Here is a 144,179-nt window from a genome sequence, read left to right on the forward strand (position 1 = left end):
TATATCTAAGGTATAGCTATTGAACATAATACACCGATATGAAATGGATTCCTTTTTTATATCAATCTGTAATATGTGATTTTCCACTGGGTTTCATTCATGATTCTTTTCTAGTTTGCTGTCATACACGCTTGCAGTTTCACTCACTAACACTCTTTCTTGCACTTCAGGTGTGATCCTCGGAGCTGTATTTGGGTGTTTGCTCCGTGTGGCCTCCCCGATCCACCCAGACATCGTCATGGTGATAGCTTTTCCCGGAGACATCCTGATGAGGATGCTGAAGATGTTGATCCTGCCACTCATCATCTCCAGTTTAATCACAGGTAGAGTATAAATGATGACTTCTGAAAAAATATAGACATTGGATCATATCAACATTATTAACTGTTGGTGATATGATTGAGCAGCTCATGTGCAGTTGAGTTTGAATACAACGGCTACAAATAAAGTACTGAAATAAAAAATGACAATATTGCATGTAATACAATATGTTTTGCATAATACACATGATCAAATATCATTATGCCATCCCCTAATTGACTTTGCCCAAAGTATTAAGTCAACATTTCTATTCAACACGTGCAGATAACTAAACACTATCTTGTTTGCTTTGGCTACAGGTCTGGCCGGTTTGGATGCCAAATCCAGTGGTCGCCTGGGCACCAGGGCAATGGTCTACTACATGACCACTACGGTTATTGCTGCCATCCTGGGAGTCATCCTTGTATTGGTTATCCACCCTGGCAACCCCAAACTGAAGGAGAATCTGGGCCAGGGCGAGAAGAACGACGATGTGTCCAGCTTGGATGCCTTCTTTGATTTGATCAGGAACCTGTTCCCGGAAAACCTGGTGCAGGCTTGTTTCCAACAGGTAATGGAGGGTGACAATAACAAGATGATGCACAAAACTTATATTTAGTTTGACTGTCAGATGCTAAATGCTTAGAAAGTCTGTCTGTGATATCTGGATGTCACTGCGAATCTTGGATGAGTGCAGTCACTTATTATGGAATATTATTTGTTGCATATCAAGAGAGACTCAGAAGCTTGATCGTCAGGAAATAGGTGGGCTTGTACAGAAAGTTGAGTGGACTTGAGTCACAGGGAACATCATATCTGAATTAGGTGTTGTTGGTTATCTAACTAATCCCTTTTATTTTGTCATCCTTTACCTCAGATCCAGACCACGACAAAAAAGACAGAGGTGCCTTTCGTTGAGGATGTCAATGCAACCGTCATGGAAGGCCTGGTTGCTAACATTACCAGGGAGCCTTTGATTATCGTCACAAAGACCCTTCAGTTCAAAAGTGGCATGAATGTTCTGGGTATGTAACACACCAACATCACTCACAGTATGTACACTGTACAATTAACATTAACCAATACTGAAAGCCTAGAGACATGCTAGCAGCTCTGTGAGGCTAATGCTAACATGCTGATGTTTCGTACATACAATGTTTTGCATGTTCACCATTCTAATAATAGCATTTCAGCATGATATAATTTGCTAATAAGCACAAAACAATGTGCAGGTGATGCTGATCTGCATATGTTTAGTTGTGTTGTTATTCTGCAAATATATTAAAGTCAGAAGATCCCAAAGTCATAAGGATTCATTTTCTGGGCCCAATTAATATCCCTTCTAGAATTCATGGTAATTCATCTAATGGTTATTGGCCAAAGTGGTGGACCAACCAACATACATTGCTGTTCCTAGGGCCAAGCTACTAGCATGGCACAAAGTAAAAGCAATATAAACAGTATTGAAAACATGTGGACAAACCTAATGTTTTTAGCTGTGAATGTTAAAAAGTCATCTCCTAATGATAACCCCTTCATGTAGTATTCAACGCACCTGTCCACGCGGATATTCAACATTTGATACATTTATTATTTTCTGTCACAGGTCTGATTGGTTTCTTTATTGCATTTGGCATCTGCATGGGCAAGATGGGAGAGAGGGCCAGGCTCATGCTTGAATTCTTCAACATCCTCAATGAGATTGTGATGAAACTTGTCATCTGTATCATGTGGTTAGTATCACTTAAGAATCTCATTGAAACTCATTTGAAAACTCTACTATAATGAGTCAGAAATAACTGAAAAGTAATTTCTCAAGACATTACAGCATTTTTAAAGATTAAAGCTATTGAAAGACATAATTTGTGTCCTGCCAAAGTTGTCATTCTGAATGACTAGTAACAATTAAAGTTCCATCGTCTCTCTAGGTACTCTCCCTTCGGTATTGCCTGTCTCATCTGTGGTAAGATCATCTCCATCAAGGACCTTGAGGTGGTGGGCAGACAGCTGGGCATGTACATGGTCACTGTGATCATTGGCCTCATCATCCACGGAGCTATCTTCCTGCCTGCAATCTACTTTGCTATTGTCAGGAAAAACCCCTATACATTCTTCCTGGGCATCTTCCAGGCCTGGATCACCGCCCTGGGGACAGCCTCCAGGTCAGCATCACAATGAATAGCTAGTTGTTTTTGTTGATATGTATACAGTTGAAACACAGTATAACCAACCTTCTTTTGCTTTTGACCTCCAGTGCTGGTACACTGCCTGTCACCTTCCGTTGTCTGGAGGAGAACTTAGGTATTGACAAAAGAGTCACTCGCTTTGTGCTCCCAGTCGGTGCCACCATCAACATGGACGGAACTGCTCTGTATGAGGCAGTGGCAGCCATCTTCATCGCCCAAATGAACGGCATCTACCTTGACCCTGGTCAGATTATCACTGTCAGGTCAGGAGACACTTCAAACACGTCATATTGTATAGGTTGTTTTTTGCACTGTTAAAAGCCAATGAATAACATCTCAATAACCAAGTTATATAATGATTTAACCTTCTATTATATTTCAACAATCCTGCTATTAAAATAGGAAAACTGTGGATAAAAAAAAGCTATGCTTGGTAATAACAGTAAGATTTACAATTCTCACTGTTTTAAGAGGGTTTAAATGGAGCCCTGAGGATGCTGTTTAGCAAACACAGTTAGCTCTTAATAAATGAGGACAAACCCAGCAGCAGAACAGAGAGGTTTAACAGCGAACAGAAAATCCTCTGTTACTCAAAGCAACAACTTCAAAGATTTGATTTACAAAGGAACAAATAAACCGTAATGAGGAAACGAAAACATGAATTACATCAACCTAGTATCTGTAACTATCTTCCCCAAATGCTCTTCTGTTAATAGAGTGAGTCAAGGATGCCTGACCTTCACCTTGACATTTATATGGCATATCAATCTATGAAACCCTCAAATTGAACATCCCATCTGTTACATTTAAACCTCTCTTCATGTGTGATGGAGCACCCTCTCTGGTTCTCTTCAGCGGCCCCTCTTTATATAAGTACCATAGAGAATACATATCTTCATCTGTAGCTGTGTGGAGTGGACCATATCATGTTCATTGGCATCTGAGGAGTAGCATCAAGGCGTAGGGTCGGTTGTGGAGGATGTGCTTCGGTGAAGTGGGCTTGGAAAATGTGATTGATTGGTGCTTTTCTGTGTCTTCATTCAGTCTGACTGCCACCCTGGCCAGTGTTGGAGCGGCCAGTATTCCCAGTGCTGGCCTGGTGACTATGCTCCTGATCCTGACTGCTGTAGGCCTGCCAACCGAAGACATCAGTCTGCTGGTTGCTGTTGACTGGCTGCTGTGAGTTATAAAATACACATGCTTATTGTGGGAGAAACTTCTGTGTAGCAATGCAGTGGGAGTCACCGACTCAGGAAGGAGACACGGGGAGAGCTGGAGCTTTGATGTCAAACACTAATGGTTTATTTAGGAGCTTCGGCCGGAGGATTCACAAAACAAATCTGGAGTCAGAGGTTCTGACTGCACGGTAGAGTTGCCACGTCAATTCTGAAGAGCCTCTCTCTCGCTATACCTTTTTAACTGGTTCACAGAGAGTAATCAACATATTTGAGGAGATAGACTAAACAGCTGGGAACACTGAATTACTTGCGTCCGACACTTATGGCCATGAAGATTTCACACCAAGAATGAAGTGTTCCAGTGTACCCACAACAATAAACCATTTGTGACCGAGAGTTGCCCGGTCATAAACTGGTAACAACAACATATGTCTGAAGCAGCCCCTTTCCTTAAGGGATACAACAGACGTCAGGGTTGGTCATAAACGTCAAAGGGCAAATGGTGGATATCTACTCTAAGAGAATTATTCCCTAACACTTATGTTGTAGTTACATATTGATATTATTTTAGTTTACTTTTCTATGTACAGAACTCCCTTTTATGATAAGGTGTAGAAAACCATCTTTTTAAACTGTGTTTTGTCTCTTCAGGGATCGATTCAGGACCTCAGTCAACGTGGTGGGTGACTCCTACGGTGCAGGCATCGTGTACCACCTGTCCAAGCTTGAGCTTGAGGAACTGGATGCACAAACGGCCAAATCTGACGACATCGAAATGACGAAGACCCAGTCTTACTACGATGACATGAAGAACCACCACGAAAACAATTCCAACCAGTGCGTCAATACTACTCCCGCTACAGCTACAACTAGCACAACCGCTACTGCCACTGCTAACAATACTGTAGAAGTAGTAGTAGATGAATGCAAGGTACAATTAATGCTTACGGACATAGAGACTTGTATATAACCCTCACCGTTGTTGCACGCTCACCCTGCATGTTTTCTGCACTCTTGTTTGTTTTACTCATTGCATCTTTGTACATATTAATGGGAATACACTCACAATACATTTTATTTTAAGACAGAAATCAAGCTCAAGAACAACAGAAGTATGTGCACGTATGTATTACATTCTACTGGAAAAGTAGCTTTTGTGTTGAATGAACATCCAAAACATGTACAGCCAAAAGGTTTAAATATACTAAAACATTATTATGTGCATATCTACAGATCTATAGTTAGATTCATCCGATGACTTTAACCTATTGGGGATTGGCTCTAATTTAATGGGCAGAGCCAGATAATCCTCCTCATGACCCTGAGGAATTATTTAGCAGCCCTCCCATCCATCAAACATTCACACCATATCCTTTTCCAAAACATAACGTCTTGATAGAAGGTTTTCATTAAATGTTTTCTCTTCTCCTCCCATTTGATTCAGTCTAATGAACGCAGTCCATACTGCCTTATCTAAAAATCTTTAAAATATAGTTTAATTTTATTAAGAGGTTTATTCCTAAACGTTTACCCTCTTCTGTATAATTTCAAACACGATGGAAAGTGTTAGTTATAATTAGCAGCTCATATATTTCCTACACATCTACCACGCTGTCAGTGAGTCATTCCCAGTCAGGTTTTTTTTAGAATTTTGACACCAGCTATTTTTGCCCATAATGAGAACTGTGTTGTGAAATGGAAAGCTGTGAAGTAGCTCCCGTAATGTAAAACATAATGCACTTTGAATACGGTCTTTAATGTATTCCATGCTTTTAGAATAATACATGGGAGTTCAAAGTGCTGGTTCCCTGACACTCACACCCTGGCAGAAAAGGTCTACTGATGAGCCTATTCATTTATTAAAGGATGTAAGGTGTTGCCTAGCAACGATGGCAACCTGACACACAATTAATCTGGCCATCTGAAAAAAATATCATATTCTCCTTTCCGAGTCTATATGACATTTAACACAAAGGCTTGCTATTTCCAGTATTCACAATGACTGTTTTCTGTTTGTTGGTCTGTTTTGCCTGTACATAGCACGACTACTTTCTAACCCTTTCCAAAGACAGTAGAGAGCTTTCTAGCTAACAACCTAACAATGCATTCATACTGTAGTGTTTGCACCTTGTTTTCAATGTATTCTGTTTATTTTTTCCTTTATTCATTGTATTATTATTTTATGTTACTGCCTTCTGACATTTTGTTAATCATTTATATGTGGTGTGTTACCAGTTCAGTTAAAGAAACCCCTATCTTAAGACTACCATAAGCATGATCATCAGTGCTCCTACTGGAGTTCTAATATTGTTTTTTTAATATTTTTTGCAAAATTGCTATGATACCTAAGAGGCAATAGAGTACCATTGCTACAGCAGCAACAAAAAACTGAAAATAATGTGATAAATGGTATCCTGGTTTTACCCTTATAAAGTATGTACAGTCGTGTGTTATTTAATTACCTCTACTTTAAAACCAGGATTAAGTAGAATTGATTGATAAGTATTCGTTTTTTTAGGACAGCAAGTAATAAATCATAGTTAACCATGCGTTTGCCCTGTAAACCTGATTGACCAATCACATTGCTTGGCTGAAACTAAGAGGGGACACAGAATTAACAATGCAATGTTATTTCTGTTTAATTAGAAATGAATTGTGTTTTTGAAGTGCCTTGGATCAAGTGTTTTAGTTTTCCCTGCTAACTGCTTACAGGTAACCTCAGCCACTAACGGCTCTGCTGCGGAGTGCACGCTTGTTGAGGAGGGACCATGGAAACATGAATAATGGCAGCACAGAGATCCCCTGCTCCTGGGCTCCACAAGCTTTCCCATCTGGTGATAAAAAAGAGTGAATGAAACAAAGTCACGCGAACAGAACTACTAATTGTTTTCTATGTAGATTAGTTTTCTTTTGTATTAGTCCCTTTACAAGTTTTTGTAACTGTCTATCTGACTGATATATAATACTAATTCACCTAACCGTGAAATAATAACAGAGGTATACTTAGAGCACAATTATGTCCGTTTAGCATATACTTGCACAACATACTTCAAGGCTGGGGGAGGGAAGGAAGGAAGAGAAAAAAAAACGTAAGATAGGCTTCCCATAGCAATACATCTAATTTCTACATTTGTAGGAGGAGAGAGAAAGTGGCTGTGTAGCATGGGAAGTCCTGAGATTAGCTTCCAAGTATCATGCAGGTGATTTATTATTCAAATGACAGAAGATGAGTTGGAGTGAGAACATTATTAATGACAACCAGCGTGATGTTTGTACACCAATCTTGACTCTCGTACTGTCAGAGATTTTAAAGTGCATCTGACTGAATAAGCCCAATATTAGCCTCTATGTCTGAGGTCCAGCACAACACTGAAAGGGTAGGAGGCCACACTGAGCCTCGTAACCTACAAGCACAGTCAGTCATATTCTAAAGCACAAATTATACTATGAACGCCATTTTTCATCCCCCAGTTGTTTTATCTTAAAGGAAAGGGACTTTTATTTCATTATGTCACCTGTTGAATGAGATGTAAACTGTGTGTTTGTGAGTAATAGAGAGAGAAGGAGATAAAGAGAGCAGGAGTTAAAAACATGACCAATTCAATTATAGGGACCAAACGGGCAGAAACTCAATCAACTCACAGAGGCCTTTGAACTGCCTCCATGACGTCACTCACAACACATTTGTCCAGAATCATTTTAATACTGACTGGCACTGAAGATGATATTACCACATTTTCTGACGGACCCTCAAAGCTAATGAAATCACTGCTCTAAATATGCTTTCCCTTCTTCCAAAAGATATCTGTGATGCCAATTAAATTAAAAGAACATTAGCACCAACATGACTATTGTCAAGACAAACAATAAAAGATAATTGACAAATCTGAAAAATTCGAAGCATAAAAAAGAGATTATGTAGAGCACAAATGAAGACAATGAGGATAATGTTCAGACAGTGGCATAATCAAAGTCATCATTACCCTTTCATGTCGATACTGATCGTATTCCAAGTCAAAATGTTAGCTGTTGAAAACATAATAAGGGACTGCAGATACTCAGGCTTATTACATCTTTTACACAGAGATAAAATATTGAAATCCTCAAATGTTTACCTGCTCACTGATGAGCCTCGTTAAAATGGCCTTCTTAAAGCACAAGTTTATAAAGCACTGACTCTGAAAAGGTTGACAGTTTACTGCATTGTTGAAAAAGTGTAATTTTATAATATGATAATATACTGGGAAGGGAGTTTCCAAGCGCACACACAGGAAGCGCACATACATATTTCAAACACATTCCAGTGGTTTATTGATCCTCAACATGCGTACTCTCAGAAAGCACAGACAAAGATATTACAGACAGAGTACACTAAGTGAGCCACCAATTGTATTTGTTTTAAGAAACAGAGGAAGAAGCATTGAGCTGTCAGATGGACACTTGGCTGCACAAACAAAGATGGATCAGTGATCTTGCTCTTCCAGCTTCTTGTTTAGCCAGACATAAAAAGTAAACAACCATATATTCAACCACCAGAGCTCAAGACTGTTTCTACAACCCTAGATGCTGCAGCTGTGCGTCCATATGGGTGCAAAGATGTTTTCAGGAAACTCAGAACGGAACAATAGACACTTCACATGCGTTATTCCACAATTATCAGGTAGTAACAAAACCTCTCATAGAACCAAATAGCTGAAAAAACACAGAAACAAAGCTGGACTACTGGCTGTTATTTTGTATTTTTTTAAGCTTACAGTATGTGCATAAGAGATGAGACTTCTGTTATATGGCTGTGGATTTGATTTCTTTATCAGTATTGTGTCCTTCTCTCCTGTCTTGTATCCTTTTATTTGTGCTTAATGACAACCTTGCCTTGAAGATGTTCACTTCAAACAAATGCCAACGTCAAATGCCAATTAAAGTAACAGTAGGGAACGTAACATAAACACTTAGCGCAGCACTGTCTTTTAGTTCCCTGAAACACTTTTTGTTTAAGCTCGGCTAACGGAAGCTTTGATACAGCAAAGATTGCGCTTGGTGTTCATCCGTAAACACTGCACAGACTGACGCACACCACACACACAAAAACAAGCATGCACACACACACACATTCACTTTTATTTTCTTCAAATGCACACGAGTAAACACTCTTAAACCTCAAAGTCACTACATTTGTAATCGGTGAGCTGCAGAGCACAGCACTGACAACTCAACAGGCCCCTGAGCCTGACCTTTTGACCTTGTGATGTTCAGGAAAAGAAAAAAAGAATCTCTCCAGTGAGGAGACAATGTATAGTGCCATCGATGGGGATTGAGTGTTGAACCACTATTATGTTCAAACACACGGTTTTAAAAGCATGAATTAAATAAAAATGATGCACCACTATCTTAAAAGCATGGTATTTGAAGTGCCTCGTTGCACTTTGTGTATATATTGTAGGTAACAGATGTTTTTTTCTTTCTTTTGATTTATTTTAGGGGGCGTTGAAATGGTAAATAGGAATATAGTTTCATTGCTGTGATATTTTTTATGTAATCCTCTAGAAAGAAATATATAATCTATGTCCTGAGTACAATTAGATTAGACAAATGTATAGAGAGGAAATCGTGTAATAAATTGCTTGTTTACTAGTTGTTTTACTTACCTGTCACACACCAATATATAAATATCTTTTTTTTCATCTAATGTAAGCGTTTTGAATGTTTGTTCCATGGAGATATAAGCAGTGTGCATTCATTTTAATTGTACATAAATAAATATATAATTGTTCTGTTCAGTGGCGATGCAGAATTTATCGGAAATGACAGTGATCATGACGCAAACACTGTTTGCATGACAAAGTGAAAGAAAGAGAGCGAGAAAGAAAGATAGAGAGGGGATGTTTTTGGTTTGAAAAAAAGGGGGCCAACATGAAATATATTTTCGTGGGAATTACTGTGATTAAGGTTTCTAAAAAGAGAGACAAATACAAAGGAAAAGGTCAAATGTGCCCTGTATGTAGGATAGAGTGAGGAATCAAATATAGCCTAGTGGTTAGATGCATTCAGAGGCCTGTTAGAGAGCAACACTCCTCAGGTCACTCATCTGAAATTGTTTTCTCTTTTCAATGAAAGAAACTTGCTTTAGTCTCAGGCATCTTTGTTTACCAGGTGCATGACGTGGAGATATAGATCTTTTAGATTCTGTTACCCTGTCTACATGCCACAACTTCACACATTCGACCTCTGGCGTGCCATCAACATCATAGATGTTTTTTTAGAAATCGCATTCGGTAAACTGCCTTTACTCCACTTGCCTTTTCTTTGCTTTCTACACAGAAACGTTATGCACGCACAAACACCTGGAACTTGCCGAGCTAAATGGCACTGATCAAATGGAAAATGATTGACAGTATTTTAAACAAAAAGCCAGTTTATCTTTGAGCTTGTCCTTTTCTACTGCAATGTGTCTTTTTTGAAGAAACTCCCAAACAGAGCTGATGTCTCACTGTCTCACTCCTGCCTACAACGTGCTTTCCTGATCTTACTTTTCTAGGCCTTGCCTCTTTGTAAAGCTGTTGTAATATTGATGTAAAGGCAGAGCGTATGTGTGGGGGAGAAACAATATTGAGAAAAAAATGGAAAAAAAAGAAATACAGAATTCTTTACTTGGTCTATGGTATACATAAAAAAATCTGTTTCTACATATCAATAAGTGTTGTACCTTTGGTGTACATATACAAATATAACTAATAAATGTTGATTCATAACTAAATGGCTTTTTCACTGTGTGATTTTTTACATCTTCTCACATGATTCAAGAAATGCATGTTATATAGCTGTTAGTGTAATTATAACTCCCGTACTGTCTGGACAATGAACCTTTTACTGATAAAAAGTATTAATAGATGCAAAATATAATCTATAATCATTTTGATTACTAAGGTAGGGGATGATGAATAGATGAAAATGGACAATGAACTGCTCATTGGCTATTTTTAAGCATATCCAGTCACCCTTGACCTTTATGCTCCATCCCCAGAGCCACCAAAGACACAAGTAATTATCAACACTTTCAGAGATGCTAACAAAAAGAGCTGAACATGTATAATGTGCTCTCTCAGACCACAATGTACAGTATGAACTGCACACAAAACAGTCTGATCAATGACGTGTCCAACAGATTTTGGGAGGTGTTAGGAAAACATAACATTTGGCATAGAATAATATTAACTCTAAAAATAAAAATGTGCGACTGGTGGTTCAGTCAGGAAGTAAGAGTTAGTATGATGCCGTACCATTATTAGGAATACTACCTTTTATTTCATATCCAGTTTGGCATTAAACATTTCTGAAATAGGTTTTAAAATGAGGTTTCTGCGATGTGTTTAGAACTTAAGACTTGAGTAATAATGCACTTGACAAGCATATATATTTTATGTAAATAAAATACATCTAAAACATAGTATCTATAGGAGTATAAGAGTAAAATAAGCATTTTATGAAACGATTGGCACAATCGGGTTTGAAAAAAGGCTTATTTTTTTATATAGGATGGATGTTGCCTAGGGGTTAAATGGAAGTCCACCAATAAGAGGGTCAGTGGTTCGATCCCCAGCTGTTGTCGACACATAAAACAGTCGACATGTCAAAGTTTCCCTGGGCAAGACACTAAGGCATGGCCAATAGTATTGAAGAGTAGATAAGTTACATGGGATAAAAGTGTCAGCTGAGTGTAATGTAATTCTATACAGTCGTGTTTTCTGATTGTGGATATATACCCATTAGCACTGTATACATCCTTGAATCTTCACATATAGAAATAACCTAATGCAAAATCTGAAAATACACTGCAAAATGATCAGTAACTAATTATCAGAATCAGAATAATGGATTCTATATGAATCCCTTGTAATTGCCTCACTGCATTTGAGCAGCTTGAGAGCAGTATTTAATGATTGAGCACATTGTACTCTGAATGCATGCTAAATAAGTGGTAATTGTGCTTTCTTCAAAGTTTGTCAATGAAGACAGCTTGATGCAGTTTACCACTCTATGGGAAACTTTCAAAATGGCCGTCTTTATCTAAGTCTTTGTTTCCCACAAGAACATGTTCTCGCATCACGACCCCGGTGCCATGGAAACTTCACTTCCTCCTATGTGGCAGCAATGTACACTCGCTTCCCACTGTCATGCCATTCACTCGCTCCTTTTTGTCTTCACACATACAGAGCAATCAGTAATTGAACACACCACATTCCTGCATATTTCTCAATACACATTTATTTTTGTCCATGACTTTACAAATCACACAGCGACATCTTTAGTTAATTTTTCTTAAAACCTGCCTAAACTAGTACATTTGCTACTTCTCTTCAAAACAAATCAAAAGAGCAAAAGCAGGAAAAATACAAGAACAAGTCAGAAAAAACCAACAAAAAAACGTTGTATGTAATGCAGCATTTTCATACTGAAACCGGTAAGAATTAGCAGTCATACAAGCAATAATAGCGATATGACACAATGAATAATACATTTCACCAATAAGAAGGTCAGTAGAAAAACTGCATCATTTTGTTTACACGTGACAAATGTACAGAGACTGTCACACTGAGGCATGGGCAAGCACGCAAGCTTCACCCCCCCCCCCCCCCCCCCCCCCCCCCAATGCTGTCACAGCCCCTTTCTTATGAAGGAACCTTTACATTGCTATGTTTTACAGCACATGGGCCACCATTATCATATGTGCCATGCAGTTTAGCATCTAAAGCTAGGCCGCTATCACGGTTGAGTTTTAATCCTGCATTCAAAAAATTATTCATGTATCCAGTTATTTATTTTGTTCTTTCTTTTTTTCCTTAATCAATGTACACACTGTGTATATAGTATGCATACAGTTTATCATATTCATTCTACTTATCCTCAGGATAACATTAGGGACTTAATTTCATCATATTTCCAACCCAAAATAAATCATTCCATATTAACTGACTTCCATGGTGTATCCGTTGTACTGTTTGGATGCTCGCTTACAATATCCACTCCACTTTGACTATTGCAAAAATCAATTTACAATTGTTTACCTCTGAGGTATTGTTTTTCTATTTAAATAACTCTCAAAACATGACACAACCTTTATTTAAAAGGGATACAACGCCTCCTTTCTACCAAACAACAAAAAGCACTGGTGGCTATTGCTAAGGCAAAACATACACTTTATATACAGAGAACAAGAAAAAGGGAATACAAGCTGCATAAATTAAGGTGGTGACATCCCCAGTCGTCTTGAAAATGGCAACAAAAAAAAACTTTAGTCCACAGGCACGGCTGAAATATACACAGGGTTACAATAATAAGTACATAAATCAAAGAAATAAAACATTGAGGGTTGTTTTGCTCAAAATTATGTGTTTTCTATTTGCAGTATCTCAAACAAAAATAACCCACTCATTAACAATTTATTATTTCCCATTAAGACTAAAAGGCCAGATAATTTAGGAATAACCAATTATATAAACAAACAGAAGAGTCTTTCAACAATTAGTCTTCCACAAATAAGACCCTCACCACCCCCTCCCTTTAAAACCCATCCCGTCATTAAACACAGAGACATGAGACACATTCACACACCCTGCATGATACCCCACAGTGAATGACGCTCCTAAACCGCCATTCAGTCCTCACTAACCTGGCATACCAGACACACAAAATGCTGCACATGAAAGTCACACCCAGTGTACTTCCGTTGGACCATCTTTCTAAATATCAGACACCATTACTCAGTGTCCATCCAGTGCTAGCCACCAGCAGTTTTCACCCCCAGTGTTTGGAGCCCCACCCCGCCCCCCCCGTCCGACTCCACCCTCCCCATCCTCCCCTACTCTTCCCTGTCTGCTTCTACACTCTCTCACGCCAGCTGTTCTTTATCTGGCGACTCCTCTAGCTTGATGACGGTGAACTCCTCCGTGTTGCCGTTCTCCGTGATCTTCTCCTTATTCATCAGGGTCACCATCTCCTGCTCTCTCTCCTGGGCGTGCAAGCTGGATGCTGATGCTGCAGCACCGTTGCCCTCGCCACCATCTTTGGACGTGATCATCAGGGTCGGCTGTTGGCCACACAAACTGCAAGAGAATAATCAGACGTTCATTTTTTATTGATTTTTGTTTTGCCCTTCCCCAGTCTGCGAAATATGTGCAAATTGACTATTGATTGCTCTGCACAGTAAGACACAGTATTGTTTACATCCAAAACAAGTTACATGACAGTATTAGTGTATGATAAAACAACAATTATCAAAGACATACCTCTTTCTTTTTACAACAGCTGCGCACACGAGAAGAATAGCAGCAACTGCAACAATCACTCCAAGGATAACCAGCCAGTCTGCAGGGAGCAATAACAAGCCATGAGTCGAGTATTAAAGCTGAGTCAGTAACAAATATATAGTGGGTCAAAACAGGAGTCAACTTGTCCAAAAATAGTCTTATTTGATTGAAATCCCTATGGCCTTCAGGGTCTTAGAGGTATGGGAAATGTGGTTCCTCACTTGATGAACCTCCACCCTGCTCAGACCCAGTAGGACCCAGCACCCGTCCTTTGCCATTAGGATTTGATTGTTTTGGTGGAGCTGCAAGTCAATACAACAAAGTTAAACATTTAAATAATTCCAGATACAGTAAACCCACGGCCATTTTAAACACAGCAGCATCAACATAAAGAGTGCATTGAAAACTAAACACTGAATTCAACCTTCAAATTGATACCGAAGAGGATGTTTTTGAATTAAATTGCCTTTAATTGTGTATGCATGTTAATCTCTTGGCAAAACATACTGCAAGCTACATTATAAGTTGCGTTTCCTTAATGATTATTTACACATGATCGGTGTTAGAAAGTCATTTTTTATCTCAAATTCTAAATAATTTGATCAGCAAATTGACCTATATATATTTTAAGGCCCTCAACTCGCGATGAATACAACTAAAAGGCAAAATTACTGCGGTCTCTTTTTAAATAAATCCATTCCACAACTCAATCTGACACAAGGGGGCGTCATGTGTTTTAAAGTTACTTCAGTCCTCCTAGAACTTGTTGCATACAGCATGCTGAAAGTACAGTTTTAATATTTAAAAGCTCAAGTATCTGCATTTTATATCATTTAATATTCAGATATATAAAGGGTAAACAAAAGGATATTTGTGCCAGTTATGGTTGATCTGTGCTTGTGCTTTTCTTACATTCTATTGTGGCATCTTCTCCATCATGCCCCTCTTCAGTGGGAGCTTGTGTATACTTAGGCTCTCCAACAGGGGCCGTCGGAGTGTTATTTCCCTCTTCAGATGGCATCATACCAGATCCAAGGTCGAACTCCACAGTTGTTTCTTCCACGGCGGGGCCCTCAGTCGCAGTCTCTGTCTCTTCTAGACTAGTAGTGGAGTCTAACAGCGTTGTTTCAGACCCCTCAGTACGAGCATCTTCCCCAGGGGCTGCTGTGGGGTCCCCACCCTCACTGACAGAAGCATCTTCCAGGCCTTCTGTTGTTGACTCCTGAGGCTCTGGTGTGGCTAATTGGAGAATAGAGATGGTTATAAATGGTTACAGTCACAGGTTACTTTTGATATGTTTTGTGAGAGCATTAACCCCTTCCGACATGCTCTGTGCAGTCTCACAATCTTAAGCACAGGTATCACATTAACAATATTACATCACAATATGCATACGGCTGAAGCAAATGAACTGAACAAAGTCTTGTCAGATTGTAGAAAAATCCATTACAGTAATGTCATGATGCAGGTGCTACATAAGCATTAAGTACAAAATAAATCCTGCTTGATGCATTTTCAACATCATGATATAGAACTCTTCTATTTTTAGATTTGAAACATTAAAACTATTGTGTTTTAGTAATGTTACTTGACAGTGCTCCTTATTCTTGTGAAAGCAGGAGTGTGTTCCTCTCTTAGAAGGGGACTGTGTTATTGTAAAAGTTGTCAAATCTATGTAAATGTTTAACATATAACACAAATGTTTTACCATGGATTCACAAATAATTTGTATTTAATTCCGAAATATCTCTTTAGGATATTAAACAGCATTAAGTAGTCATCAAAGTCGCAATGAGACCAGTGAAAGTGTTACTGCTGTTAATATATGATATAGGTTGTGCAGTTTTCAAAAAAAGGTAGTTTTTACAGTGAGCGCTGATGTTGGTTTTATCTATAGAGGTGGGATAAACTGGTTACGAGACCAAGGTTCAGTTTAGTTCAGTTTTTCAGTTTACTGTATACAAATATTTAATATATATTGTAACAAAACAACACATGATGTAAACACAATAATGTGAGGCAAATCCTTACATCATACTAACCATTTATTACAAATTGTTTTGTGCAGTTCTTCTCAGGCCCAACTAGCACATAGGGAAACAGGAAGTAGATATTACCATAATGATCACGTCAATTTGAATGACATTTTGTGTAATTTGTGTATCAGATTTAGACTGCAGTGATGCAGCGTCACTGCTGTCCTGTGGATGAAGTCACCTGTTTCATCATAGCAGTAGGCATCATAGGGATCATCAGCGTTTACAAGTGTATTAATAATGACGCCAGTCGTATTGTTTGCACAGTTTTCATGGGGATCCTGTCTGAGGATGGCAATACTGATATTGCTGGTCCAGCCATTCCTAAATAGACACAACAATATTATTATTAAAACTCATATTTTGACACATATTTGATTTGTAGCACAGTTACATTCAAAAATTACATTCTGCAACACATATCCTAATATGTGTTGCAGAATGTAATTTTTAAAATCTAAAGAAAAATGTCTCATACTAAAAACTGAAGTGAATTACACATCACACTGCTCAGAAATGTAGAGAAGTAGAGAAGATCTTGAAGAACAGTTTACAGTAACTGAAGTCTAGGGATGTCTACCACATGACAACAATTACGTATCCGTATTGAAATACTGAAACATCTTCTTCCTCTTTTCTGGTTTTCCTGATAAAATGCAATATTGGACCCCCAAGTGCATTTAAAGTTGAAGTCAAATTGTGGGATTTAATCATGAAGTCTGATTATTAATAACATCTTCCCTCTGACATTTAATACCAAAAGTTCCAGAAGTTAAAACGTTGAAATGGCTAATTCTTGAGAATTTGGAGTTCATAAATGTTTCACCATAAATGTGCTGTATTTCCTTTTATATCATTTAATTAAAAAATATATATTTAATAATCTTTAAAAGGATTTAATCAAAAAATACTTGTTGAAAGCAAATAATAAAAAAATACTTATTGAAAAAAGGCTTGTGGTTTCACCTGCATGTCTCCATGGAGTTCTCAAAGGCCTGCTGGACTTGTTCTTGACTGGCCAAGATGCTCTGCAGCTGCTCACATACAATTTGAGCCATGTCAAAGGTCAGAGCGTGACGGCTCTCCCCCTCAGCCAGAAATACCCGTGCAAAGCTGCAGCCGCGGGAATTCACTGTTGGGACAGAGAAAGAAAGAAAATACAGACTCAGTGTCTTATAGAATTCATCACTATGTACACATAGGGTGAGGGAGTGTCATTGCTTATGTTCTGTTAAACTTATAATGTTAAGACTAAAATGATGTATAGGCAGTAACAGAGAACCGCAGATCGACTTTGAATTTGGCTACAACTATATTTGGATGACATTGGAAACTGTCCAGATCAGTCTAATAACTGAATAACATTTTTCTATCATTTTGTTGTTAGGATTCCTTGCAAATGAATATAAAAAACGTTTTGAGGAAACGTTTCACTCAGTTTCCATTGTGCCAACAAGTTCAGCCTTATTACAAAGCGGCCCAACATTGCCTTAACAGTGGTGCACGAAGTGTCTCACATGTGATGCTCAGCTCATTTGCTTAAGTTTGCTTGACTAAAGGAGGAACCTTAGGGAAATGACTTTCCCTCAATGAAATGAAAACAAAAATGCCTAGCAGTTTCAACATGAACAGGAAGCATATGTATGTGCACACATCTACTTCAAAAATCCATATGTCCATTAAAACAATGTTATGGTTAGAATTGGCAAGAAACTGTTTTCTGAGTTTAAACCCCGGGGGATTTTTTTCTGATATGAGCAGATGATAATTTGCATTGAGAATGAAAGAGAGCGACACCACCTGGGAAGAGTCTTGCGAAATGGGACACATTTTTAACTGTGACTTTGTCTCTATGGTGATCTCTCGATGACCTCCTCTCTCATAGAAGAAAAGCTACTGAAGGTCTGTAAAAAAAAAACATAAATACTATTGCAGACAAACACCTGTTTGCTGCTTCTTTAAATGCACTGCCATAGTGACAGATGCACAAGTCACACAACTAAATACCTTGTACAGGAAAAAGATTTTGCAGAACTTTCATACCTTTTTCATAATGGAAAATAAAAATATATATCATCTGATAAACTGTTTTTTTGTTTTTCTTTTGGAGGACGAATATTAACCACACATAAAGTAGACCGTTTATAGAAATGGGTTACAAGTAGATAACTTTCTTTCAACAGATTAGATATGGTAAAAAAAAAGTCCCCAGTATTTTTCCACTGGCTGTTATGAGTAAACAGAGCACTCACCACAGCAGGAAGCAGAGCTTTCTGCTGTGGCAGTTGAACAACTAGAGTTAGTGCCAACCATTTGACAGGGAGTTTCAGTTTACACACAAACACACAAACACACACACACACACACACACACACACACACACACACACACACACACACACACACACACACACACACACACACACACACACACACACACACACACACACACACACACACACACACACACACACACACACACACACACACACACACACACACACACACACACACACACACAGTATCCCCTGAAAGTGAAGGGGTGAATAACAAGACGACGGTCCTGGCCTTGCAAACCTGCACATTGGGATCAAAGGCGGCTTACCGTCAGTGAGCTGAAAAGGGGGCCGACATGAATCTGAGGCGCAATCATTAGTATGCAGAGGGAATGGCCATGGGTGTCTTTATAGAGTTGAAAAGCCATGCTATGCCAAGGCACTGTCTCTCCCAATGGCTCCATTGTCACCTAATAGAGTTGAAACCAAGGATACTGCATAGTCTCGGTGTACCAAACCTGGGAGAAAGGGAGCTTTAACACAGCGTCTTGCCAGAACCTCCAGCTGCTCCACAAGTAATAGACAAGCCTGACTCTCTATTGCCTCACCTCCTCCCTTTTCTTTTCGCTTGTTTTCTCTCATTACCCTCTGTTTGTCTACGGCAGCAATAAAGTCCAAATGACCCCCCACATGCAGGTGTGCAAACACACAGGCAGATCACAGATGCACTTGAACGTTGGTGGACAATTTCCCGACCTTTGTAGAGCCATGACACAGCATGGAGCCTGTATGTGGAGTATCTACATGTCGAAAATAATAACACACAATATCAGATTATTTATCCTTCTGATCTTTTATCTGCATTTTTCTCTTCACTCAGAAACACCTTATTAACATTTTTTCCCATAATGTCGTGCAGAATTCTGTGCTAGAACAGAGAGCGTGCTGTTGACGTCCCACTACTACTGTAACATCCTCTTAGCCATAGTTCATCAGCTGGTTCAGAGAGAGCCCTTGTCGCCCGTCACTCCCACAATGCTCCAGTGTCCTGCATTATCACACTTGAGTGACGCTGCCCACTCAGCAGGTATGTCTTTCCCTCCGCTGGTCACAACAAAGGGCAGTTGGGCCAGTGGGACAGGTGAAACTTGAGATATGGGGGAAATATATTTGTGCACATGGACGCACGCACGCACGCACGCACGCACGCACGCACGCACGCACGCACGCACGCACGCACGCACGCACGCACGCACGCACACACACACACACACACACACACACACACACACACACACACACACACACACACACACACACACACACACACACACACACACACACACACACACACACACACACACACACACTCACACAATATTACCTGAAGGTCAACAGGACTCTCCCTATCTGATTTTCTTTCTAATGTGCCATTTTCTCTCTCACCTACATCCCTTATAGAACCTTTCTGGAAGCAGCTTTCTTCCAAAAAGAACAGGCATGTACACTTTTTTATTTTCTCTATTTTATAAATGTTGCCATTCAAGCTCTCCCTTAAGGAATAAGAAGGTTTAAATTAATCCAAATAGGTGATTATGTGATAAGAAATATGACCAACAACAGCCTTTTCAAACATGTGAGGATATAGGGGATGTAAAAACATTCCTGTCACAGCAGAAGTTTTTCATTGGCTGTTCTTTTAGCATTTTAATCTATGTATTGGGTATATAGGTTGTTTAGGCACAGACTTATTCACTTTCTTGCTAAGAACTGGGAGGCATTTATGAAGCTATGACCATGTGTTATTATTTGTTTAGTCCATACACAGACATGTAGAAACAACATTTTGGAAATTGCCCAATAGCTGTTTCGTTCTGCTTTCGATCATTATGCTTTGACTTGGAAGTCTTGATAAAATGGCCAGATTTCAGAGGGACTCAAGTTCTTGGACAATCATAAGAGGCCTGTCATTAGAAGGGCTGATGCTATTTTGCACTTAAGGACCATCCACTCCTGAAATGATTTTATTGTTTCGTTTTTCTTTGCCCTCAGGGCGTCTTATCCCCTTAGGAGGACTAAGAGATGTCAAAATATTTCTCTATAGCAACAGGAGTCCTATTTATGGTAACCTATATAGCCTACACAGTGTCTTGTTTGCAGTACTGTGCAATAGGGGACCTCTTCCTCTTCTACCAACATGCCTTTTTTTTGCTCAAACCTAAGTATAGATCAAATGTAATCTGCTGCTATGCCTAATGATACAGTGACTATGGAAATCAGTCATGCAGAAAGATGTGTACATTACAGAGCTCTTTCTGAGCAGTTTTCCCATGAACACAAATACTTTAGTTAGTGCATATGATAAGGTGAAGAACACAGGGTTAGAGAGGCTATGTGCATGAAACTCAGATAAATGTTTTAAAAAGTAATAAGGAGCTTTAACAGCGCACAAAGAGATAGACAAAACATGAAATGCAAGCACCCCTGCACAACTTAAGACCAGTTCAATCAATGTCAAAGGCTAGGGGTAAATAAAATAAAATTAAAAGAGCAGACAAGTTGTGCAGGATATTGGTGCCATTTGGGTGGTTGGTTTGTAGAGGAGGTGTGATGGTAGAGAAAGGAAACACGTGTCTAAGAGTCTCAGGTGGCAGGAGATGGTACTCACAAGCCCTTTTTGTCAGGGCCCAATCCCAGCCAACAGGGCTGACCACCCCTCACCTTGAAACATGACACTGGCGCATGCAGGAGGGGTCGTTACGCTCCGAGGAGGCAAATACGGCCATATTTGCAGGAAGTCCAGCTGTAAGGTTGGCCCGAGTGCATTTAAGTTGGTGTGTGTGTGTGTGTGTGTGTGTGTGTGTGTGTGTGTGTGTGTGTGTGTGTGTGTGTGTGTGTGTGTGTGTGTGTGTGTGTGTGTGTGTGTGTATGAGAGAGAGAGAAAGAGAGAGAGAAAAAAATACTAATCCTCTGCATAGAGGAAGTAGGACTCCGATTTACGGTACTGATAGTAAGAGGAAATCTGCAGTTGATCTCTTTATAGGAAACTCAAAAGATACAAGAACACTATGCTCGCAATAAGATAACGTTAATGAGAGGTTTGGATATTGGAAAGCTCTGCATATGTTGTCATTCTGAGCATGAATTCAAATTGGAAAGTTCATCACAGATAGTACAACTCTACAGTCTAATGGACAATTTAATTATTTAAGTGCAAAGTATTAACATTTAAATGATACCAAATTGAGTTTTATTACACTAAAGCAGGGTCCTAGTTTCAAATGGGGGGGTTGCCCCATCTCCTACCTCTTTCCACATACAGTGCATACAAGCTGTTTAAACAGCCTCTTATTTGCCTTTAAATACTGGTCAAATGTATGGCCAGATGCTGATGGTTCTTTGGCACAGAGCCAGAAGGAGTCTTACCTTACAACCATACCAACACCTCCTGGGAACAAGCCAGACGAACCCAGACCTGTTTGATTCAGCACCAATTTCACCTCCAGAGAAATATCGCTCCGAGCAACAAATCCAATCAAACCTTACACAGAAAGCACATGTGAGACAGAGAGGAAAGGGGGAGATATTGAGGGGGGCTAGAGCGATTACTGAACATCCTTTGTGTCAGAGAATAAAGCATTAAGCGTGGCGGCACAGCTAAAAAGAGGAACAAAATACCTCTCTATTTCTGCTCCTACCTGTTTGTGAAAGCTACACTTATTATCCTAAAGCATGATAAATAAGGTTCACTTCCCAGAGTGTTAATGTGTGTGAGACAGAGAGTGAGCAAGAGTCTCCTTTGTGTCTGTCACGAGACTGCCAGACGTAAGCCTGTCTGTGCTGGTGTAGCACGCGCTCTCTTGCCGGCATCCACTCATCCACTCTACAAGCAGCAGCAGTAGAGCAAAGCCTGTCTTTTGCTGTCTACTCATACTCAATTACTCAACAGGCTCAAAAGGAGGAACACACATTACAATAAAGTCCCTCAATCGTAAATCGGAGAAATGCCGGCGGGGAAGATTTAGGCAGAATAAGGTACAAAAATAAATAAATAAAAGAAAATAATCCCCAAACAAAGAGCTCTCCGCTAGTCAAAGGCACAGTCATCTCACCTTGAAGTTGTTCGGACCTGGAGGAGGCCAGTAATCCGAAGGTGACCCCCAAGAGAAGCGTCCACATCCTGGGAAAAAGTGTCTGGTGATGGCTGGGTGAATAACTGGAAGTAAAGGTGTGTAACTGTTCTCCTGCGGTCCTGTCTTCCCTCTGCCAAAAATGAATGGTGGTGTGTGTGTGTGTGAGTGAGTGTGTGTGTGTGTGTGAGAGAGAGAGAGAGAGAGAGAGAGAGAGAGAATGACTGAATGAATGAAGGAGCAGTACACAAAAAAAGGAAAGAGAAGAAGTCTGTCACTGTGGAGGGAGTAGCTGTGAGTGTCTGGTAGTTGCTGGAGCTGACTCAGACTTTGCCCCAACTTTTCTATTCTCTGCCCGAAAGAGACCAGTGGTACACACACAGAAGGACACGAGTGGTTCATGTGAGCACACACCCATCTGCCTCTCCCTCACTCGCCCCACCTCCCCTCCCACCCCACCTCACACAGTTTCCTCTACTGCTCCCGTCTTCGCTTCTACATGTATTAATGATAAAGAAGAAGGTGATCTCTCCCTCTGTCTGGCTGCTTATCCTCGTTTCCCTCCTTCACCGTCTCCCACTCCAGCCTCCCTCCCCACCCCACTCCACCTCTTCCTCTTTTCATGTTCCTTACAGCAACAGTTTCTGAGAGCCCATCTGGTCTTTTGTTCAGTCCTCTCCATTTTCAATTCATCTGATTTTCTTGTCTCTCTTGTCTTTCTCCATTGCTGTATGTCTCAGTGTGATCCTGTACCACAGTTTAAAAGAGGTCACATCCATTTCAAAGTGAAACACCTCGTCCTCCAAGTTTGTATTGATCCAAAACATTGATGAAAGCAAATGCTAAACATACAGACATTTTTGCACACTTCTCTCTGTCTAGAATCTATTTATTTTTACCAAAAGAAAAAGCAAGCTTCACCAAACTTTTTTCAAACATGTGTTTAGTATGTAGTTGGGATGACACACGTGATGGTTCGTAACATCGGTTCCAGTTATGCTTCAAGCTTAGGAGCCCAGTCAGAGAGAACCATAGTCAATGCTATCTGCATTATCTCAACTTCAGTGGCGGCCGGCCCATAGGGGCGCCCCACCTCTTCCCACATACAAAAAAAAAAAATATATATATATATATATATATATTTTATATTTTAATTTTGAATGAACAAGGTAAATATCATACAATTGGTATCAGTAAAATGTATAATCTACAATAAAATCTCGTTTAAAATTGTGTTACGATGTCTAAAGTTACTGATAAGTCACATGCTCACGTTGGCGCCCACGTTGCTTACGTGCGTTGACGTGAGTTGCTTTTTATACTCGTGAGCAGAGATGGGGTCATTACTAAAAAAAAGTAATATATTATATATTAGATTTTTAAAAAGTAATATATTACACTACTTCGTTACTCTCTACATAAAGTAATTTGTTACTTTACTCGTTACTTTACTCGTTACTTTACTCGCAGGGCCGGCCCTCCCCTCCCTGCAGGCAGATCACGCAGACTGCTAAAGTTTTAAATGTTCTCTTTAGTTCAGTTTCCATTGTCGCATAAGACTGATCCAGATAGCTCCTGAATATTTTCATATCTGACCGTGGCTGTCCTCTGTCTCCTGCTATCTGTATATTTTGCGCAGTCTATCTCTGCTCACGCTGTTGTGTCAGCGTGTTCTCCTGCGTGTTGGCCATGTGTTGCACTGGAGCCAGACTTCAGCCGAGCACGTACGAACTGCGCATGCGTGAGTGGCAATAACTCTCCTTACCAGCAGGCGGCGGTAGTGTGTATTCGTCATTCAAAACAGGCAACAACCGGAAAACAGAGAAGAAGAACATACTATGTGTGTGATATAAATAAACAACAGCTATGTGCGTTAGCTTCACCTAGCATGTGTTCTTTGCAGGTGTTTGTTGAGGTTTTGACTGATTTTAGAAAGTAACGAATTAACGCGTGTCGGGGCAATGTTAGTAACTGTAGTGTGATTACTGAATTATAAAAGTAACGCGTTACACTACTCCGTTACCGACAAAGTAATATTATTACAGTAACGCGTTACTTTGTAACGCGTTACACCCAACTCTGCTCGTGAGTGACCAAGGTGACGCAGTAGTTGGATGAGAATGGTGTGCAGGTGGAGTCGCCGGACCTCGGTCCGCACCCAAACAGGTAAATGCTATCTTTTGTTTCCCATGCTTGCTCTTCAAACAGCCGGGGACAGATACGATCTGTTCAGAAACTAGACAAAAGTTCAACAAGTACAAACCACAGACTGTCTTTGTCATGGAGAATACAGTCACTGGTTTATTTATGCCTGTATAGGCCGTTGTTGTGAGTGTGGACGGTCGGAGCATATATAACGTTAGCTTAGCCAAGCTCCATTCAGAAAACAAGCATTCTAAAAGGTTTTTCGCCTGCCGTCTGTCTGCAGACTTGTCAAAGCATTAATTCATGGTTTTTACTAACCGGTATCAGTATGTTGTTACGTCGGCATCATTTAGAAACGTGTATTACAATTTAATCATGGTAAAATATGTTCATTTTGTTGTAGTTGTAGCTCCCGAGCCAGCGCGTCTTGTTTGAATGATGCGAGTAAACACAGCTGGCAGCCGCGGTGAAACTCAAGCGACTAGAGCGATGCAATAGGAGCGTTAACTTTAGAGTGAAGCGAATATTCGCATCGCGTCCGGTCTGAACGCAGCATTAAAGCGAGCTCCGCGCTGCACTGGAAATGCGCCATTACATCACCAGAAGTCCTAATTTAAGGGGTCATTTCTCCCCAAAAAAATGTTTTACTCACTACAGTATATCAACCGCCCCACCAAAAATATTTTCCACCAGCCACCACTGCTCAACTTCCTTCCTTTTAACTCTCATGTGAAACATCTCTTCACCCTTAACTCGGGGTTTAACATTTCACTGCAGGTGACAGATGGAGTCTTCTCAGGTTTCAGGAATCTTCCCCCAACGTTAGCATATCTCATGTGATGTGTGCAATGTCTAAAATAAACTAGTTTGTAAAGAATGTGTGACTGCTGCTCTGTACATGTGTAACTTCCTTAACAACCACACATTACAATTGTGATTCCTCAGCATGGCCAGTAATGTTGTTGTCATGGGGACAGCAAATGAGCAAACAGATGTGACCTGTTATTTCAGGTGAACACAGTTATTATTCCACTCAACAGTTTATGGCAATTAAATGACTGAATTAGGATGGGACAAATTGGGAAATACAGGGTAATGGGTAAAACTAAAAATCATTAAAAGAGATTGTATAGATATGCTTCTTTACCGGATACACGCCTGAAGTGTGAAACACAGGAAATGGAAATGTACCAGAATGAGAGTCTACAGTCACTTTGGCACAGTAATATGCTAATATAGCTAAATACTAATGTCAAAATACAAACATGTTCCAAATGACAACATTTCATGCTGATTTTAGGTGAACCATCTAATAGTTGTTGTGATTTGACTCAAAAGCAAACTCTTCAATTTCATGGTGGTGCTAATGAAAGAGTCAAGGGATCAGATAGCCAAGGTTAAAAAAGGTGAGGCTTAATAATGAGTCTGCCAAAACAGAAAGCCACTTATATTTTCCAAAGCCATTTTTACTTGAGGTTTGTGGTTCAGCATCATAGAAAACAACTGTCCTCCTGCTACCCAATAGTGAAGAGAAGAATACCACTGTAAAATATTGTGTAGTTATTTTTTCCATCAAACCTGTTACTGAAACCTAAAATAGCTGTTGATGGACACCAGATAAAAAAAGGGTTTTCCTTCAACAGACTTTATTAACTATCATCACTTACTTTTGAATGCAACACCTGGAAACCTTTAATGTTCATATAGAAATAATACCAATAAACAATCTAATAGTTGTGATATTTCAGTCCTGCTAGGTGGTGGACCAATGAAGTGACCAACAGACGAACATCCCTAGAGCCAAGTCACCAGCATGATATACCCCTGAATACAAAGGCTGCTATCAAATCCCTAAACACTAACACCGTCACACAGCTAATAGTGACAAATGCAGGAAAAGGAACTAGTGGGATAATTGCGGAACAAAACTGATAAACAAACAATGTACTTCACACAGATGATCAGGACTAAGCACTTGACTTCCCTTCTCAAACAGCTAATCTAGTTTGGGAATAAACTACTTTTTGGATTGATAAAATAAAGACATAAACAACATAGAGATCGGTTTTTGGGTAAACTCAAAGACTAAGATTTAAAACTGTCGTACTGACTTCTGGCTATGATTTCACGCACAGATTCAGATACATTTAAATTTTCTGACACCACCCATGGTTTCACAAAGGTAATACTGGTCAAAAAGAGAAGAGAGTATCAGATAGATTCACACTTCCTAACCTACAAATACAAGTCACTTCCTGTTTTAGCTGTTGCCATAGTAGAACTTGTTTATAGTGCAAAACATGAAGAAATAAGCCTCTGTAGTCTGCATTAGGAAACCCAATTAAGATTGTACCTACTGTATATTTGGGTTACAGTTTAGTTTTTTTCTTGTCAACCACATTAATTTCCCCCTGTGTTTGGCTATAATAATACAGTTTGCCTTGTCTTGCTTGTAATACTAGTTTATCTATGATATGAAGACTAGTGTAAATATCTAAAGGAATATTGATTAAAGTCACTCTGATAACATACAGTTTATAACAAACCAATTAAACAGTATAAGTGAAAGGATAGGATAATGAAAAAGAGTGTAAGTGCCAAAGAAGCAACTAAGAATGAAAAAGGATTATTCAGCCTTCATTTAGCTTCCCTCTTAGAACAAGCTCTGTCCCAGTGTCTCTCTCACAACATTGAGACAAACTGAAAATAATCCCTAAATGAATAGTTGGGTGAATGAACTGTGATTGATAAATCTCTTTTCAAACAGCCAAACATACATATATGTAGGCAAGAATAAAAAAGGTGAATTACGGTCAACACTTGAGCAAGGAGGAATGCACAAACCTCTCGATCATTGTCAGTCTATACAGAAGTAAATTAAACTTGGCCTCTGTTAGCATGAACATGACCTCATGTGGTCGGTCAGATGTTTCATTCATGTGTGAAATGGCTTTGATAGAACATGTAAAGAAAAACCCAAGATGATTAAAGCCTAACAACTAATCATAAGGTGTCGGGGTTATTATGTGGCTATCTTTGCTGTTGCAACGGGACAAAAAAACAAAAACAGAAGGTGAACAGCTGTAAATTGGGCATGAATGTGGCCTAAATTAAACATCAGACTGCTGAGTCAACTAATACTCATCCAGCTCGGAACTCGTTTTTTCCATAATAGCTTTTCGGTGAGGACGCCCACATACGCTCTCTCCAGAAGCTCTTGTGGTTGGATATACTTGTGGTAATGGCTGACTAATGACTCCTCCTCAGCATTCCTGTTAGGTAACGTCCCTTTTTCCCTCAGACCAGCGCAGTCACTGGTTTGCGACTAGAAGAGTTTGCAAGATGTCCATATAAGTACAGAGCAGAGACATGAAATCAATCATTCGCATCCAGTGAATATGGATGTTTACACAGATGTGGTTTGATGCTTAAAACGACATAGTGTTTTAAATATCGGCTGAGGATAAAGACAAAATTAAGTTTCCACACATTTTTCTCTGATCATCCAAAGAAGAAAAAACATGTACATTTTGTTAGTATTTATCAGATCAATGTTCTTGATAGCTCCTTGATACTACTTCTGAAGAGTTTATCGCCGGCCACTAGAAGGCAGCGCCACTGCTGTCGCTGTCCGGATATGCCGTGCTCTGACCCGGTAGTGCCGAGCGGCCATTTTAGTTCAAACATTGTTCATTCACTCCGCCTCGAGTTGAGACGTTCATCCACTCATTCATGTACGATTGTTTCCACTATTGTTTGGTGTGTCTATACTCTGTGTCGTTGAATATATGTGTATTGGTCATGACATGCATGGATGTAGTACTTTGTCAGCTTATCTTGCTGCATTGCTCTGTTTCAGGGTGTCGTCATCTTTGTCATTAAATTACCGAAACTGACATTGAGGTTTCTTCATGGTCGTTGTTGGATGCCCTGTCCCTGGCTGCGAGTTCAAATCCGAAGACTTGTCTGAAGCACTAGTCATTGCTATATTGACGATTCATGGATTTAGCCAGCAGCACGCAGCGCCTGTCATGGCCGCGCCAGCCCAGGCCCCAGCCCCTCGCGGCCCGAGACTCGATCGGCCCAAAGTTGGTGTGAGCGTGTCGATAGAGGAATGGAACGTGTTCATCCGCCGTTGGAACGTATTCCGCGCCGGCTCAGGCATAGGGGATGCCCAGGCCCCCTTCCAGCTGTTTCAGTGCGCTGGGCCTGTACTTGGAGACAGCCTGTTGAAAGCCGTCCCCGGCGCCGCTTCCGGACCCTTGCCAGACCTGATCACCGTCATGCGTTCCCTAGCTGTCATCCCAGTCGCTACATGCGTCCTGCGCACCGAGCTACTTCAGTTACGCCAGGAACGCGATGAGACATTCCGCGCATTCGCTGCCAGAGTGCGGGATAAAGCAGAGACATGCGCATATAATGCGGTATGCGAGTGTGGTAAGGACGTGGACTATACCGACCACATTATCCGTGATATTCTGCTCAATGGCATTTATGACTCGGACATACGCCGCGAGACACTGGGGACACCTGACGTCCTGGTCAAGCCAGTTACCGACGTAATTGCACTCGTCGAGAACAGAGAGATGGCCCGTAACTCTCTCCCGTCGTCCTCCCTATCAGCCATGTCGTCATTCCGGCGCCTGAAGATGACTCCACAGACGAGCCCCGCCCCGAGCCCTGTGGACGGGGCTAAACGTGCCTCGAGCCTCACCAGGTGTGCATTGGCTGCTACAGGGCCCGCCGACGACAGAGGCGTCAACAGCCGTCATCCGACATTCAACAGGCCGCCATGGGGTCGGAGCCGGTCTCCCAGGTCTCGTCGGTGCAAGCTGGGGCCCGCCCTGGCCGACGTCACGGAAGCCATCGCCGACGCCGCGCCCCTACGTCGCACGGCTGTGTTAACAGGCCTGCACCTATCAGACTCGAGCACCACATCTTCTCCAAGGGCGAATGGAGACGAGCCAGGCTGAGAGACCACCCCCGAGCATTAATCACCATCTCGATGGACATGCCAGTCGGGCTGAGGGATGGCACCAGCAACCGGGGCTCGGCCGACGGAGCTCGGATATCCGCCGTCGCGGACACTGGCGCGCAGTCGGACCTTTGGTCTCTGGAGGAGTTCCTGGCCTGCGGTTTCTCACGGGACGACCTGCGACCCGTCAGCCTCAGCCTGTTGGCCGCCAACCGCTCCCCTATAACCATCGAGGGAGCGTTCTCTGCTAGGCTCTCGACGACCTGCAGCAGGGGGCGTGTTACATCCTGCCGTTCCATGGTATATGTGAGCAGCTCAGTCCGGGCCATGTACCTCTCCTACGAGTCGTTGCTCAACCTCGGCCTCTTGCCCGTGAACTTCCCATCGGACGACGTTGCATGGGGGCCCAAGGACAGGCGTAGCCCTGACACGGCTGACACGCCAGACCAGCCCTTGTCCCTCAATGCGACTAGGTCAGCCAACGCAATACTTGCCCCCATCGGGCACTACCATGCATGGAGGGGCCACCTATCGAGATGCACGTGGACCCCGCAGCTACGCCTAAGGCATGCCACACCGTGGCTACAGTGCCTCTACACTGGCAGCAGAGGGTCCACGATGACCTCCTGCGGGACGAAGCCCTTGTGGTCATTGAACGCGTGCCATACAGCGAGCCAGTGGCGTGGTGCCATCGTATGGTAGTCACTCGGAAGCACGACGGTTCCCCCCGCAGGACCGTGGACCTCTCCCCCCTCAATAAGTTCTGCCAACTTGAGACCTTCGCCACTGAGTCCCCGTTCCACCTTGCACGCCGCATCCCGAAGGGCACCTGGAAGACCATCACGGACGCCTGGAACGGCTACCACAGTGTCCCCCTGCGTGAGTCGGATCGCCACCTCACTACCTTCATCACACCCTTCGGCGCTACACCGGGGCACCACAGGGTTTCCCGTCATCAGGGGATGGCTACAACCGTCGGTTTGACGCCGTCCTCTCGGACTATGAACGCAAGGAACGTTGTGTGGATGACACCATCCACTATGACACCGACCTGGAGCAACACTGGTGGAGGACCATCGACTTCCTGACGCGTGTCGGCCGGTCGGGCATCGTGTTGAACCCGGACAAGCTTCAGTTCGCAGAGAGGTGCGTACATTTCGCTGGCTTCAGGGTGTCGGAATCTACCATCGAACAGCTCCCGAAATACTTGGACGCCATCCGGGACTTCCCCACCCCAGGCTCCACGACGGACATCAGGAGTTGGTTCGGCCTTGTCAACCAGGTGGCTAACTACGCCCAGTTGCGTGACACGATGGCTCCATTCAAGCCATTCCTCAGCCCACACTGTGTGTTCCTATGGTCCCCCGTTCTGGAGGAGGCCTTCCAGGTGTCCAAGCAAGCCATAATGGAGGCCATCCGCGAGGGCGTGGAGATCTACGACATGCAGAAGCGTACCTGCCTCCGCCCTGACTGGTCCATGCGTGGCATTGGCTACTTGCTGCTCCAGCAACATTGTCACTGTGCCTCGGGCATTCCGGACTGCTGTCCAGGTGGATGGAGGATCACCCTCGCGGGTTCGCGTTTCCTGTCCCCTGCGGAGCAGCGCTATGCGGCCGTCGAGGGAGAGGCCCTAGCTGTGGCCTGGGGTCTGGAACAGACGCGGTACTTCACGCAGGGGTCCGACAACCTCGTCGTGGTCACCGACCATAAGCCGTTGGTGAAGATTTTTGGCGACCGTACGCTGGATGAGATAACAAACTCGCGTCTGTTTAGACTCAAGCAGTGCACCCTCCCATGGCGCTTTGACATTGTGCATCTGCCTGGCAAGAGCAACTATGCCGCTGATGCCACGTTGAGGCATCCTTCCCCCAGCATGCCCAAGCCATAGTTTACTGGCCCGGGATGTCCGGGGACATTCAGGTCACCAAGGACGGGTGTGCAGACTGCAACCGCAATGCTCCGTCACAGGCGGCTACACCCCCCCGGCCGTCCTCATCCCCGTCCACGCCTTTCGAGGCGGTGTTAGCTGACTTCTTCGACTATGGGGGCCGCCACTACCTAGTTGTCGGGGACCGGCTCTCGGGCTGGGTAGAGGTCCTGAGCTCTACGGCGGGTACTGCCCTGGCGGGCTCAGCTGGCCTAGTCCAACACCTCCGTTCGTTCTTTGCCACCTTCGGCGTACCGGAGGAGCTCTCGAGCGACGGTGGTCCAGAATTCAAGGCGAGCCACACTGAGGACTTCCTCCGCTTATGGCACGTCAAACACCGTGTCTTCTGTTAGCTTTCCACAGTCGAATGGGAGGGCGGAAGTTGCGGTTAAGACTGCCAAGCGCCTCCTGATGTCCAACACCGGCCAGTCGGGCGGCCTTGATCAGGACCGCTTCCTGCGTGCTATGCTGCAGTTGCGAAACACGCCTGACCCTGACTGCAACCTCTCGCCAGCGCAGATCATCTTTCGGCCGCCCCCTTCGTGGCTCGCTCTCCTTCGTGGCTCGCTCTCCTTCGTGGCTCGCTCTCCTTCGTGAACCGCCTCGAGAAGTTCTCGAACCCGCATATCCGCCTGCTATGGCGCGAGGCATGGGCGGCGAAGGAGGACGCCCTTCGGACCCGTATGTCCCGTACCACCGAGTCTCTGGGGACTCACTCAAGACCGCTCCGCCCATTGGCACTCGGCGAAAGGGTATTCCTCCAGAACCAGCAAGGCCCGAGCCCCCACAAATGGGACAGGTCAAGGATCGTGGTGGAGTTGCCGGGCCACGACCAGTATCGGGTCAGGGTTGACGGTTCGGGACGTCTGACACTGTGCAACCGGCGGTTCCGCCGTGCCTACACGGCGGCCACACCCTGCGCCCGTGAGCAGTCGGCTGAGCAGTCGGCGCCCGCTGCCCTGGGCCATCAGCCCCCACCTATCCACCCGGGCTGGGCGACGCCCCAGGGGATTGCTCAGCGGCAGGCTGTTGGACCCCGCGACTCGGCTATGGGCGCTTCCCCACCGGCGCTTGCTGGTGAGGCGTCCTCTGACCTCACCGTTCCTACGGGTGCCTTCCTGGGCGCACCGCCCCCGGTGCCGCAGTCGCTGCCCCAGCCTACTCGGCCAGGCCGCGTGAGGAGGCCGTCTGCACGTTACGAGCCCGAGTCCGGCAGCTGGATTTAGACCGTTAATCTATTCCGGCCCATAGTTTTCCGGTCTGGGGGGGATGAAGAGTTTATCGCCGGCCACTAGAGGGCAGCGCCACTGCTGTCGCTGTCCGGATATGCCGTGCTCTGACCCGGTAGTGCCGAGCAGCCATTTTAGTTCAAACATTGTTCATTCACTCCGCCTCGAGTTGAGACGTTCATCCACTCATTCATGTAAGATTGTTTCCACTATTGTTTGGTGTGTCTATACTTTGTGTCGTTGAATATATGTGTATTGGTCATGACATGCATGGAGGTAGTACTTTGTCAGCTTATCTTGCTGCATTGCTCTGTTTCAGGGTGTCGTCATCTTTGTCATTAAATTACCGAAACTGACATTGAGGAGTGTGTTTCTTCAAATTCCTTTACAGTCAATGAGAAGAAGATCTATGTTTACTCAAATGCTGGGGTCTCTTGGGAGGTGTATGAGGTCGTCAGAAGGGGTGTGCACTTGTTGTGTATCTGTGGCCGATAGATGAGCTCTGCCTCACCCCCCAAATGTCGTCCCAGGCTGAATGAACTGTCCTGGCGTCATGGTACCACCATGAGTGGACTGCTTCAAAAGGCCGGGCTTTGTACAACAAAAACAAACCAAGAGCCTAGCTTGTGTTTGGGTGCTCGGACAGCAGAGTGGGTGTGTTTAGTCAGTGAGTGTCACAAAGCACTGTATAGCCATCTGTGTCGGACTCTCAGTCAGCACAGTGAGGTTCAGCGTCAGTGATCTCATATGTGAAGTGTTTGCAGATGTAATCCGTTTCTGGGTTATTTACATGTGCTTCCTTTCAGAAAACTCAAACAGGATGCCTTATGTTGAGTGTTAAAAAAAGGGATTTTTTGTAAGACATGAAAAGCAAATCTAAATGTAGTATATTTACACAGAAGGAGGAAGTGGAAGTGCATTATACAGTACAGGGAGCACGGTCTGCCTCCCAGTTAAAAAAGGACTGAATAGAGCAGTGCTGGGAGCAGGGGAAAATGGGGAGACCAGAGGAAATCCTGTCAACAATGGTTGAACAAACTTGCGCGTGAGATAATGTGGATGAGAGCAGGCCTCTCACCAACCCTGGTGATCATTCAGCCTGTTCACAGAGGGGAAATATGTGTCTGTGAGATCAAAAGGGACAGGGAGAGACCCCAGAGAGACAAATCAGACGAAAATTGGAAATATTTAGATGATACAATAATAGGGTTTCTTTGATTATTCATTAAGTGATCCTTGTTTTTCCTCCCCAACACTACCCTCCTTGAAAAGACAGACGTATAATAATTTGGGTAACACTTTATATTAAGGTACACAAATTCACCATCAACTAGTTGTTAATTAACATGCATATTAGCAGTATATTGGCACTTTATTAGTCATTATAAAACACTTATTAATGCCTTATTCTACATGACCATATTCTACAAGTAATAGGCCATTAGTTGAGAGTTTTTCCTCAATAACCCTCTAATTAGTGCTTATATATTGCAAGTAAGGAAGTTGTTGTACATGAGTGTTGGTCTTAATATGTGCTGCTCAATATGGGCCTAATAAGGCAGTAGTACCACAATAATAGTAATTCTCCCATAATAACCCTTAACAAATATGATCTTTTATTATGTAACAAGACAAGAAACTATAATTGTTAATTGTGTCTAAATAACAAAAAAGTAGGTATTTCTATCTAATAATGTGTTTTGGGGTATTGACAGTTCAGCTACCAATAACAAGGTGATATTGACCTATATGTTTCATATTTGCACATTTATATGTTTGCAAAACTTGTACTGAAGGGTAGACAGGAAACCGGGTACAGGAGGTATGAGAAAGTGAACTGAATTGCATGGCAGTAGACTGCTACTAATTTTCCCTATGCAACCTGAAGAGTAAAAGGGTCAAGCCCTTCAGAAAGCAATGACTGTAAGTATTAGTAACATGTATTGTGTTTATGTGATGACATTTGGAGATGTTTAAACTAAATGAGAAAATGTGTTAGCATTCGCGCTAGCGTTAGCCATACTAGCCTGTAGGCCTATAGGCTACATGCTTATAGCACAGCTAGCATTAGCTATATTTACCTTGTTTACACTTAGCGGCCCTATGTGTTAATCTGTGTATGTTACACTTGCATTTATGAGATCATTAAGTGCCTTGTAACTTGTTTTTTATAGTTTCACTCTGCAGAGAGAATTTCGCCGCGATCCCAACTGTCTGTTATCAGCAGCAGCCCGGGAGGAGAAATCAGCAGAGCTGCCTGCACTGAGTGTGTGAGGAAGTCCGTGGATTGGTCAATTTGGACCAATCAGCGGGGGCTTAACGTAACGGCTCCACGGATTGGTCCATTTCGTTCTGGGGACGACATGACATCATGATGTCCCCGGAAGAATCAAATGTACAGTGACGTATCTCCAACGAGGCGTTTTGGGGAGGTATTTTCTGTTTTAGAGTTTTACTCCCTACAGGGTGTACTTTGAGGGTTTTGACTCTGCAGACCGTTTACATGAATAAAAACCTTCATAACACACAAGGGGACGGGCAATAACCGGAAAAGCATGACATGTCACCTTTAATATAAAGTGTTACTATAATTTGATATAATTACAAAGCTTTTGGACTGTTAATACAAAATGGTTCCAAGCTTTGATACTGAATGTAGTAGTGGCTGGGGATTCATAGAGGTTAACAGAAAGGGGTGGATGCAGACTGGTAGACTGCTACCCCCTAACCCCCCACCCTGGTTTATTTTCAAGCCCCTCATTGTTTGTGCAGTCAAAGCCCTTCAAACATGGAATTCTAACTACTTCTGATTTTTGGACCAACACATTCATCAGACAACCGATCTGAAGAATATCCAAATATCAGCACAACATAAATGCACATTTGCCCACTTTGGTCTCCATAGAAACTGCCTCACTCTCTCTGAACACATGCTGTGTGTCCATGAGTCTGACCTACACGCCGGCGCGAGCCCCCGCAATATCTTAAAGGCCTCGTGCACAGTTCATCAAAACCAATCTGATTCCCTCTGTCTGGTGGCTCGCTTATCCAGCTGTTTCACATAACAAGATTGCTGGGTGAAAGATTGGCAGGCGGCAGTCAGAAAAGTAAATGTCAGACTGTGAAAGAAAAGCTAAGAAAATGTCAGAATCTGTTTTGCTGCATTCACAGAGCTAATATTTAGAATGGCATTGTTCAACTTCTGTGTCCTGGAAGTTGACAAGCGGATAGCAAAATGGGATAAAGCAGGCAGATCTAATAATGAAACCATCTTGAGAAACAGAACAGGAGGGCATATAAGAACTGACATTTGTTTCTTGTCAGCTGCAAGAATGGTCTAATTCATAAGAAATATTGTGCCTGAAGGATATTGCATACCAATGACACAAGGACGCCTTGTTCAAACACAAACATCTCATCATGCTACGGGGGGTTTGGTAGCACAAGACCATGAGACAAATAATAAGCTTAAAAAAAAAAAAGGACACGTGGTTATCATTAGCTTTGATTTTTCAACAAATCCTCCCATTCATCTAGGCATGTTAAACAACTTAAAACACTACTTAAAGTGTGGATTTTTCCTTATGCTCTAAAGCTAGTGTTCATATTGGTTTTGCCTTCTCTTGCTGCCGTTTCAATTTCGTTATTTGACCCGATATCACGTTGATCAGTGGTAAGTACTGTATCTCTTCCCAGCAGGTGAAGTTGTGCACACAAGCATTTGCAGGATGCAGCGGTTGGATTATGAGCATGTCTTACCAAGTAACAATACATTTATATTCAATGAGGAGGAGATAGCTGGAAGGAAGAGGTCAGTGTGGCTCAGCATGGATGATGGAATATGGTGTGAGTTAAAAACTAAAAGATGTGTAAAGAATTCAAAGCATTGGATTACTGTTGTAAAGGTGTATTGTGATGACTGAGGTTTAAATGTTAAAGGGATCTGTTTTTTGCCTTCTTTTTATTTGAGTGTACCTTCCATCACCTTGGTAACTAGCACTGTGGTGTGTGTCCGCAAATGGCTTTCAGAACAGTTGGCACACTGTAGAAAACAGCTGTCCTCTGCCAATTGCCCCCCTCCCCTCTTTCTCATCCATATGTACCCCTTCTGTACTGGATGGAGAATGCACACAGCTCTATCTGACTCCAAATAAACCACAGAAGAACACTTCCTTTTTCCAGAGTTGTTGACAAGGGGTTGAATGTGAAAAGCTGCAGTAGCAGACAAATTGTAATAGTATAATAATTATTTAGTCTCAGTACATGGGCTGCCCGCGTTACCAGGTGAGCTCCCGGTCCTCCTCAGAGCAATGTCTAAGCCTCGTCAAACTGCATTAACTCCACCCGTATTTTTATTGTGCTTAATTTGTATGTGGTGTGAAACATTTAAATCAAAACCAGAGACGTGAGTAAGTCAGATATTCAAACTTTTCCCTTTTCAGCAGCGTTTCACTTAATCTAAAAAAAACAAAGCTAACAGCCCATCTAGGATAAACTCTACCCACCCGTGTTTTGCAGAGAACAATGTAAACAGCTGTTCTGCCCGCTTACAGCAAAGATAAACATCTGCCAGCAGAGACTGACCTGTTTACTAAGCCAAGCAAATTATCCTAATTGGCTTCTATGAAATAATGACTTTGTAGTCTCTTTAGATTCTAATTAAATAGTGAGACACACACAGACATGGTTTCCCTGGTAGCTGTGTGTATGAGGATGGGGAGAAACATGTGTTAATGAGGCACGGAGACATCTCAAGGAATAACATGTGATTTATTGGCATCTAAGGGAAATCAAAACCTAAATGATTGTATTTATTTTGTATAGACATGGACTTGAGATTCAATTTAAGGAGTGTCAAACAATCTGTTTTAAATAAGTTAACATGTATTAATATGAACAATCATTAAGTTCTTGAACATGAATTCTGTAACAGCAGGAAATGGTTCATTCTGGTTTATCCTTATCGGAAGCTGAATTGCTACAGATGTTCAATGGTAAATATATTTTTATTTTGCAGAGCCACTTGCATGTGCATTAATAGTGACACAGAGTAGATGAAAAGGGTCTGAAGAAAAGAACTTGAAGTGGAATAACCTCTTCATATATACACAACACTGGTGTGATTGAAAAACAGTATGCCACCTCTGCCCTTATATTTGGCACAGCGGCAAGAATCCTCTATCACTCTAGCAAAATCCAAATTGAACTCCTGCATCACAAAGCCTGGTCATTTTAAATCAGTAGTAAGCCAAAAACACACGTTTACACAATATACATGCCTACTTTGTAAGCCTTAATCCAAGCATGATCGTGAATTAGCTTTTTAAGAGCATGACACAGGCTTTGTCATGCAGGTTTTTCTTGCTATGACCTTAGAATCCCTTTCAAACAGCTATCTCACTTTATATATATATATTTCAGGCTAGCGCCATGCGTTGTGGTTTTTCTAGGTTGCTGCGGAATTTATTGAGAAACCGTGAGGCTAATTCGTCATCCACCATTCTTCCGTCACTGGACAGTGTGACTGTCATCAGCTGCTGGGTGCGCAGGGACTGGCTATCCTCGCACAGTCGCAGCTCGGACCTGGAGGTACCGACCGCAAGGATGCACGCCTGAGGAGGGTTGATCACGGCGCTGAAGCCACTGACACCGAACATCCCCAGGTTAGATATACTGACAGAGAGAGAAAAGAAGAGGGAAGACACAGTAAACATCTTACATCATTAGTCACGCTCAGCAGGGGAGAAAATGCATTAAAATCAACAAAACAGGCATATGGGGGCTTTTAAACCAGCCGCTCAATTCAAAAACGGACATTACCTCTAGAAGTGAGTGAATACAAAAATTGAGGGTGTTAGGGAAATAATTGTCCTAGACTCCTAGATATGACGTGCATGACCAACCCTGACGTCTGTTATCTCCTTTAAGGAGATAGGCTGCTTCAGCCATAATGTTGTTGTTCCCATTCTATGACCGGGCAACCCTAGGTCACAGATGGTTTATTGTTGTGGGTACACTGACACTTCCTTCTCGGTGTTTGTGGACTCCAAGGTGTGAAATCTTCGAGGCCATAAGTGTCAGACGCAAGTAACTCAGTGTTCCCAACTGTTTAGGCTATCTTCTCAAATATGTTGATTACTCTCTGCGAAACCAGTTAAATGGGCTAACGAGAGAGAGGCGCTCCAGAATTGACGTGGCAACTCTACCGTGAAGTCAGAACCTCTGGCTCTTGGACTTGTGATGTGAATTCTCCGGCCGAAGCTCCAAATAAACCATCAGTGTTTGACATCAAAGCTCCAGCTCTTCCCGTCTCTCTTTCCTGAGTCGGTGACTCCTACCGCATTGCTACACAGAAGTTTCTCCCACAGAGGGGAGAATAAATATAAATATAATCAGCTGTGAACATCTTACTTTACTAAAAAAAACACAGATCAGTAAAGATTATTGCAGCAGCGCAGGGCTCAAAGTCTCTCCCTGTGTTGTTGATGGTGAGCAAAACTGACCCCAAGGGCAGTTTGCTGTTTGCCTAAATGAGAATTCTAGCTCAGGGTGATGGAAAAAGTAATAGAGGAAGGGCGTACATATCCTCGGGAGAACAAAGAGGGCTGCCTCTCTATAGGACTTCATCGCTCCTGCCTGACACAGAAACCCCATTTATGTCTAAATGACACCATTAATTCTAATGAGTTGTAAAGCCTGCCTTTCCACTTTTCTGAAATTGATGGCTCAGTTACTGATGGTACTCTTTGCCCAGGACCACATTCAGTTGAGGCCCTGCATTTAATGTGGAATATGCATAATATATTAACTTTCTGTGGAACCGGATTTAAGTCATAAGTCATAATAGCGGAAATATATGATATAATCTTACTGCCGAGCTACAGAGGAAATTGAGAGATAGAATTCAGGGGTTAGAGATAAAAAGGCGGTTTATTGAATTGAGAAATTTGACAGTGGAATACTACATAACGCAGAGGAGTGGCTGGAAATATTATGATTTTTTTTATTTTGTGACTTTCTATAGGTCTCTTTTTTAAGCCAAGAGATGATGTGTGTGTTTACCTGAATGAGCCTCCCTGGTACTCTTCAGGCAGAAGTTTTCCATCTCGAGCCTTCTGGGCCAGAGCCTATGGAAAGATTCACTGTCATTAAAACTCTTAAACTTAGTTTCAGAGATCCAAGCAGGATTTTAGACAACTTGCAAGATATATACAGTGAAAAAGAAAACACATTGTATTGGACAGAGAAGACAAAGTTGGTATCCAAAGTATTAGAAATACACGTGTCCACATGAAAAAGTACCTAAGCACACACTGTATTTGTAGTGAATTAAGGAGATAAATTCCCTCTATACAAATATATCTACGTACGTATGCGGAATATATAGGCCACAGGACCAGATTTGAAGATTTCATTATGGTCCGACAAGTATTGACCAGACAGTAAGCTTTTTATCGGCCTGTGATAAGTTTATAAACTGGCAAACTGTAAAACTATTTGGGCTTAGACGTTTACTCACTTTGTCTGATTGACAAATTGATTGTCTGTTTGAGACCATGTCTCTCTGTACAATATTGTTGAGATTATTCCACCTGAACCAAAGTGAGGAGCCAACCAAGAGACTGACTAAGGCTGGGTGATATTGCCATTTCACATCCCTTTCATATATCATACAATATTAATCACAATACAGCAGTGGTTCTCAAAGTGGGGGGCGCGCCACCCCTGGGGGGCACAGAGGCATGCCAGGGGGGGGGCGCGAGAGAACAGGAGGGAACATTATTATACAAAAAAAATAAAGAAAGAAAGAAAAATCATAAATTGAAAAATTATTTATTCGAAAATCATATGATGTTATTACGTCTGGGTCTCTGTGTTTCATTAAAAAAAAAAAAACGAGCCATTTTGTGTGCTTGAGCGAGAGAGCGCACCGGTACCGGAGATCGTTGTTGTTAGCTTCTAGTGCTAGCTAGCTACGCTAACGGATATAAGGAGCTTTTTCAACAACAAAGTGGAGGAGAGCTCTCCTGTCAGACTGAGAGACTCAGTGAGCTAAAGGACTCTCTCAGTGTTTAGATAGTTAACTTTCGTCTAAGTTATCTCAGTGGGTCTCAAACGTTTTGGTCACGATTAATGTAAACAATTATTTCCGAGGCACACGTTTGTATGATCATTATAGTTATAAAAAATAAGAGAATAAATGAAAAACCGGTATGAAATATTATATGACAGTAAAACAAGAATAACGTTTAAAAGGGTGATTTGTAAAATATCCATAATGAAAAAGTAAATCTGTGTACAGTTCTGTTTCATAGGTGTTGAGAGATGTATCCATAGATCTCTTTGATTGATGCATTTAACTTCAATATTTAAAAATAAATCTTCCCGGACGAGCTTGCCCCCGGTCCCACCTATAAAAATAGCACTGGACCCCTGCTTACACCTATATGCCGTGAGCTGATTATCGAGCCTTCATTGTAACTGTCACACTGTGTATTTGCGTGGGGATTGTTGCAGTAGAAAATTCCACTGTAGCGACCGGTACATTAATGGGAAACCCTAAATGTTTGAGCACCCTCTATGAAACGTCAAGCTACCCCACAGCACCCCCAAAACAAATCTCTGGCGCCGCCACTGAGACTGACTATTTGTGTTGGGGGGGCCCGACTTTTCTTTTTCTCCAAACGGGGGGCCTGACAGAAAAAGTTTGAGAACCACTGCAATACAGCATGTTTTCTGCCAATGTAGTGAGAATCAAGTGGCAGACATTGAGGTCATACTCTTTTATACATTGACATCCTGGTCTGAATCATCTTCAACTGAAAGCGAAAGAGTCAAACAAGCCTCTTCTATCTGATGTAGCCAGATACAAACAGAAAGACACACTTCTTATTGAGAGCAATCCTTCTTTTTGCAGTCATTTACATTTTAAAATCGTTCAGACGTTTGGTGAAAGGCCACAGGGGAAAACTTTCATTAACCTTAATCAAGAAATGTATGAAATGTCCAATAGCAAGCGCTGAGATAAATGGAAACTATCAGACTGTGCATTGCTAAAATGAAGAAAGGGGATTGACATCACCCAGAAGGGAACTTCAGCCAGGCTCCGACATGTTGCAACAGAGCATGAGAGTGACAAGGGGTGTCAAACTCAATTTCATCTTGGGCCACATTAGCATCATGGTTGCATTCAAAGGGCCAGTTTTATATATAAGACTATATAAAAATACATATATAAATATTTAATATATATAAAATAATGTATTATATTACATTATTGCCCCTGCATCGGATGATTATCGGATAGGGTAATAACTTCATAATTAACTACGTCTGAAAGCAGAAGTCTAGGGCAAATAATTGTAAGTCTCTTCAGTGAGAATGTCATAAAATGATTAAAAAAGAAATGCCAAATTCTGGGGAAAAAGTCAAAAAAAAAAAATAACATTTTGAAAAAAAAGTAACATTTTTGAAAAAAAGGCAGATTCTGAGAAAAAGGCACATTGAAGAAAAAAAGTCAAATTCTGAGAAAAAAGTCAAATTTGAGATGCATTGTGCCACATGCAGTTTATGGGCAACGTGCTTCTGTAAATCGACATAGTAACCGTATAATAAACATATTATATTCTTTCAAGCTCTTGTGGACCACATAACATGAAGTCACAGGCCGGATTTGGCTCCCGGGCCTTGAGTTTGACACCCCTGCACTAGACTTTCACAATAAGGATTTTCCAAACATACGACGAGGTGCCACGGATCAACAATACTACAGACATTGCTCAAATAACAGTGCTACAGTTACACTTCTCTTTTTTCCGAGCTCTTTCTTTTAGTCGACACTGCTGGGTGGCCGCCACATCTTTATATAATTTGAACTTTATTCAAATGGAAATGTACTTAAAGGTTCATGCGGGGACACGACCAACAGAAAAGTGAGGAATGACTCACAGGACGGTGAGAGACGGTGGGAAATGGTGGGCACATTTGAGATAAGAGCTTTTCATGCAAAGAAAGTCTGATGTCCCACGCTATCACATAAATAGGCGGCGACCTCTGTGCTTCATTTAAACCGCATGTTTTTTTAATCTAGTCACAACAATTACACCAATGTAGTTCTAACTCAAGACAGTGGGAGGTGAAGCTCATTCTGAAGGCTTTAGTGGACTGAAATCTGCAGTGTTAGTGCCCATGCTATATAGCAGATGTTGTAAGTGTGTGTGGTTTAAAATGATCCTGCAGTTGGTTGACACCTAGCACCAACAGACATTACAGCCTTCAAAATGCAGTCATGACAATTGATTTTGAGGACATAATATAACAAATGTACGTCACTATGAGTGTATTTCAAAAGAGAAAAGAAGAATATAATTATTACAATTTTCGGGAACTTCACACTTCAAATTTCAACATACATTTTGTCTTCTCAAAGACAATTGCACAGATATATGAAAACTTGATGCAATCTAGACTCAGGAAGCAATAATTATACCTAGAGCCAATACAAATAGATATACAGTTTAAAGAAGGATGTCCACTGTAGTTAACCTTGTTTCAAAGATTAGGATGGAATGAGCTCCCCATTGACATCAGGACAGCAGAAAGCTTACACACCTTCCGGCGCAGACTGAAAACTCATCTCTTTCGACTCCACTTCGAGCGATAGAACTGCTAACAAAGCACTTATATACTAATAAAGGACTGGCTTATCCAAAGCCAGTTGAGTAGCACTTGAAATGTTTTTGCTCTATGAAACCTGATGTACTTATATGATTCTGTTTTCTTCAAGTTTGTATTTTGTTGGTCGAACGCACTTATTGTACGTCGCTTTGGATAAAAGCGTCAGCTAAATGCAATGTAATGTAATGTAATAGGATAACATTAGTGGTGATGTATGGTTTTAGTTCAAAAGTTTGCAGTTAAAATACTCTGCTGCTTTTCAAAGCGTTTTTACTTTCTTTTCTCTTCTTAATACACATTAATTCACTACTACCTACATTTAATATCTAACTCCTACAGAAACCATTCGACTATTAATGTATTCAGCTATTTCAGGACATTGACATTTTTTTTAAACCTTTTCACCTTTCAAGTTTCCAACAAAGTCATTGCAATGCATTTGAGCTGTAACAATTTTGATTCAAATCATTTCACTTTTCTGCATTTCTCCGCTAAGTTCAGCAACACACTTACTTGTAGGTTTTTGTAGCTAAAAGAAGCTACCATTCAAATAATAAAATATTCAACTTTTTCTGTATTTTCAGCAAAATTCAGCAACAAATATTCACAGTTTACAGCATTCGCATGCATTTTCAGTAGAAAATGCATTTTCCAGTTTGCTAAAGAATGCATGTTCAAAAATAAAAACCTGGGTTTGAATTACTTTATACCTCAATAATTTAATTGAGCATTATCCAAATGCATAATACTGAACACTATGCCATTAAACAATCATTGCCACAATAGTTTTGCTAAAAATTACAGTATTGCCTATAGTGACAATAATTCTCTTATTTGTTGCAACATCTGTTCTGCATGGAGTTACGCCATAACAGCACAGTCATACGGTAAAAGCTTGAATCTGAGCAATTTAACACCCACTCACTCTTTCCCTCAACACATCTTACTGACATTTACAGATATAATGTGTGTTTTCCCTGAAAAATGTAATCATCCCACCTTTTCCTCCCTCTCCCCAGTTGAAATTGCTACTGTCACTTTTACAAATACAATCATACCGGTACTTCTTTTGCCACTGAGACAGAAATGTGATGTCACCACTGCAGGCTAATATTGAGTCATTAGGTTAAGAAGCAGTGTTGCAGTGTTAAGTGAGCATTTAGGAATATGACACCTGGTCACTGCTGGTGAGAGACATTATGTGCATAACCCTCATTGAGAAATTCTCTATCTGATCTGTGTGTGTGGCTTTGATGAGAAAGAGAGGGGCTAATCATCAAGTGTGTGTCTGTACATGCATATTAGATTTCGAGAGCACATCTATGTGATTAAATGTTTGTCCCCAGCTGCTGACTTTGAGTGAGAGAAATAGTTGACCAGTGATGCTTTGCACTCCATCTGTGGCCAGTAACAGCTGAGGCCTGCAGCCTAACAAGCAAAAGATCTGACTACCATGAATCCAATCGGCTACCTTCAGATCTATCCAGTTGAAATTATATTGTGATTTCTACTCTACATGATCAGATGGATATTTAAAAAAATAAAAGATAAAGTTCCAGCCAGAAGGTGAGCACAGCTCTACAGATGCACATGTAGTTATTTTTCCCATACGGTTGGGCTGCAGTAAAGTCCGAACCCTCTTATTTATTCCCACGTAAAAGTAAACAGCAAACGCCTCTGCACCTTGATGTTATAATCTACTCACAGCAATTCAAGTATGAGAAAAACTCCCCCTGCAAGAAGGCTTCAGGGGACACCTGTCACAACATAGCATATCACAACATTCAGGTTTATATAAAAATGTTGTACCTTGATGTTAGCTGAGATCTCCTGAACTCCTTTGTTTGCAGCATCCCTGATGATGGGGGTAATGAGGCCTTTGTCAGTGGCCACAGCGATTGAAATGTGGACTGAATCAAGCGCGCGGGGTCCCTCGCCAGACCAGGTCACATTCACCTCTGGCATCTCCTAGGAGAGGAAGTCAGAGGTCAGCACAGGTTTGAAAAATATGTGGAGTTCAAAATAACAAACACACAGAGATAAGATGCCTCCCTGTTTATCGGTTGCAATGTGAATCCAGGCAGATGTCTGATACAATTACAAAAATGGTTATTTCCTATGAGTAGCATTCAAATGAATTAATTGTGATGGCAGTACAAATATTACAAAAATGATATTACAGTTATTGTGGGAAAATCATGTATCCATTTGGAAGGTGAATGTACTGCAAACACTTGCTCTTAAGGACTGCAAATCGGAAAAAACAGTTTTTAAGCATTCAAATACACTGTAGCTATCAATGCAGGAATAATCTGATTTATCTGGGTAGTCTTGAGCAATCTGCTGTGGTACAGGGTCAATAACAACATATCTAAAGTGTCTTTCACACAGTTCTTGGTTAATTACTGCAAAAACCTTAAAGCCCCCACTGAGGTTTTTCTCTATTCACACAGGCACTACGTTCAGGAATATTTCGGCCTTGCACTTCTTCAACATTTAATGGCATTGATGGAATAGAAGGGTCAACAAACAGTATGCAGATATGTCATCAGTGGAGACTTTTGAATGGTTCAATGAAAGCGTTTTTGGTCAGATGGAATAACTATGGCATGTTCCTGCATTGGTATCACTTCATTGACAACACATGCGTACCAGCATTTTCCCTGACAATATAATAACATGTACTATCAATACCTGCTTCCATTCACACATGATTCCTGCATGTCAGTAATAGACTGATTGTGTGGAAGGGACTCATGTTGAGTTTGTGGGTTATCCGTCTAAAAAAGGTATAGTCCAGTTTGACAAAAAAGTAAATCATTAACCTCAGATGCTGCTTCCTGATGAAAAGTAAACTCCGAGGGAAAGTACAGTTGATTTGGAATATTCTGGTGTCACAGTGAATCACGCATCTTAGTTTAGAACAAAAGCCAATCAAAAGAGGTATTTTGATGGTGTGGGACATAGTGTCCGGACACGTGGTGCTTTGGAATTCAGCACTAAATGAAAGAAACTGGAAAACATACACACTTGTGTTCCACGTTCCTCACGTTTACTGTAACACATGCAACTAACAGGCAGATTTCTCAGCTGCAGCTTGATCTTCATGTAGCTGTTTCCTACAGTGTGTTTTGTACAATGTCCAGTGACCATGACCTTTGGATTAAGGCCAGCACAAATTTGCTAAAGCATATAAAGTATTCCATATGTGATAAGAATGAGCAGAGTACAGGCAGTTCTTATGGGATGCTGCAAAGAAATTCCTGGCTGGAATAACGATAAGTACGGATTTTGAGTCCCTAAATTCAACTTCTGTATCTCTCTCTAGCCCTTTGTGAATTTCTAAAAACTGCTTATGGTGATTGATGGTATAAGTATGGTGGCTGAGAAGTGCAATCGACAATTACAAAGTGTGAAACACTTTAACAAAGCTTGAGACAAATGTACATTTTATAAAACAAATGTACATGTTGTAAAACAAATTTACATTTTCAAAAACAAATTTCCCCATATGGGATTAGTTTTGTGTCATAAAGATAAGGCAAAACTTTCTCAGAATCAAGCAAAACTAAGTTTAAGAGAAAAAAAAACTGACTCAAGCTAAATAAATGTAATTTAAAAAATAAAACCATAAGTTGCAAACAAATCATTTGTGTAATCATGTAAACTATAAGTCTTTCTTCTTTGTTTTAACATATATTGTGTTTGCAGTTCTTGTTTCTTCTTTCTCAATGATCAGAATTTTGCTCTCGCTGCAGGTCTCTCGTTTGCGCTCCCTCATTTTATGTTTTCGATTCTGACACAAACGTCCCAGGTGGGCGGGACTTTCAGGGGTGCGTCCCCATTAGCTACTCAGTTTTTGAGTGACAGCCCAGTCTTCCGGCGATTGTACAGTGCAGCTGCGGTAGCGGAGTACGGACAGAAGACCCCCAGAAGAACCAGCATTTCACTTATTATAATACTACAAGTGAAAATATATGTAAGTATTGATCCGTTGTGTTTATGCTGTACTATACGGTCCGTTTCTTTATTGTGTTAAGTGAGAAGTAAAGAAAAGCTGTGCTATGAAAGTTAGCTTTTGCTAACTTTAGATCCATAACAATGCAAGCTAAGTAGCCTAACAGCAGGGACAGTTAGCTACATAGCTAGCAGTGAGTGAGCGTTCAGACACCGGCAGGCACACTCAAATCGTGTGCCTGACTCTACCAACAGGCTTTCATGATTCTGTTTAGATATGCAAGTATAAGCCATGATAGCTTATTTTTATTAACACGCTAATTTTATATGAAAATCAATGGAGGCTGAGTTTACTACTTCTCTTTGTAGGAAAACCTACCGTCCATGACTGCCCCTGAGCTGTGTTTTATTTGTTGACTTTTATTTCCCTCTCATATTAACAGTTTGGATCATTGAGACAGCGTGGCGTCCAGAGGTCTTATCCCGTTTTCCCACTTCCTCTGAGGGGTCAGCATTAGATTCTTGGAGGGGGGGGCATGAAGAAAGACCTGCACCATCTTCATCCATGCTGGGTGTTGCTGTTATCACTTGCTCAGTGTCATCTCATTTGACCAAATGTCTTTACATATACATTTAATAGATTTGATTATTATCCACCTTTTAGTTGTATGTCCTTTTATTTAAAACATTCTTTGAGACTTCATCTTCTGGTTCAAATTTCAATAAATGTAATTTGTATAATCACTCTTTTGTCTTTATTCTACATGAAAATGTTAAGAGATTCCATTCAAACCTGTTGATTATTCATATCTTCCTCAGGCTAGGAATAGTATGTAGAGTTGTTAATGTATATCGTTTTCTCACAGGATATAGAATGAGACAACACAGTTTGTATCTATTGTGTATGAATGCTTCAGCTCTTCAGACCAACATAGTACGATGTGAGCATGTTCCTAATTGTGTTGGTATGCAGCCTAGGTCAGGTCTGTTTAATAAAGCAAATCTACCACTTTTAAATTGTAGAATTTGTTAAATTAAAGCAGTCTTTAATTGTTTGTCCTAAACATAGCAAAATATGCTTTTGAAATGTAACATCTCTTTGAAAAAATAACAGTATACAGTTTATATTGTGTATCACCTTTAGCTTGAAAATATATAGATGTGTTTTTTTTATCAATAAATAAATAGACAGACACTTTATTGATCCCAAATTGGGAAATGATTTTACAGCCGCAGTGTGTTCAGGTATTAAAATATTTAAAGTTGGAATAAAGTATAAACTACACAACACAAGTATAATGCACAGCAATCCATAAGATGTCCGATATTTTCTCCCCAGGAGACACCAACAGAAACGTGGCCGAGTGGACTCCGGAGTTTGCTGCATGAGTTGCACTGTATGATCTGTGGTGTAGTGGGCTGGGGATGCACCCCTGAAAGTCTCACCTGGGACATTTGTGTCAGAATCGAAAACATGAAGGAGCGCAAACGAGAGAGCAAACGTCTGATCATTGAGAAAGAACTGCAAACAAAAAGATATGTTAAAACAAAGAAAAAAGACTTATAGTTTACATGGTTACACAAATGATTTGTTTGCAACTTATAGTTTTATTTTTTAAATAAAATTTATTTTTGCTTGACTCTGAGAAAGTGTTGCTTTATCTTTATGACACAAAACTAATCCCATACGTTTTCTAATACAAAATTACATGAGCAAAACACTTTTACCAAAGAAAAAACTATTTAACATTAACAAAAACAAATTAACAAGATGTGAAAAACTTTGACCAAAACAGAGACAAATTTACAAGTGTCGAAACACTTTAACATTTCCCAAAACACATTAACATTTTCCGAAACACTTTAACAAACTAGAGAATCAAACCGGAAAGGGAATGCCCATCATACCAGAAGTGACGTGCAAGGAGATGGTTTTGCTCCTCATGATACACGTTCTCGTGCGCACGAGAAAGTTACAGGTTTGCCAAGTAGGAAGTGGAGCTGTGCCTTTTACACACAGCCTTCCCTGTCTTTACCTTCATTAGACAGCTAAAGAGCAACTGCAGGCTGCTTCATTTTAAGCACACACACCTCTACACACATCGAACTGCCCGATTATTCCCCCTATTACTCGTTTTATGAAGGAGATGTCCGGTCCACAAGGCGCATGACGTGTGTGTTTGTGCTCTGCTCAGCTCCGCTCTGTGTGTGTGTTCGGTGTGTTTGTAAATGTCCGACACCGGCATTTGTTTTCAAATTACCATGAACAGTAATTTACACACATCTGACCAACTCCATAGGTATATGTGTGTGTTCTCAAATGAAATAAATGTGTTTAATCTTAATCTCGATGTAGTGCTCAGTGCTGTCGGAGTGCAGTGGAACACTGCGGTCAACTCAGCTGTCTCACGTTTTGCTTGGTCAAATCAGCAGCTCTTCATTTTTGAGTGTGAGATTAACCTTTACGGTAATCGGCCGAGAAGCGGCGCTGACGCTAGTACAAGAGTAAAATAATGTATGTTTTTGTGCTATATTTGCGATACAAATATGTTTTATCATAAGTTCTTAATAAAATTGGTACTGTTGGACTCAGTACTTGTTAGACTACTACCACAAATATAATGAAGTACTTTTACGGTGTACTTTTTGAGTAATACTCTGTCAAACTCCCCTCCGGAGTACAATCATTCATGTATTTTGCTATATTTGTTGAGGGATAAAATTATTTGTTACCATAAGTTCTACATGAAATTGATACTGTTGGATTCAGCAGGCCGACTACTTGGACTACTAGCACAAGTACAATCAAGTATTTTTAATCTGTACTTTTTGAGTAATACTTGGTTAAACTCCTGTCCTGAGTACAATAATTCATAGTTCATATACAATACAGGAATTATTGTACTCAGGACGGGAGTTTGACCGAGTATTAATCAAAAAGTACACAGTGAAAGTACTTGATTGTACTTGTGCTAGTAGTCCAAGTATTACTGAGTCACACACACACACACACACGCCCTGGTGACCGGACATCTTCTTCATAAAACGAATAATAAAGCATAATATTCAGGCAGTTTGGTGTGTGTGTGTGTGTGGTTAAAATGAAGCAGCCTGCAGTCGCTCTTTAGCTGTCTAATGAAGGTAAACACAGTGTGTAAAAGGCACAGTTCCGTGGCGAACCTGTAACTTTCGTGCGCACGAGAAAGTATATTGTGATGAGCAAAACCATGTCACTTGGCCCAGGTGGTTTCCACAGAACGGACAAAACATGTTTAACGACCATAAACACACTCGTACCGTCCATAGGTACCGGCGGGCTATCAGCCAAAACAAACTTAAGTTTGTGTCAATCACTTGCACGTCACCTCTGGTATGATGGGCATTCCCTTTCCGGTTTGATTCTCTAGTTTGTTAAAGTGTTTCGACACTTGTACATTTGTTTTATATAATTTAGTTTTTATAAAATGTAAATTGGTCTCTAGCTTTGTAAAAGTGTTTCGCATCTTGTTAATTTGTTTTTGTTTTTGTTAATGTTAAATTGTTTTTTCTTTGGTAAAAGTGTTTTGCTAATGTAATTTTGTTTTATAAAATGTACATTTGTCTCAAGCTTTGTTCAAGTGTTTCACACTTTGTAATTGTCGATTGCCCTTCTCAGCCACACAAGTGCTTTTTCAGAGTTCCCATCAACAGACAGAAAACAAAACAAACTCCCTACAAATGGTAAATAGGTTAAATTAACAAATGAAAAAGGAAAAAGTTATTATATACTGTACTTACTTTAAGTGTTACAGCAGCTGCTTTGATAATGAAATCATTAACAGACACTTTGATTTGATCTGAAAAGAGACAAGAAAATACATTTGTTAGAACGGTTTATGCAACAAATGGACACATGAACATTTATTTTGTGAAGTCTGACACAGCTGCATATTGAAAATAAATGATACCATACATTCCATCCGGGGGAAATCTTCTAAATCACCTATCTCTCTATACGAGTCACTATTTGCTCACTCCTCTCTGTGGGTGAGACCTGTGGGATGTGTTTTGTCCTGGCATCGCTGCCAACTTGTACCAGTGTCCATTAGTGCGGTACCAGATGGTTATGAATGCTGTGAGCGGCATGATTAACGAGCTAACCGTGAAATCGCGCTGCTCCTGAACAATGAGAGACCACAAAAACAACCGGGCAGAGAATCCCTCAGTATACACACAACCTCGCTAATAGGTCTGGAATGGCCGCCCCATTTCCTCCATCACTGCGACAGGACCCAGAGAGATTTACCGTTTGTTTGACAGCCAGGCACAGTTAGGCTAAATAAGGCCAATATGTGATAGTGTGTTGAACCAAATGTTTAAAAATAGGAAACAATTGGTAAAGCACTCTTGCTATATCAACAGAAAATGTCCCAAAGTAAGCAACGGTCACATTTTAGGAATCCATGGAAAGAAGCCGTTAAGGATAAATATTTTCTTGGCTGAATGCAGCAAAATGCTGAAGAGTTTTGACACATAAGCAATGTTCTCTTTGTGTGGTTGTGGTGTAAATCTCCCTTCACCTAAAACACAAACACACATCCTGATGGGTGTTGCACAAGACACTGCGGTTAGCTCAATCGCAGATGCTATGGAAGTGTGTGAGGCATAGAAAGTCACAAAGCAGCTTGACAAAGCACGACCAAAACACTGCTGGTAATTTATTTATTCTACTTAAACTCAAGTTTTCAATCCATCCATACAGTACCTAACAAACTGATACTGTGTGGATAGTCTTTTAAATAATTTGAATACTGAGGTGCACCAAAGAGCAAACACTCCAACAAATCCACTGTGAATCATAGAGAAACTATTACTTTGCTTCAGTATTTTCTTCCTCTAAGCAAAAAGGAACATCCTTATGAATACAGTCGTACTGTTATGACTGAAAAACAGCTTCCATTAACTTACTTGCTCATTTACTACGTTTCATAGTTAGGTGCTGGATCTGGACTAAATGGATGTTGTCTTATCGGCCTTACAATAACTTGTACAGAATAAAGAAACATTTAATCTCGTCATTCAGATAAGGATTTTTCCAAGATACGTACTATTAAGTCATTTTCACCTTAATTAATCTTAATAATCCATACGACATGTGAACCCTCACCCACCCATGCCATGCCAGGTTATTAGACACAGGATGGAGAGAGATACTGGTTTGAACCAGAGCTACATGATCAACCTGAGACCTCATGTACCAGAGCTCCTCTAAATGCAAAATACTTCTTTGTCAAGAGGACAGTCATGTGAGAAACCCTGAAATCTGCAACTTCATGGACATTTTCCCTTGGAATAAGACATTCACTCAAGACATGACACTTACATGTGAAGAATAGCGCTAATGTACAAACACTCCCTCAAAGTTGAGTTTTTTTTTTTTTACCTCGGGCCAAGTCTTTGCGGAGACTCATGACCGCCGCCATGTCACAGTCTACGGACGCATACGAATGGGGGATGGTGGTCTTCGATTGCGTTAGCCTTTGAGCAATAATGCGACGGACATTCGAGGCTGGGATCTCAGTGAAAGTGCCCTGAGGAAGACAAGGGGAGGGAGGGGGAGGTAACTAGTTGAATGAGGAGAACGGGCAAGGGACAAGAAAAAGATTGATAGCTGGAAATATCTCAGCTGTCAGCAATCACTCAAAGAATGCATTGTGTTAACAGTGTAAAGAAACTATTGACAACCTTGGTTTAATACAGTGCGCCCCGCCAATGGAGCCCCACCAACGGAGCCCCGTGCCCCCCCTGAAATTCAAGGTGTTTAAAAATTGTTTTTATTTTTGAACCAAATTGCAACTAATCTATATCTACTGTAATTTTTCACATTGAACATGTGCTCTTTTATTAAATAAACTAAATGCTTTCATTTTAAGTTTAGTGTTTTTGACCCTAAGAAACACTGATGCACTAATCAATAATAATAATCCACAGCTCCTCTCTCTGCTCAAGAGGATTAAAAAAAATAATATCCCAATGCCGCCCCCCCCACAAAATCAGAATCAAATGCCCATTTAAAATGAGTTACATTTACAGTATATCAACTCAGAAAAACAACTAATATATGATTAGTCAATGTTATTATGGGGTTCTTCAGACATTATAATGAAAAACAGTATATTCATAGATCTAAATAGTTCTCCTGTTGTTCACTATAAAGAGCTACATTGCTTATTTCAAAGTACAATTATCTGTTAAATATTTCAAAATATGAGCATATCTTATAAATAATTATATGTATTGATGTTCTCCATATACATCAATAATATTGGATCTTTAGTCGTTGTATTGATTTATAAATATCCCGATCGATGGAATCTAACACCTCCATTAATAATGAGCCCAGTCCATGTGCTCCGAGGCAAACAGATATATAAAGGGATAGGACTACAAGAGTTAAAATGCCAACTGCAGTCATGAAATACTTAAAATGGTCCTTCATCATTCCTATTAGGGCACTGACACAAGTCAAAAGTTGGAGGAGTCATTTGGGGCCTTTGGCTAATGACACTTTATTTATTTATTTGTACTATCACAAAACAGACACCATAATGTGCAAGTGTGAGAAAGAGATAGTGTGAGGCGTGCTCACCGGTGCTCCTGGTTTCCCTGGTACAGAGAGAGGAGGGATGTTGGGTCTGCTGCCTGGGGGCGGGGGGGCAGCTGCCGGGGTGGGGGCCGGACTCAGGGCAGCGGGGGCTGGAGCTGCTTTGGCGGCGGGAGATATCTTCAAGAGATTCAATACATCCCTGTTTAAGAGAAACAAAAGATATAACACATGATTTTTTTTTAAATATTCACTTGAATATGAATTCATACAATCATTTAGTGTTTCTATATTATATTGGTATTATTCTCTAAAAAGATACCCAAAACACAAACTGCCAACTTTTTGATGGCAGGTTTGCATTGGTGATAACCGGAGGAAGAGATACTTCTGTCTTTAGGCTTCACTTTTTATTAATGTGCAGGTATGCATTCTTTATACACATTTTAATACCATTTTGAGCCGTTACCCTCCACTTGTGGTGTAAGGCAAGGCAAGGCAAGTTTATTTATATAGCACTTTTCAACACAAGGCAATTCAAAGTGCTTTACAAAAAACGAAAGACATTAAGAAAAAACGAAAGACATTAAGTGAAAATAGAGGTTCAACAAGCTATAAATATATGAAAAAAAAACTATAGAAATCAACACTCACTAACATGGTCTAACACATTGGGTCAGAACAAGATAAAATATGCAAGATGTTAATAAAAGTGAATTCACAAACATTTACACGGGAACAAATGTTTCCAGACTGCAATGCTTTGGTTTTATTTGGGTTTATTTTTGTTGACGTGCGAGATGCACTGAGTCCCAGTGTGCCTCTGTAAACACATGAGCGATGCCATTTCAAGCTTCTGGCAAACTTTTTTCTTTTATGCTGTATTTTATCTACATTTCTAGATTTGTTTTAACCTTTATTTTACCCGGATGGCCTCATTTCTGCTTTGAAAGCTAAATCCAACAAACTTCCTTTTGAATGATGAAACCCTGTCACTTTTTGTTTTGCTCTGACCAATATAAATGACATGAGGTATGAAAAAACACTGGCATAGCTTATGATGGTACAATAATACATTATTCACTCATTTGCTCCCACTTGGCAAGCTTATAAGCAGCACTGTGGTAGTTGTATCTGGGTTGTATTTGTGTCAGGCTTGTAGACAGAGGTAACTTTCGGCTATCCTCCAGTGGATGGGTGTCATGAGAATAATTTGCCAGTTACAAACAAACCCCATCAGGGTAAGGCTAGACAGGATCAGGTGTCAGCTGCAGCAAGGGACAGATATATTCAAAACATTGGCTTCATTATACTTCCCCTGTCAAGGCGAGCCATAGACATAACAGCATATTTTCCTAAGGCCCTACAATATAATAGCAAAGGCCATTTATTTGTTGGTATAACCAGTTTTAAATTGCAGTGTTAATCTAATTCCCCACTAATCCCACGGCTAACAGAGATCCTTTCTACCTCGAGCGTACAGTAAAAAGCCAGTATCATTAAGCTTGTTATTAGAATACAATCTATTACATTACACTTCCCCATAAGACAAATACAGAAAGCATTTCACAGATTAAGGTCTCTATTATATTATTTTTAGACCATTTTAATTGGTCTGAATATTGCAGAACTGAAGTGTATACAGGGAAAGGAGAAAGGTTATGAAGAAGGGAATCTCAATTTAGTGAAAGATCTGCCATGGATTTGTTTCCCCCCCCCCCCCCTATTCAGCAGTGAGAGGTAGGAGGGGCAGGTATCAGGTGTGCCTGCTTGAAGTGCTGTGGTTCCAGTTCAGTGCTCTGGGGTCCACCTACCCACATGCATCCACTCTTTTGTCTGGACCAGCTGCCTCTGACCTACACATGTAGCCGGGAACCGTCTGGGCCCCACAGCTATTTTTCTACACTTCCCACTCTGAGCTGTATGTTTTTATTTCCTTTTAGCACACTAGCTATTTGTTTGTGGAAGGAGTAAGGACTGAGGTTTCATGGAAATCCCCCAGATAACCTGAGAGTACCACAACAATGGTTTAATGATTACTGAGCGCCACAATAGAAAGAAGAAAAGAAAGCATTGAAAAGGGTAGAGAGCAAGGACATTGAGACACATATTATAAATAAAAGGTTATAAAACAACAGTAAAAGTAAAGACAATACAAAGATCCAAATGACTGAGTTGTGTAAACTCCACCATATCCTTCAATGACAATGCATTAAGAATATCCATTAAAAGTTGAAGAGGAAGGCAAGTCAACAGCAGCCTTCAGTGGACACTTGTGGATGATGCCATAGATACCGTTTGTGTAGCTGGTTGGCATGCACTTGTAACACTGACCATTTACACCAGTACTGACAGCCAAGGCAAAGGAGCCTCTGTAAGACTGGGAGAGGATGAGTAGAATATTAAAGAACACACACACACACACACACACACACACACACACACACACACACACACACACACACACACACACACACACACACACACACACACACACACACACACACACACACACACACACACACACACACACACACACACACACACACACACACACACACACACACACACACACACACACACACACACACACACACACACACACACACACACACACACACACACACACACACACACACACACACACACACACACACACACACACACACACACACACACACACACACACACACACACACACACACACACTTTGTCTTCTACTGCCACCTAGGACAGGCTAGGGTGAAGAGAGGGGTTGTAGTCAGGCTTTACTGGACTGTGTTAAAAATATAAAACTTATGGACAATCTTAAATAATAGTTAATTGAAGACTATGCTTCGGTGTGACTGGTCATTTTCTACTAACAATTATAGATAATGAAGACGTGAGTAAAAGAAGAAGAGAAGCCTCACACATAGACAGTAACTACACTTACCCTACATTTGCATAGCAGAAGTTGGCAGTAAGTGTTGCTGCAAGGGCTTTTTGTAACAATTCATGACTATACAAAACTTAATAACAACACTGTAGGAAAAACATAACAGGCTTTGAATTTTGATTTTATATTTGTTTGTCATTAGCAGGTATTCTGAGTAATTTGAAGTAATGTTTGAACTTCAGCTAAACTGCAGTTCTGGTGCTGTACATGCCAGAGAGTCGGGGATCAACAACATATCTCTTTGTTATAAAATGCCTGGGCTGGTAAAGGTCAAACTAAACTACTCTTTAGCGACAGCCCTATTGCTATGTAATCCCTTTTTGTAAGTTAAGATGTCACAGATCAAAACAACAATTTTAGATGTTGCATAAAAAGCATCAACTTGAAATAAACAAAAGTTTCAGCGTGATACATTTGTATTAAAGCAACACTTAGAACAAACCAACAAGCAAAACCAATACAGCTGCCTATAGCCAACAGTAATACTTACAAATAGCTTAAAGCTGCTACAAGAGGCTGACAGCTTGAAGCTAATTGGATTCACTGTTGGAGTTCCAAAGTGTATCATGCTTTAACCACCGTAATAATTCATGCTTAATATGTGAAATCAAAAGGGTACAATGAATATATGCAGTTGTAAAGCAACTGAAAACTTGCTTTTATTTATAAAGTTATAGCCTTACATTTTTTTATCATTCATTAGAAATTGAAAGGGCTTTATACGTCATGGGTTTCTCCTCAGTGTCACGTCTCCTTAACAACGCGAGTGTTCTGTTGCATTTAAACAAGTTACGGTCATATATTCATTATGTGGTATGGACCACAATGAGGTAAACATTTTTTAAACCGTTCCATCCTTGTGTTCTCATTGTCTATTGGCTAATATTTATGACATTGGTTGGGGAGAAAAAAGTAACTTTGTATCCAATTTGTATTTAAACCTTGTCAGGGATTATATAACATGCCATGATCTCATTCCTGGGTTGCGTAACCTCTTGGTATTCATGCCCACTATAGAAGAGGGGCCTCACTAGAGAAGAGGGTGGAATGGGAGGGGTACCTTTCCCTGGTTTCAGTTTTATCTGATGTACCAAGGGACAAAGGAAGAGAAATGGGGTCTATTCTGCCCTCTCATGAAGAAGCTTAGCCTATGTGAGCTTTTCTCACCAGGGAGATTTGGTTTCCAACAAGAACACAACTGTTCAGTCTCACAACACACCTAAGCTAATAGCCTATATGTCCGGATCTTCTTTGATCAAAATGAACATATCTTAAAACCTATAGACTAAAAGGATAACACCAATAGAAAAACGTTGCCACAAATGGTTGCTCCACTTTTCCCAAATAGTTAGTTTAAAAGGGAAGTTTATTTTGTTTATCATCATATTTGATTTTCTTATTATGGATCTATTAGCAATTTTTACCAAATAATAAACATTGTAATCATCAGGTTCTATTCATGAAGTTAGGCATTCAACACACTTAAAGCTACATGAAAAAAGAGAAAGAATACACTCTTTACTTATTTTTGTCTGTGGCTTTGCCAGCTAACAGCACAAAATTATATTAAAAAAAGTTTTCTTAGCATGCTGTACAGTGTTTTTATTAAACCTCTGGTGTCCAGTCTTTTATCCCCTGCAGTACATTACTTTCTTTCAGCAGCAGCTTTTTTTTTCTGAAGACATTCTCAGCTAATTAACCAGCAGAGGAGTCTGTGAGTATATCGGCGAGCCAATCCTGAGTCCAACAAATGGTTGAATTAACCGAACAAGCATGCCAAATCAAACCATTTGGATATTATTAATTGAACAATTTAATCTTTAAAACCTAGAAAACACACACACAGTAGAGAACATGCCCTTGTGAACAAATGGCTTGTGACATGTCATGGCCATTTCCACAGATCATAATTCCATTGTTGAGGTCTACTAGAATAGATTTATACTGTGCAATTTTCCAAACTCACATTGGTTTCGCATACAGCATCTCTGTAAAGTATGTGTATTCACTCTCTCCACTAAACGGCTCGTTGCAGCTCTTGCCCCCCCCTCCCTGTGAGCCCAGTGTGCTCCGATTGGTCGGGACGTTGTGAATCGCGCTAAGCTCCGTGGAGGTATGATTTCCTTGTTTAGCGATACACAGCCAAACACAGTCAAACTCACCCTGAGCACACAAAGTCACAGCCGAAGTAAAAACAATAAGTGTGGCTTGATATTGAGTAAGCAAAAGGTTGATAAACGCTGTGAGAATGGGTCTGCAGAGAGAATTTCGCCGCGATCCCAACTGTCTGTTATCAGCCTGCAGCCAGGGAGGAGAAATCAGCAGAGCTGCCTGCACTGAGTGTGTGAGGAAGTCCGTGGATTGGTCAATTTGGACCAATCAGCGGGGGCTTAACGTAACGGCTCCGCGGATGTAACGTAATGGCTCCACGGATTGGTCCATTTCGTTCCGGGGACGACATGACATCATGATGTCCCCGGAAGAATCAAATGGACAGTGACGTATCTCCAACGAGGCGTTTTGGGGAGGTATTTTCTGTTTTAGAGTTTTACTCCCTACATGGTGTACTTTGAGGGTTTTGACTCTGCATAAAAACCTTCATAACACACAAGGGGACGGGTAATAACCGGAAAAGCATGACATGTCACCTTTAACCTAGACAATTATATTTTAATGGCAAATAAAGAGGGACAAAAACACTGAAATTGCATTTTCTCAGCAGTGTTGTGATTGTAATTGTGTTGGCAGATTTAAAAAAACTATTTGATTACATAATGGCGCTCAATAGAAGCTTTCAGTGGTAAACACATTAATTATTAGGATTGATAAATAAGGTGTTTGTATTCACACACACTGTTGGGGTAAAAATGTAAATGCATCTTTTAATGATCCTTTCTGTATCTCAAATTAAGAAGTTATTATTTTTTGCCTTTTGGTTTATAAAGCTTCAAATACATTTCTCCTATACTGTCCAAGACATACATCTCGGAAAACATATGGTCTGCGTTTCTATGGTCACCAGTGGGTTCTGGAGACAGGGTTGCTATGGCGACTGAAGTTGCTTAATGAGATTCCCCAGCAGGGTGTTCGGTGGGTAAGGAGAGTATTCAATCAGGTCCCTTCTGACAGCGCGCGTGTGTGTGTGTGTGTGTGTGCGTGCGTGCGTGCGTGCGTGTGTGAGCTTCCTGTAGTGTGAATTCACCACATAACAGGATTAAAGAACGTGAAATCTTAACCACCTCGCATTTTTTTCACTTATCTAGTCTCCCCCACATTTTTGTTGTCATTCACACTGGCTCTAACCCGCCTTGTCCTGACTGACATCAGTTCCCCTCAGAGGAACTTCAGTGTTATGGTGGCCACCAGGGGACCCTACCATCTGTGCCCTTAGGCTTGTTACTATAGTAAACAAGCAAAGCTGCCACACAGAGGTTGCGCTAGACTTTTTTGCATCGTAACATTTCCGTCAAAATGACTGTTAGCGCCGTGTTATGCATGCCCACTGCACCTCGCGGGATCGCGCACAGCGTAAAGCAAATACTCAGACATTTCAATTATCTGTTCGGCAAAGTTAGGTTTGGAAACTGTATAATTTCCTTTTGGGCGGGCATGCATAACACGGCATAACACCGGAGCCTCGCTGCAAGGAAACTGTGGCGCTGTTCTGAGTTTGTTCTAATCTGTCAAAATGACGGACGGCTTTCAGATTTTTCCGTCATTGTTAAAAAAATCCATCATAGACGGAAAATATATGGTTAACGCAACCTCTGCACATCACTGTACAAAAAATAAGTTTAACAACATAAGCGTAAGACTAATATCTTCATCATTAATTCTTGACCAGTTTGATTGGTCTGCATGGCCTGATGAGCATTTTGCTTTCTCTCTTCTTTCACCGGAATAAAGGAAAAAGCTAATAAACGAATCAAAACAGGATGTCAATGATAAAATGTATCTTGCTAAAAACTCTTAATTTATCACGCTGATTAAATGTTAAGTGTGTGATAGTCTGTGTTAGCATTAATAGGCTTCATAAATAATTACAAACTCCACCTCAAAATCCTATAAAATTCAATTGAATTACATAGTAAAGCAAAAGAAAATTGTCAAAACTATTTTCATCAACATCAAGACAGATTATTTTGTGTCGTATAACCTCAGACTGGGCCTGATGAAGTTAATGTCTGCTTGTTGGTAAATGTCAGCAGGGAGGTTCTGTATCATACCTACTTTCATTAAGCAGGCCTCAACAGGTCTTAGAGCTAATCCATTCATCCGTACTCACTCCTTGGTGATAAGTCCTCTTGGTCCTGTGGCTGTGGCCAATTTAGGTTCTAAACCATGGGTGTCCAGGATATGTCTGGCAGCTGGACTCAGACGCAACCTGGATGAGGACAAGAGAGTCAGGAATAATTTTATAATAGTTTTAACTCCCAACTTTTGCTTTAAAAACGGCCAAACATGAATGGTTATGGCTTTAATAATTGAAAAACACAAAATGTATTTATCTTCGCAGAGAGAATAGTGAGTACCCAATTAACCAAATTAAATCCTGGTCCAGCAAAAGGTTACATTAAGCATTTCAGTCTAGATTTAGGACATCACTGACTGTGTGCTCATTAAAACGTCAAAGCACCTTTAGCTTAGCTCAGATACCATGTTCTGTTTCAGTTCTACTTAACCTGACTGCTGTAATAAAGCCCATCTCAGTATCCTTTGCCTGATAATCTTGCCTGCCCCGCAACTCATCCATCTTTCATCTATCAACCCTGCCAAGCCGATGCAGCCGAGTTGCAAAACAGAAATGTGGAAGGGCTCAGCGTAAAATGTTTGCATAACAAATAGGGCCTGTTTTTACTGCGGTGCCTCTTTTGCTTTCCAAAAGAGTATCTATAGTGTACATAGGCTAGGTAGGATCTCACACACATTTGAATGTGAACAGGGGAAATTCATTTTACTTTATGTACAGGTGAATACTGTACAACCTGAAATCCTGATGGCTGTATGGCAAAAGGGTGGGGCTTAAGATAATACCTTATGTATCATGTCACTAGTCCTTACCATGGCCTGAGTTAGAGCTAATCTTGCATTAACCATATGAGCTGATATGCAACTCAAATGACAATTAACTGACTCATACTGTGGGCATATTAAAACAACTGACAAGATCATGTTAAGTAAGAGGTAGACATTTTAGTTTTGGGGCTGAAATGGGAGGCATATGAATCCTGTTTAAGGCTAAATTGCAAGTTTAAATGAAGACATTAGGCACATTCGTACATCAGCAGCTAACACAGAGGAAGGCAACACTCACGGTCCCGACGTGGCCCGTTTTGGGGGAGTAACTGGAGAGGGGGCAGCAGCAGGCACAACTGGGGCCGCAGCTGCCTCTGGAGCAGGTGGAGCTGCAGGTGGAGCTGCAGCATCTGGAGGGGGCATCTCAACCTGCTTCCAGTCCTGCCCTTCCTCCACCATGAGGGCAATGAGAGTGCCAAGGGGCACGTTGCGACTTCCCTCCTCCATCTGTAAAGAGGGTGAGAGATGCACATACACAGTGATTAGCAGCACTGGTTCAGTCACTTCTTAAGTGCAACTGAATTAACTAAACGGAAATGTCTCTTCAACAATTATAAAGAAACATGGATGAAGGAAAAGTGGTTCTAAAATTAATCAGTTATACATTGGTCATTGAATAACTGATACATATTTGGACAGGCATTATTAGAAGACCTCTTGAAAAATCACTGCCTTCTCAATCGCACCAATTTCCATCGTTCCTGTTTCCCCCTTGTTACCTGCACAAATCATACGAAAACCCAGCTGTGCTGCAATAGGTTCTTGGAGTGCTATGGATGTGTTTTCATGCTGTCAGCTATTGATTCACTATCTTGTTGAGGAGTAATCTAAATCCACTGCAAGCCTTGCGCTATCCTCCCCGAGCAGTGCAAGGTGTTGTTCCTTGGTCAATATTGATCAGTTCAAATCAAAGGCCAGGCACAATACACAGGGCTGGGCAGCTGCACTTCGTCTATATCAAAAAAAGGTATCCACTTAGTGAGCTGCCTCCTAAAAGGTGTAGCTCAATATCAGAAGACACAACAGAAATAGGAAGAAAAATAATAAAATTGCCAAAAGTATCCAAGTATTTTCTAACAATTGACTAAATGCATAAATATTTTACAATTTTACACTAAAAAGGTGCAAATTCATCAATCGATTTGTATATCCATGGTTACCAACATACTCCTCCCCAACCCCCTCCCTCTAGCAGGTCTGCAAATCAAAAGCAGCACTTCAATAATCGTATCCAGCTAACTGGAAAGAAAAGCAGTACATATGAACACCTGCCCCACAGAGCTGCAGTGGCAGGGGTATTTTGTGCTTATATAGTTTAATGCAGACCTGTAAGTATCTGTCGTACTGAGGTCCATTTACCTTGTTGATGGAATCATTCATTTAGATAGGCATCTTAGGCTCCAACATTTCTACCTAATTGGATTTTGCTGAAATGTGAAGTACTTATATATAAACAACGAGAGAGATGGAGGTGATTACAAAAGCCCTAAAAGACTCAAACTTAGATTTGTATTAATTACCAAACGTTCAGCGGAGTACAAACCTTAAACAACAAGTCTGATGTGTGATTAACACTGAACTGCTATAGGAAGTGTAGATAAGGGTAAGGCCTGTCAGTGAAGTGCTGATGTTCTGCTCAAAGGGATTTGTCGTCATGGAAGAGACTCAAGACGCAATAAATCTCCCAGAGTACCTGTGGTTTTAACGACACAAGCTCCACTGTGTTATACGATATGATGTTACAACAGTTATCAATATATCGGTGTGTAACTGAACATGTAACCCCCAAAGGACTGGATCCATAACGTACTACATTACTTATTTGCCAAAATGAAGTGATGACACATTCCCACACTCTCACCATGCTAAGAGTATAGATGATGGTCACAGGAGATTATATCATAATTCTGGCATGAATGTATTAAAAAGGATCACAGTATACACAGTTTTGGATAACATATAGATTTGAACCCATCCGGAAATGGTGTTTATTCTGTGAGTGACTGGCTGCCTAACAGAATGGTGATCAATTAGATTCCTAGTTAGCTTGAGAATGTTATGTTGTTGTGCAGCTGACACTTTATCCTTAGTGCCATCCCCCTCCGCTCAGAATGTATTTGTGGTGGTTGACCCTCAGGGACATTTTGCCTAGTATTTATCCTAACCTTATTGGATGAGATCAGTGTAAATGTAACAGTCTGAGTAGATGTATGCCTATCAGAAAAGGCGTATATTTGGTAAAGACAATTTAGTTTAACAGTGAGCTTTGGCAGCATGTGGTTTGAGAAGAACAGTTTGATAATAGTGCAAATGTTGTTAAGATCTGAAAACAATGATAACATACAGTCGGCGCCACATTTTAATATTGCAACTGCATCAAGAGTGGTTTCATTTTAAGTTCCAACACAAGGTAGTCACGCACTCTGCACACCTTAATACTACCATAGTACTCCTCACAGCCAAATCATATGCACTGTTAACAGTATGCATGCTGGGTAGTTGCGTAAACAGATGCTTAGGACACTGTTGTGGTTTGGGGCTCAACACTGCCATCAAATGGTTATAGGATACATTGAAACCTATGGGAAGTATTATTAATGCTTTCAACTCAGCTTTTGCAATGGCTCAAGTATCTGCTGTCTATTGTAAATGTTGTTTTCCTTTATGCCCAAGGTGTGAGGTAGAAAAAAAACGAGTGGTAAAATCCAATGTATACTGTGCGCAAGAGAAATTAGAAGAGAACATTTCATTGTGACCTCTAAAACACTTGTTGCGATCACTTAACTGCACACTTTGGGCCAGATACACTAATATGTATTATTACTTTAGTCAGATTATGATATTGTTCCAATATCATAAATGTGCATTTTGTACAATTATGAAACAGTTTATCTTGTGATAGATGGATTAGATTATATCTCTGATCTTCATGTCATGTCCTCTCACTGGCAACCATCCTTTCTCCGATGCTTCAAAAAACGGGCTCATAACTGTTAACAAAGTCAGTCTGCTGGCCTGATCCAGTGTTATCTGCAGAGCCATCAGTTAGACTAATGATATCACAAAGCCAGCCCACAGCATTTATGAGGTTAAACCCACTTATCTGCAAACTGTTATCATAGAGCCATACAAGTCCCTGGAGTATAAACAGCTGAGATACAATAAGCTTGACCTGGACAATTATAAACTCTCTATTGGCTGAGGTGGCTGTAAAGCGTGAATTGCTATAAAACATGATTGTTCTAGGTTTGTCATTACAAAGGCATCAGATCATGGTCAAATAACGAATAGGGCTAGTAAGCACAGATCAACCCCCGATTATATAGTGTTTGAGTATGTTAAGATATTTGGTGTGGAAATGCTCGTGAAAAGAAAAGAAGAGGAGAGCGAGTGAGATAAGGTCCGTCTGTGATTGATAGAGCATGACAGGTATTGCACTAAGAGGATTGCCGCCACATCCTTCATTTTAGCAATACCAGGCTGTCAGTGTAATCTTGCAAATACAAAACACAATTCAAGCTGAAACTCATTCCTTCTAAGCATCCCGTTTGTATAGCTTTCCAACCAAATAACCACGAGATTCTTAGTATCAAGGAACCTTTATCATACACTTTATATTGCTCTCCACTCCACTATGTCACTTTCCCAAATATACTGCTGGCTTTTGTTGAAGAAAAATATAGTCTGTAAACCAATTCAGTTCAGTCTTTCTGCCAAAAGCCTACAGGCTATTTACTCTCATTTTAAAATCTTAAAGCCAACAAAGACACAGGCTTTTCACCCAATTTGACCTAAGAATGCTGCACAGTTAGAAAGTGATTTATATCAACAATTGATTTAGAGGACGCATGACTGTTGGTGTCTAAATCGATCCCGTATAGGACAGTGTGATGAAGAGAAGAGGCGAAAAGGGGATGATGAATGGGAAACTGAAAGGTTGGCAGTGCTGCATGTGATGGATATATTCATCAATGTTGCCTTATATTTAAACACCTATCCATCAGTCCTATCTGCCATACAATTCATTAGGTTAATCACCAACTCATTCACATTACATTTTTACTTTTATCCAAAGCGACTTACAATAAGTACATTCGACCAGGAAGATACAACCTTGAAGAAAACAGAATCATATAAGTACATCAGGTTTCATAGAGCCAAACACTTCAAGTGCTACTCAACTGGCTTTAGATAAGCCAGTCCTTTATTAGTATACAAGTTCTCTGTTAGCAGTTCTTAGTTAGTAATTCTATCGCTTGAAGTGGAGCCGAAAGAGATGAGTTTTCAGTCTGCACCGGAAGATGTGCAAGCTTTCTGCTGTCCTGATCTCAATTCACAATCCTTCCTATGTAGCCATCATTACATTTCTAGACGAGTACTCGCTGTTCGAAGCTCAGTAGCATTCCTCTTCTTATACAGCTGAACACAGAGGAGCAATAAACATTATATATCTGCAAATACATGCGTGTCATTTCCCGAAGGCTATGATTGATTGTACCCAGGGCTGATTTTCAGATTGAAGCCCCTGGGTCAGGGTACAGCAAGGCAGTAAGAATCTGATGAGATACAGTAATCTGTGCTCATGCTGCTGGTGCCCCTACCCCCAACATTCACCTCCCAATATGAGCAGAATCTATCCCCCTATTCTCTCACCCCCAACAGCTATGGTTGGTAATTGGTAGAGGGCCAGAGCAGTACTTGACCCCCATAAATAACCCCTGAGGAGCATAGGAAGTCCAACTCCTCCTGAAGCCTGCCCAGGCGTTTGGCCACAGGCTGCTAATTATGGTAGCCTCTAAATTAGAGTGAGAGACAATTACACTAGTAAGATCTAACACACTGACCCAGACAAAGTGTATGCCACATTGCCAGCGCCATGTAATGGTGCAGAAATCTATGAAATATTGCCACTAGCTGCTGTTCTTCGTATTAACGATACACACAATCTCTTACACTGAGTGAAAGAAAGAGAGCTCGGGGGCTTATCTAATGCAGACCATCTTTCTCTGCCAGCTACAGCTCTAAAGCCCCTACCCCCAATTCGTGGGTGGTTGCTATGGAAACTACCTCAACCACACAGTGGCAAAGACAAGGATGGAGTAAGGGAATGTGGACTAACGGAAGCGAGTGAAAGGCAGGACAAAAACAAGAGGTATAATCCTGCAGTTTATATAAGTGACAATGACCCCTCCGCTTATTTCAGTAATTGATCAATTCAGACATTTCTGTCCGTACATGAATATGTGAGAAACGGTTGTGTTTTTGTTCATGAACAATGCATCTGCGTGCACATTTGTGATGCTCATTAGCGCGTGCAGATTGTGTATTTGTTTTTTGTAAAGGTTGCGCAAACAGACACATTGGCTAATTAAACCCCCGTCCTCTCAGGCGTCCTCAACTTGTGAACATGTCCAAAACGTCATGGCTAGGGAACAAGTTGTGTTTAAAGCAATAATCAGCAACATGGAGCAAGGGTTTGTGCATGCAAGGGAATACATGCAGAAATATCTCAGTGCAATCCCATTGTTTTTTCAAAAGGGAAACTGAATAAAAGTCAAATGTTGCTCAAACGACAGGGAAATCCTCCCCCTCCCTCCCTCTTAATATATTGAAGATTTCAGTGGGATCCTTCAATAAAAAAGGAGGAGATAAAACATCTTCATCTTTATGTTCAGGGGGACGGACATGTGGTGGAGAACTGATGAAAGAAAAACTGATCGTTGCGTCTTCAGCAGCCTATTAAGAATTCAAACACAAATTGCACATTGGGGGGGGGGGGGGGGGGGGAGAAGTATTTGTCACTATAGACACCTTGTCAAAGCTTTGCTGTCACTGTGCAGCAGATTTAACAAGCGTAGCCAATTAGCATAGGCAAGGAGGAAACCCTGAAACACTCACACACAAATATTAACAAGAATATATTCTATGTACATATAAAATCCAAAAACATACCCGTTACTACTGCAAATTGCTGATTTAACATATTAAGAAGGGAAATAATAGAACAAGAATGTTCTTTAAAAAGGACTTAACGAGTATGAGAAAAAGCAGCATTTAAAATCCTGTTGCTGACACAAATTTCAAAACAAAGCATTTGAATACTTAACCACAACTTATATAGTTAAATATATATGTAATCCCAAAACTCATCATCTTCTAGAAGAGGTTTAAGTGTGCTTTTGATTACTTACCAATATCTTTGCCATGACACCATCGTCATTAGATTCCAGGGTGACAACAGCCTTGTCGGTCTCAATCTCACAAAGGGCATCACCCGCTGCCACTGCTTCACCTGCAATATAAAAGGAAACACATTACATCATTTCATAAACACGTAATTGGCATAATAAGAACCCAATTGTCAAAACAATGTCTTCATTATGGGGTTTATGACCTTAGTTTAAGTGCAAATGACTCAATTTAGCTGTTATTGGAAATGCATAAATCATGACGTCCAGCAGCAGGTTCAAAACAACTAATCTTTCAGAGGGTCATTGCACACGCACAGAGAACACATTGGTTGCCAACTAATGAAAGAATTCCATTGATGCGACAAAAAGGTTATGGGAGAAAATATCTGCTCGGGCTTTGGCCTACATATCAAGTGAAGAGCATAATCAATGTTTCATGGGAAAGAATGTGAGATACGGAAACGCAGCGTGTCTGAAAGAAGGCAAAATCTTTGCCTCTCCTTAGAATCCCAGAAGATTCCCACTGGTCCACGCCATGCGAGAGCTGGAATACATTACCATCTGCTTAGCAATGAAAGAGGATGACAATTAGGAGCCACTGGTTCAATTCTTCCACGCTCATATAGCCATGTTGTGCTACACCTGTTTTGCGCAACAACTTAAATGCAGTGATGCAAACACAGGTATGGTGAAAAAAAGAGAGAACTATTCGAAGCAGAAAAAAAACAGCGTAATATACCATCTGACAAAAGGCCTGTGCTTCAATTAACTGGCTGTTCTTTATAATATACTCAGATCAATAGGAGACAGAGATGTTAAGTTATAAATCAAGGGTTTTTATTATTATTTACAGCAGGGGTGGGGAACATCCTCCGAGGGCCGTACAAATTATTGAACTCAACCTCTGCTTAAAAAAACTAAAATCACAGCCCATTCATTTGGCTTTTCTTTCATGTTGTACAAAGAAAAAGCAACCTCTTAATCCAGATATCGTACCATGACTCACGCATGCATGCATGTGCACGGTTGTGGCATGACCACCAAAACAGAAAGATATGGACACAAGATGTGTGCAAATGTATTTAGTATCCTATCCATGTGAACATGATTTAAGTGGGGGGGACCTAATCCCCTCTAGTGGGGTCCGGGGGCATGCTCCCCCGGGAAGATTTTTAAAAGCATCAATCTGGTGCACTTTGAGAGCAACATGAGGAGATCTATGGATACATCTCTCAACACTAGGGTTGGGTACCGAGAACCGGTTCCAACGGCATCATTTAGAAATGTGAATTTCGGTTCCGCTTTTCGATGCCAGAGGAAATGTCTCTCGCTGCTCTCCGTAGCCTACGGTATGACTGCGGCGGGGTGGGAAATGTAGCGTTATACCTACACTTCCTACAGCGTAACCACGTTCGCCTAGGGCGCCAGATCTGTGGAGGCACTGCGCTGACAGCTCTGGGAGAAAAAAATAATGTTTTGATCGTTGGGGCTCATCCTAATTTTCGGCCTTGATGTAACAACATTCATAATTAAGTAAATGTAACACCCTTTTCATCCCGGTTACACTTTTCATTTACCCTGTACCATGGGCGCTGTAAGTGATGAAAATGGGGGATGTTGGCTTATCTGGCACACGCAGCTCACAGCCAAAGTGCGAGTGAGCGTGGGAGAAAGGGAGGGTGCACCGGTACCAGCGCTGTTGTTATTAGCATCTGGTGCTAGCTGCTCTAACGGAAGAAGAAGATGTTTCTACAATGATGTGGAGGGAGAGTCCTCTCCAGTCAGACTGAGGCTGATAACTACAGCTCAGTGAGGTAAAGGACTCTTGAGTGTTTAGATAGTTCACTTTAGTCTAAGTTATCTCAGTGGGTCTCAAAGGTTTTGATCACAATTTATGTAAACACATATTTCCAAGGCACTCTTTTATAATTATTGGGATAAAACAGGTTTGAAATCATTCCAATGTATACTATAGGACAGTGAACCAGACATATCGTTTTAAACTGGAGATAAAAAAATTATGCATAAATAAAATAGTAAAATAAGATATGAATGAACAACAAAAATAAAATAAGTTACATGTATTTGTTATTGGCTATGGTAGGTTATTGGTTATGTTCACATACTTATTTAATTATTAAAATGGAAACCGATCTTTTTCATATGGGTGTTTAGAGTTGTACCCCCTAGATCCCTTGAAGCATTTTATTTTAAAATGTTCAAACATTTCTTCCAGGTATGCCTGAGAAGGCAGATATGCTTGTTTTTCTCAACAATAACTGTTCTTTAAAAGTTGGACTGTTGCACTGTTGTAGCTTCAGTGGTTCTCAGGTTAAAGTTACATAGCAGTGAATATAAACAGACTGATTAATGTGAATATTACTGTAAACTAACCTGTGTAAAAGTTTCTCGAATAAATGTAATTTTTTTGGTGGAAGAAGCCTGTATAATTTGTTTACCCTGCCCCTCAAAGAATCGGAATTGAGAACCGTTAAGAACCGGAATCGAAACGTAGAATCGGAATCGGAATCAGAATCGTGGAAATTCAAACGATACCCAACCCTACTCAACACCCATATGAAACAGAACTGTAAGCAGATTTTTCTTTTTGGATATTTTACAAATCACTCCCCTTTTAAACTCTATTCTTGTTATTTAACAACTTTTTTGTTACTGTCATATAGTATTTTATACCCGTTTTTCATTTAGTCTCTAATGTCTCATTAATAACTATAATGATCATATCAAGGTGTGCCTTAACCTCACTGAGCTGAGGTTATTTGAGCCTCTCAGGAGAGAGCTCTCTTCCACATGGTTGTAGAAAAGCTCTTTAAATGTGTTAGCATAGCTAGCTAACCAGATGCTAATAACAACAGATCGCCAATGTGCTTAGTCTGCTTACAACTAAAGACACAGCCACGCAAACACTGCGGCATGTGTACGGCTCCTTATGGGTACTGCAATATTTGAAGAGTTGGAGCGGCGTTCCGGTGCTCTCCGTCAGCACTCTAGTCCAGTGGTTCTCAAATGGGGGTACGTTGGAGTACTGCAGGGGGTATGTGAGATTTATTTTTAAGATAATGAAAAAAAAAAAAAATACCAACGAAGTTTGAGCAGTGTGGGTTTTATATTAACAGAGTTACACATATTTCAAAACGCGAAGTGTAATAACTGCAGTGGCCTTCCTATCACTGAGAATGACAAAGATCCTCAGTGAAGCACAAGCCCATGTTTCTCACTAAATTGTAAGTACAATTTATTAAAAAGATCAGTTCAATGCGACTAATGTCGTCTCAGTGTTATTGCATGATGTTAAAATTGGTTTGCCATGAATTTAGTGATGGATTGTAAACATTTGAAATGTAGCATTTAAGTGTTTCTCAGTTACAATTTTGTTTTAATAAATCAGACACTGATGGTGCAGCGCTGTGCTGTACCTCTTTATATAGGCATTTATTCCCTAACAAATAGTTTTTGTGCTGATCAGGGGGTACTTGGCTGAATTTTTTTTTCAAAGGGGGTACATTATTGAAAAAAGTTTGAGAATCACTGCTCTAGTCTACACTCCTTTCAGACGAAACATATACCACGTTACCCTCGTGTTGTGTTCAAGGAACCGGTCCTTGGCTAGGAAAAACAGATACTCGGACTGACGGACCACCACCCCCCTCCCCAAAATGAAAACTCTTCAGTTCTCCACGAATTACACAAGTCACCGTTAAAAAAAGCGGGAGGCGCCGAAAAGCGACTAATTTGCATCACTGTAAATGGGCCTTGCAATGGAATAATAGGGAGACAAATGGACCTTATGGTGTCTTTGGACAAAGGGGAAAAACTACTGTTGTCAGTCAGCTTTTCGTACAAGAAATGTGATTTAGCAATGGTTTGATTTCTAGCTTTAGCCCTTGCAGTAAATATATTTCATGTGGAGAGTCACTATGATTGAGTCATCTTTGTGACATATGTCCATGTGTTAAGATGGGAGGAGGAGTGTATGAGATAAAGAGCAAAGGTTATCCAAATCTGACATCTGGTCACATTTCTATCTTCTGAGGGTGCATCATCTAGCAGACAATAGGAAAATCAAGGACAGTACTATGACAAAGGCAAGGATATTTTTGCAAAACCTCAAATTAATGATTGTTGGTAGGCTATGTTGAAGATAAACACATAAGTGGGAAGGAAAAAGGAGGAAAAAGGGTTGGGTCAAGAGAAGAGTGGGATGGGTGAGGGGAAGATTGAAAGAGCAGTATTGATGTTGGAAGCCCCTGAGAGCAAGCAGTAGTGGAGACAAAATTGGATTTGTATGAGGCTTTAACACCGTATGACCACAGGGGTTAGGTGTGATGTGCAACATTAAAGATTAAACAGACGACCACAAGCCTTTTCCGCTCTGCTCGACGACAAAGGCAATGGGCATAAGAACAAAAATGGGGTATAGACTACAGAAGTATGCAGGCAAGAGCTTTGTTTCCGTACATCACTTTCACACTTCAATCTACTATAATTAGATGTTTAAATGTTTTTGACAATTTGAAGAAAAACTTAAAATGGAATACTAACATTAACATTCTAAAAAATATGTTTGTCTTTGTTGAATTCAAATTGATGAAGCTATAAACCAGGTTTTCTAGACTACAAAAACACAGTAAGAACCATATTTTTTAAAAGGCTAAATATGTGTTGTATATCCTTTTGAATAAACGATAGCGAAGCTGCGGAGATATCCCGGCATACAAATCATTTTCTACAGACTTACAAAGCATATTTATTTAGTACAGATCTTCCATAATAATTTATTATTTATCATTAATCATATATTTTTCAACGATTATGAAAATAATGATACAAAATGAGCAACCCCTGTCCATGTCATGAATCGCAATATCAATCAAAATGATTGCAATTAGTATTTTTTTCCAAATCGTACAGCCCTAAACCCCATGATGAATTTAAGTGTAGATAAGTAGCATCCCGGATGTGTTAAAATGTATCTTTCTCACTTACACATACATATCTCAGCCCGAGTAACAGGAACACATGGCAACACAGCAGAGCGGCCAATCAGAAATCAGGCTGCCGCCTCCTGATAATTGAGCATGGCTGAGGTGCCTGGCTGAGCAGAGCTGCTAAGTCGTGATGTATAGTGACTGCCATGTTTCCTTGAGCCGATTAGTCACTAAAGGCCCTCAGGTGCTACCAATGCTCAGCCCTCTGCCTTACAGAGCAATGTGATGTCATCAAATAAATGATTAGCGCTACAGTTGGTCCATCATTATGAGATGAATAAATGCTGTGCTCTTTAAACCGATGAGCACAGATACAGACGGTGTTACTGTGAGGTTTACATACATATGGACCAAACTGAGGAACCTACCAACTTGCAACTCCTTTGACCTGGCTGCTACACCTCCTCGGACTCAGAAACCGCTGTAAGTAATAATCTTGTTTAATTAGACTTCTCTATTTCAGTTATTCTACTCTGTATAATTGTTCTGTAGTTGTTGTAGCGAAAAGGGCACTTTTGAGAGAATTTAAATCTCAGATCTGTCCACGTGAAACTGTCACTGCGTCCAGTTTCTGTCTGGGCTGCATTTAAACCCGCACCCCTCTGCGTTGTCGCCCATCAGCTGTAGAGAGTTAACTAACTAGAGGGGCGTGGCACCTTAGCTGTGAGAACTCAGCAATCAGGCGTCCATTTAGGCAGCTGTTTCTTGAGCGTCAGCGGCAGCGTCAGACTGCCAAAGACATTGGAGTCCTGCGGGAGTCACGAGGGTGGCAAAGAGGAGGCAAATCCTACTCTAATTTGAGCTAAGTATCACTGGTGTCTTATTCTTATTTTTCTTTTGTTTAGCTTTCTAGCCCCTCATGCTATAATCATGTGTATTTTCTCCATTCCTGTTCATGTGTCTTCTCGCAATTATCACTGGCCCCGTGTATCTCCTAATCGCTACAACCGGCCCGCTCTCGTCTATCCCACGTGCTCCACTGAGATCCAGCACCTAGTTTCAGGCGGCCTGTGGAACTGCCAGTCAGCTGTTCCTAAGGCTGACTTCATCTCTGGCTACGCCTCCCTGCAGTCTCTGGATTTCCTTGCTCTCACTGAGACGTGGATTACTCCATCCAACACATCCACCCCAGCAGCTCTCTCCACAGCATATTCCTTCTCCCATACACCCAGACCCACTGGCAGAGGAGGTGGCACTGGTCTCCTGCTCTCTCCCAAATGGAGCTTTTCCCTCTTCAAGCTACCTAACTGCACTCCTTCCACCTTTGAATTCCATGCCGTCACTGTGACCCATCCTATACAACTGACCATTGTTGTTCTCTACCGTCCACCAGGAGCCTTGGGGGACTTCTTGGATGAATTAGATCATCTCCTCTCACACATCCCTGAAACTGGCCCTCCCGCTGTACTTCTCGGAGACTTCAACCTCCAGATGGGGAAGATAGACGAACTAACATCTCTGTTAAGCACCTTTGCTTTCTCACTGTCTCCGTCCCCACCGACTCATAAAGCTGGCAATGTCCTTGATCTCATATTCTCAAGGAACTGCACTACTTCTAACCTCTCTGTAAACCCGCTCCACACCTCCGATCACTTCTTCATTTCATTCTCTTTACCCCTTTCCAAACATAACAAACTAATCTCTTCTCATCCTGCACTTGTCCGCCGTAACCTCCGTTCCCTCTCCCCCTCTACCTTTGCCTCCTCGGTGCTCTCAGCCCTCCCTTCTTCTGACTCGTTCCAACTCCTGCCTCCAAACTCTGCTGCAGAAACTCTCCTCTCTACTCTCTCATCCTCTCTGGACTCTCTCTGTCCTCTCACATCTCGGCAGGCTCGTCAGTCCCCTCCTGCTCCCTGGCTAAATGACGCACTGCGTGCTAATAGAACCGTCCTTAGGGCAGCAGAGCGGAAATGGTGGAAATCCAAACACCGTGACCACCTCCTAACCTATCAGGCTCTCCTCTCCTCTTTCTCTGCTTCCATCTCACAAAAAGCACTTTCTTTCAAGATAAGATCCAATCTTCCTATTCCAATCCTAAAAAACTATTTTCCATCTTCTCCACCCTCTTGGACCCCCCCAAAGCCCCTTCCCCCTCCTCCCTTCTGTCAAGCGACTTTGTTAACCACTTTGAAAAAAAGGTTTACGACATTCGCTCTTCTTTTTCTGACTCACCCCTACTCACCGCCGGATCACCTGAGCCACCTTCAACCGGCACACTAACCTCCTTTTCCCCTCTCTCTCCAAGTGAGGTTCTTACCCTCATTACCTCTGCACGCCCCACCACCTGTCCTCTGGACCCTATCCCTTCAAACCTCCTTCAGACTATCGCTCCTGATATTCTACCGTTTCTCACCCATTTCATCAACACTTCTCTAACTTCTGGTCACTTTCCAAACAGTCTCAAGGAGGCAAGAGTAAACCCTCTCCTAAAGAAACCCACTCTCAACCCGTCTGATGTTATAAACTACAGGCCTGTCTCTCTCCTCCCGTTCCTGTTTAAAACACTTGAACGCGCTGTCTTTAAACAACTCTCCTGTTATCTCCATCAGAACAACCTTCTGGATCCGCACCAGTCTGGTTTCAAGGCAGGTCACTTCACAGAAACTGCTCTCATTGCTGTCACTGAAGAACTGCACACTGCTAAAGCAGCCTCCCTCTCCTCTGTCCTCATCCTGTTGGACCTGTCTGCTGCATTCGACACGGTGAACCATCAGATCCTCCTTCGCACTCTCCAAGAACTTGGAGTTTCAGGCTCTGCACTTTCCCTCCTCACCTCATACCTCAAAGACCGCACCTACAGGGTTACTTGGAGAGGGTCTGAGTCCGACCCTTGTCAATTAACTACAGGGGTCCCTCAGGGCTCTGTTCTTGGTCCTCTCCTCTTCTCCCTGTACACAAACTCGCTCGGATCTGTCATTAGCCCGCATGGTTTTTCATACCACTGCTACGCTGACGACACCCAATTAATTCTGTCCTTTCCCCGCTCAGAGACCCAGGTCGTCGCACGCATCTCTGCTTGTTTAGCTGACATCTCTCAGTGGATGTCTGATCATCATCTCAAGCTCAACCTTGACAAAACTGAAGTGCTTTTCCTTCCGGGAAAAGATTGTCCCTCTCTTGACCTAACTATCAACATCGGCCCCTCTGTTGTTTCCCCGACTCAGACTGCAAGGAATCTGGGTGTTATCCTAGATAACAACCTGTCCTTCACTGCAAACATCGCTGCTACAACCCGCTGCTGCAGATACACGCTTTTCAACATCAGGAAGATACGCCCACAGCTGACCCAGAAATCGACGCAGGTTCTGGTCCAGGCTCTCGTCACCTCACGCCTAGACTACTGCAACTCCCTCCTGGCTGGTCTACCTGCATGTGCCATCCGACCTCTGCAGTTCATCCAGAATGCAGCGGCTCGTCTGGTCTTCAACCTTCCAAAATTTTCCCACACCACGCCGCTCCTCCGCTCCCTCCACTGGCTTCCGGTAACTGCTAGAATCCACTTCAAGACACTGGTACTTGCGTATCATGCTGCGAATGGATCTGGCCCTTCCTACATCCAGGACATGGTTAAACCGTACACCCCAGCACGTGCACTACGCTCTGCATCAACCAAACGACTCGCTGCACCCTCGCTGCGAGGGGGACCCAAGTTCCAATCAGCAAAAACACGTGGGTTTGCTATCCTGGCTCCAAAATGGTGGAATGAGCTCCCCATTGAAATCAGGACCGCAGAAAGCTTACACACCTTCCGGCGCAGACTGAAAACTCATCTCTTTCGACTCCACTTCGAGCGATAGAATGACTAACAAAGAACTGCTAACAGAGCACTTATATACTAATAAAGGACTGGCTTAGCCAGTTGAGCAGCACTTGAAACGATTGGCTCTTTGAAACCTGATGTTCTTATATGATTCTGTTTTCCTCAAGGTTGTGTCTTCCTGGTCGAATGTACTTATTGTAAGTCGCTTTGGATAAAAGCGTCAGCTAAATGCAATGTAATGTAATGCTAAAGAGTAGACATGGCAGGTGAATTAGAGAAAGTGCAGCAGAAATGTGTGGTAATGAGAGCTTTGAAATGACATTGTGATTTTTTTACCTTCCTTCTTCAGCCATTTCACTATGTTTCCCTGCTCCATGGTGGGGGAGAGGGCGGGCATTTGCACTTGGACTGGACTGACACCTGCAGGACAGAAAGAGAAATATACAAATCATTTCAAGGGTCATTAGGCTTAAAACCACATCAGACATGGTTCCATAAAAATTGTATTCAGGATCTCCCTACAGGCATATCTTTCAGTGTCAAATAGGCAATGTGAACGTCAAAATAAATCAAGTAACACCCCCAGAAGTAGCAGTGTTAGCCTGAGGCCTCAACATATTCAGCCTGGGTGCAGGGCACAGGAAGTGACAGTGCCCCTATGACTGAATGCCGGCAGGTCACGTATGTCATTTTGATCCTTGCTGACACTGCACGAGAGGCACTCGTATTCTTGCAGGCCTTTAAGGGGCCGTCAAAGCCCCCTACTGTCACCAGCTGTAGTCACCGGAAGGTCAGAGTTCAAACGGCTCACAGCACTGTGGTGGACACTGAGTCTCCATTCTGCATGCTGCCAGAGGTATCACTGCTTTTCTAGCCTGCAGAGCTACTTCAGAAAAGACCTATCAAGAGTATTGTTTAGCCTAACTCAAAGAAAGACCCCTTTGTTCAGTGTATTGTATATGTGCAGTGAACTTCTTGAATAATGCAGTCATTTACGATGTATTGATAGAGAAAATGATAGAGCTAAAGTTAACGGATTAGGCCAGGGGTCGGCAACAGGCGGACCGTGGTCCGGACCCAGACGCCGACCTATACGGATTACGGACCCGGAGCTATAATCAATACATTAATAGCGGATTGTTTGGCGCCTTCCGCTTTTTTAATGCTGATTTGGGTGACTTGTGTAATTTGTGGAGAACCGAAGAGTTTTCGTTTTGGGGGTGGGGGGGTCCGTCCGTCAGTCCGACTGACGGACAACTTCTCACTTAAAAAAAGAAGAATAAATCTAGACCGCAAAAATAATTAAACAAGCGAGTACCTGTTTTTCCTGGCCAAGGACAGGTTCCTTGAACACAATACGAGCGTAACGTGTCTTCACGTGGTATATGTCTCGTCTGAAAGGAGTGCTGACAGAGAGCACCGGAACGCCGCTCCAGCCCTTAAAATATTGCAATACCCATAAGGAGCCGTACACATGCCGCAGTGTTTGCGTGGCTGTGTCTTTAGTTGTAAGCACAGTATTACAACACTATGCTAACGAATTTAAAGAGCTTTTCTACAACCAGGTGGAAGAGAGCTCTCTCCTGAGAGGCTCAAATAACCTCAGCTCAGTGAGGTTAAGGCACACCTTGATATGATCAATATAGTTATTAATGAGACTAAATGAAAAACAGGTATAAAATACTATATGACAGTAACAAAAAAGTTGTTAAAAATAACAACAATAGAGTTTAAAAGGCGAGTGATTTGTAAAATATCAAAAAAGAAAAATATGCTTACAGTTCTGTTTCATATGGGTGTTGATGAGAGATGTATCCATAGATCTCTTCATGTTGCTCTCAAAGTGCACCAGATTGATGCTTTTAACTTCAATATTTAAAAAAAAATCACACACCCCCGGACCCCCCTAGAGGAGGTTAGGTCCCCCCTCCACTTAAATCATGTTCACATGGATAGGATACTAAATACATTTGCACACATCTTGTGTCCATATCTTTCTGTGTTGGTGGTCATGCCACACCGTGCACGTGCATGCATGCGTGAGTCATGGTGAGATATCTGGATTAAGAGGTTGCTTTTTCTTTGCACAGCATGAAAGAAAAGCCAAATGAATGGGCTGTGATTTTAGTTTTTTTAAGCAGAGGTTGAGTTCAATAATTTGTACGGCCCTCGGAGGATGTTGTAAAAATTGAAAGGAAAAAGGTCCCCACCACGCCTGCTGTAAATAATAATAAAAACCCTTGATTTATAACACCTCTGTCTCCTATTGATCTGAGTATATTATAAAGAATAGCCAGTTAATTGAAGCATTATAGCACAGGCCTTTGTCAGATGGTATATTACGATGTTTTTTTTCTGCTTCGAATAGATCTCTCTTTTTTCACCATACCTGTGTTTGCATCACTGTAACCAATGAGCACCTGCATGTGTATGAGAATGGCCCTGACACCATTTCAGCCCAGATTTACAAACTCCTGGCAGGACAAGCTGAGCTCAATTCTCACACTGAATTTTAAAAAAGTGAGTGAGGGACTGCAATATAAGAGGGAAAGAAAGAGAAACTTTAAAACTGTTCAATTGTTATGATGTGTAAAGACTGATGTTGTTCAATAATCGTCTGAAACTGTTAAGTCATGATCTGAAACGGTTAACAAAGAAAAAGGGAAACTCAAGCTGCTGCTACACTTTATTTGATTTATCTAAAATTAAGCACTTTTAAGATGCACATATTTTCAAAAGCTATTTTATTTCTTTTCTCTATTTTATTTGTAAATGCAGCCCGAGAGGAACATTACATCCAACATATCCACAGTATTTAAGTAATGTTAATTTACAATAAATATTTGTTGTTTTTGTACTTTTTTTATTTGATTGGCAGTCAGTTGTTGATTACATGCAGACGTTGATAAAGCTACAGGTCACTTCAATATATTTCACACTAATTCATGAAGCAAGTTAGACATTTTGATGTTCCGGACCTTTGCATGGGAACATTTTCTCTAACTGGACCTTGTTGAATTTTAGTTGAAGACCCCTGGATTAGGCAGATGAAAGGATTCTTTTATTTTACGTTTTTCGGTTGAAATGGCACCCATAAGACCTGTTGGTACAGGCACAGGTTTCTTAAATATTCAACATAACTGATGAAATAATGAAATAACTGAAATATCCCGAAATGTGGTCTTCTCTAACCAGCAGTTTCCCCTAACGATTCTATGCATAGGAACATAGCACTTTTAGTTTAAGCTGTTTTAAAGAAAGTATAACACAAATCTACATTAAATTCAAACTGGCATTTAAGTAAAGGGATGAGAGAGGCAATGATTAAGACTTTTCCTACTTAAATTAGACATTTAGACAGAGGACATGTAGGTTTTGCAGCGTGGTCTCCCGTCATGTTGTGTGCTGCTGCCACCTGCTGGCAAGTACAGGTCAATTATAGTATAAAGCAGTTTGTTACTTCACTTATTAATATTTGCCTTCAGTATCTGAACATTAGGAATACCATTTTCCACTGTCAAACATGTATATTTTGTTGTTGTGTGTATAAAGAAAATATGTTGACTTGATTGCCTTAAATATATTGATATATCATTTAGACTTAACATGAATCCCTTCTCTCTGTATTTTGTGTCAGTGTGTTTTTTGTATATACATATCAATAATGGCTCTGAATCTGCATGCTTACTGGCACAGTTTGGATTGGAGTAATCATTAATGTGATGAGGTAAATGAGTGCTTTGCCTGGTCTGACACTGAAAGAAATCGGCTGAAAAGATGAGTAGTATAGTAGTCCAAAGTCATAAATAAATGCCACATTGTAAAAGACAATTAATTAAACATTCACATAACTCTTGATTCTCATCACTCCTAAAACTGAAGTCACTTTTAAGATTAGGATGAATAATTGTTGCATACTGCAGTGAAAACCTTAGCTGTGTATTGTGTGTGTTGTCTTAATGCAGTGCAGTAACACAGATCAATTGTGTTAAGCTAATCTAATGGATGGTGAAGTAGTTGGAATTGTTCAAAAGAAAGTGCTAAACAGAGGTGAATACAAATGTTTTCTAAATCTATAGGTGCTGTGAATCAGACTTCTTTGTGGAACTGTCCATTATGTCCAACAACTTGTGAACACCTACAAATGTATTCTAAATACATGTGGCATTGCATTAAAGGAACTGTGCATACTGTTTTAAGAGTGAAAAACTTCGAGCGATATAATTACTAACAAATAACTGCTATCAAAGCACTTATAAATACTATACTAATAAAAGGACTGGCTTATCTAAAGCCAGTTGAGTAGCACTTGAAATGTTTGGCTCTATGAAACCTGATGTACTTATGTGATTCTGTTTTCTTCAAGGTTGTATCTTCTTGGTCGAATGTACTTATTGTAAGTCGCTTTGGATAAAAGCGTCAGCTAAATGCAATGTAATGTAAAAAGTGGGATACAATTATCTCGATCCCACTTGGAAGGGAAGGGAGATTCACCCATTGGTAAACACAATAACACTATTTGAAGACTGGACTAATAAGGCTTTAGGTCAGATACAAATACAAATGTCTATGTGACATTTCCAGAGGCTTCTGGTGTAACTAATAGTGTCTCACATTTAAAAAGATGCATCCATCTAAGCTTACAGACCTTCAACACTTGCTGTTTGGTGACTGACAGGTCTATAACTATTTGACTCGGAGGCAAAAACATGTATTACGTTGTCCCTCTCCTAATACCTTAACACGTCAAAACCTCTCAAGAAGTCACAACAACCTTTAGTAATTTGTAACACTGTCATGGGTGGGCAATGACTTGACCAAAAGTTGTCCTACGTTACATTCTCACATCATTTTTAGACCCCGCCTTTGTGTTATTTGAGGTCAAATAAGGACCCTCGTTATTCAGGCAGGAATACGACACGCCAGTCCGCATATTGAACAAACCCGTTGTTAGTTGTAATGTCACAAACAATAACAAAGGAACCTAATTACACGATTAGAGTTATCAAATGTATAAAAACGATGATGGCATCCAGCAGCAGCAGCAGCAGCTGCAGCATCGATGTTAGCGTATTACTGTCAACACTCACCGAGGATCCATGGGGACCGAAATAAGTGTCTGACATGTTCCTGCCAAGGGTGCGGAGCACACAAACATTTACTAACATTAGATAATTTAAGGCCAAATAATATCCCTTGACGACCCAAACGCAAGGAGGCCGCCATGTTGTCGTCCTCCGTCAGTGAGTAGTGTCCATTCAAATGCCTGATAGTGAAACGGCAGGGAGGCGGGAGCATAAGTATACATTATAATTATAATAAATCCTGTTGATATGATCAGCTCTAGATACCTTTGAGAATCTCTGGTAATGTTTTATCTTATTTATTTGCATATACAATTATATATATATATATATTGTTTTAGATATAAATGAGCAGGATATAAATAAGTAACTACTTTGGGTCCTGCGAGGTCCTTTTCACTGTAGTTCTGTTGCGTTCAAATCGGTCGAAATTCCCAGTGTTCACTTGTTTACTGCCCTCTGCTGGGGGTTAGGCAAAAGTCTTCTGCACACTTTTTAAATACGTTGGTAAAAATCATTAATGGCGTTGCATTTTTTGCTTTCCTTATTCATGGTATGCATCTTGTGTTTTCATTTGTTATTGCATGTTTGTTTTTATGCTCTGATTGAAATGTTTTATTTCTAATTATAAAGCATATAATAGTATTTAGAAAAGTGCTCTATCAATTAATCAAGTATTATATTTACATACATTACCAACATTACATTATAACCCAATTATTAAATTGTTGTGAAAATGTGTGCAAACAAGGGGGTCAATTTGGTGAGTAAATAATCATCATATAATCAAAATATTGATGGTGAGTCCAAACATTTGAGCAGGAATTACACTTCATAACGAGACATCTTTGGATCCTAATCAATAATTGTGTTTTTGTCTTGTTAAAATGCAAAAGGAGACTATAAACAGGGGTGCACATAACTTTTTTGCCCTGGTTCTCAAAGGAGCACCTGGAGATGTTGCTTGGTGCTCATCCTTAAAATGAAATAAACCGTAACTTTTGAGGGGGTATTGACTTTATTTGTCAGACACACAGCACTGAACACACATGCATAGGTGAACACAGAACACACACGCAGAGGTGAACACAAGACAACATTAGCACGACCAGTAATCCTACAGAGTTGGGTGTAACGCGTTACTTTGTAACGCGTTACTGTAATAATATTACTTTGTCGGTAACGGAGTAGTGTAACGCGCTACTTTTATAATCCAGTAATCACACTACAGTTACTAACATTGCCCCGACACGCGTTACTTCGTTACTTTCTAAAATCAGTCATAATCAAACCTCAACAAACACCTGCAAAGAACACATGCTAGGTGAAGCTAACGCACATAGCTGTTGTTTATCTATATCACACACGTAGTTCTTCTTCTCTGTTTTCCGGTTGTTGCTTGTTTTGAATGACGAATACACACTACCGCTGCCTGCTGGTAAGGAGAGTTATTGCCACTCACGCATGCGCAGTTCGTACGTGCTCGGCTGAAGTCTGGCTCCAGTGCAACACATGAGAGGCTTCTCAATACTCAAATTTCCCCTCCTCGACTCCTCGACTCCTCGGTCCTCCGGTAGTGACCCGGAAATGAATTTCAGCGCGCCATTTTGAAGGACGTCTCATTTCTCTAAATGCACACCGAGGACCGAGGATCGAGCGTCGAGGAGGCTCTCTGGAGGAGCTATAACCGAGGATACACTGATGGTTCCTCCACGGCTCCTCCGCGGATGCATTTCCGGGAACGGTGGAGGCGTGACACACGGCCGGACTTATCTCAGCCAATGACAGCTCTGCATGCATCCCCTGGATATTATTTTAGAAACTGCTCTCATCGCAACGCGATGTTTACAGTGAGAACAGCTGTGAGGTCCTGCAGAAAGCAGAGCAGTGTGTAAAATAAATATCACTCAGTATAACAGACCTACTCTCTTTATTTGCTTTAGTTTAGTAGATATATACAAACAAAGAGTCGATATTTTTCTAAGAACATTTAGTGCTTCACATACTAAAATACACAACGGCTGTAGCCTGATTATGCTTTAGGAGCTTAGGTGTGTATGGTACAGTGTGTAGGTGTGTGTGTGTGTGTGTGTGTGTGTGTGTGTGTGTGTGTGTGTGTGTGTGTGTGTGTGTGGTACAGTGTGTAGGTATGTCCTGTACAGTGTGTAGGTGTGTGTGTGGTACAGTGTGTGCGCAGATGCGGCGGACAGACAGGTCTCAGTTGGTTTGGTGTCCTCTGCTTACTTTTAATACTTGCAAATACAACTTTTGGCCCGTAATTTCAATTCCCCATTTCAGCGACCAGAGAGAGAGGGGGGGGGGGGGGGGGATATATCCAGTCTCTGATTGTGTTACGTTATTATGAGAGTGCTCTCATACTTTAAATTGCATATATTTATATAAATATATTTGTGTGTGTGTGTCCGCATCTGTAGCCTGTTATTGTCTCATTATACCGCACTCTCAATGAATTCAAGGTAAATATGTGGGGGAACAATGTTCAGCTGATCTAACAGAGATTATAAAATATGACAAAACACTCGACAGCTGATGCAGCTGTTGCCACGTAATAATGAACGGACGTCGCTTTAATATGACCGCTCAGAGGAGAGGAGTTCTCATTTCTTTAAACGTCTGCTGCTTCCCCTCCTCTTTCCCCGGTTCCCCTCCTCGGTCCTCCGCTCGCATCTCCTGTGGGCGGGACTAAGTCTCGAGGAGGGGAGTCGAGGAGGGGAGTCGAGGAGGGGAAATTTGAGTATTGAGAAGCCTCTATGGCCAACACGCAGGAGAACACGCTGACGCAACAGCGTGAGCAGAGATAGACTGCGCAAAATATACAGATAGCAGGAGACAGAGGACAGCCACGGTCAGATAGCAGGAGACAGAGGACAGCCACGGTCAGATAGCAGGAGACAGAGGACAGCCACGGTCAGATAGCAGGAGACAGAGGACAGCCATGGTCAGATAGGAAAACATTCAGGAGCTATCTGGATCAGTCTTATGCGACAATGGAAACTGAACTAAAGAGAACATTTGAAACTTTAGCAGTCTGCGTGATCTGCCTGTAGGGAGGGGCGGGCCGGCCCTGCGAGTAAAGTAACGAGTAAAGTAACGAGTAAAGTAACGAATTACTTTATGTAGATAGTAACGAAGTAGTGTAATATATTACCTTTTTTTAAAGTAATATGTAATATATTACTTTTTTTTAGTAACGACCCCATCTCTGAATCCTACAAACTGTCATCACTTCCCTCCTGACTGTTCTCCTCACTGTCTTCCTCTCTCTGTCGTAGCTGATGATGTAGGCCTACTACTTTCTCTCTGGTTGAGTTTGCGATTACCAGACCCAAACAGCTGGGTTTGGGTCGAAAGTCTCTGTTGTCATCAGAGTTGGGTGTAACGCGTTACTGTAATAATATTACTTTGTCGGTAACGGAGTAGTGTAACGCGCTACTTTTATAATCCAGTAATCACACTACAGTTACTAACATTGCCCCGACACGCGTTACTTCGTTACTTTCTAAAATCAGTCATAATCAAACCTCAACAAACACCTGCAAAGAACACATGCTAGGTGAAGCTAACGCACATAGCTGTTGTTTATCTATATCACACACGTAGTTCTTCTTCTCTGTTTTCCGGTTGTTGCTTGTTTTGAATGACGAATACACACTACCGCTGCCTGCTGGTAAGGAGAGTTATTGCCACTCACGCATGCGCAGTTCGTACGTGCTCGGCTGAAGTCTGGCTCCAGTGCAACACATGGCCAACACGCAGGAGAACACGCTGACGCAACAGCGTGAGCAGAGATAGACTGCGCAAAATATACAGATAGCAGGAGACAGAGGACAGCCACGGTCAGATAGCAGGAGACAGAGGACAGCCACGGTCAGATAGCAGGAGACAGAGGACAGCCACGGTCAGATAGCAGGAGACAGAGGACAGCCATGGTCAGATAGGAAAACATTCAGGAGCTATCTGGATCAGTCTTATGCGACAATGGAAACTGAACTAAAGAGAACATTTGAAACTTTAGCAGTCTGCGTGATCTGCCTGTAGGGAGGGGCGGGCCGGCCCTGCGAGTAAAGTAACGAGTAAAGTAACGAATTACTTTATGTAGATAGTAACGAAGTAGTGTAATATATTACTTTTTTTTAAAGTAATATGTAATATATTACTTTTTTTTAGTAACGACCCCATCTCTGAATCCTACAAACTGTCATCACTTCCCTCCTGACTGTTCTCCTCACTGTCTTCCTCTCTCTGTCGTAGCTGATGATGTAGGCCTACTACTTTCTCTCTGGTTGAGTTTGCGATTACCAGACCCAAACAGCTGGGTTTGGGTCGAAAGTCTCTGTTGTCATCTTAGACAAGTGGATGTAATCAAATAAGTATGTGAACATAACCAATAACCTACCATAGCCAATAACAAATTAATGTAACTCATTGTATTTGTGTTGTTCATTCATATCTTATTTTACCGTAACATTTATTTATTTATGCATTTTTATTTGTATCTCTCCAGTTTTAAAGGATATTTTTGGTTACTGTCCTGTAGTATGCATTGGAATGATTTCAAACCTGTTTATCCCAATAATTATAAAGGAGTGCCTTGGAAATATGTGTTTACATAAATTGTGACCAAACTGTTTGAACTTAGACTAAAGTGAACTATCTATTCTAAACACTCAGAGTCCTTTACCTCACTGAGTTGTAGTATCAGCCTCTCAGTCTGACTGGAGAGGACTCTCCCTCCACATTATTGTAGAAACATCTTCTTCTTACATCCGTTAGAGCAGCTAGCACCAGATTATAATAACAACAGCGCCGGTACCGGGCGGTGCGCCCTTCTCTCTCTCCCTCGCTCACTCGCATTTTGGCTGTGAGCGGGCGCCAGATAAGCCAACATCCCCCATTTTCATCACTTACAGCGCCCATTGTACAGGGCAAATTAAACGTGTAACCGGGGTAAAAAGGGTGTTACATTTACTTAATTATGAATGTTGTTACATCAAGGCCGACAATTAGGATGAGCACCAACGGTCAAAACAGTTTTTGTTTTTTTCCAGAACTGCCAGCGCAGCGCCTAGATCCCCAGATCTGGCGCCCTCGGCGAACATCTATAACGCCAGTGCTACGGGCCGGTCCTGAGTTCATATGCAACTCGCAAATATCTTTCTTTCTCTCTCCTCTCTTTTCTCTTCTCCCTCTTCTCTCTCCCCCTCTCCCTCTCTCTCTCAATTTTGGTACGCAAATGCGCTTTTTTTCAAATGACCCGGTGCTCTTTTTTTGGCTGAGGTGCGCATGCGCACCTGCGCACCAGTTATGTGCAGCCCTGACTATAAACTCCACTTTGTCCTAATTTCTTCATGCGAGTGCACGACCTAATATAAGGGCTGTTTTATTTGAGTACAAATGCAAAAAGATATATTTTGATTGGTAACATTGCTAATGTTATAAATCAGTGTGTTACTTCCAATAGACAGTGATCTGCAACATTGCAGAAACACACACACACCCTTGCATCAGTCCTAATCTGTCCAGCTCACAGTTTGGGCTGAATGCCTCACAGGTCCATTTGAGTGTGAAGAGAAAATAATAAGGGAGCCTGATAAGATTTGGCTGTGTATCTGCTGAGGGAACACAACAACAGCATGCACAGGACACACAGACACAAATCCCAGCTGGCTGTCTATATGCTCATGCTCAGCCTATCTTTCATAATGTCCCTGTTCTTCCTCCAGAGTCTATCTGATTGAATTAATGCAATCTTTTTTTAAATAATAAAGAGCCTTTGCGTGGCTCATTCAATTTGGAAAAATAATTTTCAGACATGAAGATACAATAATTCCGGGGGAGATATGGAATATTGTTTTCTTGCTAAACAAAGGTTGCTTCATCAGGGTACAGGTTTTTGCTAAATGTTTATTCATCACCCAAGACAATCTGGCCTATTCTTTTAATATTCATGTGCAACAAAACCACTCGTCGCTAAAGTAAATTACCTGGATTAAATATCACCTCTCAGCTGCATTTGTGAGTTTTTCTTCCTTCCCAGATCACTAACAACCGGTTAGGCTGCATGTTTGTCTAGGTGCTATCAGTGGCTTACAACCAAGTGTTGCGAATACTTGTTACACAGGTTTAACGGTGCTTTCCCAAACAATACATCATCTTTCCTCACAAACAGTTGATCAGAAAAGTTAAGGTCACCACACACACAACTCCTCACATATATATTGCAAGGCTTCTGATATCTGATTTAGATCAGATTTGAGTGACCATCATGGATCCTCACACACTGAGGGTATGTAAAGCTTTGGTTTGCATTAACAGGGCAGTGGTCTGTTAGGGAAATCTGGCTACTGTCTCTTTGTGCTTCATGGGTAAGATCAGTCTAGACAATTTGCCTAACTGTTAACTTATCCTCACCCAATCACATCAAACCAAAGCACAGCACAGCTCACGGCAGCATCCGCATCGGTTAAAACGGAGGCCTCATTTCAGACGCGTATCTGTGCCTGTGATGATTAGATGTTCATCTCTTTGGGTCATATTAATGTTCATGTACAATCCTTTAAGTTTTTATGTTGTGGTTAACAAATACAATGAAGCATTAGAGGTAAAGGGTAAATAATGCACAAATACTTTGCATAATGGCAAATGTGTTTTGTTTTTGACTGCTGAACTGTTGCACTTGATGATCAAGCTCTCTCACTTGCATGAAATGTATCATCTTAATTTGTATTCAAGTGAATCATGAAAACACATCTTTCTTTATTTTTGTGTACATTTCAAATGAGGGGCCTTAATTAGTGCTGCTCTAGATAAGATGTGAAGTGTGCTTTATTGTGGCAACACAGAATCAAAACAATGGAATATGATGAAGATGCACTTCAATTTGAAAAGCATTGTCACTTGTCTCATGTAAAGTAATATAACAATATGGCAATCAGCAGCGATTATACCAATTAAACCAGGAGTTTATATCATCTCTCAGTTGCAATCTTCTTTCTTTAATTCGATCGTCAATTGTAAGTAACCACACATATAAAACTCCTTTAACCAAATACTGTTTCCTCCTGTTTGCCAATCAGAAATTCCATCAGCCATGGCACTGGAAGATTGATGCCTACTTCTTGAAAATGGCATGAGGCGTTATTTCCTCACATTACATCCGTGTTGGTAAGTGCCAACAATGTGTGAGAGCAAAGGGACAAAACTGAAAGTTGGTGCAGAACGCACATTCTTTTAGGCTATCAGGAAAGACAATCATCGGACATGGTGTCAATCAATGCCACCCTGCTATGCAAAGAAACGTTACTAAAGCCAGATAAATCAGAGCGAAGATTAGACCACATGCTTTTGAACACTGGCTGAAGAATGGAGCCTTGTATTGGCACCACTTTTATCTTGTTGGCCTGTCTGCTGCCTGCAGGAACCAGTGTGGCAGCTGTGGCACGCCTTGGCGAACAATTAACTGCGTGGCATTTTACACTGTCACGATATTATAGAAACGATGCACCATCTCTGAGAGCATGATTTTCAAAGTTAAGCGTGAAACAGATTCACAGTGAACAAGGCGTTTTTTGTTGTTGTAAGCCACACAGTGGATCTATTTTTTTACTTAAGTCTGAAGAAAGATATCTTCAATTGAATTCTTAATGCTGATTAACGTGTTTGATCAGAATAACATTTATTTGACGAATAACAATTGAAAGTACAGGAATTGTACTCATCTTGTTGTAAACAATGCCACACATATTGTGGACATGCAATCCTGAAAAAGGACATTCAAGTAAAAACAATACGCTTTATTTGTATCAAACATAAGAAAACATTTACACACTTTTTTCACAGCTCAGTGAATGCAAAATATCATGGAACCAAACAAATAAACAAACCATTCTATTATGTTGATGTAAATATGTATCACTTGTTTATGTGTTGTGTACTTCATAGCTGTATTGCACTCATGGAAGGTTGATGTATATAATGATATTTTTTTTTTTTATGATGATCAAGCATCCTTCCCAAAGGACACTTCACAGTATGAGTGTCAAAACATACATCGGTTTGCCATGTGTGTTTTGAATGCTATCAACATTTGCTCCTTTGGGACCTGTAATATCTGAACAAAATTCAATGTTGGCAGTTTGGGATATCCTTTTCATCAGTGAGATGTAAACACACGGGCGTAAAAGAGGTTTGGCTGCTGTCATGCTGGTTCAATAAACAACTTTAATAAGGCACAGTAAAAAAGATCTCAGTTCAGTGTGTATCACAACCCAGGGATGTATGTAAAGAAAGACAAATAATAAGGCGAACATATAATTATCAACAATGTGTAAACATCTTTTTCAAACACGGTACATCAAAACTACAATCAAAAACATAATTTGCATATAAAGAAAACATAAATTAAAAAAATTGTCACTTGTCTGACTCCCTCCATCCTCTTGCATTCCTTCCAAACTTGTAAACCAGTCTGCGACCGTCTACTCGCTCCAGGATTTCTCTTTTGTAGTAATATCTGTAACAGAGAACAGACGAACACTTTCAGGCGGATTAAGAATCAGTTCATTACAATCATCTAAAACGTCTTTGAAATGATAGAGAAACACAAAAATGCAGTGTATAATTTGCAAAGTAATCCAGTAGTCATTGAATTACTTGTGGTTATTCTCTCGTACGTCTAATACAGGGGTGCCCACACTTTTTCAGCGTGGGAGCTACTTTCAAAATGACCAAGTCAAAGTGATCTACCTACAGGGCCGGGCCGCCCCTGCCCAAAGTCAGGTGGTGAGGCCCTGTGTGTTGCGAGCGGGGGGTGCTAGTGGACTGCGAGCACCGGAACCTCGAAGTGGCGGAGAAACTGTGGCGCGCTTACACTTATTGTGCCGCATTTGCGCTTCAGATGAGGAGGTGAGGCCCTTTCTTTAATATAACTGTATACATTGGAAGGCTAACTAGGTAATCAGCTCGTCGGTGATTTGCAGCTGGCGCGGTTGACCGTGCATACATGGTGAACTGCGTGTTAGAAACTATGAGATGTCAGACTGGCTTACCTGTACGGCAATCAAGTGGCAAAATGCCATAGTAAAGATGGATGATAGGCTAACTTTTTTTTTTTTCAATGCCATGCGATCTACCCACACTACCTTCGCGATCGACGTATTGGGCACCCCTGGTCTAATACATCTTAATAACATAAATTACAGCATATTGTATTCTGAAGTATGGACGGAACATTCATATGTAAAGGATCACTTTGGTGATTTCCATTAGTTTTTGATAATAAAAAAATCCTTTATCATTTATAATGACAAGTACTTTCTATGTATCAAAAGCCATAACTTCATACACAGTTCCATTGAGTTAGGAAAGGAAACACATGAATTAGGCGTGCAGTCGCTCTGTGTTTTTACTTACAACACACCTGCACTCCACCTGACCTTGCACCATTGTGTAACATGCACAATTCTATGTTACTTCCTTATTTATTTCAGGTCTAAAGTAAGCCTGGAACTTGAGGCTTGCCAACAACAATGCTGCATAAAGCCTTTAATGCTCTTATAATCTTTGAATTATTAGTCAATCCTACGTACCGTGTGGTGGTGAAACAAGCACACCAAATTCACAGCAAAAAATGAGATAGTCCCCCAATTTCATCCTGTTTGATTAATGATCACTTAAAATGACATCAACCAAGTATTTGTTTTAATTATACTTTCAACAGACTATTTTGTGACCATTTTTAAAGATGAATGTCCTTTAATAATGTCTAATAATGTCAGTATATGAACACAATGATTGAAAGCCTCAGACAGGCAGCCAAAGTTAGAGAGTTTTGGTTTGTTATTTTTTAGATTTGTGGAGTGTAACAAAAGTATGGTTTTGTCAGCCTTCCCTTTCACTTTTGTCATCAAATGATCTGTGCCTTTCACAAAAAAAACATGCATAGTTTGTCCTTCCCTCGATTCAGTATCAGCTTTCTGAATTATGATTGTTTTGCATTTTGAGGTTCTCCGATTACTTCAACCATTTTCTTTGTACTCCATTGAATATGAAATTAAATGTATTAATCAGAGCTATCGATTACTCCTGGTTAAAATACGATTCCTTTTCATTAAATGTTGTAACATTTTCAGATATAGCCAAATAGATTTAGAAATTTCCTCCAAGTTCAGTCACAGGAAATTGAAATGAAAGGAAACTAAGTTAGTTTGGATGTTATCCCTTTGCTTTTGTTATCCATAGTACCAATCTTTTTGGTGATGCCTTCAAGCTGAAAATCCTTCTGCTGCACCACAGTAAATAGAAAATCAGCTTTGGTGGTCACACTGACAATACCTGCGGGCACATTTTGTAGTTCCCAGTGGTTTGCACGACAATGAAATTAAGCTCATTAGATTAGCTCATTTGAATATAAAGCTGTGACTATTGAAGGAGACGTATAGCTTTTCTGAGGAGAAGGCCATCTCAGTTCATTTGGGAGAAAAGTGAAAAGAAAAAACTGTAGGTAATCAGTAATGGGAAGAATGTGCTTTAAAGAGTTGAGTTTGCTGGTTTTAGATGGGTAACTCTTGCTCATGTCACCCATAAGCATCTAAAGTTATTTCAAAGTCAATTTAGTGGTAACTGTTTCAGTGGCAAGTGCATTATAAGCTGCTTAAGTAAATTGGATTAGGAACAATGCAGTGTGAAATGTCTTCCTCATCACAGATCACACAAGCTCTGCCAAAAAACCTCTATGTGCATGTGGGATGTTTACTGTATTCAAGTGAAATAACTTTATTTCTGCAGGCAAGTTTGACTCCCTCAGAGGGAAAAGTAACTTGAAGAAAAGCAAAAGTATAACCTACACGATAACATTTATAGGCCACAGTCTCTACTGAATACAGTGCATTAAAATCAATGAAAGCTAAATGTCAAGAATGTCTCAGTAATCAGATCTCAACTCAAATGAAAACGTTTGGGAGATATCACATCTATATCTGCAGCCTTTTTTCTCGAATGATTGATAACCAATGTCTGGTTTTATATTTCTGCGTTTTATGATAGCTGCTGATGTACCTCATCGCCCGGCTTAGTTTCTCGTAGGTCATGCTGCTGTTATTCTTCTTCTTGCCCCATAACTGTGCCACTGCCTCTGACTTAAGGAAGCGGAAAACCCCCTCTGTCCGATCCTCCCACTTGATCAGCCCGGGGTTTCGCTCCGGGTTCAGCAGAATGTCCCTGATGAACTCCCACAAATGGGTCCCCCTTGGATCTGTGGCGACAGGAAGTAGGTTGAATGGTACAGTACGAATGAACATTTTATAATATTTACGCTATTGGGACAAAGAGAGGATAATAACATGTACAAACTTTCTGATATTACTTACTGTGTTTCTTGACCTGGCGACTGAAAGACCTTTTGATATCTGAGAAAAACAAATACAATAATTCTCTCATTTATTTATTTGTATTTGTCCAACTTTTATTGATGTTACATTTAAAGGCATGTTGTATTGAACTTATTTTAGATTCCTCACCAGGGCTGGACGGGGTGGGGGAGGCCACAGGGGCGAGGGGGTGAGTCAAAGGATCGTAGATTTCTAAAATAAGAGAGGCAAGAAGAATCAAAGTCAAAATTTGTATCTGGGACATGAAGATTAGAAAAAATAATAAAGCAGGCCAACAAATGTAAAGTACCTCCAGGTGGATAGCTGACATCTGGAAATGGACAGGAGAAGTCTACTATAAGGAGGGAAAGAAAAGGTGCAGAGAATGACAGATGGATTAATTGGATTCAAACAAACATCGGTAAGGGTACATGAATCATCATGAATTCATGCATGACTTAATGCATGAAAAAGCATGAATTAATTCATGTAGTACTCATGTAGTACTTCATGAACTATCAGTAATGTACAGGTATTAATGGTATCTCATGCATGACTTAATGCAGGAACAATACCTTAAGTAATGCATCAACTAAGGTATCTCAATCATCATGACTTCTGAGTTATTAATGATGTTCATGTCTTCTTCATATAGATCTGCAGTTAAAGTGTCAGGCCAAAAAAACGGACCAATCACAGCAATTCCAAGTGTTGTAAATCATGAGTAACTAAGCATGACTTTGTCATTACTTCATCATGTTTGTGCCCCTTCAAATAAAGTGGTGACCCGGTCGGTCGGTCGGTCGGTCGGTCGGTCACAGCAGTGCATGTAGTCTGTTGAATTCAAAGTGTTGACTCCAACCCTGTTCAGTGTGTTGACCATTAATCATATGTTATTTATCAGTGTAAACGATGGAACAGGTCACCACTTTATTTGAAGGGGCACAAACATGATGAAGTAATGACAAAGTCATGCTTAGTTACTCATGATTTACAACACTTGGAATTGCTGTGACTGGTCCGTTTTTTTGGCCTGACACTTTAACTGCAGATCTATATGAAGAAGACATGAACATCATTAATAACTCAGAAGTCATGATGATTGAGATACCTTAGTTGATGCATTACTTAAGGTATTGTTCCTGCATTAAGTCATGCATGAGATACCATTAATACCTGTACATTACTGATAGTTCATGAAGTACTACATGAGTACTACATGAATTAATTCATGCTTTTTCATGCATTAAGTCATGCATGAATTCATGATGATTCATGTACCCTTACCGTAAAGTGTTACCCAAACATCTGTTGACATTTATTTTCTTTACTGACTAACAACTTGTTTGAGAGTCTTACATTCTGGTTTAGGTTCCAGTTGTCCCAGGTCCACATGGTACTGTCCTGTATATTGGGACAAGAAAGAATAAGGAAGTGATTTATTTTAACTGAAATCGGGGAATTCCAATTGTGTATAGATTGGATTTTAACTTCCTCCTTTATGTCGAGCTATCAAACAGTCCCAAATGCCTTTTTAGGGCGATGTAGAGAAAGTCATTAAACTTCAGCAAATTCAGTTGAAATCTATTCAGTAGCTGTATGGTATATCTAGATAATGTTACTCTTAAAGCCCAAACACAGGATGGTTTGGTTTTATCAGTGAAATTAAAGCGTATCTATGTATATAAAGCAGTCCTTTAAAGGATTGAAAGGTGGTTCAATACAAATCCGGGATGAAAAAAGGTAGAGGAGTAACAACACACATTCTTCAACAGGACGGAGTGTGATACATGTAATGAAAATGTTGATAACCCTTAACACTCACATTCCCATTGTGTTACCCTTTACGTCAGCCTATAGTTTTTTGTGGTAATGATATACTGGTATGACAAACAGATGGACAAGGATGTTTAATGCATTAACATGTAACACTTTGTCTGAAGAGACTGAGCTGTTTTTTCCCAGCTTGTATCAACAATAGCAGCGTTGTGCTCTAGCTTGGTTCGCATTGAATGTCTCTCTCACCTTGACGTTAAACCTGTTGTGCTTGGTCCCCTGCCATGACTGCTGTTTATAAATTCCTTTTGACATTAGATAGACAATGCTGTTCTGATTAACAATACAAAAAAACTGTGGAACAGCCAGCTTGTTTCTCAGCTTTAGGCCCCCTCTGTGCTTTGCTACAGTAGGAGACTTGCTAGAGCGAGAGAAAACAACAAATCCATCATCTCCCTCGCCCCCTATACAGCACTGCCACCTCTGACCGGCTCTGTGATCCCTACTCAGCAAGACCCAACTTGAATCACCCGGCTTCTCTTTTATTGGGACTAATCATCTTCCTTTCCCCCCCCCCCCCCTTATCAGACTCTTAGACACACCGCTCCACTTGAGATCTGTGATGCTGTGGAAGAGAATGGGTCCCACGCAGCCGGCAGCGCGGAGGAAGTCCTGGTAGCTCAGGCTGCATAGTTGATTGCCGTCCATATCAAAGTTTTGGAAGGGAATGCTGGAGGCATCGATCTGGTTCATGTCCATGACCTGCTGCAGCCACTCCCACACCTGGTATTTACTCCAGAACTGAGGCTGATTGTCACGAGTCCACAGGCGACTTGTGTAACCAGATATGACTAAAGGAACTGGAGACAGATATGAACACATTGGAAAAAAACGTGTATGTCTACATCAGTGAATTCCTTTTGTTTTGATATAAATACAAATGCTAAACATGAATTCCCCTCCTGAAGGTATTTGCTAATAATTAACCCACAGAGCAGTTTGCTGGAAGAGCTAACCTACTTCTCAGTCAGGAATCTCTAATATGCGTCATGTGTTTCATAGCTTTGAGCTCATCAGGTGAGCAATACATTAGTGGCGGCTAATTGTTGAATGCTTTTCAATTTGCTTTGCAGTTTTATATCCAGCGAGAGAACTGAATTGTTGAACTCAGAGCAATCATAGTATTTTCAGCAGAACAAATTAGCATATATTCTCAAAGCATGTTATGGTTGTATTCAGACAAAATAATTAAGTGATTTACGTCAGTGAGGAGTGCATACTTTATGCCAGGAAATATAGTAGGCTTAATTAGAGTTGGTCATAAGCCTCACCATCAGGGTAGGAGTTGTTAGGGCCCCAGGTGGTGGTCAGCTGGCTCTCAAGGGTGGTGGTTGAAGTTACACTCATGTTGTAGCTGCTATACTCTGATGTACCATGGCCCAGGGGCTGAGGAAGGAGAGGAGTAATTTAGTATATGGATCAATTACAAATGTAACTATAATTCACAGGTTCAAATATTATGTTGTGATATCACTTAAAATATTCATAAAAGTAATATATCAAATATAATAATGCTCAGTTAGTCTATTCAAATAAATGTCTATGTTCATTAAAGTGATATATATTGAAACGCAAGTTTAGATTTCTAATGTCCCACCAACCCAAGCTGGATTCAGACTAAGCAAGAAGGATTCACAGGAAAAGGGTGAAGGCATGTAATACAACAAAACCTTATATCATTGATTTCTGCGCCATTGTTTACTTTTTCCTCTCTTTGCTTTGTGTCAGAGCAAATGCAAACCGCACAGTTTATGGGTTTTGTAAACTGTCCAGTGGACTTGCAGAAAATAAATAGTACATATAATGGGTCAGTTAAGATTGATGTTTTAATGGAGTCGTATTTGCTGGGGAAAAAAGGTACATTTAATCTGTTAGCCATTTCTGTAATCACATTGGTTTTAGACTGATTGTAGTGCCTTCGGTAAAGGCTCAAAAAGGCTAAATAAACATAAACTTTCTAACATGCTGCTGTTTGTGGTTTTATTTATTTTTTACACTGATTTTACATATTACCACTTTGTCAGTTGAGTTAGTGTTTTGTAGCGAACGTGTTACACAGACCCCCCATGCATTACATTTGCCGTTTGTGCTGTATACATACATATCGGTAAATAAAAGGCATGTTTCAGACCTAACCACAAGTATATTTGCATCCCATGTAAATAACGTTCTGAATTTCAGCAGCTCCACTGTTTAGTCCAGCAAGAAGGGTTGTCGATGTACAATAGCTGAGTCATGACAGACACTGTTCACTGCCAATATATTTGGTTTTATGTTACTCTGTTTTATGGTAATGGATTTGAAATGTTGTAATATAACACCCTTACTGTTACTGATTAGTTTAGTTTTCAATATTGTTGCCGTAATAGGGAACTGCTTCACTTTCTTCATTAGCCTACTACAGTGTTGACAATCCTTATTGGAAACATTTTCCAACATTTAAAAAAAGCTCCCGCAGTGAACTTTAATTGTTTTAAACTGTGCATTAATAATCTTTCTAAGATGAGAAATGTCAACGAGTCGGCAAAAAGCTATCAAAGGTTATCACGTTGGGTAATCCTCCAACACCTCACCAGTTGCCGGGAAGATCTTGGTCACAACTTCATGGCAGGTCATAAACAAACTTAAGCCAAGCCCTATCATACATAAAGTGCTACCAGACTTACACAGACATAGAGACACATTCCACATTTTAAAGATCTGGAAAAATCCATTTTATAACATCTTAAAATCAAGATTCCTGATTAGGTTTCTCTAGTAGATAGTTACCACATGTCATATTGCCAATGTAGATAATTTCTCAGTTGACAGTCCTCTGTGTCTTAATCCTTACCATTGTAAAAACTGGTATTGAGAAATCAGCAAGGATTATATGTAACAGTACTTAAAAAAGAGACATATTAACCATTAGTTAAAAAATACTTCATTGCATATGCAATGGTTATGAGCTAGTTCACACAAGCACAATGCAGTCCGTTACTGTACGTTTTATTTCAGTAATTGTATCCTTTTACTTGATTAGATCATCAGTTTACCTGATTAGATCATCAGTTTTTTATTTTTCCAGTATTTCCACACCTGTACATCCTAAACATAACAGATTAAAAGGCCAATGAAAAAAAAAATCATTATAACTTCCCACAATAGTATCAAATTACATGGCATTAATACACACTGAGCCTATTAGACTAGCCTTCAGTTTGATCATACGGTGTTCAGTCATTTTGAAAAGCTCTGCTGGTTGCCCAGCACTAGTATGGCAGCTTACCAGAGAAGTAGAATGGGGTAAAATCAGGCCTGAGGTAGATCCTCTCTCAACACCGCTGAATATAATTGATTTCTGGAGATTCCAATACTATAGACGACTAGTGTTAGGAGTAAGACGAAGTGAGTCCTTGTGCTAGACACATTTTTTGAGTTAACAAATGAAAGTATGCAGACACACTAGGTGCTGCCCCACCACAAAAGGTTTTGTATCCTCCTAACTTCCTTATCCCTCACCAATTGGCTACCTGTCCTTGCTCATACCAGGCAGGCATTTGCATAATTCACACCCACACACACACACCTGGTGTGACTTTTATTTTCCCCATTGGCACTGTTTCCTTGCACTTGCTCTCACACACACACACACACACACACACACACACACACACACACACACACACACACACACACACACACACACACACACACACACACACACACACACACACACACACACACACACACACACACACACACACACACACACACACACACACACACACACACACACACACACACACACACACACACACACACACACACACACACACACACACACACACACACACACACACAGACTCACTAAAGCAGAAAAGCACACACTCCTGAGGAGACGCATAAACAGGCATGGATCCAAACACACACAATAGCCCATCGAGAGTACACCAAATTGCTGAAAGCCATTGTTCATATAGTTGCTTAAAATAGTCTTTAACCTTCAGAGAAAATGTCCCCTGTGTTATTATGTTGCACAATATTTGTTATATGTATTTCATCATGACGAACGAGGAGCTGACAGTTTAGGTAAGAGGACCTGAGAGAATGTGTTCCTTTTTGAAAGTCGCTGGAACAGCATGGTGGATAAACATACGAAAAATACCTTTACCAGGGTTAAACATTAACAAATGCCCTTAAATGTGTCTTTTTACACAGTAGCCTCTTTCAGTTTTGAATTTGGAAATAAAATGTGCACTTTTAGGGTGAGCTTATTTAATTTGTGCTTAAAGTTATGGATGCCATACCCTTGTCATTAGTATATTGGTCTCTTAACAACTCTTAAAACTATTTTCAACGACATGCAGTGATCTATAGGCGACTAAGAGAAGACTGACAGATGTCAATAAGCTATGGAATGCCCCCTGAAAATCCCAGGGAGCACACGAACAACGGTGACAGGAGTTGAAGATCAAAAGCGGGTTCATAATTATATGCCAATTCCTACATGTTTTGAAAAGGATAACAGTATCTATGGAGAAGTAAATGTGTTGAAAAAGCATTTTTCCTGAACTCTGCCACCGTTGTCAATTCTAAAATATCAACTGGTGCTCTTGACTGACACAATCAGAGGAAGTTCAAACACTCTATTTTTGCTTGACGCCAATTAGGGTTTGAGCAAAATGTAACATCTCTGATCTAAGATCTAAATCGGATCTAGCCTTGTACTACTACAATACCTCTTGGGACCAGAGGCACTAACTGTATCATGTTGATCATTGAAGTGACTTTGAGCAGGGTTGAACCGTATAATAATAATAGGTGGAAGCAGGGAGAAATCTGTGAGAAAGTATGTCAGGTTTCACCCGGTGCTTGAGTCTTATGGAGGTAATCAAGAGGTATTGCTACACAAATATACTACATTAATTTGCTCATATGAAAAATCACATCACAATCATTTCTAAATGTCAATATTTATTTACCTCAAGGGGCCTGACATTAATGTCCTTGTACTCATTCCATAGATCCCTGTGATCAACAATGTTGGCTTAGTTTAGCACTCTCAACAGTTCACACTGAGCTCACTTTGGAAGCTCTCACTCTAAATATGTGTGTGTGTGTGTTTGTGTGTGTGTGTGTGTGTCTGTGTGTGTGTGTGTGTGTGTGTGTGTGTGTGTGTGTGTGTGTGTGTGTGTGTGTCTGTGTGTGTGTGTGTGTGTGTGTGTGTGTGTGTGTGTGTGTGTGTGTGTGTGTGTGTGTGTGTGTGTGTGTGTGTGTGTGGGGGGGGGTGACTTGGACTCCTGCCCAAAGCTCAGCCTCGGAGGTAATGAGGGAATTAATTGTCAGCATGATTATCTCTAAGAGTTGCCCTCATCTCCTCATGCACGCCAGATCGCTACAGTGCTAATGGTAAAAAAAAACGCCCATCCTGATTTCCCTGAAACTCTCTGACACTTTCCATGCCTGCATGGGTTACAGATCATTCGCCTGAAGCCCTCCCTGCGGCCCCTTTGCTAACTCTTCGTAGCACATGTGCTATTTTCTAGATTTTTCTCCTATTTTCTGTTTCCCATCCTTTTTCGAAAGTGTAAAGTGCCCCAAGAGTGTAATTTGGGATCCAAGCCGTGTTTGGTGCCATCCCACCGTGAATGCCTGACCAGACTTTACTGCATTAAGATGTATACGCCCATCAGCAGTGAACTTAAGTAATACACTCATTATGGCGAATGGTTTAGCCTGCTTCTAACTTTTTTAGTTTTGACCCTATAACCCTATATTTGTTGCCTTGTCACAAGGAGAGCCTAGTATTTGGCATCTCATTTCACGGATCTTCGTTCTGCTTTCTCAGGGTGGATGTGGGTCGACATATGCAGAAGTCCACTGGGGGAACAGCAAAAGCGAGAGAGACAGAGAGATCAAAGTCTGTCACATCAACCGTGGGAGTCATTCATCGTGAGAGGCAGTAAAGACATCTTCCAGACACAAGAAAATGTCATCAAAATACTAGCATTATAGACAGTGTCATCTATTTTTAAATAGAGAGTCAAGTAGAGGCTTATGTCACCCTCCAATAATAGTACACTTCTGATCCATTTAAAGAGACGCTTATAACTTACTTAGTGGTGCTGTGAAATATTAATGCTTTATTTGAGGATGCGGTCAAAAGTTTCTCTTTGACAGGGACGGCTGTCAGCGCTGTCATTCAGAAGAAACAGACATGACAGGAGGAGGGTACAGTTTGCATGCTCTAATGAAAAGGAACTTATTAGCGGGAGTATGTCCATTACTGTCCCACTTGCCTCCCCTCTTTCATTAGCTGCTTATCACGCCCGTTAGTGTCTTCTTTAATACTTCACATTTTGATTAGCATATGATCCGAGGGGGAAAGACGGAAAAATCATTTTATTAGTGTCAATTACTGCTACAAATGACAATTTCACTGCCTAAATTGTAATTTCACGTTTCTTCCCTGTCAAAGAACAATGGCTGTGTAATTACAGTAATGAGAAGTGCAACAGAAAAAATTAATTATTCAAAATCCTCTTCCTTTCTTTTTAACTACGCCTTGTCGGTTTGCTTGTCATCTGGCCGGCGGTATAAATCACTCTGCACACAGATTGTGCATGTCTGACAAATGATATGTTCAGGTGCAGGAGTCTTAGTATCATGAATGATGAAAAACTTTTCACCTGCAGGAGCTTCAGTGCCCTTGAATGTGGGTCCCTCCTGTGCCTGTAGGGGACACTGTTGTCTCATATACTGCTGGGGATCTCTGAAAGCAAGGTTATGTGATGAGTGAACACTGATACGATATGCGAATATGTAGGCAATGAAACATGCTGCCTGACAGCTTTCGACTACGATGCCAACGGATGGTGCTACCCATATAGGTTACAGTAACCTACATACACCATCTCCACCAAATCCTGAGGGAAATATATCAAAGGTGTAAGAAGGATACATGAGAGAGGAAGACAGATGAGAGACGCAGAGGGTCAGTGCAGGACCGGTTTGTTGTGACATTGCGATACTGTACAGCCAGGGGCAGCCCCTTTTGTTTTAATTAAGAGATCTCAGAGCTGTACTACCAGCACCGTTTTTCCATGACATCAATGACTGTCTGTTATTGTTGACATCCTCGTGGATTCATCTTCTTATTACACTGAACAACAATATAAATGCAACACTTTTGTTTTTGCTCCCATTTTTCATGAGATGAACTCAAAGATCTAAAACATTTTCTATATACACAAAATAACCATTTCTCTCAAATATTGTTCATAAATCTGAAAAAATCTGTGATAGTGAGCACTTCTCCTTTGCCGAGATAATCCATCCCACCTCACAGGTGTGGCATATCAAGATGTGCCTTAGGCTGGCCACAATAAAAGGCCACTCTGAAACATGCAGTTTTATCACACAGCACAATGCCACAGATGTCGCAAGTTTTGAGGGAGTGTGCAATTGGCATGCTGACAGCAGGAATTTCCACCAGAAATGTTGCCCGTGAATTGAATGTTCATTTCTCTACCATAAGCCGTCTCCAAAGGCGTTTCAGAGAATTTGGCAGTACATCCAACCGGCCTCACAACCGCAGACCACGTGTAACCACACCAGCCCAGGACCTCCACATCCAGCATGTTCACCTCCAAGATCGTCTGAGACCAGCCACTCGGACAGCTGCTGCAACAATCGGTTTGCATAACCAAAGGATTTCTGCACAAACTGTCAGAAACCGTCTCAGGGAAGCTCATCTGCATGCTCGTCGTCCTCATCGGGGTCTCGACCTGACTCCGGTTCGTCGTCGTAACCGACTTGAGTGGGCAAATGCTCACATTCGATGGCGTCTGGCACGTTGGAGAGGTGTTCTCTTCACGGATGAATCCCGGTTTTCACTGTTCAGGGCAGATGGCAGACAGCGTGTGTGGCGTCGTGTGGGTGAGCGGTTTTCTAATGTCAATGTTGTGAATCGAGTGGCCCATGGTGGTGGTGGGGTTATGGTATGGGCAGGCGTATGTTATGGACGACGAACACAGGTGCATTTTATTGATGGCATTGTGAATGCACAGAGATACCATGACGAGATCCTGAGGCCCATTGTTGTGCCATTCATCCACGACCATCACCTCATGTTGCAGCATGATAATGCACGGCCCCATGTTGCAAGGATCTGAACACAATTCCTGGAGGCTGAAAACATCCCAGTTCTTGCATGGCCAGCATACTCACCGGACATGTCACCCATTGAGCATGTTTGGGATGCTCTGGATTGGCGTATACGACAGCGTGTTCCAGTTCCTGCCAATATCCAGCAACTTCACATAGCCATTGAAGAGGAGTGGACCAACATTCCACAGGCCACAATCAACAACCTGATCAACTCTATGCGAAGGAGATGTGTTGCACTGCGTGACGCAAATGGTGGTCACACCAGATACTGACTGGTTTTCGGACCCCCCAGACCCCCCCAATAAAGCAAAACTGCACGTTTCAGAGTGGCCTTTTATTGTGGCCAGCCTAAGGCACACCTGTGCAACAATCATGCTGTCTAATCAGCATCTTGATGTGTGCCACACCTGTGAGGTGGGATGGATTATCTCGGCAAAGGAGAAGTGCTCACTATCACAGATTTTTTCAGATTTGTGAACAATATTTGAGAGAAATGGTTATTTTGTGTATATAGAAAATGTTTTAGATCTTTGAGTTCATCTCATGAAAAATGGAAGCAAAAACAAAAGTGTTGCATTTATATTTTTGTTCAGTGTAATAGACACATGCATTTCCAAACATTTGGTCTTTCCAAACATTTGGTCTACCTACGCTGTAAAATGTATTATCTCTTCGATTTACACACGGCATCTATTGCACGTCTGTCCGTCCTGGGAGAGGGATCCCTCCTCTGTTGCTCTCCCTGAGGTTTCTCCCATTTTTCCCTTTAAACTGTGGGTTTTCTACGGAAGTTCTTCCTTGTACGATGTGAGGGTCTAAGGACAGAGGGTGTCGTATTGTCATACTGATATTCTGTACAAACTGTGAAGTCCACTGAGACAAATGTAACATTTGTGATATTGGGCTATATAAATAAATATTGATTGATTGATTGTTTGTCTCTTTTAGTGTTCTAACTACAGCAGGTGCAATAAATCAATGAACCAAAGGGAGTTTGGATGTTATGCATGAGATACTTATCTATAGTCAGTGTTACCTACAGTTCCCCCTTAATATACTGTATGTACATCTTCTTCCACATAGTGTAATATGCCTGGCTATAAAACCAATTGACCGCCAGGGACAACAAATCTAAAGTTGAAGTAGATGGTGGTCGGCACACAAAACGGAACGGATAACGTACAAAAGTTAATCGAATACCGGTCAGGCCTTATAGCCACCATAAAGCAAGGGCCACCAAAAATAAACAATTATAACCAACTAGCATAGCTGAGAGACAGCTACAGTTCATGTTTCCTCGGAGAACACATGAGTTTGTGGTCTGCTTCCTTGATCTGGCAGTTACCATTCCACAAACTACCCAACTGATCGAAGCAGTGGTAGACTACTGCCATAATTGTGCTAAGAATGTATTGTTGTTGAGGTAATATCTGTTTTTGCAATTTGTCCCTACACGTAATGACTACTAATAATTCAAGCTGATATAAATACTATGTTTATGTTGTACAAACTTGTTGAAAGGGGTAATGCGTAGTGAAGATCATTTTAAAATGGACTTTTCCATAGCACTCATCATTATAGAGAGGATATGTGACGAACAGTGACTGAATGTTTCGATTTTGCATGCCCCTACTTTACTTAGGTTCCCTCTTACCGCTCTCATTATTCAAATACGCAGTCAGCTGTTGTCAGTGCTGAACTCACTGTATGAAAAACACAAAAGAAAGTTTGCAGCTAGCTGGTGGACAGATTGAAGCAAAGCATTTACGATTAGGAATTAGAAAGTGTTCTACAAAAGAATGCCAATTTTGATTTGCTAAATGTGTCAATAAGTAACACGTTCACCATATTAACATCCAACAGTTATTATATATCAATGCTTAAATGGTGGTTGGCTGGTACATATTGTTATTTGCACACTTGCTGACGATTAATAGTCACTGTTGAATATAAAGATGAAGTCAGCAGGCTTGGTTAGCAGATTGTAAATATCTCCAACTGCATGGTTTCACATGTATAGAGACTTCATGGAAATAGTATACAAATAAACAGTAATAAAGTAGAGGTTTGTCGGTACAGCATTTCTCGATCTTGATATACAATCAGCAAGGAACATTTTCCATTTTCAGCTTTAGAAAATCTACACGTCAGTTTTATATATACGAGTGAGTGCAATGCAAGGATACCAGACAGCATTTTGGTGGAATCAGTGCTGAACACAGAGTGGCGGTGGAATGGACATTAAAGTGCATGCGCTGTCTGATTGGGTAATTAGTCGGGCGTTGGGAAGGCTTGTGGGTAAAGTAGTTGCCATGGAAACATACAGTATGCCTCTCATCTGTGTCCACCCCTCATACAAAAACACCCCTATTTACAGGTTGTTTGCAATCAAGAACTGAATGAAATGTGACCAGCGGCTCATTTTGAAAAGACCATTTGTCGAACCTGAATATCACATGAGTATCGGCTTTAGAGACTGAGCCATACTGTCAGCTAACCTTCTGTGTAGGCAGGGGGCTGATATTCTGCACTGAATTAGCTGGAGTGCCTTCAGAGCTGTCAACCTTTCCTGAAATTACTTACTACACCTTGCTTCGGTCGCATGATTCTGGTAGTATGATAATTCAAAGAAACCTCCGCAAATTCATCAATTTTGACCCCCTCCTACTGAGCCAAAAGTTCTGCTATACTGTTGAACCTTTTTGCAGTTTCACACTCTTTACACGTTAATATGTAAACAGGGAAAAACATAACTCAGAGAGCAGCAGGTTCCCATGACATGAGGCATAATACATGTAGTTGTTCACGTTTTATTTCGTCAACCTGAACTCCACGGGTTTAAAAGATGGGTTTGGTTTTGTTTTCAAGTCTGCCATTCAGCTTTGCCCATTTTGAAAGTTATTGGTTGCTACTATCATTCCACCTGTCCATACTGTCATATCCCTTTCTAGAGCCACTGCAATGTGACAGATCCATCATCTTTGGTGAGAAGCTAACTGGGCTGTCAGCTGTCACAAAATTGACCACTGGCGTGACCAAAAAGGACATTGTAAGACTTTCAAATCAGCAATCATATATTACATTTTATAAAACCCCAAATAAGGAAGTTATTATTTGTTTCACATATATATATATATATCTTGGCTCACATGCTTCCATGTTTCTCCTCGAAACGTCTTTGTAATGGTGCCACAGGCACTTGGGGATTACAAACAGAACAGCAAAACATTTCTACAAGCCAAAACGACTGCCAAATACTCAACCAAATGTTGTGTCCATTGAGCACTATCCCTGATATGTGCGACAGTTTATTGTATTAGAAATCAATTAACATATATGAATGGTGGCTGCAAACAGCACCAAGCAGGCTTTTTGCAAACACAAACAAACAAACAATAAATTCATAAATGTGTTCTTTCTCTATTCACTAATGGCTCACAGACAAAACAAATATACAAATACATTTTCAACCAGGAATACCACGACTCATTATCCATCAATAATTGCTCAAGACTGAAGAATTATGCAATCATAGTGACCCGTCTGACTGACAATCATCTCATCAGTGCACTTTATGCTAAACATATTCTCTTACACAATCAGCCAGCGGTGGATGATAGAGTGAAAGGCATGCAGAAAGTGATGAAAGGAGGGACAAAAAGGAATGTTGGACCACGACATATGAATAACACGTTTGATAAGTGAATAATGTCTAAGCCCTTCAGGCTGCCATCCCTGTGCCTTTCATTTTCTCTCACTCTAACTCCCTGTCTCCATTATAAAGTTAATGGGAACATTTAAACTGTAATTTGAAAGCTTTTCTGAATTTGTTTGACAGTCTTGAAGTGGCACACTATGCCACCTGCAGAGCGAACAAACGAGGGTAAGGAAGGCGTATGTGAGAATTGGTACAAAAAGACATGATCAAGTGAGGGGAGGAGAGCAACAATTAGCATTCCTGAGGCTGCATGTGTAACTAATTACTTGTGAGCATCGTGACAGGGAGGCTGTTGAGTGCAGTAATGGGATCCCTGTTGCTTAATGAACATGTCACAAGCTTTTGTCTGAGCTAAAGGAACGAGACAATGCCTGATGACCAGTAGGTATCCTGTGTACGTTGTGCAGGTTGCATGTGTTTTTGCAACTTGTGTCTCTTTGTTTGTATGCATGCCTCTGGGCCCGTCAGATAAAGGATAGTGTATGTGATTGCACAATCTCCTGGAGAGAACTAACATTCTCTTTTGCATTAACATGTTTTTTACATTCAGTATATGTTGGATTGTTACATAATTCCATAAAATATCATCTGTTGCATTTAAACTTTTTCCAAGTACACACTGTGAATGAATTAGCCTTAAGAAAATACCTGTTATTCTCTCTATAAATAGCGTTCTATGGGTGTCAATCACTAAAACGCTTAACATATCCATAAAAACGTTTTAATGGTTGAGCGAAATAAATAAATTGAGCAAGAGTGCACATTACTCAGCCTGTGACAAAGACATCTAGTGAAAAAGGAAAAGGTAATGAGCTGTGTATGGATCTACATCTTGAAGTCTACAGAGACTTTTAGTCTTGTAATCTTTGCCTTTTTAAATAATGAATGTTAATCATTGTTCAACAGTCGGCCGTCACTCTACACTCGTCGATCAGAGCGCATTTCGCGAGCGGAGCACATTTTCTCATCCGCCTCACGGAGCAACACACTCTCACTCCCTAAGCGTCCAATAGCGACGTTTGGTCAGTGTCCGTGGCGTCCAATTGTGACGCTCCTAGGCTCCTTCAGCGTCATAAAGGGATGCAAATAGCTTTCAACTGATTGCAATGTATTCCCATCTGCGTCGGGATTTGACGCTCATGGAAGCACGGCATTCGTTTATGTCGGCTGCCCTTAAAGGTAATGTGAGCGTCCATTCCCAGGAGTAAAGGATGGCAGAAGACAGTGACACTACACTACCCAGAATCCCCAGCTATCGTTTGGACTACACCATGTGCTCTGTTTGACAAACCCCGTGATAGTCCTCAAGCTCTGTGATTGGAGAGTGTGCTCCGAGGGTTAAGCCGATTCTCGAACAGCACTTGAAATGGGATGGAACCACGGCAGACTGTCCAAAACTGGATTTGAACGGTTCCACCGCGTCCCCCCTCCCCCACCCCGTCCCCAGAACTACACATGCTGTCTATTCTGTTTCGCAACATGTTCTCTATGGCACGTCTCTACTGGGAGTTGTAGTTTTAAAAGACGTTTTCGTTTTCGTATTTCCCATAATAAGAAGTTGCCAGTATTAAACTGTGTACATCCCTGGAGGTTTAGGGGACAGGAAACACTCACATTTAAAACATATAATTAATAAATGGGTGAAAATTGCTTGTGCCCATTATGGGCAGTATTAATATATATACCCACATGTCAGCTAAGGTCAGAAGAGCTTTATTTAACAGCTGGTCTTATGTGTGTGACCCCTGTGATAACATTACATTACATTAATTGATAAGCCTGAAACATGCACTTGTCAAGGTTCAGAGGCACATTTTGCAAATATGGCAGTAGCCATCGATCGGCTTAAGATAAGATATAGCCTACTTTATTGATCCCAAGTTGGAACATTTGCGTTACATCAGCATGTGTAACAGTTAAATATGCAGTTGTGTTTATTTGAAAATCATTTAGTATAATCACACAAATTCTGTGTTTTATATTCAACAATTCTGTGTTCTTTATTTATTGATTGTTCAATACCTGACAAGGCCGGAGATGAAATATCTACATACATCTTATAAGAGTATAATACATTATGTATAATATCAGTTAAAATAAGTGCTTCAACATAGTTAACATTGCTGGAGGTATGCACACATATTGATAGATGTCTTGTAATGCACTATTGAGGAACCTGCAACCCAAGTTTTTCATTCAGTGCAGAACTACACCACAGTTGTGTAGGCCTATATGATAATTATGTCAATACACCTTAGAAAATCTTGAAATCTTGAAAGGGATGTGCAAAATAGTCATTGCATACAGTCTTTAATTAACTATTAATAGAGAATAACGAGTAATGAATATACTTTATAGGGATCGTATTAATATCTAATAATAAAAATAATGAAATTCAATAACATGCTTTAACCACCAGGTGTCCCTTTATATCAGCTGTGCACCTTTATGGTGTAAATACAGCCTATCTACCAATTGGATCAAATATAAAAGTGAGCCGAATTAGTGTTGATACTGCAAGGAGACGTATTGTGTGAAAAGAAATGTAAGATGTTGTTTAATGGCTGATATATTTATGATCCACGTCACGTTTTCAGTTCCTCATGTTTGTCTTCTCATCAGGGCTCTATAAATACAGAATTACGGCAGATATGTAATGCAGCCGAACTGTGTATTACAATGCCGCTATGTGATGACTTTCAAAGAGAAAAGCAAGCACACTCGGAATAAAGTATTATTATTTTTTTTTTAAATGTTTTCGGTCTGTTTCCGGTATTTGTTAATGACGATGTGCTGTGAGATGTGAGACTGGAATTGCACAGGGGGAAAATAACGTAGGCTATCTTTAGATGCGGATTTTGTTAAACTAATATGTTTAGGCTGTGGACCAACACTATACATTGACGGGGAAGGGGGTAGCAATAAAGATAACACCATTAAACAACATAACAGAAATAATATCGATAGCAGCGTCCCTAGCAACCACCTTGGTAACAATGAAAACGTCGCGATTTCCTGAAGTAATCTTCGTAATAACTAGCAAACTCAAGATCATGTACATCCACTGCACACATAATCTGAAATAACAACTCATATTTCTCGCATCAAATGACATCAAAACAAATTTTAATGGCCAAACTAACTTTAAAATAGGCATTTTCTACCGAGAATAAAACGAATTTCGGCCATGTTTTCTTTTTCTGCAGGGAGAAATTTGAAGATCATGTGACATAGACGCCAGCCTTCGGAATGAATGGTGAAAAAAACGGGGTTTGTCAAACAGAGCAAATGGTGTAGTCCAAACGATAGCTGGGGATTCTGGGTAGTGTAGTGTCTTCTGCCATCCTTTACTCAGAAAAAATATTTGTTTCTCCGAATCGAAGGGGAAAAATACAAAACCATTGCACACAATTTAAACCAATCAATGTTGTGTAATTAACAAGGATAATCTGGTGTTTTTTAGTCGATGAGTAGTGCAGATATCACTGTAAAATCAATCGACAGTAAGAGGAGGGGGCGTAACGGAGAGACCGGAGCGGCTTCGCGTTCGGGCTGCGGCCTGCTTTACACCTGCTGTAGTTGAGGCCTGTATCCACCTGCTCCACCTGTCGTGCTCTACGGTGCCGAGGACGTTTTACCACGGGGATATCGCGGAGAGACCGGAGCGCCTCTACGCCTCGAGCTGGTCCTGCTTCACCTATCCTGCTGTACTGAGGAGGTTCTGCACCGGGGATATCGCGAAGAGAACGGAGCGCCTCCACATTTCGGGCCTGCTTGCACGCCTATCTGGATGCTGTGCTGGTCTGGGAAAATGGCCCATATCGTAATTCTACTGTGCCTGTTAACTGTTTTGGACTATGAGAAGATCTCTAGTCATTCTGAGAAGACTACTGGATTCAGGTCTGTTCTGCCACCCGCAGTGGGCATCCCCTGCAAAGGTTCGGATGTGTTGCTCAAACAATTACCGGTTGCCTTGTCACAGTCAATCTGCTTGACAAAATATGTTTGTCTTTTTTATTTTCCTGCGTTGATGGTTCTTCAGGACTGCTTCTTAAGCTCTAATCACACTCTCGCAGACTTTTCCGGTGTTTCTAAATTAGATGACAATAGTGTGTCATTTAAGAGGAAAAGATGCCTGGTTTTGTTGTTGTTATTACTGTCAGGAAATGTACAACCTAACCCTGGTCCGCCCAGTAGTAATAGTCAGATCGCTACTCCTGCTGATTTTAAAGCTAGGTCTGGGTTGGGTTTCATCCACTTGAATGTGCGCAGTCTGTTAGGTAAACTAGATTTTGTCCGTATCTGGGCAAAATCGACTGACGCTGACGTCATTGTCTTATCTGAAACATGGCTAAATAAGTCTATTTTGGCCTCTGACATTGCCTTAAATGGTTTTAATGTGTATCGCACCAACCGGCCTAATAAAGGTGGTGGCGTTGCAATTTATGTTAAGAATAAGTTCAGTGTAACCACATTAGTTTCCAAATCGATCAGTAAGCAATTTGAGTTTTTAGCCTTAAATATAGAAGTGGCAAAGGGTCAACAGGTCATGGTAGTGAGTTGTTACAGACCCCCCTCAGCTGTCAAAGATTCCTTGTCTTCACTAGCAAATCTTTTATCACAACTAGACTACAAGGAAATAGTCCTACTTGGAGATTTTAACTGGGACTGGTCAACTGCAGTGTCAGAGGATTTTAAAAACCTTTGTATCTCATTGAATGTTACTCAGATTGTGGACAGTCCTACTCGCCCAAATATTAAGTCCCCTAATAAATCCTCCCTAATTGATCTCATTTGAACTAATGTTCCCCATAAATATTCATCTGTGGGAGTATTTGCAAATGATCTGAGCGATCACTGTGTTGTAGCCACAATTAGGGACACTAAGGTCCAAAAGGTTAAACCTCGCATTATCATCAAGAGAGACATAAAACATTTTGTGGAGCAGGGTTTTGTGCATGATCTGTTTGATTTTGATTGGGGTAAAATCGATCTGTGTGCTGATGTGGAAACCGCATGGTCTTATTTTTATGGAGATCATTGATAGACATGCACCCCTGCGTAAATTTAGAGTAAAGGGACGAGACAATCCTTGGTTTTCTGCTGAGCTGTCTAGTCTCCTTCATGAGAGAAACAAGGCCTGGGCAAAGGCTAGGAAATCAGGCTCAGAGGTAGAATGGCTGCGTTTTAGGCAGCTAAGGAATAGCTTCACTTCAAATGTCAAAAGTGCAAAGTCGAAGTACTATTTGTCAGTTACCACAGAAAACCTAAATAATCCTAGGAAATTTTGGAAAGCAATACAATCGATATCAACCGGTGAGATCCGTAATGAGCTACCTCCGTGCCTTACCACAGCATCTGGCTCTATATCGGACAGGGCCACTATGCTAAATTGCTTTAATGAGCATTTTGTGTCCTGCGGTTCTATGTTTGATTCTGTGACTAACTCTGCTTCTGTGAACACTACAGTCTGTGACTCTGAACAACGTGGTCTGGAAAACCCTTTCAGTTTTACTACTTTTACTGTCAATGTTGTTCATGAAGCCTTATCTAAGCTAGATCCTAGGAAACCGGCTGGCCCGGACAACTTAGAACCTTTCTTTTTAAAGATAGCTGCAGATTTTATTGCTCCACCTCTTACTTCTCTTTTTAACCTCTCCCTCAGCACAAATACAATTCCAAAAGTATGGAAGTCTGCTTATGTCTTGCCTTTACTGAAAGGAGGGGAGGCAACTATTTTAAATAACTATAGGCCAATCTCTAAATTGTCAGTTCTGGCTAAGGTTCTTGAACGCCTAGTGAGTGAACAGGTAAAGGAGTTTTTATGTACCAATGACATCCTGTCTAAACATCAGTCAGGCTTCAGAAAGAAACACAGCACCATCACTGCCACAATGAAAGTGGTGAATGACATTACTAGTATTTTAGATAATAAGCAGAGTTGTGCAGCTCTGTTTATTGACCTTTCCAAAGCGTTTGACACCGTTGATCATCGCATCTTAAAGCAGAGGCTACTCAGTATTGGCATATCCAGCCTTGCAGTGGGGTGGTTTGTGAACTACCTCTCTGAAAGGTCCCAATGTGTTCATTTTGATGGACTGTCTTCTGAGTGGTTAAACATTTCTAATGGTGTACCACAAGGTTCTGTTTTAGGACCACTTTTATTCTCCATATATATATCAACAGTTTAGGTGAAAATGTGGATGAAGCTACTTTACATGTTTATGCGGATGATACTGTGATGTATTGTGCAGGTCCCACCATTAAGGAGGCTGTTGTTAAATTACAGGCTGTTTTTAACACTATTCAGACTCAGTTCTCTGAATTAAAGCTTCTTTTAAATGTGGATAAAACCAAGGTAATGCTCTTTTCAAAAGCAAGAAAGACACCAAACGTTCGATTCCTGTTTTGAATAGTGTGCCGTGATGGGTTTCATTCCATTTCAAAATGCTGTTTGTCGCTCAGCGTACACTTCGCGCACTGCCACTCCAACATCCAATCACAGAGGTTGAGGACAAATCACGGGGTTTGTCAAGCAAAGCACATGGTGGAGTCCCAAACGATAGCTGAGGATTCTGGGTAGTGTAGTGTCTTCGGCCATCCTAAACTGAACACATATTTGTTTCTCCGAATCGAAGGGGAAAAATACAAAAGCATTGTACACAATTTAAACCAATCAATGTTGTGTAATCAACAAGGATAATCTGGTGTTTTTGAGTTGATGAGTAGTGCAGATGGCACTGTAAAATTAATCGACAGTAAGGGGAATACTTACTTCCGGGTGTAAAATCCTCCGTTATCCAATGGGAATGGACGCTCACATTGCTCTCCGTAATACAATAAAGGGGACATGATCAAATAGGAATATAATGTTCTTTTAAAAAACGTTAACTTAAGGGAACAATCTATTGGACACAGCTGAAGCTCTGGCCTTCCTTAAAAACTAACTAATTTAATAAAAATCCCAGTTGTATTACACACAATGCACTGTTTTTTGAGAACAAAAAATCGTAAATAATGCACCATAATACATTCTGACGAAAAATAAAAATTATTATGAATACAAATAAAATAAAAGAAGCCTCCCGCGAGTTACTACAAGCTATAAAGTATATTTTAAAAACGTTTTATAGAATAAAAGCTCCCTGCAGGACGTTGTAGAAATGCGTGTGTGCACCACGACAAAAGAGCCTCATTCACTTTACATTGGGGTTGTTTGCGTGGTGCAGACACGTAAATGTAACAAAGTTCGTGAGTCCACCACGCAATGCAGTGTTAAGGAGTCGTGGTGGAGTCACGCATTCTGGTGAGATCAGGTTGGTATAAATAAAGGTTTGAAATGAAATGAAAAATTGTTGGTCCAAAAGGCCCTTTGCTGGCTGTCTTGATCGATAGTGTTAACAGTTTTTGCATCTACAATATCATTGCAAAAGTCAGCAGTTATTAAGGATCCCAAATTTCCTTCACAGTATTTTGTGGTTAATAAAAAAAAAAGCAAAACGGAGTAGTTTAATCCTATGAATTGATTAGATTTCCATGAATTTTTCTTTTTCCGAGACATACAAGTTCCCCAGAGGAATGAATCCCACTGACTGGCAATCAATTCCTCTAGTGCCAGAAGCAGGTTAACATTTTTCATTTATTTGGTGAAACATACAAGCATTTACAAGATGACCTGCTAAAAAACTGCATGAACAGTCATTGTATCTCAATGGTAACAATATATCTCTTGCACCAAGAGACAAGATTTGGATTTTTCTCCACAATATGCGGTGTAATTAAAGATGCTAATGATCAGGTAATTGCAAAACCAATAATAGTCCCATTATATATTTCGTATAAAGATACTGGTTTTCAGAGTCGTTACTAAAAAAAAGTAATATAATACATATTACTTAAAAAAAAGTAATATATTACACTACTTCGTTACTCTCTACATAAAGTAACTCGTTACTTTACTCGTTACTTTACTCGTTACTCGTTACTTTACTCGTTACTTTACTCGTTACTTTAATCCCCCCTACAGGCAGATCACGCAGACTGCTAAAGTTTCAAATGTTCTCTTTAGTTCAGTTTCAATTGTCGCATAAGACTGATCCAGATAGCTCCTGAATGTTTTCCTATCTGACCATGGCTGTCCTCTGTCTCCTGCTATCTGTATTTTGCGCAGTCTATCTCTGCTCACGCTGTTGCGTCGGCGTGTTCTCCTGCGTGTTGGCCATATGTTGCACTGGAACCAGACACCGCAAAGACTTCAGCCGAGCACGTACGAACTGCGCATGCGTGAGTGGCAATAACTCTCCTTACCAGCAGGTGGCGGTAGTGTGTATTCGTCATTCAAAACAGGCAACAACCGGAAAACAGAGAAGAAGAACAGACTACGTAATATAAACAAACAACAAATAGCTGTGCGTTAGCTTCACCTTAGCATGTGTTCTTTGCAGGTCTTTGTTGAGGTTTGATTATGACTGATTTTAGTAAGTAACGAAGTAACGCGTGTCGGGGCAATGTTAATAACTGCAGTGTGATTACTGCATTATGAAAGTAGCACGTTACACTACTCCGTTACCGACAAAAGTAATATTACCCAACTCTGCTGGTTTTACTGTTCAGGGCAAATATACAAGTGTTAGTATTCATTAAACATTCTACCTGCCAAACACAGGCATGTTAGCCTTTATATCACACAAAGTGATGAATCTACAAATAATATCCACCCAAATATGCAGTCCCCCCGTCTTTGATAATTCACAAGAAGCAATATATGTTAAGCTCACAAATACAACAGTGCCTTGTTTGGAACAACACAAGTAATGTGTTTGGGGAAAAACAATTTCACAGAATGAATCATCTGACCCTTTTTCCGGCATTTGAATGTTCACATATTTTATTAAATCCATGCAGTCACTAAATCTCTTAAATTTTGTTCTCATGATTAATAAAAAGGTAAAAAAGCTGCTGAACTTCATTCCAAAGTTGGACAAGTCATCTAATACAGTAAAACATACAAGGTAAAGAAGCTCCTCAAATACAATTAAGTCACTATAATCCCTTTCTGGAGAGGATGGGGAGAAGAGAAAGATTAATGGTGCGGAGGGGTGTGCGGGAGGAGACGCATTCTTCACCATTTTGCCCCTCTCGCTCACTTCCTTTCCTGCCCCCGTCCTTTTGAACATCTGAAAAGTCTGAGATACATTATTGGAGCTAATCAGAGTCGAATGAGGAAAGTGCTGAGGTGAGACAATAGAAATTACCTCGCTCCTCAGCCTGCCTGTTCTCTGTGCCCCCTTTTACTGAGCCTCTGTTCACATGTTCTCTGATAGAGGTGGAGAGATGATGGTGGTGGCGGTGCAGCTATGGTGTAGTCGTAGTGCTGCAACTATTGCACTCTTAAGTCAGGAGGGCTGAAATGACTATCTAACTCATTACAGCGAGAATGAAATTTACAATAGAGCGTGATTAAAACTTAATATAATTAAATTGTTCTTCTCATTGTCCAGATGGTGCAAGCCCCTCCAACCAACATACCAATGAGTTTACAAATTGAAAGTTAACCAGTATTCTTGTACAACCTCCCTTTACATGATGATAAGGAATGACCTGGTAGACATTTTAGGTGTTCGCAATCCTGAATTAGCTTTACATTTTGTCGTGTGGGTGTCTGTCTGCACAGTGTTGAACATGTATTCAAGCCTCTGTGTTGGGGGTGGATGTCAGGAGGTAGCAGGATGACAGGGGAGAAATAATTGAGACTGTGCCCTGGTAGTTATTCTAAAACGAGGTTTGGTGCCAGGTGCAGTCAGCAACCTCCTACAGTACATGCTTACAGTAAAACACTGCAACATTCTCCCTTTATCATATCAGCAGTTACACGAAATCTTAACTTCATCTTCATGCCTTGCCTTGAAGATGTGTTTCCTCATTCCCTTGAGTTATGTGTTGCCGTCTTCCCTCTCGGCAGAGGCTTTCTGATGCTCGACGTATAATAAGCAGAGTGAAACCGGTGCAGTAAAACTGGGAAAACGGTGGAATTTGAGGTCTGAAGGCTGATCACAGAGACGTTAGATAAAAGAAGTTTCTGCGACTTTGCTAATTTGAGCTTTTCACGCAGACTGGAGTCTGACACCAAGAAAAATAAAGAGACTTCCAACAATTGTCTGTAATGTGTAAATAGTTTGGTGACCGGCCATTAACACCTAGGGGGGGCTTTGAGAGTAGATAGACAAGTAGGCACATTCATGCTTACACAAACAAACAGCATCACCCTGTAATACATGCACCAGTAAACTATCACCTCCTCAGTATCTGTCACCACAAAGGATGATCATCAGGTTTTACAAAGCAGTGACAACTCCTCTGTCCATTCTCATTGTCGCTACTTGCAACCCACTTCTCCCCCTGTCCCCTTGCATTATCCCTTTACACATGGCACTCCTCGCCTCAGGATGGACAAGAGAGCTTAAAAGGTTCATTAGGATTTATTTTTGTTCATTTTGTGGTGTGCCCATGGAGTGTCATGGTGCCTTCGCAGCAGGGCTGACCCGGAGGATCAAATGCTCTAACAGCCCATAAACAGAGACAAGGCCTACAGATGACAACCTGCCACTGCCCGGGCTCTGTCATCTGCAGCTCACCAAGCCTTTGAAATAGGTGTCTGGGGTGTCATCGTCTCTGAGGGCTGCCTTATGGGGAGGTGTATAATAAAACCAAGACTATAAACCTGGATGTAAGTGGCACAGCCTTGCCTGTGGCGCATGCTGCAACTTTTGAGCAGCAGCAGAATGCAGGCTGTGTGAGCTGTAATAGAGAGATAGAAAGAGAGAGTGGTGAAGGATGAGTGAGGTAATGAAAGAGAGGCTTTGACATTAAGAGATGAAGGCAGTAAATCAGCATTAATGCCAGACTGATGTATTCTCTCCACATATGCCAGAATGTTTGTTGTCCACCTGTGGCAGTGCTGTATGGTAGGTTATTATACTGTAGGACCTTAAGATAGCAATTTTAAAAATGGCAGATCATAAGTCTTTAACCACTGTGCTATTTTGTTCCTGTGAGGTTTACCCAGTTTAAGGTTGGATTCCACTACAGCCTGAGTACTTTTCAGTTCTCAGAGTCTTGCCAATAATGATGTTTGCAGTGCCCGCATTAAAGAAAGGTCGCCTGTCTTAAGCTTTGTTTTCTTTTAAATCCTTTTATTCCACCAGCTATACTGTAAGTGTGCATAGCCTTGAAAGGGAAAATAATGGCCAGCAGCCATCTGCCAACATCAGAATATCACAAGCAGCTGCTATCCTTTATGAATACTTTTTTATATTTTCACATACTGTTTGTGATGTCTTGACCCTTGTATCCAGATGGAAGCATCCAAACCGCTATAGGAAATAATAAACAAGGGAATGAAGGCTATTCAGAGTTATCCCTCTGATTTATGAGTGGAAATGTTGTAAAAGGGCTGATTCAACAGGATATGTGTTTCAGTAGAAAATGACTGATGCAGATATTTTTACCTTCAAATCTCCTTTTTCCGTGATGTGTAATGGTGATGGCAAGGGGGAGAGGGTAAGGAAATGATGCAATGCATTACACAACTGGTGGCACATCTGGTTCTCTTTTAACTGCCGTATTGTAGTGTGTAGTTAACCGTCACATGGATAGTGTTTGTGGTTCTTCCACCATATCTGCGTAATGATCACTCCCCCCCCCCCATCTCCGGGGGGGGAGGACTCACAGCCCCAACTCATACAAAGGATCTACAGAGGAACAAAAGTAATCAGGCCTCTTCAGCGTCAAACTCAAGGATTATGTTTTCTTTTCTGGGAAGCCACATATTGACTCATTGATGTGCTCCTTGAAGAGCAGCTTCCAGTTGTGTACAAGATAACATCCAGGTCGATGGAGTTTAGAGGAAAACCTCCTGACACGCCACATGCTCTCATTTAGATATTATGTTTTTATTGTGAAGGGGCTAAAGTCATTACTTGACCCAAGGGCTTCATGCATGTTAGCAGGCCTTTTATAAATGGTACAAATGTCTGTTTCAATAAAAAAGTGCACTTTCTCAGGAAATGTGCGAACATGATTGACTTTTTTTATTTTATTTGTCTGATAGTCCTAGACAAAAGACAAAAGACAAAAGACATTGCAATGCATTTTGTTAGAATTCTCACAAAGCATCACAAAATAGACAAAACACAACAAATTAGCATAGGATATACAGTAAATAAAGACCATGTGTATGTTTTGTTATGTTTAGTTAAAAGGAGACATTCACACATCTATCCCACAAAATTAAACCCTGTATGCTAGTAATATTAATTATATTTAATAACATTAATTTGCAATTTGGATTCAAATTCACATTTTCAGCAATGCATTTGGAGGCAGTAATGTGATGTCATACAGCAGGGGTAGGCAAGTAAGTTTGGCTGTGGGCCAATTTTTTTCTGAGCCACAAGATGACGGGCCAGAACATAATCAAACAACACACTCTCACTCCCTAAGCGTCCAGGAGCGACGTTTGGTCAGTGTCCGTGGCGTCCAATTGTGAGGCTCCTAGGCTCCTTCAGCGTCATAAAGGGACGTAAATAGCTTTCAACTGATTGCAATGTATTCCCATCTGCGTCGGGATTTGACGCTCATGGAAGCACGGCATTCGTTTGTGTCGGCTGCCCTTAAAGGCAATGTGAGCGTCCATTCCCATTGGATAACGGAGAATTGTACACCCGGAAGTAAGTATTCCTCTTACTGTCGATTGATTTTACAGTGATATCTGCACTACTCATCGACTAAAAAACACCAGATTATCCTTGTTAATTACACAACATTGATTGGTTTAAATTGTGTGCAATGCTTTAGTATTTTTCCCCTTCGATTCGGAGAAACAAATATTTTTTCTGAGTAAAGGATGGCAGAAGACACTACACTACCCAGAATCCCCAGCTATAGTTTGGTCTACACCATGTGCTCTGTTTGACAAACCCATGGATGTATAATAAGAACTGGATACAGCGTGGGAGGCGGGGCCTCATTCATTCCTATGAGAGTTGCTCATTGGCGCATGATGACAAAATGGCCCAACTTTTGAGAGAGCGAAACGTCACAGATTACCCAGCATGCCTGAGAAGTACCCGTATGTGCACTCATAGAACATGCGCAACTTTAACCAAAATGCCCGTTCTCATCAAGCACGTCAATTTGCGTACACGTAACAGCACCGCACGTTCATGACAGCATGGTACTGGATTTATATTAATACAACATTTACGTTACAAGATTTACATCATACAGCCCATGTAGTATAATATTTTACAAATGATGAATTACAGCAATATATCCATTATTACAGCTCCGTGGGCTGGCAGCAAGGTGATATGGGTCCGTTGTTATTGTGCATCCATGGGTAAAGAGAAACTCATGTAGTACTGAACACGTAACATGAACGTGCCGGGCAGCGCGGTCCCGTGGGTTAGATGCGTTCATAATGCAGAGGGAAATAACTCTCAGAATAACGTTATTAGCACATTTTTACAACTTGAGGAACGAATGTTTTTAATAAGGGCTATACAAACGTTCATACTGGGTAGTTTATTTAGTTTAAAAAAAATTATCCAACGAGTTACAGACCACTCTTTCCCAATGTAAGTCAATCGGAAAAAAGTGTTTCCGGGCCCAGCAACCTAAAGGAAGTGTAGTACCGCCGTTTGACCAGCACGAATATTCTCATCAGACTCCGGCGCACTTCCTGGGGGCTTGGACAAACCCCGTTTTTTTTCAGCATTCATTCCGATGGCTGGCGTCTATGTCACGTGATCTTCAAATTTCTCCCTGCAGAAAAAGAAAACATGACCGTTTTCATTGTTACCAAGGTGGTTGCTAGGGACGCTGCTATCGATATTATTTCTGTTATGTTGTGTAACTGTTTAATGGTGTTATCTTTATTGCTACCCCCTTCCCCGTCAATGTATGGTGTTGGTCCACAGCCTAAACATATTAGTTTAACAAAATCCGCATCTAAAGATAGCCTACGTTATTTTCCCCTGTGCAATTCCAGTCTCACATCTCAGAGCACATCGTCATTAACAAATACCGGAAACAGACCGAAAACATTTAAAAAAAAAAGAATAATACTTTATTCCGAGTGTGCTTGCTTTTCTTTTTGAAAGTCATCACATAACGGCATTGTAATACACGGTTCGGCTGCATTAAATATTACATATCTGCCGTAGTTCTGTATTTATAGAGCCCTGATGAGAAGACTTCTAGACAAACATGAGGAACTGAAAACGTGACGTGGATCATAAATATATCAGCCATTAAACAACATCTTACATTTCTTTTCACACAATACGTCTCCTTGCAGTATCAACACTAATTCGGCTTACTTTTATATTTGATCCAATTGGTAGATAGGCTGTATTTACACCATAAACGTGCACAGCTGATATAAAGGGACACCTAGTGGTTAAAGCATGTTATTGAATTTCATTATTTTTATTATTAGATATTAATAGGATCCCTATAAAGTATATTCATTACTCGTTATTCTCTACTAATAGTTAATTAAAGACTGTATATAATGACTATTTTGCACATCCCTTTCAAGATTCTCTAAGGTTTATTGACATATCATAGGCCTACACAACTATGGTGTAGTTCTGCATTGAATGAAACACTTGGGTCGCAGGCTCCTCAATAGTGCATTACAAGACATCTATCAATATTTGTGCATACCTCCAGCAATGTTAACTATGTTGAAGCACTTATTTTAACTGATATTATACATAATGTATTATACTCTTATAAGATGTATGTAGATATTTCATCTCCGGGTTTGTCAGGTATTGAACAATCAATAAATAAAGAACACAGAATTGTTAAATATAAAACACAGAATTTGTGTGATTATACTATATGATTTACAAATAAACACCACTGCATACAACTGTTACACATGCTGATGTAACGCAAATGTTCCAACTTGGGATCAATAAAGTATATCTTATCTTAAGCTGATCGATGGCTACTGCCATATTTGCAAAATGTGCCTCTGAACCTTGACAAGTGCATGTTTCAGGCTTATCAATTAATGTAATGTAATGTTATCAATTAACAACAGGGGTCACAAACATAAGACCAGCTGTTGAATAAAGCTCTCCTGACCTTAGCTGGCATGTGTGTAATACTGCCCATTATGGGCACAAGCAATTTTCACCCATTTATTAATTATATGTTTTAAATTTGAGTGTTTCCTATCCCCTAAACCTCCAGGGATGTACACAGTTTAATACTGGCAACTTCTTATTATGGGAAATATGAAAACGTCTTTTAAAACTACAACTCCCAGTAGAGACCTGCCATATAGAGAACATGTTGCGAAACACAATAGCCAGCATGTGTAGTTTTGGGGACGCGGTAGACCCGTTCAAATCCAGTTTTGGACAGTCTGCCGTGGTTCCATCCCATTTCAAGTGCTGTTCGAGAATCGGAGCACACTCTCCAATCACAGAGCTTGAGGACTATCACGGGGTTTGTCAAACAGAGCACATGGTGTAGTCCGAACGATAGCTGGGGATTCTGGGTATAGTGTAGTGTCTTCTGCCATCCTTTACTCAGAAAAAATATTTGTTTCTCCGAATCGAAGGGGAAAAATACAAAAGCATTGCACACAATTTAAACCAATCAATGTTGTGTAATTAACAAGGATAATCTGGTGTTTTTTAGTCGATGAGTAGTGCAGATATCACTGTAAAATCAATCGACAGTAAGAGGAATACTTACTTCCGGGTGTACAATTCTCCGTTATCCAATGGGAATGGACGCTCACATTGCCTTTAAGGGCAGCCGGCACAAACGAATGCCGTGCTTCCATGAGCGTCAAATCCCGACGCAGATGGGAATACATTGCAATCAGTTGAAAGCTATTTGCGTCCCTTTATGACGCTGAAGGAGCCTAGGAGCGTCACAATTGGACGCCACGGACACTGACCAAACGTCGCTCCTTAGGGAGTGAGAGTGTGTTGAATCAAAGCCTAATTCAAGGAATTTATTTTGGCAAGAGGGCGCATCGCCCCTGTTCCCCGGTTCAGAAAAAAACTCTGATATCGCTGATGACCCTCCCCATCAACACTGATGCGCAGTCAGATCCGCTGATTGGTTCACTGATTATATAGGCGCCCAATCCAGAGCCTCTGGCTAGACCCGCCCAAAGGGAGGCTCGTCATCTCTAGCCCCATTTCAGTCCCAAAGCCAGGTCTATTATCTGTATTTTAACAGACTTATCTTTTAAATTGAGGTGTATTTATTGTTGTCTTCAAAGTTTATTTTTCACTGAAATCTTAGGGAGGATGGTCCTCCCTTTCCTCAATGGACGAGCCTCCACTGAGTAAAGTAGAGTTATTAACTAGGTGGCAGTGTTATTTAACATACTTTTATTGTCAAGTATTGTCAAGTTCTCTGGGTGTTTGGCATTTATTTGAGTGTTTGCCCACATTTGAGAGGCTTGAGGGGCAACAGAGGACGCATGGACAACTGGAATCCTTTTTCCTTTTCTTTATTTCAACTTTTCAAGGACACATTAGGATTCTTTCAGGTTGAAAACCTTTAAAAAAAAAAGTTGTTTTATTTAAATAAACAAAGTCTTGGCTTTCAGAATATGAAACTTATATTTCCAAAATCACATGATAAATACATGTTTGAAGCTTGTAAACGGAAGATGACATTATGAATGTAGGCATATAGTAATCATTGATAACACGGCAGGGTCCATTACAGTTTGTTTTCATCTGATTTCAAATAAAAACATTATTGGCTTTCAGAATATAAAACTTGTTCCGGCAAATTCAGATGATAAATACAACTTTGAAGCTTGTAACGGCATAATTACAAGCGGAGAACGGAGTAACTTAACGTCACAGCATAACAACAGCCGGTGTTTCTTGTGAGTGTTTTCCCCGAGAAACAAACACAACACACACACACACACACACACACACACACACACACACACACACACACACACACACACACACACACACACACACACACACACACACACACACACACACACACACACACACACACACACACACACACACACACACACACACACACACACACACACACACACACACACACACACACACACACACACACACACACACACACACACACACACTCGCAAGCTTCCCCCAGACCAGTAATCCAAAGCAGTAATGTCACTCTCCAAAGGTCTAAAGAGGAAAGTTGATGGTGAAAACAGGGCATTTAAAGAGGACTGGACAGCGAACTATGCGTTAATCCTACCTGGTTTCATCAATGCAAAGCCGTTGTGTCTTATCTGCAATGAAGTTGTGGCTGCTTGCAAAGAATACAATATTAAGCGGCACCACGAGACGAAGCATGACACCTTCAAAGTGGCCTTTCCACCCAAGACAGAGGCACGAAAGCGCAAGATTGAAGCACTGACAGCAGGTTATGCGCACAGCAGCAGGATCCTGGTGCGAGGCCTCACAGCCCAACAGAAAGTGACAACTGCGTCCCTAAAGGCGTCGCGGGTGCTCACAAAGCACAACCGGCCATTTACTGATGCAGAGGTTTTCAAGGAGGTGATGGTGACCGTTTTGGAGGAACTGGCCACCGACAAGTCCATGGATGGTGTCATTGCGTCAGTGAAACAGGTGTCCCTCTCTGCGAGGTCTGCTATACACCGCATAGAAGCACTGTCGGACGCTGTGCAGGGGGTAATTATCAAGGGTCTCAGTCAAGCCAATTACTTTTCCTTAGCCATTGACGAGAGCACTGACAGTACAGATGTAGCCCAGTTGTGCGTCTATGTTAGATATTTTGATGGAAAGGAGTTCGGGGAAGAGCTGCTGTCTCTTATTCCATTAGAAGGGCACACCACTGGGGACGTTATATTTACGAAACTGGAAGAGTTGTTTAGGCTGCATTCATTGTCATTTGAGAGGGTTAACCTAATTGTGACAGACGGGGCTCCTGCTATGGTGGGAAAGCACAGAGGTCTGGTAAGCAGGTTGAAGGAGCACGCCCCCCAAATGCATGGACTGCACTGTCTCATCCACCAGAGTGTCCTTTGCGCCAAACTCAGTGGTGAGCTAAAGGAAGTTATGGACAAAGTGATGCGTGTCATTAATTTTGTCAGGGCTACATCAAGCACCCAGCATCGGCTTTTCCGACAACTTGTGGCTGAGTCAGAAGAGACCACCCACGATGACCTGCTGCTTCACAATGACGTGCGCTGGTTGAGCAAAGGGAAAGCGTTGGACCGCTTCTGTGCGCTACTGGATGAGGTCAAGGCGTTTCTTAGATTGAGCAAGATTAGGGCAGCAGCTGACCACCTTGCCCTTCTGGGAGACGAAAAGTTCATGTCCAATGTAGCATTTTTAGCGGATATATTTGGCCACCTAAACCAGCTTAACCTGCAGCTACAGGGGAGAGGCAAAACCATAGTGGACATGGTTGAAAAGCTTGAATCCTTCACGAGGAAGCTGGAGTTGTTCGAGTCAGACATATCCACTGGCAGGCTCCTCCATTACACTACACTAAAATCACACGCACTGGGACAAGTGACAGAGCTGATGGTGGACTTCATCAAGCAGCTACGGGCCAACTTCACGTCAAGGTTTGAGGACTACTCCATCCCAAAAGACATCATTGCCTTTGTACGCAATCCTCTCACAGTCCGACCAAGTGGAGACTTCACCTCCCGGGCGAAACAAATGATCCCCTCCTTAGACGAGGCTGCATTATAAATGGAGCTAATTGATTTTCAAACAAGCTCCCTGGTCAGCGATGCGCTCAGAAGTGCGGAGTCTGTGAGTGCCTTTTGGGTGGGAAGCTCAGAGGAGTATAGCACGATCAAGAGACTCACATTTTATGTGCTCACAATGTTCCCTTCCACCTATACATGCGAGTCGTCCTTTTCTTCAATGAATGCGATAAAGACGCACGAGAGGAATCGATTGATGCATAAAAACCTTGAGAACTACATGCGGATTAAAGTGACGTCCATATCACCAGATATCCAAAAAATAGCGACCGATGGGAGATGTCAGTTTTCACATTAAGTGAGTACCAAGCCTGTCGTAATTGTATTTAATAGCCTAATTATATTTTTTATATTTTTGAATGAATGGCTCATTGTAATTATTATCCCTAATGTAGCGTGTTTGCTCTGTCGTTTCAGGAGCATATGCACCACCACCCCTCGCCCTCCATGATCAAGCGGCTTCTCCAATTTAGTTGTCAATGTTTTGACTGAACTTTGTTACTGTTCACACATAAGTAAACATTACGTTTGAATGATTTAGTGAGCTGGTGTTATTTTTTTCAAACCACACCTCAAATGTTGGCTATTTCAGCACCACGCGCTGTCCACCTATTGATCCACTATCAGCGTCAGTGCACCCCGCAGTCTGATTGTGCCTGTGCTGTGTCATTCACTCTCAACATGGATAAAGTACAATAAGCATTCTTCAGGTGTAGGTAGATTCTCTATTCGGACATTATAGCCTATATGTGCGACTGTCGGTCCGATGTTGTAGAAAAAAAAAAATTCAAAATATTTTTTTATTTTTTATTCTCAAAATTACGGGCCAAAATTATTGCTGGCGGGCCAACAATGGCCCGCGGGCCGCCTGTTGCCGACCCATGTCATACAGTATAGTGTAGTGCATCGGTCGGCAATAGGCGGTGAATGAGTGACTGTGTTGATAAGATAGGATGGATGAGATAAGATAGGTTAAGATCAAACTCTATTATTCCTCTTAGGGAAGTTCAGGTGTTATTTGAGGTTCATAGTGTGTGTGAGTATGTAGATACTGCTTCATAAACAGTATGTGTGTATGTGTGTGTGTGTGTGTGTGTGTGTGTGTGTGTGTGTGTGTGTGTGTGTGTGTGTGTGTGTGTGTGTGTGTGTGTGTGTGTGTGTGTCATACAGTATAGTGTAGTGCATGGGTGGCCCGCCAACAATAATATTTGCCCCAGAAAACTATTTTGAGAATAAAAATAAAAGAGTATTTTGAGATTTTTTTTTTTTTTACAATATCGGACCGACAGTCGCACATACAGTATAGGCTATAATGTCCGAATAGAGAATCTACCTACACCTGAAGAATGCCTATTGTACTTTTATCCATGTTGAGAGTGAATGACACACAGCACAGGCACAATCTGGCAGCGGGGTGCACTGACGCTGATAGTGGATCAATAAGTAGGTGGACAGCGTGTGGTGCTGAAATAGCCAACATTCGGTGTGTGGTTTGAAAAAAATAACACCAGCTCACTAAATCATTCAAACGTAATGTTTACTTATGTGTGAACAGTAACACAGTTCAGTCAAAACATTGACAACAAAATCGGAGAAGCCGCTTGATCATGGAGGGCGAGGGGTGGTTTTTTTCCGGTTGTGTAATTTCAAATTCTAGCGCACTCTGGCTGGTTTCTCCAAAATTACCTACCCCACCTTTAAATAAGCCTTTGATTATGTTCCGGCCCGCCGACTAGTGGCTCTTTGCCCAAGGCCAAACTTAATTGCCCTGGTGTAGTGAGTGTGTCGAGGTTCAGGAAGGTGGATGATGGCATAGTGTTGATATGACAGGTTTGTATCTAATTTGAAAGTCATTATTAATATTTGTAGTATCTACTTTGTTCAGACTTTGTAGCAATAAATGTCAGCAGGGAATATTTTGCAGATTTGCTCAGTAAGACCGTTCTGTTAAATTGTTTGAGAATTGTAATCTGAAAAGGCATTATATCTCAACTCTGCTAATGCAAACTAGTCGGATATCAGTATAGACTTATTGGAGAAAGGGAATTATACCACACTTGTGAGTGCAGCTGGAGATGTTTAACATTACTTAAAATACTTTGTCTTGTTTTCTTTTTACAGTTGACTTGCCGTGCTGTAGGAAACCATGTGTTCTTATACAAGCCAGACTGCACAGAGAGGCCGACTGCTGACTCTGTACGAAGTGGTTCTGTAGTTAATGACATTCTCTAAAGGTAATCTGCCACTCAGTTCTGTCTTTCTAGGGCGGCATAGCACTGCATTTTGCTTTGTGCTTGTTTTCCTCAGTGTTCAAATATGTGTTGAAGTTTTAATGAACTGTGGTAATTTAGTTCAGTCTGTTGTCCTACTGGGGAACAAAAGGGAACTGGTATGAGCAACACTTAAGAGAAGATGCTTTTTTGAGATACATAAGTAGGACATGACTGGAATGTTGTATTCCACTCTAATCATCTCTTGGCATTGCAGAGTTTTGTGGCGACAGTAGCCATATTTCTGGTTACATTTACCTTGAGGGTTATGTTTTCAGTTTGTTTTGTTTGTTCGTTTGTCTGTCTGATAACGGAAAAAACTATTTCAACTATGTACCCAATTTTCATGGAACTTGGTGGAAGCGTGTATTATGGGCCAAGAAAGACCCATTAAATGTTGGAGTGGATCCGAATCACAGGGCGGATATAGACATTATTTTTCACTTATGGAAATGACATTGGCGAAGGTCTGCGCTCTCCAAGTGCCTTTCTATTTTGAGATGTAGCCATGTTTGGCAATATTTGTTTGAACTCCATTAAGTAATGGGTCTATGTTTAATTAATCTCTATTAGTGTCTGAATTCCTTCCATGCACTGATGATGATGATGCACACAGCACTGAAATACTCAATGAGAATAAATGTTATCCATTCAGACAATAAATTAGTTATGGAAAAAGTAAGGTTCTCCCTTTTCATTTATATTTTATATTCTTTCTCAAAGGACACAGAGAAGGCAAAGTGAATTAGGCAGTCTATAGACTTAATCATGGTTCTCATTACATCTGAGCTCAGACACATGGCGTTAACATGTAGATTGTTGGAGTTTTAGTATAGATTTTGAGTGTCTGCAGTATGTAATGATTACCTGAGATCTGGGTCTTTTGAGGACATCATTATTTTAGTAGTTATTTTGTTTACTGCCACTAAACTTATGCTTTTACTTTTCTTAACAGTGTGCATACACACTTGTGTGTCTTGACAGGGTAAAACACATAGTTCTCTTTAGCCTATTCATGTTGTATCTCTTATTTAGGTCCATGCCAGTAAGCAGGGGTCTGAATCTGGAGGTACAAAGTGTTCAAGGTATTATCTTGTTTAGGAAAATGGTGAACATATAATTTAGGAGAGCAGCAAGAAGATTATACATTATAAATGTTATAAAAAGGAAACAGCGATAGGGCATTAACTCACACCCTCAGAGCTAAGCATCATGGGGCACTGTTTACGCACTGACCTGAGCTTTTTTAATGATATGCTTGTTTTTGTCTCCTTGCCTAATAGCCAGCCATTATTGTGGACTGTTCTGGGGAAAACAACAATTTATTTGAATTATAACAAAACAAGCATAATTAGCTGAGGTAAGGCAATAATAAAGATTTACAACCTGATCAAAGTAAGGTTCTCCCTTTTATCTGTACTGTATGTACTGTTTTCTGCATTTAGTGTGTGTTAGCCAGAGAATGAAGGTTGTTAGTGATTGGTCACTTTGCTCAGCTGACAATACAGCAACACTTGTCTTATCTGAGTGCAAAGAAGATGGTTTTAAGGCACCAATTGGGAAGCTTTGCCCTGCACAAATCAAAAAAGATATGTGTGTGCTTAGTAGTATCTCTTCAGATTAGGCGACTGAATAAAGAGAGAGCTCTGAGGGAGATAGAACAGGTGTGAGATAAAATTACACCCTGGAGGAACATCTCCTGCAGCCCTTGACAACTCCCTCACATGTACTGTACGAGGTAACACACACACACACACACACACACACACACACACACACACACACACACACACACACACACACACACACACACACACACACACACACACACACACACACACACACACACACACACACACACACACACACACACACACACACACACACACACACACACACACACACACACACACACACACACACACACACACACACACACACACACACACACACACACACACACACACACACTGTTTATGAAGCAGTATCTACATACTCTCACACACTTTGAACCTCAAATAACACCTGAACTTCCCTAAGAGGAATAATAGAGATTGATCTTATCTCATCCATCCTATATTATCAAGGCAAGGCAAGTTTATTTATATAGCACCTTTCAGCACCAGGCAATTCAAGATGCTTTACAAAAATGAAAGACATTCAGACAAAGGCATTTAAAAACAGTAAAAGATAATAAAAGAAACATTAAAAGAAAAACAAAAAATGAAAGACATTAAGAAAATGGCATTTAAAATCAGTCATTAAAAAGAAAAGCTAATAAAATAAACATTAAAACATAAAAGTCACAGTGCAGTCTAAGATATGAATAGTTCAATTATTTCAGTTCTTGATTTTTAATTTATTCACAGAACCTCCCTTTGGAAATCCGAACATTTCCGTCCCGATTGTTAATTTAGACTGATTGTTTTCACCATGTTATGCTCGCATGACATCCACAATCGGACCCTCAGGAGGGTGTACTAGCCCCCTACTCTGCTTTGCGTTCCATAACAAAGTCTTTAAGTGTTACCTGAACACCCCGTGTGTAAGGTTTCAGCGTTAGAGTCTGTGAGCTTATTGTTTTGTGTTTATTCTGGTGGCCTTGCAGTTTATTTTGATGTTGACTCTGTCCTCTCGTTTCAGGTGTCATCACTTCCTGTGGTGGTGTGTCACTTGTCAGCTTGATTGTGATCTCCTGTTCTGAATTGTTTGCACCTGTGCCTCATTAACTGTTGTGTATATGTAGCCCTGTTTTCCTGTTGTCTTTTGTCGGTTCATCTTGTCTCAACACTAAGTCCATGTCTGTATTTCCTCGTGTAACTTTGAGCAACCTAGTCGAACCTAGTGAACTTTTGAGTGTCCTAGTAGATCCTAAATACCTTTTTACTTTGAGAAATCTTTTGTATATTAAAAGATAGTTTTGAAGTCAAGAAAGAATCGTGCATCTGAGTTCTTGTGAGTCCTTCGTGTCAGAACGAACCGACCAAACAAGATGGACTCAGCCGATTCCACCGTGTTAAAGACGGCTTTGCAGGCGCAAGGAACACGCTTGCATCACCATGAGGAACAGCTGACAACAATGAATCAGGGGGTTCAGGACTTAAATGCCCGTCAGCAACACTTCCAGTCAACAGTGACAACGGAAATAAATCACCTGGCGGAAAAGATGCGTGACATACTTACGCACCTCGAGGCACGTCCTGCTGTTCCTGCGGCAGAGTTTTCCGGTCCAACGGAGGTCGGGTTTGCTGAGATCCCCGTTCAAATACCCATGCCATCGTCTTTACTCCGCCTCGCTTCACCGGAGAAGTTCTCCGGGGATTCTGGAAACTGTCGTCCATTCCTGATATAGTGCGATCTCCATTTCAAACATCAGCCCGCAGCATTTCCCACAGATCAAGCTAAGGTAGCTTTCATAGTATCTCACTTGACGGGAAGAGCGGGAGCCTGGGCAACAGCTGAATGGGCCCGAGACTCGCCTGTTTGCCAGTCGTCGTTAAGGTTATTCATGGATTCTATGAAAAACATTTTTGACCAGACAGCACCCGGGAGAGAGTCAGCGAGAGCCCTGGTGAACATCAAACAACGGCAGAGGAGAGTGGCGGATTACGCGATCGAATTCCGGACCCTGGCAGCGGAGAGTGGATGGAACTCAGCGGCTCTTTTTGATGCGTTTCTGCATGGATTAGCGGATCCCATAAAGGATCAGTTAGCTCCATTAGAGTTGCCTGTAGAATTGGACTCGCTCATCGCCATGGCTATCCGGGTGGACCAACGTCTAGCAGAGAGACGTCGGGAGAAAACAGCTTTCACTCCACTGTTCGGACGGGAGTTACAGAGGGAACACTACGGTTGGCGGAGTAATACCCGGACTTCGTCTCCAGAGCGACCAGCGACCCCTAGCGCCGCGGAGGAACAGATGCAGCTCGGAAGAGCCAAACTCACTCCGGAGGAGCGTCAGCGCCGCCTACGGGAGCGGCTGTGTTTCTACTGCGGCCAGCAGGGTCATGTTCTGGCAGCCTGTCGGGCAAAAGATCAGGCTCATCAGCGGGAAGAGGGACGCTGGTGAGCCGAGTGACTTCTTTCAACCCTTCCTCGAGAAGACTGACTCAGGTACAAATGAAACTGAAGGATAAAACTGTGACTCAGAATGCATTAATTGATTCTGGGGCTGATGAGAGCTTGTTAGACTGGGAGCTGGCTAAAGAGTTGAACTTAAACATTGTTCTTTTAGATCAGCCATTAGAGGCTAGCGCGTTGGATGGCCGCCTGTTATGTACAGTTACTCATCGCACGGAACCCATAGAAATTGTCATAGATCAGGAGCACCGTGAGCGTATTAGCTTTCATTTATTTTACTCAGCTCAACAGCCTCTCATTTTGGGTTACCCTTGGCTTGTTAAACATAACCCTCACATGGACTGGCTTACAGGAAAGGTTAAGGGGTGGGGGAGTGAGTGCTCTCGTTCATGTTTAACCTCTCATACAGTTTCGAGTGGACCGCCCAGATCTGGGAACTGTAAACAGACGTCAGATAGGGACAGTATCATTTCTTCTAAACATTCTGACTTTCCTGACTTATCCAAAGTGCCAGAGTGTTACCTTGACATTAAGGAGGTGTTTAACAAGACACGAGCTACTTCCTTGCCTCCCCATAGACCAGGGGTGCCCAACCAGTCGATCGACCGGTCGATCGCGGGGAGATTCCCAGTCGATCGCGAGATGTGTCTAAAAATAGAACAACAATATTCTGTTTTATCGTTAATGTCCTGTAACATAACCTTCCTGTGCCAGAATAATGCACTTGAACGCATCAAAGCTTTGTGATTGGCCGGCGTGACCCCATGTGTGGGGGCGTGGCTGGTGAGCAGTGGGCAGTGCACTAGTTCGCTAACGTTGTCCGTGTCAACAGGAGTGACAGTCCGCACAGACACACAAGACCGCAATTATGGCAAAAGCAAAACATATATAATTTTCACTCCGAGTGGGAGGATGATTATTTTTGTATCTATTCCAATTCAAAGTCCATCTGTCTCATCTGCAATGCGAGCGTGGCTTTATCGAAGAAGGGTAATTTAGGAGCGGCATTTCAAAACAGTGCACAAACGCTACGAGACGGAATTCCCTCCTAATTCTGCCCTACACTCCAAAAGGGGAGGGGCCTGAAAGGACAGCGAAATGCACAGCAGTCCATTTTCACCAGGCCCAACAACAAGAGCAAGGCTGCTACCATAGCATCTTAACGTGTCAGTCACGTTCTTGCGAAACACATGAAGTCTTTCAAAGACGGTGAAGTTGTGAAAGAAGTATTCCTGGAGGCTGTCGATGCGTAATAAAAATAACAGAAGCATTTCAACAGGTTTTTGATATGATAAAAACTCAAGTTAGATACCGTTATTAATCAGCTTTGAGTTTGTTTGAACTTATTCATTATAATTATTGTACAAAATGGTTTAAGAATGCAAACTTAAATTGATTATAGTCTATTATCAATTCAGGTTAAGAAACTAGTGTTGCTTGCTTCCTATTTTTTAAAAGGCATTTCTTTTTATAATCTACTAAAATGCAACAAAAAAAGGGTTTGATTCTATTAATTTTGTCTTTTTTATTGCACTTTGGCAGCAGATTCCTGTGTAGCTTCAGATCTGAGTTGTCTTATTAGTAAGCCTAATTTATACTTTTGTAGCAACACTATTTGTATATAATGGCAAAGAAAGGGTTCACAGTCTTTTCTTTTTTCCTGTGTCATGTGGCAGCACTGTTCAATGTTTCTTGAAGACATTACCCACTGTAGTTTGTGACGTGTGAATAAACTCCAACTCTGTATCAACAACACTGTTGTGTAACTTCAGTTAAATACTTGTATGTGTGTAGATTAGAAAGAGGTAAGATAAAGGATCTGCAGTATTTTATGAAGTATTAAGAAGTGTGCATTTACCTGGTAATAGGCTGTCAGTAATGGCTACGCCTCTCTATTTGGACTGGTAGATCTCGGCAGACTGGCAACTTCAAAAGTAGCTCTCGGTTCAAAAAAGGTTGGGCACCCCTGCCATAGACCGTATGATTGCCCCATAGACCTTCTCTCTGGCTCTACTATCCCCAAAGGACGGTTGTATTCTCTCTCTGGTCCTGAAAGGGAGGCCATGGTAGAGTATATCGGATCATCACTCAAAGCTGGCTTGATTCGGCCATCATCATCCCCAGCAGCAGCAGGTTTCTTTTTTGTAGGGAAAAAGAACGGTTCATTAAGGCCCTGTATTGATTACAGTCCACTTAATCAGATCACAGTTAAGAACAGATATCCCCTTCCACTCATCTCTACGGCATTCAATCTGTTACAGGGAGCCAAGATATTTACCAAGCTTGACTTAAGGAATGCATATCATCTTGTGCGCATCCGGGAGGGGGATGAGTGGAAAACAGGTTTCAATACACCTCCGGGACATTATGAATATTTGGTGATGCCTTTTGGACTTTGCAATGCACCTGCTGTTTTCCAAGCCCTCATTAATGATGTGTTACGAGATTTCCTGAATGTTTTCTGTGTTGTGTATCTCGATGATATTCTCATCTTTTCCCCAGATAAGAAAACTCATGTTAACCATGTTCACCTTGTTCTTCAGAGACTCCTGGCTAACCATTTGTTTGTAAAGGCCGAAAAATGCGAGTTTCATGTGAACACTGTGGCATTTTTGGGCTTTGTGATTTCCCCTAACAAGGTGGAAATGGACCCAGCTAAGGTCAGTGACGTGGCTAATTGGCCCACACCAGACTCTAGAAAGAAAGTTCAGCAATTCCTGGGGTTTGCTAACTTTTACAGACGGTTCATACGCAATTTCAGTGCTATTGCCTCTCCTCTCCATGCCCTTACCTCTCCCCATGTTCAGTTTGTGTGGAATCCACAGGCAGAGAAATCTTTCCTGGAACTGAAGAGGAGGTTCACCACAGCTCCCATCCTGACGGTACCTGATCGCCACCGACAGTTTGTGGTGGAAGTGGACGCCTCCAACGACGGCGTTGGAGCTATACTGTCCCAGAGGTCAGCGGGGGACAACAAGCTTCATCCGTGTGCATATCTCTCCCGTAAGCTATCTTCTGCTGAGAGGAATTACGACGTGGGAAATCGGGAACTGTTGGCGGTGAAGATTGCTTTGGAGGAGTGGCGGCACTGGTTGGAGGGAGCGGAGCAGGATTTCCTGGTCTGGACGGATCATAAAAACCTGCAATACATCAGGAAGGTCAAACGTCTGAACTCTAGGCAGGCCAGATGGGCTTTGTTCTTCAACAGATTTAGGTTCACTCTGTCATATCGACCTGGTTTGCAGAATGGAAAGCCTGATGCACTCTCCAGGATGTTTGATCCTGAGCCAGTCCCCAAGAGTCCATATCCCATTCTGCGGCCAGACCGAGTGATAGGGAGGGTGACCTGGCCCATTGAAGCCAAGGTCAAACAGGCAAACGTTGGAAATCCTGTCCCAAGAGAGTGTCCTCAGAATCGCTTGTTTGTGCCGGAGCAACTTCGATCTCAAGTTGTTCATTGGGCCCATACGTCTGTACTTACCTGTCATCCTGGAAACAAAAGGACCCTATTCATGGTGAGACACAGATTCTGGTGGCCGGGGATGTGGAAGGATGTTGCAGAATATGTGGCGGCATGTCCTGTGTGCGCCAGGAACAAAACTTCTCGGCAAGCTGCGGCAGGTCTTCTCCAAACTCTGCCCATTCCCAACAGACCATGGTCTCACATTGCGTTGGATTTTGTGACGGGGTTACCAACATCGGCAGGTAATACCACCATACTCACTGTGATTGATCGTTTTTCTAAAATGGCACACTTTGTCGCCATGCCCAAGTTACCTAATGCCAAAGAAACAGCAGAGGCCATGTTGTCCCATGTGTTCAGGATCCATGGTTTTCCCAGTGATGTCGTTTCAGACCGAGGCCCTCAGTTCGTGTCACGATTTTGGAAGGAGTTTTGTCACCTAATCCAAGCCACTGTTAGTCTGACCGCCGGATACCACCCACAGTCGAATGGACAAGCGGAGAGGATGAATCAGGATTTGGAGACCTGTTGAGATGTCTAGCGTCCGAGAAACCTACCACCTGGAGTAAGAATCTGATTTGGGTGGAGTATGCGCACAACACTTTACACACATCAGCCACTGGTATCTCCCCGTTCCAATGTGTCCATGGGTACCAACCTCCTTTGTTTACGGAGCTCGAGAAGGAGGTCACCGTACCATCAGCCCATGCTCTGGTTCGCCGCTGCCGTCGGGTCTGGGCGGGAGTTCGCCATATGTTGCACAGGAGTGCCGTTCGCATGAAGGTATTGGCCGACCGGAAACGACGTCTAGCCCCCAAGTACCAGGCCGGACAACGAGTGTGGCTATCTACCAAGGATCTTCCTCTCCATGTCGCCTCCAGGAAGCTGGCTCCCCGGTTCGTTGGTCCTTTTCCCATAGCCAAAGTGATTAACCCTGTTGCTGTCCGATTATGTCTTCCAAAGTCCATCAAGGTCCACCCCACGTTTCATTTCAGCAAGTTGAAACCAGTCAAAGAGAGCAGACTGGTCCCCGCCTCCACGCCCCCTCCACCTCCCCGGATTGTCGACGGGGGTCAAGTGTACACTGTGGACAAAATACTGTCTGAAAGGAAGAGGGGCAGAGGTAGACAGTTCCTGGTCGACTGGGTAGGGTACGGATTAGAGGAGAGGTGTTGGATCCCAGGCAGCTTCATTGTGGACAAGACCCTTATATCTGACTTCGATAGAGAACAGTCTCAGGCTTCAGGGACGTCTGGAGCCGTCCGTAAGAGGGGGGGTACTGTAAGGTTTCAGCGTTAGAGTCTGTGAGCTTATTGTTTTGTGTTTATTCTGGTGGCCTTGCAGTTTATTTTGATGTTGACTCTGTCCTCTCGTTTCAGGTGTCATCACTTCCTGTGGTGGTGTGTCACTTGTCAGCTTGATAGTGATCTCCTGTTCTGAATTGTTTGCACCTGTGCCTCATTAACTGTTGTGTATATGTAGCCCTGTTGTCTTTTGTCGGTTCGTCTTGTCTCAACACTAAGTCCATGTCTGTATTTCCTCGTGTAACTTTGAGCAACCTAGTCGAACCTAGTGAACTTTTGAGTGTCCTCGTAGATCCTAAATACCTTTTTACTTTGAGAAATCTTTTGTATATTAAAAGATAGTTTTGAAGTCAAGAAAGAATCGTGCATCTGAGTTCTTGTGAGTCCTTCGTGTCACCGTGTTACCAAAACACTATTTTTCAACACATTCACTCACACAGTAAAGGCATATGGCTGGATAGAACAAGATGTTAGAGATAACAGGGAAGGGGGAGGATAACATGAAGGAAAATCGCCCTCAATTGAATATACACATCTAGCGCTTTGTTTATAACCTTGACCGTGACATTACTGCTTCCCCTCACTTGATTTCACTCACACACAATCGTACAGTACTGTAAAATCAAGCAATATTCAAAAGGATTCTTGTAAACTATTGCAACAGTACATTTATATGAAGCATTAAACGCTGCTTGGCTCGCTTATGGTGAACTTTAGCGTGACCCCAATTGCATTACGTAAACTGCTGATTCAAACAACGGGGTTTTAACAGACTATTAACAATAGAATATCCCTCCTTGAAGCAGAGAGAAGCAAAAGGAAGATTATACGCATGATGTGCTCATGTGGTACTCTCTGATGTAACATGATTAAAACATGCCACATGTCTTTCTTTTGTCTCAGAAATTATGATCCTTGACTGTTTGAGCGAATCATTTGCATTTAATAAATATGAATGTTGGTAAGTACGTTTCATATCTGATGCATGTAATAATCAGTCATCTGAGATGAACACATTAGACGGGTAATTTGTTTTTATCCCGCAGCGCTTTACATATGATATGTCAGCTGTGAAAGTTCAAGTTGTCACTATGTTCGGATCAATTATCAAGCTGACTTGTTTTCCTTAGAGCTATCTGACTGTGGCTTCGTCCACAGGTAAAACTTAGGGTCGAAACTGTGTTGTGCAATGACACACTTCAAAACAAAAAGGATTGTGTTAAAGGGTCACACAAGTCTTGAATGATGCATCACCCATTGTCTATCTCTCTTTGTGGCAGTGAAGACTGTGTGATGCTTTGCATTGTCTTCTCACTGATAATTCCATTGTCTTCTAATGTGGACGATTCTGCACGGGTCGTACGGGACAGCTCAAGTGCTGTCAAGCTGTCCTTTATTTCACACACCAGCGGTCTTTACGCCTTCAGTATTACAGACATGACGTGAATGCTTTTTGGATGGTTAATATATTATAAAGGTGCAGTGCACAATTGGCTGCACATGAAATATGATTTAACTATTACGATATCAATACCAGGGGATAGTTTGTCATTTCAGATCCTGCATCCCATCCACATGCTGCTAAAAAGGCATCAATGTCAGTCTTTTTTGTAGATAATGTGCATTAGGCTGAGATAAGTGATTGTAACACATCGTCTTTGTGGCGCTCTCTGGGAGAATACAATGAATAAATCACATTTTATTGAGTATACCAGACTTTATTAGAGGCCATGCTGTTACTCATTATGCCATTACAGAAGTTAACTTTGAGAGTGTGTGCTTTTCTAATATGTACCTTTTCAGCGACCTTCAAAAGAAACACCACCGTGTTGACAGCTTATGATTCCCCTGGCGATGTGAAGTTGCTTTTCTTTGACAGAAACTGCTCTTTTTAATCACCTTTTTTTTTTTCCTAAAGTGCAAACACAACCATCAACGCCATCACTTTTTTGCACTCTATCTTTGTCACTCTCTACATTCCCGACTGGTTGCCACTTCTTTGTCACTCCCACTGCAGAAAACTAATACCCTGTTCCTCAACCTCAAATATACACCTGTTCTTGCAGAGCTGCCTCTCTTATGCAGTCTTCCAAAACTACTGCAACACCTCTGTGTGGCAACAGCACACCATTAGTGGTCTCTAGTGGCCATGTGCACTTTCACAAGGCTGGCATGGAACTCCATAGGGAGTTATCCTGTCGATATGTGTGTTTGAGTGTGTGCTTTGTTTCATCCCTTGAGAAAAGGCTTTCAGTCTATCTAAGAACACAACACTGAGGCCTGGCCACGCATCATTAATCAACCTGAAATCCATGTTTTTTGCTGCCATACACCTGTTTCCTTTGTAGCAATCTCCACAAATCTATCAACACAAAAGAAAGATACAAGAGCTGGGGCCTATACTGCGAACCTGGTTCAACCTAACCTGGATATGTTTGAGTTAGCCGGTTGGCTTAATCCAAAACATACGCGCTCTCGCTAAACTGTACTACGACGCTGGTTATCAAGTGGATCGCTCAAGCCAGCCGTGTCCTATCTAGTTAGGTGCGCGTTCACATGAAAGGGGTGGTATTTGGAGCATTCGACCAATCACAAACATGGAGAAGCGCACTGACAGCGCAGCGTCATACTTCCTGAATGAAAAGTGAACTTTAATACTAGTCAAAAATGAAGAAGTTAAACTTTAAACATCCATGACTTAAACACTTTATCCAGGATAAAAGCCACATAGCTGCACCTGCAAGGTGAATACAGCTGGCAAAAGAAAAAGTGTTTGAATGCGTACATTAACAGGTTTATGATATCACTGCCCCGTCTAAAACACGATCTGACTTCAATTACATTTGTCTCGAGTGTTTCGTCAACTTATGTGTTGCTTAAAATAATACTTCTGCATACAGTATGTGACACTGTGAGTGTTGCACGGCCAGATACGGCTCAGCTGACTCAGATAAGGAGAGATATGATACATTATGAAGTGATATGCTGCGGACTGTACTTAATGTACTCTGATCCGGTTACTTATGTTGTGGCCGATATTTAAGTAAGCTTTCTTAACGCTAATGTTATAATAGTCAGATTGCTCTGAAGATGGGAGGTGATATTCTATTAATGTTCACGTTCACACAGTCGGTGATTTTTGCCGGCCGTCTTTCCTGCGACGGCAGTTTTTCTGTATTTCCTTTCTCCTGTAATATGACTTGATCGCTTTAAACTCCGCACACTGAGCTCTGATTGGTCAGCAGGCGGTGCTTTCACTGAGTTGAGCTCTTAGCCTGCAACCTAACCTGGTCCCGACCAGGTTAGCTGCTTAGCATATATTACCATGGAGATCTAGCCTGCTAAAAAGAGAACCAGCTTCGTAGGACCGGAAAGCCGGAGTTTTCCCTGAATTTAGCCGGCTAAGCGAAAATCCTGCTTCGCAGTATACCCCCCTGGTGTGTGTGTGTGTGTGTGTGTGTGTGTGTGTGTGTGTGTGTGTGTGTGTGTGTGTGTGTGTGTGTGGCCTATCATTACTATACTTGTGGGGACCTAAATCTGTTTACATAGTCACGTGTGGGGACTCGCCTCCCTTATGGGGACAAAATGGAGGTCCCCATAAGGGGAATCATTCATTTTAGGGTGAAGACTTGGTTAGGGTAAGGGTAAGGTTAAGGGTTAGGGTTAGGCATGTGTTGGTTATGGTTAAGGTTAGGATAAGTCTCCAGGAAATGCATGTAAGTCAATGTAATGTCCCCTGAAGTGATGTATACATGGTATGTGTGTGTACTCCATATACAAACGCTTTGTAGGAGTTAGGTGAAAGAAATCTTGATTTAAAAAGAGCTTCCACGTCTCTGTCCTTCCCCGGGTTCTCCTTTTGACTACATTCCAGGTCAGTACAGATGTATAATTGGGTCCAGGGCTGGACAGAAGGTACGTAGATAATGGGATACCCCCATCACAGACAACCCCACCTTCACCTAACATCTGCTCTCTCTCTTCAAGGCTACGCACAACCTTTCTATATGTCCCTTATACCTATTAAGAAGACACTAATGTCCCATTATGCTCACCAGTACAACTACCATAACGCATGGAAAAATGAACTCTGCCTTGACTTATCGCTTGGTTCAAGGCTCCATCCGTAATCATGTTTGGCTTCAGATGAAACTGGTCATACAACCATCTTATATTCAGTTCTCTCTGCAGCCGCTGCAAAGTCCTCTATTCCTTACTCTGCTGTAACCTCACAGCCGTGAACAACAGGGGCTGTCTGAAGAAGAGAATGGAAGCCAAGTGTGAGCAGGTGAGGTGGCACTTCATACAATACGGCGTGGGAGTGTGTGTACTTTGCTGCACGTTACTCGTCTGTGTTTTTGCTTGTGTGACTGAATTATTAATACTTGACAAATGACAGCCATTTTGCACAGGACCCTCCACTCAACATCGATTAAATATAAACAATGAGCATGTGTGAGCAACACTGCCACTGCAGCTACAAGCCACTTTTAGCCTGGAAGAACGAGGCAGAGGTTGTGGTTGATGGCAGGGGTGAAATGTATAGCACCATGACAGTCACTTGGTATGCAGGGAAGGAACAGGCAAGACTGTGCTCCCATAATTGTCCCATCATCATCCTCTCAGAGATATGCTCTTTTTTTGTAGCCTTTTGTGTGCTTCTGTGTGTATCTTTGTGAGGGACAAAACAAGAGAGGCCAAATGGCAGAGGAGGGGAAGTTCAGAGAACATATGAGTGCGAATGTGTTTTGTAAGAGAGAGAGAGAGAGAAATTACTTGAGTGAGTATAAATGGAATATAGATATAAGGGTATGAGAGCACTTTGTTTGTGTGTGTCTGCGTTTGTCCACACGTTCACCTGGGAGGGAGAAAGCTGAGAATGAGATCAAAGGCAAACAACTTTATTGGCGGCCTCCATAATTCAGCAGCCTTACCAGGGGTCATAGACTCTCCTTTGAGGTTGAGCTGCAGAGATGAATCTTTAATGCACTTCTGCCTGGGAATAATGGATGGCACGGGCCGGCTACTAACCAGCCCTGCTGCAGGCGCTGGGAGCAGTGGGGAAATGAATGGGGCTGATGGGGAGAAGTTCATGGTGGGCATGTATGGACTTTGTACAGAGAGTGGAAGGAACAAAGCGGGGGACGTGCAAATGCGATAGCATGAGAGGGAGAATTTGTGTTTAGTTTGTAAAATATGTCAGCTATTGTTATGTGCGTATCTTGGTTGCCCGTGTGGATACTGCATGTGTGCACTACATGCCTAAGCACAATGCTTGGCTGTACTGTATGGGCTCAATTTCCCCCGATGACAGTCTTTTAACAGCTGTGTAGCTTCGAGGTGCCCTTAGGGTAGGGGAATGATTGAGCAGCACCACCCTTCCCACTGTGACCCACTAAGCCTCTCTGCCCCCTGCGGTCTCCCGCCCCTTTCCACCTGCCTCCCTGCTGCACCTGGACGCGGCAAGTTCGCTTCACACTATGTCTTCAGGACCTCCTAGGGGAGGATGAACCAAGCTGCAGCACAGCAGGTACGGCAAATCAGTGGGTTTTGTGGCTAACCCAGCAGATAATAGCAGAATCAAGCTTGAGAGTTCATGTAACTGATAGTCTCTTTGCAAACCTGTGTTGTACAGCTTCCTCTCAGAGCATGATCCTTTTTATCCTAAAGTTTCCTTGCTGGCATTAGAAGAGATGATCTCTTCATTAATTCCTCCGTTGTCATTGTCAATGTCACCATATTGCTTAGGCTTAACATTACCAAAAACAGCCATTGACTACAGAAATGGACGTGTTATCTTTATCACAGAATGCTCCGTCGTAGCCATAAACAGGTCATCCTCTAAGTTTAAGTACCCCATGTTCATATCCCTAACGGCCCAGATGAGCTTTAGTCCTTCTGATGTTAAGAGTGCTGTCAGAGTGGTGTCACGCACTGCACTAACATACTAACGAAAGTACTGCATAGCTGATCCCGAGGGGACACAGGAGAAACACATCACAGTGATATAGCTAGAGTTTGTAGTCCTCTCAGCGAACTAGTTTGAAGGTATATCGCATTAAATCACATCCGAAAAATGCAGTGAATTTACTCAAAGTAATGTATTAAAAGTAGAATGTCATATTATTAGAGAGAGAGTCACAGTGTTGTGAAACTGGGTCATACGCAGACAGAATGTGGAGCCGGCTCGTCTGAGCAGAAATTAGGTATAAAATACAAACAAATGAGTTTGCGGTGCAATAAACCGAGCATCACCGATTGCCCCAGCCCTTTCCCTCCTTTATACACACGAACACACACAAGCACACACTTCACATTTCAGTTTGCGCAAGATTACATCTCAGCATTTTAGTCAATCAAAATCTCCCATTCCGTCCATCATCTCGATCTCTAACCCAGCACAGTGTGGAGGCGGGGGTGAGGGTGTGGTGAGTAACAGGTCTTTGTGGTTGCTGATCGAGGAAAGAAGAAGATAGTGAGAAGGAGGGGGGGGGGGGAAACAGATGTCCATAATCTGACAAGGGAGAGAGCTCAAAATATATTCCGCGTTCAGTCGGTGTGAGAGCAGGTAGCAGAATACTCCGAACAGTGGAGGAGAGTTCATTATGGAATGACATTGACTCTGGCTGATTTGCTGAGACGAATCAGATTGGAAAATGAGACATATGCATATTTTCTTCTCCCTATTCCCATTCCCTGGCGTGCAATGAAATATTAACTCGTCCTGTATGTCAGCCCCTTAAATTGCATTCACGGCTCTCACAAAGGGCCTATCAAATGTACTATTACCTCGTTTTAATCTGAACCATTTTCTCGGCTGCCTGTTCTCGCCTACCGAGAGGACAGATTGTTGATCCGAGGGATCGGAATGGGGAACAGAGAGATTGTATTTGAGAGTCTTACACTCCTCTCTCACCTCAATTAAGGGCATCCATCTACTGATGCAGATTATGTCTTTTATCAACATATACAGCAACATCTGGGAGATGAGCTGTCAATGAACACGCATGGATCTGCACTCTGGAAAGCCACAATGTTCCTGTGTTGATGATTAAGATGCAGATTATACTTGATCCTACCACTGCTGTATCACATTGACACATCTGTGGTTATTATGAATACATGGCTTTGCTATTTGTATGTCCACACTGAGCCACAGTATTTACTATTTCTAAAAGAGAAGATTGTAGAATTACATGATTTAGTTTAGAATACAATTATAA

The 144,179-nt window shown here is 41.4% G+C and overlaps 5 protein-coding genes across 6 annotated transcripts in view; 2 read left to right on the plus strand and 3 right to left on the minus strand.

Annotated features, from left to right (window-relative positions):
• The window catches only part of LOC117448049 (excitatory amino acid transporter 2-like), a 15,240-nt gene extending 4,822 nt beyond the window's left edge, over window positions 1-10,418 (plus strand). Inside the window, exons 3-11 of the mRNA XM_034085134.2 lie at window positions 171-323; window positions 621-871; window positions 1,178-1,325; window positions 1,907-2,033; window positions 2,229-2,462; window positions 2,555-2,749; window positions 3,531-3,665; window positions 4,316-4,595; window positions 6,377-10,418. Coding sequence (XP_033941025.1) covers window positions 171-323; window positions 621-871; window positions 1,178-1,325; window positions 1,907-2,033; window positions 2,229-2,462; window positions 2,555-2,749; window positions 3,531-3,665; window positions 4,316-4,595; window positions 6,377-6,448 — 1,595 coding nt within the window. The 3' untranslated portion in view covers window positions 6,449-10,418. The remainder of the gene's footprint in view (window positions 1-170; window positions 324-620; window positions 872-1,177; window positions 1,326-1,906; window positions 2,034-2,228; window positions 2,463-2,554; window positions 2,750-3,530; window positions 3,666-4,315; window positions 4,596-6,376) is intronic.
• A 3,096-nt stretch (window positions 10,419-13,514) lies between these two features.
• On the minus strand, window positions 13,515-22,853 carry cd44b (CD44 molecule (IN blood group) b). 2 transcript variants are annotated; one of them, XM_034086012.2, is made up of 8 exons: window positions 22,392-22,853; window positions 16,971-17,136; window positions 16,186-16,328; window positions 16,011-16,052; window positions 14,881-15,207; window positions 14,190-14,270; window positions 13,948-14,026; window positions 13,515-13,764 (listed from the first exon to the last, which is right to left on the minus strand). In XM_034086012.2, exons 1-8 carry the CDS (start codon window positions 22,456-22,458, stop codon window positions 13,551-13,553), a joined length of 1,119 nt encoding a protein of 372 aa, XP_033941903.1. In that variant the 5' UTR covers window positions 22,459-22,853; the 3' UTR covers window positions 13,515-13,550. The 2 variants fall into 2 exon arrangements, with proteins under 2 accessions (XP_033941903.1, XP_033941904.1); XM_034086013.2 differs by lacking the exon at window positions 22,392-22,853 and adding an exon at window positions 21,706-21,804.
• A 14,583-nt stretch (window positions 22,854-37,436) lies between these two features.
• Window positions 37,437-82,126, minus strand: pdhx (pyruvate dehydrogenase complex component X). The gene is made up of 11 exons (XM_034085678.2): window positions 81,967-82,126; window positions 77,213-77,296; window positions 68,108-68,208; window positions 62,155-62,363; window positions 61,126-61,224; window positions 53,948-54,104; window positions 52,742-52,889; window positions 51,097-51,155; window positions 45,172-45,330; window positions 39,748-39,812; window positions 37,437-38,358 (listed from the first exon to the last, which is right to left on the minus strand). Exons 1-11 carry the CDS (start codon window positions 82,100-82,102, stop codon window positions 38,103-38,105), a joined length of 1,473 nt encoding a protein of 490 aa, XP_033941569.1. The 5' UTR covers window positions 82,103-82,126; the 3' UTR covers window positions 37,437-38,102.
• A 7,662-nt stretch (window positions 82,127-89,788) lies between these two features.
• ehf (ets homologous factor) lies at window positions 89,789-98,650 on the minus strand. Its single transcript, XM_034085518.1, has 9 exons — window positions 98,452-98,650; window positions 96,455-96,569; window positions 95,726-95,983; window positions 94,707-94,751; window positions 93,658-93,702; window positions 93,498-93,560; window positions 93,348-93,386; window positions 93,037-93,232; window positions 89,789-90,493 (listed from the first exon to the last, which is right to left on the minus strand). The coding sequence occupies exons 2-9, from the start codon at window positions 96,528-96,530 to the stop codon at window positions 90,394-90,396; spliced, it is 822 nt and encodes a 273-aa protein (XP_033941409.1). The 5' UTR covers window positions 96,531-96,569; window positions 98,452-98,650; the 3' UTR covers window positions 89,789-90,393.
• A 25,612-nt stretch (window positions 98,651-124,262) lies between these two features.
• Window positions 124,263-125,822, plus strand: LOC139434031 (SCAN domain-containing protein 3-like). Its single transcript, XM_071203402.1, has one exon. It carries the CDS (start codon window positions 124,263-124,265, stop codon window positions 125,820-125,822), a length of 1,560 nt encoding a protein of 519 aa, XP_071059503.1.
• The last annotated feature ends 18,357 nt before the right edge of the window (window positions 125,823-144,179 follow it).

Source organism: Pseudochaenichthys georgianus, chromosome 6 (assembly GCF_902827115.2).
Source record: "Pseudochaenichthys georgianus chromosome 6, fPseGeo1.2, whole genome shotgun sequence".
NCBI classification, from domain to species: Eukaryota; Metazoa; Chordata; class Actinopteri; order Perciformes; family Channichthyidae; genus Pseudochaenichthys; species Pseudochaenichthys georgianus.

Bases quoted from the DNA above. Each gene is read 5' to 3' on its own strand.
- cd44b (XM_034086012.2), bottom strand. From the start codon at position 22,458: ATGTGGACGCTTCTCTTGGGGGTCACCTTCGGATTACTGGCCTCCTCC. The intron at 17,137-22,391 runs GTGAGATGACTG...CTGTCCCAACAG, and splicing joins CAGGTCCGAACAACTTCAAG to TGAATTCCCGCGGCTGCAGC. The intron at 16,329-16,970 runs GTGAAACCACAA...GTGTCTATTTAG, and splicing joins AACTCCATGGAGACATGCAG to GAATGGCTGGACCAGCAATA.
- LOC139434031 (XM_071203402.1), top strand. From the start codon at position 124,263: ATGTCACTCTCCAAAGGTCTAAAGAGGAAAGTTGATGGTGAAAACAGG.
- ehf (XM_034085518.1), bottom strand. From the start codon at position 96,530: ATGAGTGTAACTTCAACCACCACCCTTGAGAGCCAGCTGACCACCACC. The intron at 95,984-96,454 runs GTGAGGCTTATG...ATCTGTCTCCAG, and splicing joins TAACAACTCCTACCCTGATG to TTCCTTTAGTCATATCTGGT. The intron at 90,494-93,036 runs GTACATCAGCAG...TCTCTGTTACAG, and splicing joins AAACTAAGCCGGGCGATGAG to ATATTACTACAAAAGAGAAA.
- pdhx (XM_034085678.2), bottom strand. From the start codon at position 82,102: ATGGCGGCCTCCTTGCGTTTGGGTCGTCAAGGGATATTATTTGGCCTT. The intron at 68,209-77,212 runs GTAAAAAAATCA...TTTATATTGCAG, and splicing joins GAAATGGCTGAAGAAGGAAG to GTGAAGCAGTGGCAGCGGGT. The intron at 62,364-68,107 runs GTAAGTAATCAA...CCCTCTTTACAG, and splicing joins GTGTCATGGCAAAGATATTG to ATGGAGGAGGGAAGTCGCAA.